Below are 144,179 nucleotides of genomic sequence, written 5' to 3' on the forward strand. Positions count from 1 at the left end.
AAAAATTTGTTTAGTGGATCAGACCCCCAACTTTCCCATATACTACCATCCTCCAAAACTTTTTCTTTCCCCAAAAAATTTCCGGTCTCCTCTCACTCATCAATTATGGAAAATAGTGAAAACAAGAGGTAAGTCTGGAAGGATCTACAAGGAGTGTGCAAACTTAGGAGTACACGGTACATCTTTTTGAATGTTTCCTAAACCCTACCAGCCCACCCCTGATTTGCACCAAAAATGGCTAAAACAACTATCCTCTGGCTCATTTTTGGGTGATTGTGTAATGGTCATTTTTATAAAATTGAACTGGTTATTTTGTTGTTCTGCAAGTCATAACTAAAATATTCCAAAAAGGTGCATGCCTCAGCAGCAGCAATAGCAGCTTTTCTCTCTTCGAGTGAAGTGCTTCTACCCGTCCAGACATATAACTCGGCCCCACAATCCAGTAAGTAACAGTTGTTTGTTTCTAGCAATTCTCTTGACAAAGTCTCAGCACCAACCGGCTCCAACTTTCCACCCCGTATTCTAAGTTTCAAACCATTACAAACGAAAAAATGAATAAAAAATAATTTCACTTCAAGACGCAACTTCAGTCTGGTGCCATATGCATAAGATCATAACCATTACAAACCGGCTCCAACTTTCCACCCAGTATTCTAAGTTCCAAACCATTACAAACGAAAAAATGAATAAAAAAGAATTTCACTTCAAGACGCAACTTCAGTCTGGTGCCATATGCATAAGATCATAACAAAATGTCCAAAAAGACCATCAAAAACTTTACTCCCATCAGGGAAGCTCTATGAGATCACTTAATATGAATACCTTTGTGGTGACAGATGTCAAGTTCATAACCTTTACATTTTACTTTAACTTTGAAGCATGGAACTTGATTAGAGAAATGGAAAATGAATATCAAAGAAAAGTTTACCCAAGCAACTTTGCAGAGGTGACCTGGACCTTTCCACCATCATCTGAAACAGTCCTTCTTGGAAGAGGTGCAAAGCCACCAAAGAAGCCCCAAAATTCACCAGCATCAGCATCAGCCATGAGCTTACCATCATCTGTACCCAAAATCATTAGATAAATGATCAACCGAAGGATGTTTATTATGTGTAATATTAAATGTACCAGCTTGATCTTTAAACTCATTTATCAGGAATTGACATACCTACAGCTGCAACCTCACATTGTCCTCCATGGTACGTATCCTTGAGGTACTGCACCACCTCAAGAGCTTTGGCTCTCTCTTGGATAGAAGAGTTGGAGCCATTGAATTGAAATATCTTTGATTTTGTGTCGAGAATGAAAATATCATCATGATTTAGAGAAGACCGGGCAAAAGGAACCTGAATTTGAATTTACAAAAGAATCCAGTAATCAGATTCTTTTATAACTGAGTCCTGTCTAAAGTCCTTTCTTGTTTTGCATTTTAGTTTTTTTCACTATAACTGTTAGCCATAAATTTAGGTCAAGTGCCAGCTCTGATCCTAGTTAATGTTTATGGCTCTTTCTTATTTAATTGTGCATTCGGTGTGTATTAAAAATACTTTTTTGCAGATATGTCTAAACTATCCCTCCACCCATGTGATAGCAAAGCAAAAATCAGGCACACATCAGTTAAGCATAAATATCATCTATTCCCTCTTTCAAAGCCTAACCTATCCCTACAATTGTATTGAAATCCAATCATAGATTAGGAAAACGAGCCAATGAGGCGTAGCTTGGAACCTTTGAAAAGAGTAGAAGTGGAGGGACACAAATCATTTTAAAAAAAAAATTAAATGTTCTTGTCTTCTTGGTTGCTCCTTGACATGCACAACATGCGTTTTCAGCGCATGCATGATATCCTTTAAAAGAACAGAATATTGGAAGCAGTTATGCTAAGCTTGCCTCTTTGACATGCACCACATGCTTCCCCTTGCAGACATACAAGCGTGTGACATGCTCCTCGGCATTGACTTCAATGTGCTTGAATCCTGACGTAGCCCCACCAGGTTGAGGAAGGATGCAGGGCTTGAAGTAGGATAGGAACTTATCTGTCTCATTCCCCTGTACCTCTCTGTGTTGCACTGCACGCCCTCCAAGAGCAGCATCTAGCTCGACTGTTTTAACCGCTGCAGCACCAGCCTCATCCTAGAAAAGGAGATGACAGAATAAAAGCATCAATACTTTCGGCTTTAGGTTATGACAGTGACTCGTATTTTGGTACTTTGGTCATCCATTACCACTATTTAGTACAGGAATATGTGGTTGTCGGTTTGATTTAACTTAATTATTGTCGCAGCTTACTTGGCTTTCCCTGAATCCAATTGTTACCAGAAATAATGACTTTCTTTTGTCTTTGCTAATCTGTGCATATAGCAAGTCGGTTGAGATTTTAACTGCTTTTATTAAACTGTATTCCAACACGAAAAATATGTAAAAAAAATTTCAAATATCTACTGAGTTTTTTGGGCTTCAATGTAAAAAACTTTCTGATCATAAGTATGTTATGATAACATACCTGGCTGGTATCTTTGCCAAGCCAATAGTGAATTTCGTGGCGAAGAGACCCATTCTTCATGCCCGTTGTCTATCAACATAACACAAACTTAATTATGATACAGAACAATAACGAACACATTTAATGAAGTAATAACTAATTTTTCCAGATAAATAAGACGAATGAAAGTATTAAATTGTAATGGTAACGTGATCCATTTTCATTATATTCAACTACTTTTTACTACCTAGATCCATCAGCATGACCAACGGTCACCCAGGGTCTCAAACATATATTATCTCCCTATGCAAAAACCCCACTACTGATACCAGTCCTGACAATAAATTGATAGGTAAGTTAGGCCATTGCATCCTAATATTTGATGTACAAAGATAAGATTTCCCTTTAGAGGAGCTCCACGCTGATCCATCATCATGCATCTGTCACTGTTACACGGTTCGATCTCGGTAGGAACTAGCAAATTCCTCAACAATGCATAAGTAATGCAAAATTACCTTTAATACAATATACGAATCTCCCACAAAGAATTTTCCGTAAGAATCCTTTGGAACTGGTACAGGTTTGAAATTCTCTATGCGCCATATTTCCAATCCGCTAAAATAAATGTCAAGGTCAAAATCATATAAATCAACAATGTCTGACAGCACAATTGTATGCATCTTTCTTGTTAATATTTATAGAAAATACTACAGTCATTAATTAATTAGTTAAACATAAGAACAAAGGATACGCCTTCTGGCCAGCGCCTTGAAAAGCAGGGTCCAAATCCTTCAGAGAAACAGACATTCCTTTGGCTTTTGTAGAGGTGCCTTTTCCTTGTTTTGACCTCAGAAGAGACCCAAATGTGCTCTGGAGATAGTGTAAAAGGGGAAACAAAGAATAAAAAAACAAAGAACAGGGTTGATACAATTTCAAATCACAATAACAGCTGAAAATCGGAATTAACTTTCAATGCATACTGATTAAGAACATAAGACAAAATGCAATTCAAATTTTCAATATAAAACATAAATTTTGAAGAGAATAAAAAGGAATGAGGAATAATCCGAAAATGTACGATATAATATCATGTCAAATGCAAAACGATGATCCTTCTTTGCGTATCTGAGCACGGATCATGAAAAAAATTCAACAATACCAAACAAATCGCTTCAACCACGAGCTGGAGCCCACGACCTTGTCAAGATCGAGCCGACTCAAGTCTCACAAACTAAAGATCTCCATCACAGCACAGCTCAATTAAACTAATAATAATACCTTCATCGATGTAGAACTAGAAGTAGAATTGGAAGAAGAACCCGATCTGGTACTACCCATATCGATTCTCTTCAGGCCAGATGGACTATCTTTACGCTTCAAAATTGATAAGCAACCAGGTTTCATCCCAGTTACCCTTCTTTTTCTCTTTTTCTTAATTAATTATCAAAATTAAGGAACCCACGTCTCACCACGACCAATGCTGAATTATTATTAATGATCATGGTAATATAGAAATAATTAAAAATTAAAACCATGATTTGGTCTCACCTTGTGTTTTTCAAATGGGCAAGGAGGAAGAAAATTCGGTCGAAATTGATGGAAAGGGATGTAAGAGAAACGGATTGGAGGTTAAGAGAGAGGAGATGCCAGGCGCGAGAAAAGGGGGTGAGCTGTGAAAATATAAAATAATTTTAAGGGTATTTAAGGATAAAGAGAGCATGAGGAGCGCATCATCATGGAGATGGATGGGCTCATGGGAGTGACCGAGTGAGCGTGCTGGTCACTATAAGGCACAAAACTTTGCAACTTAACCGGAAGCCCCTCAACTTTTGCATATTTTTATTTACACACTAATTTTGGAGACGTATGCTTAGGATTTGAATTTATTCCCCAATTTTTTCTCTTGTCACATCGGTTGATCGTTCCTTAAACTGTTGCACATTATCCTGAATCGGATGAGAGCAGCAAAATTTGGACAGTTAAGTTTATATAAGTTAAGACTTAGTACACCTTTTATGGAATTGAAGTGATGTAATGTAAAGTAATTTTGTCCTTGGGAACAAGTTTCCGGCGTAAACATTATATAATCCAAGTTCCCATAAATAAAGCTTTGTTTGGAACGCTATCCTCTGCGGAGGTTTTACCTGCGGTGATTTTGATCTGGTCCGTTCGTTTCGGATCAGACGGGCTGGATTAAGGATTCACTAAATTTTGAGTTTTTTTAAAATTCGGGCAAGATCTGATCTGGTTCGTCCGATTCGAAACGAACGGCCAGATCAAAACCACCGCACAGCACCACAGGTAAAACCTCCGCAGAGGATACGCTCCCGCTTTGTTTATTGCCTGTGTCGAAACAACTTTGATGTGCTTAAGTTGGTTTCGCAAGTGGCCCCGGAATGTGGACCATAGATAATTATGTATTTATAATAAGTATGGCTAATATAGCATTAGTGTCATTTCAGTCTATATAATATCAACTCTGAAACCTATCAAATCGAGTTCAAATGGTGAATCCAAACCGTTCAAACCAATTTACTTTATAAGTGATGCGTTTACATGCAAACTTTTTTATATTTTCAAGTTATTTTAGTATCAAATCAAGCGGCAAAAAAATTGAAAAATGAATGTATTAAAATTAGGAAGCAGCTAACAGTCCCCCAACTCCAGTCCCCCAAAAATCCTCGGATATTTTCAACTAATTCTGTAAACATTAATACTAAATCCTGTAAACATCAATACTAAATCCTATAAACTAATTCAACAAACCTGTCAACATAAAAACGCGTTAAAGCTGTTAAAAACACGTGAAAACTGTTAAAAACGTGTGACAGTTGTTGAAAACGCGTGACAGCTGTTGGGGACCACCTTTTATGAACATACACACAGTATCCTGTAAATATACACATATTATTCTGTGAACATACACATATTATCATGTAAACATACACATATTATCGTGTAAACATACACATATTATTCTATGAACATACACATAGTATCATGTAAACATACACATATTATTCTGTGAACATACACATATTATCCTGTAAACATACACATATTATCATGTAAACATACATATTGTACTTGAAATTATGGCAGTTGTGGCAGTTGAAAGCGCGTCAGAACTAAGCTAAAAAGGGAAGACTTTTATACACGGGGATTTTCAGGGGACTGTAGCCCGGGGATGTTACATTTTCTCTTAAAATTAACTTAAAAACTCAAACATTTGACCGCTTGACTTGATATCAAATAAACTCAAAAACTTATAAATTTTACATGTAAACGCACAACTAATGAAGTAGATCGGTTTAAACGGTTTGGATTCACCATTTGAACTCGATTTAATATATTTTAGAGTTGGTGTTATATAGCCTGAAGTGGCACTGATGTTATATTAGTCATACTCATTTATAATTCTAGTTAAGATATGTTGGCATAAACAATACGATATCATTCGTATAAATTAGCGTCGTGGTCTGTATGTTGCGGCTGTTTTCTTTTAATTTTTCAAAATAATTATTTAGTATTTACAGGAGATTATGCTGCTTTGAATATATATCTAATTTTCTGCGTAAAAACAGGTGCATGAGTGCTACCATGTGCTACGTCTAACTCCTTACAAAATTATTTGTGCCACTGGCTGTGACATGTTGTTTAGAGCATTTTTATTTTTGAAGTCACGTTAGTTAATAATTATTTCTTAATCAATTTCAAATTATTTTCAATCCATGTAATTAATTTATTTCAATTGTAAAGTCTTACATTCTTACAATTGTTAATTATAAATTAATTGTAAAATGATGTGACACTTTTAATAATATTGTAACTATAACAAAATTGCTAATATAGTAAGTGCGTCGTATGTTTGAAATTGAAATTATAATTATCATATAAACATTATTAAATAATTCTTTCGAAAGTGGAATAGAGATACTCTCAACAAAGGAACTCTTTATCTGACGTTTCAGTAGACGCCAACTCAGCAACTCTGTTGCTTTGGAAAAGCGAAAAAAAGAAATAGTTGCGGAGGTTAGTTTATGATCTTGCGCGCATCGGAACGAAAATGAACCATAGACAACGCACATCCAGAATGATCCTTTCATGCCTTGAATTTTTCCTCAACTACATTATTTTTTTCGTTAACATAGGAGATCTGTTATCTATACAGTAATAATTAAAAATATAAATATATAATTTGTGAGTCTATGGTATTATGCATATTACGATTTGTTACCGTGCTACGGCTCTATATTCGAGTTTTCAAATTCTAACGGTCGATCCGAACCGTTCATCTTGTTCTCCATATTAATATGTGTTTGGAGACCAAATTTTACATTTTTTGAAATTTTTTTACTATTTTTTTAGATTTATTAAAAATCACTGTTTTTGGATGGTCCAGAATTTTCAGATCAAGTGATTTTCTAAATATCTAAAAAAATAGTAAAAAAATTTCAAAAAATGCAAAATTTGGTCTCCAAACACATATTAATATGGAGAACAAGATGAACGGTTCGGATCAACCGTTAGAATTTGAAAACTCAAATATAGAGCCGTAGCACGATGCCAAATCGTAATATGCATAGTAGCATAGACTCACTCTTTAATTTTTATAAATTTTGATGTACATTACCACTTTTAAATTTCTAGGCGGATGTGCATAGGTTCAGAGGAATCCGTACCACCAGGTACCTGAGGTGCAAGGTATAAATCTGAATCGTTCTTTTCATGTCCTCTATTGAGCTCAATTTTCCAGTGCAGCCAACATTTGTCCGAACTTCTTTTATATTATTTTTTGCGCACTCTTCTAAATTTTGTCAGTATTTTTTTTATTATTTTTGTTAACGCATCCCGCTGAAGCAAAATTGTGCAGTCTGGAAACCCTTGCCTAGTTCATTGTTCATGTGACTTGTCTCTATTTGACAAACAACATATATAACTCATAAGATGATTTCGCATTTTCAAAGTGCTGAAGGCTGCAAACACGCTCCCGACTCCCTCTCATGTCCTGCTCCTCCGCTGTGACACACTGGGCACTCACTCCTCCGCTGGTTGGTGCTCCTGGCTTGGTTAGAACTTGAAAGTTTGATTTTTTTTTTTTTTTTTTAGTTTTCTAAATAACTTATTGTGGTTGGTTACATTGGTACTTAGAAGTTCAAATATTGGAATCAATTAAATGTTACATTAGTTCATAGATTTGAATCCAATTAGCTATTTGAACCCGGTTACTTTTGTTATATCTTGATGGAAATCCGGAGTTTGCCCTGATCGACTTTAGTAATGTTTACCAATATTTGATAAGGATTATGTTTTTTTTTTTGAAGGTTGATAAGGATTATGTTGCTGATCAAAACTACTTAATTTAACATATCTTTCGATAATGACCTGTATAGCGACTTAATTAACTGTTGGTAAGTATTTTTAACGAAAATAGCATATTTTTACGGTACTTTAGCGTGGTTATTATTAAAATCCTGACTGAGTTTTAATATTCTAACCTAGGTTCTGGTCTAAGTATCTCAGGACATGTGCACGTCAAAAATTGAAGGAATAAAAAAGTCAAGAAATCAGAACTATAATAGTTTTGTTTTAATTTGACTAATAAAGTTCATCATTTCGGTGTAGCAATATAAACGAAATGGTCATGTTATAATTTTGTTATTTGAGATTTCTCTTTTATCTATGTACTCATGCCCCGTGAGATTAAAATTATTAATTTAAAAAGAGGTAAATTAAAGAGGGGTGTAAACGGATCGGATATTATCCGATTTCGTCCAGATCCGAATCCGGCAAATTACTTAAATTATCCGATTCGTATCCATATCTATTATCTAAAAAAATATAACGGAGAAGAATACGGTAAAACTTTTAGCTATCCGTATCCGACCGTTTACACTCTTAAACCACAACAAATGTACTATATGTTCTTAAATTAATTAATTAAATTGCATATTTATACCAACGATTTATTAAATTGCATATTTATACCAATGATTTATTAAATTGCATATAGATATATATTTTGATGAACAATATAACATTATGACATAATTAGTCACTAATATTTTAATAATATAATAGATGTCTTGTAACCAACAAACTAATTATGAAAAATATCCGTATCTGTCCAATATCCGATCCGTATCCATTGCATTTAATATCTGATCCTTATATGTATCCAAGACTATATGTATCCGTATCCATATCCGTATCCGAAAAATTATAATGGATAAGAATACGGTTTGACAACTATTCGATCCGTATCCGACTGTTGACACTTCTAATTTTTTTTTTTTTTTAAGGTTGGCTGAAAGCCAACATATATTAATCAAGAAAAAAGTTTATACACAAAAATGTAAAAAGATGAAAAAGTAAATTATTCACATATCATGCCATATTTAGAATAATCTCTAACTAGCATCTAGAACCGTCAATAGTGAAACAAATTCCCCTGCCTGGTCAATACCACCTTTGCCTCTTGAGTCGTTAAATATGGCGCAACCACCGCATGATATCATTGGTCGTATCATTGATTAACAAATACACCGGTTTTTGTTTATTGGAGAAAAGCCTTCTATTTCATTCTCTCCAAATTGCTCAGCTTCCTGCAGCCCAAACAATTCTTCGCAGCACCCTCTCTCTTGGCGTTAAGTTTGCCATGTCTATTAGCCATAGGTCTCTCGCGTCCGTTCGATTGTCCCACCTAATGTTATAGTGAGCACATAGCCCTCTCCAAAAAAAGTCTCGCATAGTTACACTCCCACATGATGTGGTTTGTTGTTTCCATCCCGTTAAGGTGACACAGGTGATAACCTGAAGCCACATTGCACCCTCTTACCTGTAAGATCTCTTGTGTCAAGATTTTATTTTCGAGCATTAGCCACAGGAATACTTGAACCTTCAATGGGACCCTCATTTTCCACAAGATTTTGTGGTTTGGCGCAATTTCCCCTGTGTTGTGCATCATCTAATATGCAGAAGCACAGGTATAAATATCCGATGTAGACCACCGCCATCTCCATTTGAGCATTACGGGATCAAAAATCTGCCGAGACATTAAAGAAAGGCAATAGTTTAGTCAGTTCTTTCAGGAAGGAAGATGTTGCATGTGTTCTTACCTGACCGGCGCTACTGATTTCATACAGCCTCCTAAGGGTTGAAGCCCATAACCCCTTCGGGTTGTTGTTAATTGACCATAACCACTTGATCAGTAAGGCATCATTTTGACACCCTAGGTCTATAATTCTCAAACACTTCTAAAATTAAATCAGTTATAGACTAATAGCACTCGCTAAATGTTAACTACTTGCTAAACAAACGGTCAGCGTTAAGATGGACCATATATATTTTATCTGTTGTCCGACCTTTTTTATTTTATGTGAAACATTATGAATTATTTTATAACGTTGAATGCTTAAAATTAGTGGTAGCTGAATGCTTATCATAATTAATATTTTATAATTAACGTTGAAGACTTGAAGTATTCATATACATTTTTTTATATATAAATATTGTATTATCCGTTTAATCAGCAAAGTTAACGTTGGTCAGGACAACACCTTTCGGAAAAAGCAAAGCAAAAGAAAATTTGACCAAAGTATTATATTAATAAATTGACTTAATTACATGTTAATGGGTATAATATTAACAACTCTTTGAAAGGGTAAAATACCTAATTAGGAACCCTATCTTTCCACGCAAAGAAGTTTAAACATATCATCTTGTTAATTAATTATGATTAAATCCAGGGGAATATGCAAAAAGGAAAAATAAAAAAAAATAAAAAGCAGAAATAGGAGAAAGCGATTTGATAGGTCGGCCACCGGCCACACAGAAAGGCGCTCAGGGGCTAGGAAGAAGATTGAACAGTAGGTCCCAGGAAGGGAATAATCGCAAATTTTCTAGAGATACACATTGTAGTTCTTCAAAAAATTATTTGCTGGTATATTTGTCAAAAGACTCAAAATTTATATCATATATAATATAACAGAAAGTTTAATTTTAGTATTTAATTTTGAACAAAATGTTTGTGACACATTGATATCGACAATCTAAGCATCCTAAACGAAAAGCTTTATTCACACTGATAACGACAATACTGATACTTAAATTGTTTCTCGGATTTCGCCCAAAAGAAATATATATTGTAAAGATCATTCATTTTTAAAAGAGTTTACATTCCAATTTTTTATCACAAATAAGTATTTTTTTTTTAAATATTAAAAACGTATACAGTGGTTAGTTTCACACTAATTAACATAAAACACAAAAAAAAATTACATCTTAAACACATCAGACACATAATTTTTAAATAAAGTAAAAGAAAATATTAAATAATAACCATTCGATCAAAAGATTAATATGAAGATTGAATCTGCCCTGATAAAAATATCGATGATTTGACGTAGCTTGGAGGAAAGTTTGGAGGCTTAAACATTCTTTACCAATATCAATTAAAGTGACATCTAATGAATTTTATTTGACTTTATTTGTATCGAGAAGGATTCTAATTGTAATTAAAATTATCCTATTTTTTGGTGCATCAATTACATTATTAAGAGAAATGAAAGATAGCACAGTCGACTAAGAAAAAGTCCTAGAATTATTGTACCCAAAGATCGATAGTTCGATTCTCCCTCACGATTTCGTAGTTTCTACGAAGGTTTAAAAAAAAAATTACATTATTAAAACTCTAGCCAATTCACAGCTGTCAGTGTTAAAATTATTATTAATTGTTAATCTTTATAAGAATTAGTCTAAAATTTAAACTTTTCAGTACATAAATAGAAGTATAATTTCTATGCTGGATTTTTATTTTATTTTTGTTTCTCATCTTTCGCAATAATTTGAATTCCGATGCCAAAGGTACTATAGTTTACATTAATAAGTTCGTTTGTCACGCAATTACGTAAGAATTCGGCATTTTCATTTACATTATTATACTGAAAATTAAAGTTGGTCATCAAATATTTTGACTTCATTTTTATATAAAAAACAGATACTATAAATTAAGCCAATTAAAAATAGACTAATTTAGTTGTAACAGAATTTTAAAACTGAAATTGAGATGAATCAACACAAAGGCATAAGTTTGGAAGAACAAGAAAATAGAAGAGAGAACGTCAATGCTTCCACTGTGAGAAAAGGATTCTGATAATTGTCCTCCACCTCCATTCTCCCATTTATTTCCGTATTTAATTTCTATAATTACCTTGAAGATCACAAAAATTACAGTATTTTTTTTTTTTCTAAAATATTAATCTCTATGCACGAAAGTATTTATAACTAAGAATATAAGTATTTATACCTATAAGTGAATAATTTTTACATAAATATTTGTCTCTCCAATCAAATCTCAAACTACATGCGGAGTCATACATGTTTTTAGAAGTGAGTTTTTTTTTAATTCATTCAATCTCGTCCACATTTCTAACGATCTATAAGAATTTTTGCAAATTTAAAACCATGAATACCTTCTACGTAATTTTCTCTTTCAAATGAGATCCATGATGACATACTTTTGGGTTCGTCATCACAAAGTATTTATACCTATACTTGCAAGTATTTTTTATATATGACACTAGTTAACATCTGAAAGTATTAATATAGATTATTACAAGTATTTATACCTATGTTGTCAACTATTTTTGTTAGAGAAATTTTAACGCAGTGACGAGAAAGATTGATGCGGGGTCCTCACTACTTCATTCGACGAAGGTTGACGCAAAACCATTGAGGCCTGAAAAAGGGTGGTCATATCGTTATGCATGCAAGTATTAATATTTTATTTTGTAAGGATTAATTTATTATATTTTAGTATTTATACTTATGAAAGTTAATGCAAGATGAGTATGTCAACTGGAAAAGAAAATCATATAATTAGTGAGAACCACAGTACAATTTTTTTTTAATGTTGTTGGGGGGTAGAGGAGGGACAAGAGTGCAGGGATAATTATAATTATTCAAAAATGAGGTTCAACTTGATATTTTCATTTTCCATCAATTTATACTAGAATGTAAAAAAAAAAAAAGTTGATTTTTTTTTTTAATCTCATCCCATACAAACTACCATCCAAACTGATCATGAAAATTAAATCCCCGTTAGCTTCAAATCCCATCCATTTTGATGAAAATTATTGACTGTATGTCAATCATCTCACACAAAACTGTAACATTGATTTGACTTTGTCCTTTTTTTTACCCCCATTAAATGATATAGATATGCTGCAACTCTAAGGTTAGATTATTTGATCTCATGTGAATATACATTACATAATATAAAATCTTCACTCTTATACTTAATAAAATAGTACTTGTATTAGAAATATTTAAGTTACAGCTTGAAGATGCGCTCTGGTCTTAGTAAACTTGATTTAAAAAGTACAAAAAAAATATAGCATTGAATTATAATTCAACGGTGTCATCTTAGATTTATGAGTAGCATCTGCCACCTGCATCCAAAGGATCTTTTAGTTATTACACACTACAGTTGATTTGAGAATGGAGCACAAATTAAATTTCTGAATTAATAAAGGTTTATTCATGAAATATTTTTTCGTGAATAGAAAACTAGAGCGCTCGACAGGAAATTAATGTCTCACTCGCGGGTCGCGGCTGCCTTGTCAGTTCTTGACACGGTCACCCAAAAATGCATCCGAGTGCGTGCTTAAATTCCTTTCTAGACATGGTGTGTCTTCTCTAGCAGCTGGGTTACAACTTACAAGGTTTTTGGAATCAAATCCGGCGCCTATTCTCTTTTCAGAAACATAAACAGTAATTCTACTATCTTTATTATTTTGAATTCAATTATTTAATTTTTTTGAGAATGAATCTCAAAGTAACTTTTTTTTAAAACTTTTCTATGCATATATGTTGAAACAATTCAATGATTGAATTTAAAAAAACAAGAATAGCAGGAACATTGTTCATGCACGAGAATAACAGTAGATTTTGATCCAGATTTTTGGATTTCTTTTAGAAACTATAAATAAAAAATAAATTATATCAAACCAACTTGTTTACTTTATTTTTTACAAAATCATAAAAACCGAGACGTCATTTCGGTCCTAGCTATTTTCACAGATTTCGAGAAAATAATACGTTGAAAAAAATTTGAAAATACCTCTTGAGACTGAAATGACATTTCGGTTCTTATGATTTTTATATAAAAAAAAATAATCATGTTGGTTTTATAAAAATCATTTTTATAATTATGATTTATAAAAAATATTCAGATTTTTTTACTTCAAATAAAAAACCATATACAAGGTTTTTTTTTCCTCTTTGGGGTATACCTTGTTGGGACTTGGGAGATACCATCTTTGCCTTAAAATGATGGGCCTTGTCTAACTTGAGACGATTGTGTCTGTGTCCGGAAACAAATCTGCTGAATTTACCAGAGATTTCAACGACTTCAAAATTCTCAATTTAACTGTCTATACGTTTTGAGATTCGTGCATAAAAACTGTCTATTTTGAGATTTGTGTATAAAAAAATTTAGACTATTAGATTTGAAATTTTAGGGTCTTGAAATCAACAAAGATTTCAGTAACGTTTGTGTCCAAAATTGAATAACCCAACTATTTATTTTATATCTCGAAAAAAAAAAAACAGAAAAATTACAGATTGAAATACGATGTGGCCTGAAGATGAAGATTTAACTAGATTTTTAAATTACCGAAGTCACTCAAACATAAATAGTGATAAATTTTGTAAAATTTTCATTATGAAAATGAGTGTCAATTTTATAGTATCTAATATCTATGACATTTTACTTCAAAGTATATAGAAGATTATATATATATATATATATACAAAAAAAATAAAAAAAAAATAAGAATCAATGTGCATAGGTATGCCCATGTTGTTGATTAAACATATTGTCACATGCTCATAGCCGAAGTTTGAATTTTTTTTTTTTTTTAATGGTTTGCGGCGAATTGCCGCCAACATATATATTAATACTAAAAAAGAGTTATTTACAAATCCAACAAATCAAAAAGATGAAGGTCCAGTTGGATCCTCCTAGAACCTAGGACCTAAAACCTACAATGCAATTCAACTTGCAAAAATAGCTGATAATAGAATGCAAAAAACACTTCTTTGGTCAATAAGAAATCATAAGATTGTAACTACAAATATAAAACACACAACATCATCACAATATCGTCCAAACAACACAACAAATATAAAATACACAACATCTAAATAACACAACCACTAACAAATCATAAGATTGTAACTACAAGGGTCAATAAGAATCTATTTTTTTTTAAACCTTGGCCGCAACTGTTAAGTATAATTTTTCATTAAATAAAAGTAAAATTACATCCATCACCGTAACTTCACAATATCATCACAATATCGTCCAAACAACACAACAAATATAAAACACACAACATCTAAATAACACAACCACTAACAACATAGCAATAACATCTAACGAATTGGCTTCAAATGATCGTCAATCTCCTCTCTCACCTTCTTGCTCTCCGCTGCACCAGCTAACAACACCAAGGTAGAGGCATCTAGATTTTTTTTTTTTAAATAAAGGAAAAAAGAAAAGGGGTTGGTGGCACCTCTGACTAGGATTCTGGTGTAGAGGTTTTAGAGATCGAAAACAAGGTTAGAAGCGGAGGGGCTACACCTCCTCTTCCTCGCTTTTTCTTTTAGATTTAGACTTTAGTGGTGGAAAAGAAGGAAGGAAGACTGGTGGCGGTCAGAGAAGACACTAACGGAGCAAGAAGATCGGAATTAATGCACACTTAAAAACGGAAGAGGGAGCTAACATGCAGCGGATTTATCGTGTTTTCATCTCTGTTTTTTTTTTATATATATTAATGAATTTCACCAAAAGAGATACATACAAAAGAAAAATACAGGAACTAGTACATAAAAAAAAATGAAAGACCAAATAATTAAATTATAATATGTATGATTAAGATTTTAAAGATCAATAGGGGTGCTTAATTAGCCGCTTCCAGAATTGTTGTGAAATCAACCACAGCGATAGGGCATGGATTACATATTCCAGCCTTCCTAATCGAATTTTTTTTTTTTAAGATTTAATTAAAAAAAAATATGTTCATTAAATAAAAAGTTCTGGCCCCAATAAAACTAGAAAGTCATTTGAGTCAGGATATTAAGATAATTTTAAATTCGTTATGTAATTTTTGTTCAGACGATTCTTTCCGTTTGACAAGTAACGAAAGAGTTAATTTACTTATTCCTTCCGGGCAAGTGGAAAGTGGAAATGGGGAATGGAGTAGAAGTACAGTAGTAATTAATTCACTTTCATTTTTTATTTGTTGAAGTTTGGTGTCAAGTCAAAGTTAGTATAAAGAACCAAATTATTTAGATCATTGCAAGTTAATTCTTAGCGAAGTTAATGCTACTTTTTTTTGTTTGGTAGAATAAAATTTAGCAGTCCAATCTTAGCAAATACCACGCTCTGTCGGTCTGGATCTTTTACAAAGGCAAACCGTATTTTTTTTTCACGTTCTTTTACAATTCCATTTAAATAGGGGCCTCCTTTATATTTCAACAAACTGCTATCTCATTCTCAGTCAGAAAATAAAATAAAAAAACAACAGAATAACCATACTGTAATTATATAAAAGAGACTTTTTGCGTGCGTCAGCGATATAACTGAAATGGTCGTGCATCAGTACATTTTGACGTTTCTTTCGTTTTGTAGTTTGGGCTCATTTTTAAAAATTAGTCCTGCAAAGTTCACAAAATTAGCCCGCAAATTATGCGTAGTTTACAAGGCCGCAAACTTGGGCCCAAAGTGTTAATTAAAATGTTGAAATGTTAATGCAAGTTGCAATAGCTCATCTGCTCCAGAGAGAATCGTCAGAACTCAGAAATAGAGCTTGAAGAAATGAAACTTGAAATTGTACTAAAACAAAAGATAAAATAGTTAGTCATGTATTGGCGCCAAACAGGTTTAAAATTTGTTTGTGATTAACTCATAATTCTTTTGGCTTGCTTCATCATTAAATCATTCGAGAAAGGGTATATTAGCTTCTTTTTTTGAGTGAATATAATAGCTTTTTAAATTTGATGAATCTCTACCGGGGGACGAAACCCATCCCAGAAGATAGATCCGATGTTGAATATCTCAAACGACTATTAAATTTATTGGTAAATACCAGAATCTATCAGATCGTATAAACATAAGAGCATACAGAGATTGTATACAAATGCCTACACCTAATCACGTCACAACATACACACAGTGATCGAACGACAGACATAAATCATATGCCAGCCAAACATTCGGGTGGTGGGACAGGATAGCGGGACTTGTCAGAGCAATAATCATACACCATATGATTTGTACGGACCCACCGATACAGCCGGGTTTGTATCGGACCCAATTGCTGGTATGAAGGCATGTCCCACCAGTTACTAGCAGTTGAGCTACAATGACTTAGCCAGCCTGAAGTTGAACACGCCTCTATGTCAAAATCTTTGTAGTAAGCATAGAAAGGAGCCCTCGACCAATCAATCTTCTCCAAGCCGCCACGTGTCGCCCAATCGTCAGCATTCCAAATTGTGGAGTAGATTCCCATTGGTTGTGAGTTGGGGTAGGCTACCCCTTTTACCTCGTTGTTTTTGTAGACCCTAATTGGTACAGCATCAACGAAAAAACTAGAGAGAACAAGTGAAAGAGAAGGAAAGTTTCTATTAGAAAATGATAGTTTAAAAAAAATATACATATATGTATTCTCTTTTCGTCGTAAACAGATTAAATATAACCTTCCATACCCAATAAACAGATTAGATCATAAGGAGTGTTTTCTGGTACAATAATTGATGCTCAGAGCTGGGAGCCTGGGATAAAAGATTCATGCTTTCATGTTGTAAAGTACCAAGAAGGAAAAAAGAAAGGAACAGAGATGATGGTATTTTTTTTTTCTCTACACTTTTGTCAGAATGCTCGTGCAGCAGGGGCCACAATAAGTCAATAAAGCATGCAAATCGATCCAGTTGCAGTAAGCCAGTAACTGGCTAGCTTTAAAGGCACACAACACAACCATCAGTGCAATAGTCAATGGATGGGCGATAATGGGGCTTGATGTGCACTTTGTACTACGCTTTAAATGGACCATTAAGAGGTAATAATAATGGATGTTATTGAAGCCAGACTGAAGCTTACTGTTCGGTAAGGAAAATAAATATAAGTTTTGACAGTACCACCTCCGACTTTTGTAAATTACCATGTCGGTTTTAACTTGTGACTTGTGAGAGCTCTTTTATTTGGTACTTGGGTCATCTTAATGCCGAGTTGGTTGATTTTTGAAGTGAAAAACTTTGAGGTAAAAATAAATATCAAGTCTTGCAACTTAAAATATACAAATAAATTCTCTCAACTATATTTTTGAGCCTACAGCCTCTCACTTGTCGAGTATTGTCTTAGCTACTATATAAAAAATCTATTCATTTGAAGTGAAAAATCATGTTATTTTGGAAGAGAAAGCAAATATATATATATATATTTGCAATTCCTTTTTAAGGTAATAGGAATAAATGTTATAGCCAAAGATTCTTAATTTATAACAAAACAATCATAAAAAATAATGTTTCCAGTTATAATTTAGTCTTATTGAATCCAAGAAGAAAGAGAAACGAATACAGTAAATCAACTGTAAATGGGGTGCACTTTTGATTGTGAAATGTTGGCATATGATTTGTTAGACATTTCATTAATATTTTTTATTAGAGTTTGTACTATTTGGCCTGTTCTGTTGTTATCTATAATGTATAATAACTACAACAGTCAAAATTTATAGTAGCAACCAAGCTACTGTTTGTATTGTACCATTGATGATATTGACCCCATTTGAAGTTCAATAGAAGCATATTTGACATATATATCCATTGGCATATACTATTTAACATCCTGTTAACTTCAAAAAAAAAAACTCTTCTTATGAGTTTATTTGGATATGTTCTCTCCCTTCGTACAAAGTACAGACACAACTTCATTTATGTACTATTGTTGGATTTGAACTTTTTTACTGTTTGCATTGTACCATTAATTGATGATATATTGTCCCCAATTCATGAGTTCAATAGTAGCATATTTGACATATGTCTATTAGCATAAACAATTTAACATCCTTATTTATCTGTTCTTAAGAGTTCATTTGGATGTATTCTCTCCCTTCGTACAAAGTAGAGACATACACAACTTCATTTATGTACTATTGTTGGTTTTGAGCTTCTTTTAGTTTGTTTGGTTCTATCGCCGTAAAAAAGTAAATAGATGTCTTGTGCTTTGGGGCACTATATCGATCAGCAATGAAAGAGAGAGGGTGCATGAAAGGGAGAGTGAGTTTGATGGAAATAGACTTACACAATGTGGTGGTGATTCCAAAGTATGGAATAGGTATGGAAATCAGAGGAGGGGTCAAACCAGAGATTGACTCTCTGTTCTCTGTCGCCTTTGCCATGAGAGAATACATTAGTCTGTACGGTATACGGATGGCCTGATCTGTTTCCCAGGAATTCAAAATCCAGCTCGTCTCTTACTGTATCTGTATCCGAATTCAACTGCATGTACAAACAAACATATTACATATTACAAGGGCACTTCATGCTACATTAAGTATATATATGAGATAAAAGGAGCTTTAAGACCAGTACTATTGCTATACATAGAAAACTTAAATGTACACACAACACAATTAGGGAAATCATGTTTAATTGGAAGATTAAACTATACATTGAAAAAAGTCTCCTGCAAAAAGGTATATGTTTAACATTTAATAAGAAAATGACATTTTCATCAAGCAAAACGTGAAAAAAAAAAATTATTTGTGCCAGCATCAATGAAATAGATTTGTGCCATCATAGATTATAAATTAAATTCACAATATCAGCACTAATATTTGTGACATCATAAATTATTTCAAAAATAATATTTACATATTTCTTATTATAAATGTTATTATGAAATAGATGCGAACTTGGGTTTTCTTAGTTTTGTTTACCAGTGATAACGGAAGGATTACTTTGTTACAAATTAAGAAATTTAAGGACCAAAATAGTTAACGAGCGACACTCTAAGGATCAAAATGTTACTTTTAAAACTTTAAGGATTAAAATATAAAATAAGCAATACTTTAAAACTAAATGATATTTGAAAATTTTGAGAAGTAAAATAATAAATGTGTGATTGTATTGAAACTCGTAATTTACTCCATTTATAATGCAGAAATGAAATTAAGAATCTTTCTTTCAAACTTTCAATCACGTGCCTCCAGTAGTAGTTTGTCCTTTATATTAGACAGTCTGCAGCTTTTTGGGACAAAATATTCCAAAATTTACTGTAAAGCTAATCTTTTTCTTTTTTTAATTCATTATTTCCTTCTTATTCTTTTTTTTATAAAAGCGTACATTGTCTTTTTTTCACAATTACTTTTCTTGTAGTACATCCGTTTGTCATATACTACACAGTACACACCTTTCGGGAAAAAAATCATATCTGTTTCCCAATTGGATATACAGAATTATTTTAATTGATGAGCTCAATACTCATTAGCAACCTTATAAATATTTGATTGCTCGTCAGTTAATAAAAAAATATAGGGATAGGTTATGACAAAATTTTATTCTTCATTTCAAAGTTCAAATAAAAAGCTCGCTACTGGCTAATATTTGGGTTGTTATTTAATTACCTTGTTTTATGTCATTTGTGCACAAATATAATAAGATGCTTTACCCAAACAGATGAGCTTATTAGATGTACTAATTTGAGGAATTGGTGTATACATACGTAAAATGCAGTAACAGTGCCAGCAGAATCTCCTGCAATCAGCTTGATTTTCATGCTTACTCGTCCGAACATAAATTTGTTTTTCGAAGCAAACCCACAACCTGTATAAATTTCATGTAATATATATCAGGATGTTATGTAGACAGATTGTTGTCATTTCAGTTCAAAATTAACAAATATTTGGATGTTATGTAGACAGATTTGGCAAACAATATTGTGAAAGAAAGTGGAATGGTACATTATTGATTTTTTTAGAAAATAAGAAATTGATTATATAAAAAGATGAAATCTTTGTGGCAACACAATGGATAAAAATGCATTTTTGTGCAAACCTGAGGATCGGTCAAGTAAGAGCTGTAAAGAGCTGCCATTGTTAAGCTCTTGGACGTGGGACCCAGCCCAAGTAACACTAAAATCTCTTGCAAAGTATGCTGGTTTTGCCATTGAGAGAGAAAGCATCTCGCAGAGGTAAAGTAGGGAGACAGAAAACAAGAGATGCAGTCTACTAGTGGCCATTTCCGCTTGATTGGTCATTATTTAGATTCTACGAGGAGAGAGAGAGAGAGAGAGAGTGTGTGTCAGTGTGTGAGAGTGGCGTGAGAAAATTGTTGAAATGTTTGGCTACTTAAATAGGTGGAGCAGGGGATTTCAATGTGGATGTTTTAAATTGCAGTTTGGCTTCCGAATTTAAATTATTGTTTGATGTGGAGAGTTCAGATGTCTTATCTTCAGTGTTGTAATAATAAATGTCTTAAAATTTATATATTAAAATAAACAGTTAGATGTAATTTATATTTTTTTTCTACACGTATATAAAAAAATTATTTTTTTATATGAATTAATAATTAATTAGTTGAGAATCAACATCCAGAATTTATCTATATTAATATATTTTTACAAATTCTCCATACTGATAAAAACAAAATTTATGTGTGCATAAATAAATAAAGACATTTAATTCAACTCTTTTCTTGTGTGAAATACAAGATGTTTAATTAGTCATTGATCAGTGGTCACATGTATCACTCAACAACGCATTGTGGCTTGTGTTGTGTCATGCTGTATTTTGTTTTGTAATTAAATCAGTTTGAGTTTCATGTGGTGTCATTTTTGCCACAAAATAATCGCGATAGGAAATAATACATAAATCACGGTATGTGACCAGAACGTGTATCGTATTGTACAGTAATGTGTCCGATCACGATGTATCGTGACTTTTATACTTCTGTATTCATAGTTAGGCTTCGCTGTTTATTTGATTTTATTCATAAGAAACACCGTGGATATTTTATATGGTAAATTAAATTATCTTATTCTCGTTGTTGCGTAAATTACTAAATATAAATATTATAGACAAAAAGATAATCAAATGATATATATTTGTTCATTAAGGATAATTCAAATGACAAATGTCTTCATTGTACGTTTATATTATAAATTATTATTAACAAACAAAAGTAAATTTAAATAAAAAAATATTTTAGTTTTATCTAGATGAGCTCAAGAAAATTATAAATAATAACTATATATAGAGTAGAATTAGGGTGTTCTTAAGTTCATCAAGTCCTTTTATGAACTTAACACTAAGATTTATTGAATTGGTTTTAAATGACAAATTTAAACTGTTCAATCTCATCTACCTTATAGGTGATGCGTCTACATGTGAAATTTGAAAATTTTGAGTTAATCTTGTATACGTCAAGTGGTAAAAAAAAACATTAATCGCATTAAAATTAATTTATAAATCTTCTAATTTTGACCAATTGATTTTGTACTTAATTAATTTGAAAGATTAAAATTTTTACATATAGATACATCGCTCGTAAGGTAGATGGGTTTTAAGTTTTAACAATTAAGATTCGTCGTTTGAAGTCAATATGATTTTCAACAGTTCAGATTAAAGTCAATATAATAAGTTTTAGAGTAAAGTTTACAAAGAGAGCTTAAAAAATTTAATAACACCCCAGATCTACTCACTATGGTCATGTTTGGTTGTAGAGTAAAGTTAAACTAGATTAAATTTCTTACTCCAAGCTAAACCGGAGTAAGTTAATCATGTTTGGTGGAGTAAGCTAAATTACCTCTCTAGGTGGTGTAAGTTACTCCGGTTTAGCTCAAATCTTACTCCATCTTAAACCGCCTATGTTACTCCTCGTTTGACTCCTTAAGCGTGGAGTAAAGAGTTTACTCCACCTCTTGCTCCACAACCAAACATGACCTATATACATAAAGTGATATGAAAAGTTGCTGGTCATTGATTTTTTATATGCTCCCGATATCCATCAAACTTACACTAGAATGCAACAATAATGAGGAAATATTATAAATCATCATCAAATATTTTTTTTTCATTTATTTTTTTATTAAGAAAAAAATAGTACATAATAATAGTGATATTCTACTCTTCTCTGATTTAATATAACATGATTTTATATTTTGTAATCAGTTCAGATATTACAAACGTGCTTTAAATTGACATACTCAGCGTACAAATTTCATATTGAAAAATATGAACCGTTCACCTTACTGTCCATCTCACTATCCATATATATATCAATGGACATCTTCAATTAATTAATAACTCACTAAATATTAATCATAATTAATTATATGTTAAGCAAAATTAGTTTTCAACCCCATCCCTCTTCTCTTAGAGCAAAGATTTGATCTTGCCTCTTTTTAACTGTTACTCCTCTTTTCTCGAACTAGCAATAGCTTATTTTTCTTATAACTATTAGTTGGTTGTAACCTAATAATGAGAATGTATTTTATCTAAATTAATTTATGAATTTAGTTGTAGCTTAATTTTTTTTCTTCTGATCGACTTTTTACTAATTGTTAATATGATGTTATCATCGATTAATACTTTGAAACAGTATTGTAAAAAAAATGTCCGTTTAGGTCAATTAATCGACCGATTAGTCGTTGGCGGTAATCAAGTTGTCATGGATTTTCCCGATTAATCGATCGATTGTCTCATATTATCTCCAAATATTTTTAATTAATTACTTGACGGTACTATATATATCTGATAACTGCATATCGTTATTTACAACACTGCTTTGAAGAATCATATACTAATATACTTGTGAAATTATTCTAATAATATAATTATTTTACTAAAGATTAGACAGCTGCTGAATTGGTTGTGTAGTATACTAGTATGTATTGTATTGTATTGTATTTATCAAACGACCTCTGAGATGTTATTCGGATTCAAAGTAATCGAATGCATATATTACCAATCTAGATCCGAGACAGAAGGCCCAAAAATTTGTGCGGCCATGCGGATCTCAAGTTCTGAATGCCAGCTAATGATGGGTCCTAGGCAGTTATTTGAGCAAACAGTCTTTCATTGACTTAATCATCACTTCGTACAGAGCTCTCCTGTTTCAAGAAAATAAATCTGGATTTTCAGTGGAAATTGCTGAATGCATACATGTGGGGTGAGCCACTGCAACAATTATGATGAAGACCTTTTTCTAATTGCCCTTCTTGTCCTCATTGTCAATTTGTATGAGGTTGTGTTACTCCGATACTTTATATACCCGTATTGATACGTATTTTATTGCCGTATCGTATTGTATCTCCCGATAATCAAATAATGTTGAAAATTGCCGTATACGATATTCGTATCCAGAGATGGAACTAGAAAATTTAGTTAGGGTACTGATATTTAAATGACATAAATATTAATTTGTAGTTAGTGTGATTTGAACCAAAAACCTTGATGAGTATTTTTGATATACGGAATTGTGTTTGGATTATACTCTTTTTGCCTTTAAATTTATTATCCACCCAAAGAAAGGTTTGTTGCAAGCGCACAACCAATCAATGTAGTACTTAGGGTGTCGAACCACAGAGAGTATGGTAAATACTTAGCTTAAACTTTAACAATTAATTTCAGACAATAAAAGAAAATAAAGTGCAAATAAAGTAAATTGGGGGGGGGGGGGGGGGGGGGGGGGTTGTTCTAATGATCCTAGACTTGGTTCAATACCCAGAAGAAAGGAGTTTTAAACAATAAATGAAAGTAAAATAAAGAAAAGAAAGGTTGGGTTGTTTTCAAGTTTAGGAGATTTAGGGGTATTCGGTCTACAATTCCTTGATAATTCTATCTATTCAGTATTGTTTAAATTCTTGTATGATTTGATGAGGTTTCTAACCTAATATGTCATTAAGGGTCACTTTCGTGAATTAATAACGTGTCTAAGTAATTCGGACTTCACAGTTACGTCCTTCACCCTAGCTACCTAGACCATAAGCTCTTGTTAGTCTCTCATCTCCTCGAATATTGGTACTTCACAATTACGTCATTCATACCAATATCCGATTCAATTTGAGATGTCCTAATTAGGGTTTGATTTCACAGTTACGCCCTTCACCAAGTCCCTAACCCTAATTTCGGTAGTTTCGGCTTAGATTACAAATTGGTTAGATCCTAATTCAAACCTAGGGTATTTGCGTTCATAATTTGGTACTCTCATCTCGTCCTACTACTATGGTTCTTTCGAATCTAAGGCGAGACTACATTGATTTCAAATATCAACTATATAGTTAACACAAATGATAAATCACAAAAATTAACAATCAAATCCCATAAAACAATCATAATAAAAATAAATATCCGAATTAAATAGAATTAAATAAGTTCATGCATTGACTTAAACCTCTAGAGAGAGATATACTCCCTCTTGGAGAGATCCATTAAAAAAATTGGCAATAATAAGAAGAAGAAATAGAATAAAGAAATGGTTACACCCTTTATCAAATTAAAAACCTCAATCTTGCCAAAATCTTGGAAAGATCTTCTCCTTCTCCTTCCTAGAAAAGCTTCTGGAACTCCGGAAATTGCTGCAAATTTATAGCTGTATTTTATGGAAATAGACATGCACCAAGGGTGAGAGAGAGATGAGAGTTGTCTTGAATGGGAATGAACCCCCTCTTTTATAGCCAAAGATCATGTCCAATTAAGAGGCTAGAAAAAGTTAGGTTAGTGGGTGCTATCTTTGGATTGTTTCCCAAATTGCCTTGTCCACATTTGGCAACACGTCCTTGGTGCACCAGAAATAGAAAAACTGTCAAACCGTGTAATTATGGCTGTCTATGGCTCCAGTGCATCCGCACTGGTGGTGAGTGCGGATGGATGACCCACACTGGCTCCAACTTTCCTTATTTAACTATCTGAATTTATGCGTAAATAACCTGAGTGCGTCCCCACTAGATATGAGTGCGGATGGATCACCCGCACTGTGAATTTTCTGTGTTGTTCCGAAGTTTTTGAAATCGGCTAAGTATTGAGTGCGGATGGATGACCCGCACTGGCTGATGAATGCGGACGCATTACGCTCGGACTTTTTCTTCTGAGGCGCTGCGATGCTGGAAATTTGGCTAAGTGCTGAGTGCGTCCGCACTGAGGAGTATTTTCTTCTGTTTTCAGGAGTCTTTTCCTGCATTTTAAAGTCAAACAACAGCACTAACTTGATTCTAGATGTATTCTATTCACTTTATATTCAAAATACATAATATTTTGTGTTATTTTATGATAAAAACTAGATCGAATGGGTATATAATTTATGCTTATCAAACATCCAAACACTAACATAAAGTCTTATCCACTAGACTACAAACACATATCTTATATCTAGCATCTTTTGAGGGGAATTATAATATATAAAAACTTAAGAAAATAAAAATTCAATTAAATTTCAATCTACATGATTATAAATTTCAAATTATGGAGTGATTTAGCACTCTTGAGTTAAGTGTAAATCCGCTCCTATCCGTACCTGTATCCATGCAACATAGGTACGAGGTCTCCGTCTGTGTCTCCTTCCAATGTATCACCTCAGGTGCGTCTATATTTCGCCACAGAAAATCTGTATCTAGACAATAAATGGAATGATTATGGAACCCTCATATCCATGGACCCCACGGTGTTTTATATTTACAACGTATGACTCCGACATTTTTATTTTTACCCATTAAAAAATTATTTTAATAATAATAACCAAAGTTTAGTAATAATTTTAAAAATATCCCATCCGTGAAATTTTTCCACGGGTTAGAATTATAATTCCAATTTTTTTTTTATAAAACAGAAATTTGTTTTTATTTTTTTATTTTTTTGTATTGAAATATTAGAAATGTTGGATATATTTCTTTGAAAATAGATGGAATACAATATAATTTGATTTATTAGAAAGACTGTAACAAATAACCTGGATCAATATTTTTCAAGCTGGATTTTTCGCGGCTGTAAGAAAAATTAATATATTTCTTTATGTGTTATTGGAAAAAAATAAAAATGCTTAGATTCTGAGTTATTGATCCCAGTTCAAAAGTCACTTCTATGTAATCTAGAAAATATTGTGATCCTTCTAGGACATTTAATTTATGAAAAGTTGTATCTATTTTTGAAAAAAAACAAAAACTTTAAGTTATTTAATAATTATTATTCAAAAAGAATTCTCAAAATAGATACAACTTTTTATAAATTAAATGTCCTAGAAGGATCACAATATTTTCTAGATTACATAGAAGTGACTTTTGAACCGAGATCAATAACTCAGAATCTAAGCATTTTTATTTTTTTCCAATAAAACATAAAGAAATATATTAATTTTTTTTACAGCCGCGAAAAATCCGGCCTGAAAAATATTGATCCGGGTTATTTGTTACAGTCTTTCTAATAAATCAAATTATATTGTATTCCATCTATTTCAAAGAAATATATCCAACATTTCTAATATTTCAATACAAAAAAATAAAAAATAAAAAATAAAAACAAATTTCTGTTTTATAAAAAAAAAATTGGAATTATAATTCTAACCCGTGGAAAAATTTCACGGGTGGGGTATTTTTAAAATTATTACTAAACTTTGGTTATTATTATTAAAATAATTTTTTAATGGGGTAAAAATAAAAATGTCGGCGTATGACTTGACTTGATTTATGAAACAAAACATGTTATGAACTTACGAAATAAAAATAAATAAATACGGGGGAATGGGGGATGGTCATTGAAATCTCTTGTTCCCATGACATACAATACAATACAATACAATACAATACAATACACAGGCGAATACAATACAATAGGCAGATTAATTGCATCGATTGATGCAGGATGATATCTACGGAGCAACTTATCCCTCCTTTAAGCCTCCTGATTAGGCATTGTTTTTGTAGTGTTTTAATTTGAGCTGCAATCATGTACTGATGTATCTCCCAAGTCGCAAGGGTTATCATTATGCTTGCTTTCTTTAATTAATGTTTTGTACCGTCTCAAATTCTCAAACCTTTGGGCTGATACTGAGTTTGTAACTTTGTATAATTGTATGACTATTTATTTTTTAAATTCAAGCATACGCGCAAGTATTGAGCCGATCAATAAAAAGTAACCGCAACTTAAAAGCATGCCTTTGTTTTAAACTTTTAATAAAAGGAGCTTTCATGAATGCAGGAGTACGAAGAAATATCAAAATAGTAAGTTGTTCTTTTTATATAAATCGAAAATTCATTCAAGTTGGGAATTTTAAATTATAGACGCATATTTAGATTATAATAATGCCTTTATACAAATAAAGTGGTCCATTTGACCCTTATTAAAGTTCCTGAAAAACATAATTCTATCCTAAATTTCTTCTTCTTGTTTCTGTATTAAATATTAATACTAGTTCTTTGTGAACTCAACTCTCAAACTTATCACATTGACTTCAAATAACGAATCCGAACTATTTAAATCCATCTATCTTACAAGTTATAGGTCTATATGTAAAAATTTTGAACTCTAAAATTAATTTAGTATAGAATCAAGCGGTCAAAATTATAAATTTTATAAAGTAATCTTAATGCATTCATTTTTTTAATGATTTTTGACCGCTTGACTTTATACTAAATTAATTCTAAATTTTAATTTTTTTTTCATATAGACGCATCACTCATAAGGTAGACGGGTTTCAATAATTCAAATTCGTCATTTAAAATTAATCCAATAAATTTTAGAGTTGAGTTCACAAACAAAACTTAGTGAACTTAGAAACACCCTAGTTCTACTCTTAATGCTTCCATAGATCCATTTGACAATATTCGTGCATCTCATCTGGCCCTTCTGTCAAAAGGACTTACCATATTGGGCTCACGTAACTAATTATTCAGCCCGTTATTAGGCTAGAGGCCCCCCATATCAGATCGGGAAGTCGCAAGAAGTAACAAAGGGACTCAGCTCAAGTAAGGGTCCAAGCCCGCGACTTTGTTAGTTCCCTAGAACTTCAATTCTCCTTGTTCAAGCAGAAAACCCTAGCCGCTTTGAGAGTCCATGGAAGAAAGACAATTCCTCTCCCCCATCCCCTTCAGTCAAGTCGGATCCCACCCCATCCACCTCCGTTCTCTTCTCTAATTCTCTACTCCGTTCAAACAGGTGTTTCTACTAGTTGATATGACTGCTCCTTTCTCATCTATCTCAATTCCGAGTTCGATTTAGGGTGTTGTGAATTCATTCCACTCCCGTAATATCTACTATAACTATATATGAATAAGGTATGCGTTTTGATGTTAAGATGTTGTCTTATTCTTTCTCTCCTCCTTCTTTTCTTGCTTCCAAGTTTCTCTTTTCTGGCATTCACACTGGTTGTTCCTTTGAGAGGCGATTGTCCCAGTCCGATTTTAGTTCCTGGTTCGGTTTGATTCAGTGCCTTCTCGGCTGCACATTCCTCTTAGCAGATGATTGTCCCAATTCGGTTAATTCAGTTCCCAGTTCAGTTTGATTTCAGTGCCTTTTCGGCTGCACATTCCTCTAAGCAGGTAACTGTCCCAATTCGGCTGATTCAATTCTCGGTTCGGTTTGATCTAGTGTATTCTTGGCTTGATTCGGTGTAGTATGCCAGAAGAAATAAGACAAATAAGCGCACAAAGAAAACAACCTATCACACCCCAGATTTTTACCATCTGGAGTGTGATTATATAAGTATCTTCACACTTTTCCTTGGCCCGTCAACCTACGTCGCCAACAAAAAGGAAAACAAAATAACAAAACGAAGTCAGCTACAAAGCTCAGTAACCGGTTATTTAACAATGCGCTTCTCTATAATTGGCTTAATTTAACAAACATTCAAATATGCTCGATTAATCCACACAAATTCACATCAAATTATGCATGCATATTTCATCGGCGATAGCACGTTGGTCTAGGTTATCCGTAAAACAAGTCACATCATTTTCAACCATCGAACCCGACTGCGACTAGCATTCCTCGCATATCAGTCCCGACCACGACTAGCAGCCCCCGTGTATCGGACAAATCAAATTCCAACCTCAGACTCGCTATCCCGTTAAATATGCCATCATAATCCAATATGCAATACCAATATTCAAATCAACCATACAAAATGAAAACACATATTATAGTGAAGTCCGGTTACCTGATAGCGAGATCTTCAGAACTTCAAATCAGATTTCAACACACAACTCAGAATCATTGCGACATAGTCAGAATACGAATCGGAAATTGATAATTAATATAAAAAGTTTTTAGAAAAAAGTTTTGTGCCAGTTTCTTTTTTTTTTCTTTTTCATTTTTGTTTTTACTCGGATATCAAACAGAGAGAAGAGGAAAGTGTATCGGATATAAAATAGTGAGAAGGAAACCGAGTTGATCGATTCAGTTATTTTAATATGTAGATATATATAATGAAAGTATAAATCGAAACAGTGCCTTAATTGAAGAGGTTTATCACGAGTTTTAAAAAAAAAAAACTGCTCTGAAACAGTGGATTTAAGATATTTATTAAATAATAGTTGTTATTAGAATCAGGGGTTTGCGCCTCTTTAATTAATCTTTTCTTTATTGAACGGTTATATAATAATAAATTCGTTAAAATGGTTTAATTAGATATTATAAATCTCATATTAGTCTTTAACTTTATAAAATATTATGAATAGATATTTCAATTGTCCTAATTCGTTGAATCTTTTTATCAAAAACCTATATATCATATTTATATTTTTACGAAATGTTATAAAAAATTATAATCTTGATTATATCATAAAAGAAATTTACAAGTATAAATAATAATAACTAAATTTTTCGGGATATTACACAACCACAAGGCTTCTATAATTCCAATTAAACAAATATTATCAAATTTGTATTTACATAATGCACATATTCCTGTGTGGTTTTTTTTATTTGTTTTATAGCTGAATGCTTTTAAAGACATTCATTATCATATATTATGTAGAGGAGGGTTCAAATGTATCATCATTTTTGTGTTTCAATATGCTTCACATAGACTACATCTTTTATCTCCATTTTCAAAGTCCGAACCGCTCAACATAATCTTCATAATAAAATATGCTTGGAGACCAAATTTTATATTTTTTAGAATTTTTTTACTACTTTTTAAGATAGATACAAAATCATTTTTTTAAGGAGATTCTGGACCATCCGATAAAGTCATATTGTACCTATCTAAAAAAATAGTAAAAAAATTCTAAAAAAAATATAAAATTTGATCTCCAAGCACATTTATTATGAATATCATGTTAAGCGGTTCTAATTGACTGTTCGAACTTTGAAAATGAAGATAAAGAACCTAAAGTATATCGAAGCATCAAAATAATGATGCATATGCAATTGTCTACGGACTTTTAACAACAATAAAAAAAAAATTCTCCCTCTCGTTCATGAACCCTCTGAATCAGCAGGAGCCTGCATCTTTTGCATTAACTCAATAGAGCATCTTTTGAGTTTAATGCATATAAGCCGTCTGATCAGAATTTAAGCCAAATCGGTCCATGTCTATAACGCACGGGGCCTTTAAAATTAGTGCAGATTTCAATCATACGGTTCAGATCTATTAACGCACGTTCCGTGAATGCAGAGGATACGAACTCGGCTCAGCAGTCGCCCTCGCGAGTTGTTAGTTGTTACCGAGGAAGTAAGTAGGAAGGCCTGGTGTTAGCACTAATATTAAGTTGTTAGCACTTTTTCAAATTCCAATTGATTTTCCGAGATTCCTTTTCATAAACCCGGTGCATGTTATTTTGGAATCAATGACAATTCTGTCTCGACATATTTCTACAAACTGTCAGTGATAACGGTGTAACATCACCGGTGTATGCACCAAAAGATAATCTCCCTTCTCCCTCCATTTTGGTTGGAAATCTTCCCCTCTCATTGATTCTCTATCGAAGGTTCAGAATGGAATCCATGGAAACCCTCATGGTCTCTCTCGACTCTCATTCTTCCTCTAGCTCCGCCGCATCCGACGCGGCACGCCTCGCCGATGTCCAGTCGTGGCTTTCTTCTCTCTTCGACCAAGCGAACCGCCAAGTCCCCGACCTAACCCTAACCCCTACCTCGATAAAGCTCTTGCATTCCCTCGCCTCACTCTCTCAATCCAGATCCCGGGCTGCCGCAATTGTGGCTCCTGATCTGCGTCAGAAAGCGTCAGAGTATCGAGCGGAGGCTGCCCGGATCAGGGAGATTCTCTCTTCAGCTGGGCTGGGACGCGAGCATCTCTCCCCCTCAGCCATGGGTTCAGCCCAGGCTGTCGCTGAGGTTGCTAATTTGCTTGGGATTAGAGATACTGAGACTAGCAGGTGAGAATTTGGGAGTTTCACTCCCTGCACTGTGGCTTATTATAATTTTTACCTCTTACTCGATGATACATTGATGCCTAAAGATCAAAATATGGCCCAACACCAATCTATCAAGTGCAAAAACTGGATAGGAGTAATCTTCCAGATTCTGGTCTGTGTCTGATGGGAATAATCAGTAATTGCTTAATTTATGGAAAGCCTAAATTTTTTAGAGAAATTAAGCAATTCCTAAATCCTATTAATTTTATATTTACATTTACAAGTTTGTAGTCCAGGTCTTCAACTTTATAGTTGAAGGATCTGATTTGTCTAAATTTTTCATATATGTATAGCTTTATTGTGGCTAACTCTGATTTGGTGCTGAGAAAGACTGAAGTAGCAGAAAAGAGAATAAATGTTCAAAGGGAATCTAAGATGCTTTTAGAATATACTAGAAAGGCCATCGCCAAGCTCGCTGAACTTAAAAAGTATGCTTCTTGTCCTACATTTTTTTTTTTTGATCAAACTTGTCCTACATTTCATATACTATGGAAGTTGTTATATATGTCCTGCTCACTTAGTTTATAATTGCCAAGATTACCCTGCTTTTTACATGATTTAAAAGGGGTAATTTGGGCAGTTGTATGAATGCATGCTTTTTCTCACCTCGTAGTAGCTATATATGAGACTTTGGAGTATAGCTGTGTATCTCAAGAAAATTTCTACCTTCGCAGGTTGCATTTCGACTGTAAAATGTTCAAAATTAATTGTTCAGGTTTGATTAAAATGTGAACACTGCAAGCATAATTTGCAACATTTTGTTTGTTTTGTAGACTGCTATCAAAATTTGAAAATGAAGCAGCATTGCATGAAGAGCAAATGTACCGATGGCAAAAGAATCTGGCAATGTTAGATGAGAAGGAGCGCCAGTACAATAGCCAACTTGCTAATTATAAGGTACTGTCTTTCCACCTGTCAGTACCTGTAGCAGTCAAGGGAACATTAAACCTTGTGTACCTGTTCGTCTGGAAGGATTAAGCCTCCTTAAGGGTCCTTGGGCTGTTAATTCAGCCGAACACAAGTTCCTTGGACAGGATTAAAGTACCTCCTTGACTTAAATTCTTAATCCAAGTGTGACCCTTCCTTAGCCTATTTGCTCCTTTAGAGCCTCCTTAGCTTTTTTTCACGGTCACTGATGCCCTTATAAAGTTGTGCTACTTAAGCACCACCGAGTTATTTATTATTTGTTACCCTTCTTCCTCCTTTTTGGTGCGTCTAATCCAATGAAGAAGGAAACAAAAACTCTCATTTTTTCAGCTTGAATCTCCAATAAACTCGTAAAATCGAAGGTATAGAAAGGTTGGGCATGAAATGCTCTTTCTATTGAGATCCATGATGACGTGTTTCTATTCTTTCCTTCTCATTTTGATTTTCTTGGTGAATCTGGTAGTTCCTATTTTGTTCCAAATTATTTGGTCGATATGTCTATGTATGATTGTATTAAGCTTTTTATTTTCACATTATGACTGGGGGTACATTTGGATAATTTTTCCATCATTTGACTAGTGACGGAGTTTCTCAAGTTTGCCCAAATTTTTACAATTGGGTGATTTTTTTATTGTTAGTTAGTTTACTAAATTTACTCAAATTGTGATAATTGTTGCGCCAGTGCATCAATCTATTGGAGAAGTTTCTTATAAAGTTCCTCCATATACTTTTTCTTCTTCTTTGATTTTTTTTCTTGCATTTAATTCCTTCGTCTTCGTCTTTGTTGTTGGTACCAGTACACTTTTCAGATCTTGGTATGCTTTTATGGAGTCTATCTGTGCATTGTAACTGTATAACAATTTCTAATCTTTTACCCGTATCATGGTACCAGTGCATCTGTCAAATCTTGGTATGCCAGTTGGTACCTGTGTACCAGTCAAATCTTGATATACCAGTTGGTACTAGTGCACCTGTCATGGTTCATTCTATAGTTGGTTTTGTTTAAAATATTGAAATTAAAGAATTACTGCTAAGGGCTTTACTAGTGCTTAATGGTATGTATCATGCTAGACCTTAGACCGGTAGCTTTATCTGACCTGCATTGGAGAGATTTTAATTATGATATATCTCGTTTGTCGCTCTATTTGTAAGAACCAAATGTTTGCAACATAAATAATTAGAATCTTGAATTTTAACTATAAGCAAGCTGAATAAATTCACAAAGAACCAAAAGGCCATACTGGTACTAAAACTGCAGGTGAGGTGTGTGTGCAACTGCATGTGAGGATATTCACTTTTCTAGATGAGTTTTGGGTTGGTATGATAAATTTGGAAAATGAAGATTTTGCAAAGCGAATGGGGTTTTAATTGTTGAACCTCTTGTAACAGAATTAGTATACAATCATAATTTGTCATTTCCTTATTAAATTTTGGAAAGTTTATTTTTCACTTTAAGAAATGTTGTGAATTGTAAATTATGGTGAAAATAAATTATAAGTAAAAATAAACTTATGATGTAATATAAAGCATCATTAATCATATTCTATGAGAAAAATAACACGAAGGTTATTTTGGTCTTTTACATTTTTTTTTCCATAATAAGACAATTTTTAATTGTATTGATCCAACTTTCTTAATCCACATATCTCCCCGAACAACTCCTTAGCAAAGATTAAATTTTTAATCCTGCCTCCCTTAAGGAGGGTTGCCGAACGGCCCTGTGTGTTATTGATAAAAGTAAAGCGTTTGGTTAGATTTTTGTCCTTCCAGTACTAAGTACTAATTGGACTTCTTTTTTCGGTACTTCTTAAAGTTCATATGCTGGGTTCCTAGTACATATGAATTAGTTGTTGGGAAGAGATTTTGGCAAGTTAATATTAAATGCCAGGTGCAATGTGTTCATTTTTGCATCCAACTTTGGTTTTAACTGTTAAATGTTTAGTGACATCTCCATTATGTCCAAAAAGGTATCTGAATATCAGGCCCAATTTATGTGAACACCCACATCACCAAAAATGTCCAATGAGATATCCAAATTTGTAGCTAGCCTACAGGTGTTTTACCACCCAGATACCAGTATCTGTTGCTGAAAATGCTTCCTCAAATGATTTGTAATTTCTAATTACTTCTGATATTCCAACAGGCACTTCTGAATCGAGCGGGTTATACTTCAGATATAAATCATGGTGTTTTAATGCAAATGGCAGAGGATAAGAAGGATTATGAGAAGAAAACCAAGCCTATTGTGGATACTCTCAGAAGCTATCAAGACTTGCCACCGGTATGTAAACTTGCATATTTTTCCCTCTATGTGATGAAACAATGTTCTAACTTACGGTCAGGGTTACTTGGCAGCCACTGCCAAGGTTTCAAAAAAAAACTAAGGTCAGGGCTGAAATGGATGTAGGTATTTGTGAACTGATTTTGTTCATATTAAGGGCAGTTTTTTTTTTATAAGTTAAATGTTGTTTTTGCATAGACTTAGAGAAACTGAGGTTATAATGGTTGATTGACACTCGTTTGTCTTTTGGACATTTCAAAAAGAGAAAAAAAAAAGTACCTCCCTGTTAAGAATTTGCAGTGTGCTCCCTGCTACATAAAATTTTGCAAAATTTCCTTTCATACCCCCAGAATAAAACAAGCCCATTGCCTACTGATTTCACAAAGAAAAAAGGAAAAGAATAGAGGTTCCTTGTCAATATTCCCTAGCAGATTATTGTTGCATTCCCGTAGCGATGTATTGATCGATTCATCACATTTTAAAGGGAAACACAAGGAAATAGCACTTTTGTGGATACATTTTTCTAACCATCTCTGACAAGAGTTCCAACTTAATGATGTATTGTTTTGTTGCAATTTTTGTTTCAAATCAGGATAAAACCCTAGCTGCATTAGCTATAGAGGATAAAAAGAGGCAGTATGCTGCAGCGGAGAAGTATCTTGAGGATGTCTTGGGCTTGTGCCTTAATGCTCCTCCGTTGTGATATCTATGATTCCTTGCATTTTGTACTTAGTCGTCTTTTCTTTTGTTTATATCAAAGTATCTAGTGTTTGGGTTGTTTATTTAATAGTTCAGTGGACAGTGCGTAATCTTATTTGACTTTGTGATAAGTTTCAAGTCACCAACTTCTGTATTAGTAATGGGGCACCATGGGTACCAGGGTACAAGTATAGTCTGGTACCAACCTGAAATCTGCTCCATTCTTAGAACATGTTCTTGGTGTATTCAGGCTAAATATGGGTTTCCTGTTCCCCTTCCTATTTAGTAAACATAAATACATAGTCGACAGTTTATGCTTTATTCAGATACTATCCACTTCTAGTAGGTCTGTGTATATGTCCGATACAACAATGACAGTGTAATCTTTTCTGAAAAATGGATAGACTTAAATGGTATATAAGTACGAAATGAGATAAAACACAATGCTATCCATAATAGAAAGGGACTAATTGGAAGGTCAACGTAATAACTCGCTGACAGACTGATAAATAGGTACCAGTGCTGATGCTGAGTGCCTATGTTCTGCGTTATTAGTATATACATGTTTAATTTCTCGGATTCCCATACGACATGCCAGCATGTATGTATTGAATTCTAAGCGGTGCATCAAAGTATTTAGTTCAACAAACAAGCGAATACTTGTTGAGATGCACTGGAAGGGTGAAATTCTTCTCCTGGACGGGCTGCTGTAGGCTTGTTCAATTTTTTTTTGGTACTCTGTAATGCATTTTTTTTTTTCCTTTTGGTTTTTACACTTAGTAATATTGCATGGATATTATTGAGTATACCGCATGGAAAATGACGATTTACATGCTTAGATTACGCATATTGACTACAGAAAAATGCCGAATAGAACTCAGATTTAGAACCGGGGCCACAGCTAGAAAATTCCATCACGAGAAACTAGTATCATCAGATCAGCTGGAGTACAACACTGGCTTCTTTGGAGTCGTATCTTTCCAAAAAGTTCGACTGTTAAGCTTGTACAGTAATTATAAATATCGATGTGATAATTATAAGTTTAATTATAAGACATGGAACAATTGCTAATTTATTAAAAAGAAAAAAGAAAAAAAAATACCGAAATCACAAAACAAAGATAGTCCAAAATTTCTTAACAAATAGTTGTTAAAATTCTCATAGAGCAAATTTTACATCTATGATTTGAGGAATGAGTCACCTAAAAAGAAAAAGTTATTTCAGATCAGCATTCAGTAATCAGTACTTCCCAACTGGGGGCCAGATCAGCATTGGTTTTCTCCATTCACACGTGGACTCCGATTATTGAAGTTGTGGGGGAATCTAACGGTCAAGAAGAGCTTGCCGACAGAAACACGTCAACGCTAGACATTTAAGTCGACAGTGGATCCAATGAGCATTATGCGGGCATGCACCGAAATTTTTATTAATAACAAAATAATTAAATAAATACGTTTTTTTTGACATCTAAGAAGAGAGTGTGGCTCAGTGTCTTTCCGTCTATGTAACACAAAATCCAAAATCTATTAAATCGAGTTCAAATGGTGAATTCAAACCATTTAAACCGATCTACTTCATTAGTTGTACGTTTACATGTAAAATTTACAAGTTTTTGTGTTTATTTGATATCAAGTCAAGCGGTCAAATATTTGAGTTTTTAAGTTAATTTTAATACATTCATTTTTCAATTTTTTTGCCGCTTAATTTGATACTAAAATAACTTGAAAATATAAAAAGTTTGCATGTAAACGTATCACTCATAAAGTAAATTAATTTGAACGGTTTGGATTCACCATTTAAACTCAATTTGATAGGTTTTGGAATCAGTGTTATATAGACTGAAATGACACTAATGTTATATTAGTCATACTTGTAAGAAGAACATGATTGTTTACAATGTCCTCTCTGGACGTTATAAATTATCAAGACCTGCTTAGCGAATCTAATTTCGGGGGGCATGCATCCTATCAGGGTCGCCACGAATACAAGACGAAGATTGCGTTTTGCGATGCCTTCGTCCTTTTATTTTATTTTATTTTATTATTTAATAGTAAATGTTATCCATTATTGCTTTTATGCTTTTCATAGTTGTTCCTCTCCATTGCATAAAGCAGAGCAGGTGTCCAACACCAACAGCTACAAGTCACCTCCCAAACACTAAAGATAACTTATTATTTTAAAATTTATGAACTTGAATGCTCCTATATTTACAAAATCTAAAACTATATTATTTTAGAGGAGATAGTTTTTTATGTCGATAATTTTGTTGTCCACGAAGAACTTTTTATTTTCAACATGAGATACAAGTGAAATATTTTTAAATCATATCTAATTACGCATATTAAATTAAAAACATATAATCTCCCACACAAAAGGAAAATACAATAGCTAATAATACAAAATTTCACTTGTTTGATCAACTACTAATAATAAGGTCTAAATCATAAAAACTTGAAAAATCAATAAAATTAATCACTTTAATTTTGGCGGATTAGAAAATTTAATCTAATAATTAACATGATATTTACATCAATTAATTATTACAGTGCTGAAAAAAATGGAGGCACTGCAGCTCTCAACTGATACCATCAATTATGGGAATTCTTTTTAAATAGAAAAACTTCGTTAAATTTTGATACTTAATTAAACTGCTAGTAAATATTTTGAAATATCAAAATAGCCAAAATTAATGCACTAGTTGATGTGTCTGTAAAACAGTGATTTTTCTTTCAAAATGATCATTCCGTTTGAATACATGTTGTTTGAAGGGGTCTTTGTGTGAATACTGAATACTAACAAGACTTGCAGTAAAAACTTTTTTCCTCACAGGACAATTGATCAATTTATATTGGGACAAGTTCCTCCTGCTTATTTTAGTTTAAATGAGTTGGTACTTCTGCAAATTTCAAGATATCAAAATATTTACTGATATTTTCGATAAGTACCAACATTTCAACTACAAGGTTGTTCCCAAGCTTTGCTTTGGAAAAAAAGTCAATCAAAGAAAAACAATTTTTAAAATTAAATATTTCTTTACAAAAAAAAGTGGCATTAAAAAGATTGAGTATAAATAACATTTTTTTTTTTTAAATGCTGAAGACATGCATGATATGATTAACTGTGTATATATTCAACACAAAAACATACATTACTTTGAGATTTACATGACAACTTAAACACATCAAATACATTTTTTAAAATCAGAAAAAATAATCAAAATAAAAAAGCAAAACAAAAAGACAAATTGGGCAATTTAATGACATATAATGTGAATAGTTTAAAATTTGAAGATTTAACATATCTTGTAGGTATCAATTTTTGGAACTGGATCACTTGCTCTTTAGAGGCAGGAAATTCTTGTCTTTAGAATCACTACTGGATAAATCCGAAATAATTTTTATTATTAAAATTTTTGATTCCGGGCCCATCTCAGACCCATCCGACAGTGGTTCTAGGAACAGGAATTTCCTGTCCCTAGAAGTGCAGGAGATTCGGTCTATCAGTTTCTTATATTATAAGAAAAAATTATCAATTTGTGTTATATTACTGTTGCCTCCAGTTTTGAGCAGGAATGGAGTGCATGTGGATCTCCTTCTTTAAATTTCACATCATTCCATCTTCTGCGGGGCTGACCTTGTCTAATTCTTTCCTCTTCTATATTGAGATTTGATTTGAGGTTGATCGAAGTCGATACTTGATTTGCGCTAATTTGTTATTTCTTTCCATCAATTGGAGCAGGGGGAGGTGAGATATAGACCTTCATTTGTGTAATTTTGTTTTCATTATTTATTTTTTAATCTATGTCAGCCAGCCTCTCGACAATTTCTGTCACTTTAATTCACTGAAAAAGTGTAGCGATTAACCTTCGTAAAAAAGAGAGACAAAATTTGGCAATGAGCTGCTTTTTATTGGGTCAACGGATATTATTTGTACTTGCGTAAGGTCATCCCTCCAATTTGAGACCGTTTGCATAACTTTTCTGTACACAATTAGACCTTAGTACTGTCAATTTGATATAAACTTTCTCGTTAGGCTGTTCAACCTGACAAGGTCATTGTATTTTAATTATGTTTTAAACTCATGATGAAATTTCTTCAGGCTTTAAGTTGAACAGAATGTCTACATCCACTGGAGAATTGGATCCTGCCTTTGAAGGAGCTGGAAAGGAGCCGTATCCTTTCAAATTTTTTATTTAAAAGAAAAATTGTTTAGCTATCACTTGAAGATATGATCAATGAATACAATTACTAAGGTTTCTTACTTCTCAGACTCAGTAAATCTGTTAGGCCTTAACTGATCTCAGAGGGTTGCAGATTTGGCGTGTTGAGAATTTTCATCCCGTACCTGTCCCAAAAGCCTCATATGGAAAATTTTTCATGGGGGATTCTTACATTGTACTGAAGGTGAACATTGATTTGTAATATAATTGCCCCTTGTGATTATACTATTAATGATTTGCCATCCATTATTTTGTTTGACGTAGGTCTTAATATATGATCCCAAATTCCCAATGTCTTCAATTGTTTCCGAAACTGTGCCGAAAATAAAGAATAACCAACCTATAGTCATTCCTCAGTTTTCTTCTTCAGTTTATCTCATAGTATCTCTGAATTGTTTGTTACATTTGACAGGAAATCAGCAATAATTGTATGATTTATGAACCCCCTAGATTTTAATTTTGTTCAATCAGGCCATGTATTAACTTTTTGAAAGCCAGAGCTCCTTCATTTAATTATTAACTAAACAGGAGAGTGGTTCATACTCCTGAACTAGTGAACTTTATTAAATTATTGAATTAACTTTTGGTAGGGCCACTTCAGAAAGAATAACAAAAGTTCAAGAATCTCATCAAGCAAACTTTAAATTAGGTGTCAGTATTGGGATTTTCTCTCAAATATGACCTACCCTTGTAAAGTGGCAGTGCTCATAAATCAATAAGGTTCCAATCAGTATTTGTTTCACCGGATGGCCGTTCTGATCAGGCCTGATCCTTCCATATATTATTTTTAACTTTTTGTTGTAAGAAGGTTAAACCCTCAAGTAGCCAATTAGAAGTATATAAGGAGGAGCAAAATATAATAAATTTGAAGATTTTCAATGTGAAACCAATAATATTTGTTGTCCAGCTGGAGTGTCAGTATAGATCCAACCCATTTCTTTATAAAAATTGCCTATCTGATGCAACCTCTTGCCACCCCTTTCCTTGATGATATTTACAGATGCATATTATAACACATATTTGATATCCATATAACATTTTTTTTCCTATTCAAGCAGACTACTGCCACAAAAAGTGGTGCACTTCGGCATGATATCCACTATTGGCTTGGAAAAGACACTAGCCAGGTCTGACTCAAGTTGTATAATCTATAATTTATTAAATTTTAGCTGTTTTGGTTTAATTATTCGTTAAACATCTTGAATTTTTAATACCAAAGAAATATGATAACGACATTTGAAAAGTGGATGAAATAAAGAACGGGAAACAGTCCACATGAACCAAAGGCAACAAAACATATTAGCACCAAGTATAAATGATTTTTCTCTTATCTTCAGTTAACTATTAAGTATTAACCAACAACTATAAAATCCCTTGTTCCTGTACTAGGTTGGTTGGGACTCATGATACTCATAAAATGCCAATGTTACACTTATAATGAATCCCAGTGTAACACAACATTTTGGTTCAGGATGAGGCAGGGAGTGTAGCTATTCTGACAGTTGAGCTTGATGAGGCACTAGGTGGTGGGCCCGTGCAGTACAGAGAGGTGCAGGGCGACGAGTCTGAGAAATTCCTATCTTATTTCAAGCCGTGCATCATTCCACAGCCTGGTGGCACCGCGTCAGGTTTTAAACACACCGAAATCAATGCCCATGAGCTTGTCACTCGATTATATCAGTGCAAGGGTGTCCGCGTCCAAGAGGCAAGTTTTGACTGTTTTCATTTTTATTGTTTTGCAAAAAGTCATCCATTATGATTATTGTTCACTAAACATAGCATGGCCAACATGAGCACTAACCGGGCACAAAAAAATTGACCACTTTGTCCTTAATTATATCCTGACACATCCTTAAATCCATTAATTCTGATTTGCTCAGCTTAGTTGGGTCCCTCTCATTATAATTTACTGTACTGGAAACTTTCTTTTATTGGATTTTTTTTGTTTCATATTGCGAACGAGTTATTTGCAATAACAACCCAATAATTAGGACCAGCTTTAAGTCAAGCATGCAATTACAAAATTAGCATTTTCAAGTTAACTTGCTGAACGCACTGCACTGAATGTGTTAATTTATTTGCATAAATCTTCTAGCATTTCTTTACTTCATTTGCACAGATGAGTGCATTTTGAGCAGAATCTATTTCAAGAAAAACAAATAAAACATAATGCGATTTAATCTAATTTGTTTTGTTAACTCGACCAATAAACTCTTTTCTTGAACAGACTATGTAAACTTGAAACCTAATGTCAAACGCTCTTGGTTTGGTTTCGTAGTTTACTTATGGTTAGAGGAAGGACCCATTGCTTTGTAAAATTGTCAACGTCTAATGGCGTACCTTTCTCCTCCTCTGGAAGTTTGGAACATTTAAAGATGAATATACTTTCATCCATGTTGAGATTGTGTATTAGTCCTGGACAAGTAACTATCTTTGTTGAATCAGCTTATTTCCTTTATGTGCCAGGTCCCGGTCGAGAAGTCTTCTCTGAACCATGGTGACATATTCATACTTGACACCCAGTCAAAGATATACCAATTCAATGGCTCCGATTCATCAATTCGGGAGAGAGGCAAGGCCATGGAGGTGGTTCAACACATCAAGGACTTGTACCATGAAGGCTCGTGTGACATTGTCACCATTGGTAAAATGCACAATTCCAATTCCAATACATACAATACTGCCGGTACCTGACCAGGCCATACTTTTAGTTGTTAACTTCTCTTTGTTGTTGTTTTTCAAAAGCGGATGCTGAGGTGGCTGACGATGCAGAGGCCAGTAAATTTTGGGAATATTTTGGAGGTTTTGGTACTATTTCAGCACAGACAAGTCATGAGGATAATTCAAAGGAGGAGGGCCCAAGTGCACAGTTGTACAAGTAAGTATTTACTTTGTCTTTATATGAACTTTATATTTATGTTTGTTTCACTACTCACTTATCTTAGGTTGGACTTGAAATTTATTTTGTTTTCAAATATACTAGACATAAAGAATCAACCTTTGGTGTAGTGGCAAAGGGCAATGCCCTCCATGTGGGAGGTTATAGGTTCGAAACCTGGATGGGGGATCCTTTATGGATATTAAATGGAAGTTGGTAGGCTAGACCTCCACCTTTCTCTATATAAAAAAAATATACTAGACCTAGTTAAGGAGATCTAATGACAGCATGGGTTTTCTTTCTAGGGGCTGAATTTTTTTTGTGATAAGTTTTGTTGGTAGGGACAATTTTATAAATAGCTTGTTTCAGTAATGTAAGTGATAGCTTTGCTACCTTTATTGACAAAATAAAATTATAATAGATGTTGTCCTTTCTGTTTTGTACTTTGACTATTTGAAAATGCACATACTTTTGAAGCATAGATCCCCAACTTGCTTGCATAGGACAATTATTATGCATATACACTGAGTCTCCAATTCCTTTCAAAATTCTTCCTAATTTATATTAGGGAGGCCTTAAGCACATTCATGAATGAAGTTCAATCTCCAATTCTATTTACTAACAAATTTTCATCAGAAGCAGCACAAAGCACATTTGACAAAAAAAAAAAATTAGAGGCAAAACCAAAGCAAACAAATGCTGCCGGTGTATGGTATAAATTCTCATAATAATCAATGCTAATAATCAAATAGTAGACAAATAGATAACTCAAAATTAATAAAGAATGTTTCACTTGGTACTAGACAGGTACATGTCAGAAATCATCTGCATTGGAATTTTAATTGCTCCGTTTGTCTATTCAGTATTTGCATTGGTACTAAACCCTACAATTTACCTCTCAACCTTTTTTTGCGTGCCACTTTCCAGTGTACAGCAAGGGAAGCCAGTGCCTGTTGATACGGAAAGCTTAACAATGGACTTGCTGGAGACAAACAAGTGTTACTTGCTTGAGTCGGGACTTGAGATCTATGTTTGGATGGGTAAAGGCACATCTCTTGCTGACAAGAAAGGTGCTAGTAAGGCTGCTGAGGTATGTTTTCACTTTTACACAATTGGGATATGAGAGAGGCCTATGTTACCTTTCTAAGTTCTGTTATATGAGATATGATGTACACTTTTTAAATGGCATCGTGATGTCAATGTACCAGGAATTGCTTCATGACCCCAAGCGAAAGAAATCCCGTGTTGTTAGGGTAATAGAGGGATATGAGACTGGGTTGTTCAAATCAAAATTCACTGGATGGGCGCAAGGGGAAGAACCAGAGGATGATTGAAGCAGGTCGGCTGTGGTTGCATAAGTTATGAATTGACATATCTCATTATTTGAGTGGCTTGGGTTGCTTTTTTGTGTATTATTTAATTGCAAACTATAGTACCGATGTGCTGGGTTTTTTACTACTACTATGTTTGGTTTGCTGAAGTAATACCTATATATTGCTTATATTTTTTTTCTGTTTTATTTTTTCTTCCTATTGCTTTATTTCACGTGTACTTGTGAACAGCCCAATCTGGAAAAGGAAATAAGGGGCATAATATAGAATGGACATATCAGTTGTTCTGTTTTAATTTTTTTTGGTTTTGCCTGTAAACAATGTATTCTATTTTTTTTGAGAAAAAACCAAGGTCAAGCCTTGATTTGATATATTAAAACAGTCACAAGACAATGTGTTCTATTTGTTATTTCTCCTTTTTAATTTCGTTTAGTCTCTATCTTTCACTGCAATAATTTAGCCTTCCTAAGCAAATAATTGTTCTTTCAAAACAGCACCAACTTAAGTAGCAGTTCACAGAATGTATGCTGTTTGTCAATGTGAAATGTGAATGCAAGACTGATCCGGAGTCTGTTTAAGGACTAGGCTGAGCTTGAACCTTCCCATTCTTATTGGGCCGTAAATTATTGTTCTTGATCCATAATCTTGTGGGCCATTCTTAACCTTTTTGCTCAGGTCAATACCAAAAGTATTTCTACTTACAATGAGGAATAAATAAGCTCGCATCTTCAAATGAATAGAAGACTGCTAAAATCAATCCAGTATTTTTTATCAATGTTTTTCGCTATGAAAAATTAAGTTTCATAAATAATGCCTTTTCCATTAATTAAAAAATGACATACAAATAATTCCAGTATTATGCTATATATGATCACATGATGAAATACGTTCCTATCATCTATGCAAATGAAAGGAAGAAAATTAAAATAAACATCACATCTAATAAATCTTAATTTTCATACTAATATAGATCCGGCTTGCAAAGTGCAAGCACATCTAATATGAAACTTCTTTCTAAATACAAAAAGAATGCAAATGGTTATTGCAGAACAAAAACACAACAAATAGACGATCGATGCTTCTCATATGTGCATCTATGGAAGAGTACATTCCAAGGGGAGTCCTTCAGGGAACCTCCTGGAATCCTTACAGTAGTTATAGATCATCTTGTCCCTTTTAACCCAGTCTAAGACCCCTTGTTGTGTCCAGTCGGGTACTTGGTCGTACCAGTACGTGTAAGGGAAATCCCACTGGCATTTGCTATAATCATACTCCGGATAGCAAGCGTCCACATCAAAATCCTTGTAGTGGGCTGTGAATGGCACCAGAGACCAGTCGGTCTTGACACGGCCACCTTGTGTTGCCCAATCTTCGGCATCCCATATGCTGCTGTAGACCTGCATTGGCTGATCGTGTGGGAACGGCACGCCTGATGCCATGTTGTTTTTGAATACTCTGATCAGTTTACTATCTACAAAGAATCTGAAACGATAGAATGATAGACTGTTAAGTAACTATTCGGAATATATCATCATGATATGTTTTATTCATCATTATATAACCAATAATTAACTTTAGGTAATTAATGGGGTGATTTTTTTTACTTACAATAGGTTTTTAGGGTTCCAAACGAGGGTATAGTTGTGATAATCTGCAGTAGGATCAAACCAGAGGTAGAACTGCTGCTCCCTATTTCCTTCCCCTTGTGCAAATATGTTTGTGTGCAAAATGTAGGGTTGTCCACTGCTATTCCCCAAGAACTCGAAGTCTACCTCGTCGTGTTTCTCGCCCGATGATGCAAACTATTATGACAATTGATACTTGATTGTGAGCATGGGATCATAAAGAAACAGTACAGTATATAGGAAAAGCAATACCTCGTTAATTATATCTTACCTTCTTAATTATTTGCATTTTTTAAGGATTCCAAATTAAATAATACCATGCGCTTCGTCCAAATGCAGTTGGGATTGTAGTCAAACTATGAAGTTCAGTATCTTTCGTGCATCTAAATCCTCACCATATCGACAAAAAGAATCTCTCCATATCTCTCCATGTGTTTGGTATCTCCCTCTCAGAAGCATTAAACATGTTCAATCGTATAATTAATAGTAGGATTTTGTGTTCAGGGTGCATTCTAATAATTTTCTTAACCAATCGTATTGCAAAAGACAAATTAAGGAATTCTTTAAATTATCATTTCACAATTCGTAGAATGATTGAACATCATCAATCATTTTTTTTTCATAAACGAAAGTAAACTGTATTGTCACCTGGTTAGAACTATGAAAACAAAATCTTAAGTTGCATGTTATTAAATAACAGTGTCTCAGAAATGATTATAATAAGGGTATTTTACAGTACAACATAGGCTTCCAGGTAAAACAGATAATTAATTAAGAACATGACTTACATAGAAAGTGGTAACAACTCCAGCTGAGTTGCCTGATGGGAGCTTTATCTGCATAGTGAACCTCCCAAATAGATACTCACGAGATGATGCGATACCTGAACCAGTATTTAAGTCCATCGATAGCGCCAAATCTATACCACCATTTAGATATTGAACGTTATTTCCACCCCAAATAGTATTAACATAACTATAGAAGTTTGAACCACCAGCTGAGACAAATTTTGTTACAGAGGAAAGTGTAACTAGAGTTGCTAGAAGTTGGAAAAATAGTTTGAGGTTACCGCCACTGGGGAGCAATGCCATGGTTTATTTTGTTCTTTGAGAGATAGAACTTGAAAGGGTTTGGGTTTTGGCTTGCTACAAATCTGGTTGGAGAAAGTGCAGGGGAGTAGGGTTTATATAATTTTGGAAGGAGTGATAGAAGGAAATTTGACCGTTACTCATAGGGCATTGGGTTGGCATTGCATGAGATATGGAATATTATATTATGTACTACGAGTTGACGCGTTCATAGCGGATCAGGCAATTTTAATGAGAATTTTTATTTTTAGATAGGTTTGGTCCACACATTAGTGCTTAGAGCTTCAATATAATAATTATATGCACACATACTTATTTATTGCCTATTGGGCTTCAAAAATTATATGCGTACATAAGTGTGAGGAAAATGCACACAAAATTAAGGTCATGTTTAATTGTGGAGTAAATAGTGGATTAATTAAATTACCCTCTACTCTATCTTCAAGGAATCAAACGAGGAGTAAATTTGAAGAATATGGAATAATATTTGAAGTAATCCAGAGTAAGTTATTTCATATGTGGGTCCCGCAATTAGTGTAATATCATGTTGCAATTTTCTCCATCTTTATGAGCTTACTTCACCAAATTCCAATTAAATATAATTATTTTAATCTATCTTAATTCGAAATAAGCAATTTAATATAGAGTAATTTTACTTCACAAACCAAACATGACCTAAGTCTCTAAACTATAGAAATTAAGACATTAAATCCATTTTATATTAAAACATAGATACATAAATTTGAGAGAAATTGACATTTTATGAAGTAAATAAGAATACAATATTCTATTTCAGTCTTGACATGAGTTGTAAATTTATAGTAAGAAAAATAATAAATTTGTAGCGACTAGAGCACTAATTAATTGTTAACTTTGAAAATAACTCTGCTAGCTATGCACTAGCTTATTTAGTAATACAAGTTTTTGAAGTGACTATAATTCAACATGATGTCTTCATTATCAACTTGAATAGCAATAACTTTTATTTTTATACTCGAACTAGTTTTGAATTAAATATTTGAGTTATTCTTATACTCGAATTAGTTTTGAATTGAATATTTGAACAATTATTTTCCCGAAGACTAGATGATATATACCTAATTAGAGGGAAATTTTACAAATTATCCTACTTTCCAAAATTTCAATCAAAATATCCATCTTCTAAAATTATTAACAAAAAAAAACGCCAAAACTGATGAGAGTAAATATGAGGTAGGGGGAGAGAAAGAGAAATGAGGGTCCTACAAAAACAATTTGTTAATAATTTTAGGAGGGCATTTTGATTGAAAATCTTAAAAGGTAGGACAAATTAGTCTTTAAATTTATCTCTTGAAAGCTAAAATTTTGTATATAATTTTTTAATTTTGACCACAAAAAAATAAAAGTGTGAAATTATCCAAAGTAGTTATATATCTAAGTGACTAGGGTATATATATTGGAAAAAGTAATTGAGGGAAAGCAATATATCTGCAACCATCATTTGTCAAACATATATTACGAGGTATATATATGCTCTTCTTGTTTAGGAATGATTTTCATTTTTGAACAAATTTCATAGGAACTAATGTTGCACCAAGTCCACATAGAAGATATTATGCAGATCCGCAACCAAAGGGGGCCAGCTGATACTACAACGGTATAATCTCTAATTTGTAATTAAGGACGCAGAGTTGGAATGTATTAAGCAATTGATTAGCTTAAATGATAAACCATGTGCCAAGAAAGAGTTCAGAGTAGGTCCGATGCCCATCGGACCTACTTTGGTTCGATGGGTGTAGTGACCATTAGATTGCATTAAGATTCGTGCGCTCTGTATTAAAAACCGTGCGAGTCTGTATCAATTTCCGTGCGTACCTATCTTAATACTAATCTTACGATGTTAAAGTTAATTGAACCTAAAAGTAGGTCCAATGCCCATCGTACCTACTCCTATCTCGCCAAGAAAGGGATTTAGTCAAGCAATGTATCAAGCACCACTTTTCCACGTGCTAACATGCATACATTTGCCTTTTCTCTGAGCTAGAAATTTATGAATTGCAATTTTTTTTTTCTTTTCTTTTTTTGAATAGATAAATTTTCTAATTAAATGCATTAGCTTTGAAATTGAGAAGTACTTAACGGTCATTTATGTACCATTAGTTGTGGTTAACTAGATCACTATATTTGAATTATTGTGAAGAGTAATTCCAACAATTAAAATATAATTTTGATAAATATATTCCAACAAAATTAATTACGACACCATGCCTATTTTTCCGTGCACAAATATGTATATGCACATACATAAAATAGAGTGAGGCGGTACTATACATAGTCCACTTTGACCCATACTAAATCTATATCTTCATTTTTCAAAGTTTAAATAAGTTGATCCGAATTCATTATGATTTTCATATGAAAATATTCTCATAGACAAAATTTTATATTTTTTTAATAAATTATATATTTTTTTAAATAGATACAAAATAAAACTTTTGAACGGTCTAAATTATTTAGATTAAGTGGTTTTGTACATATTTTAAAAAAATAGTAAATGAATTCTAAAAAATAAAATTTGGCATTCAAGCACATTTTTATATTGAGATCATAATTTATGATTTATATCAACTATTTAGATTTATTTAAAAATAAATATATGAATTCATAGTACGGACGGAAGTGCACTATATATGTATAGTACAGTAACCTCACTCCAAAAAATATACTATGCATGTATATGCATGTTATGTAAGCGCATAGTTAACTGAGAAAAAACAAATAAGCTACAAATTTTTTTTTTTTTTTTGATAAAAGGCATATCAAATGCCCGTTTCATATATTGAAACGGGAGGTCAAATAAGCTATATATAATCATAACATCTTTTTTTTTTTAGAGTAAGGTGGCAAGTAGCCATTTTACGGTTTTTCATTAATAAAAATATAATTACAAGGCCCAACGGACCATATTTAATCTCAGAATATTAAAAGATAATAATAAGAGAAAGAAAATAAGAAAGGTATGTACAACTCAATTATTACTCAGTAACTAACTGTGTAGTCTATATTAACCATTGCAATATGCACCCCATTGTCTGACTTCAAAGGTGGTTTCACAGGCCAGGATTAATGCCGGTTTGGAAGTTTGAGGGATTAAATAATCATAACATCATAGTATCTGTATCAAGATCAGTTATTATGAGGGATTATGCATCACAACCAGCTTTTCACTGGATATAGGAGAATGTGCACTTCCAAATGCATGTGATAACATGTGAAATAACCTTCTAAATAGATAAAATTCATGATTAACTTATTAGAGAGAAATGTCAATTGGCAGGCTATTCAGTAATTGTCGTTGAGTGCTACTTTTTTATGATATTATACACTTGACTATATATATAAAGTATCTTCAATGCTTATAATCTTTCTGTAAGACCTCGTAAACTGCACAACGGTATTCTACTGTAGTTAAAATTACCTTTTTGACCTCGAAATAATATAACTGATGAACTGGCGCTAGCTATGTTAATTTAAGATATTTTGATCTCGTATGTGATCCTGATAATTAATAACTGCGCCAAAGATTAGCAGTGGAACATTATATCAAATTATAAGTGTGAACTTTATACAAATTTATCTTATCATAATAAGTGTAAAATTGGTAAAAAAAAAAAATTAAATTTGCACATTACTTATTTTTATTTTTTTTGCATATTTCACAATCTATCTTTATTAGCTGGCGCGTTGGAGGCAAAAGTTCAATGACAAACTAAATTATTTTCTAAGAAAATATATCCCAAAATACCAAAATTACTTTGCATCGGCGAAGTAGCATTCTTTAATTACTGCATGCAGGTTCACTCCAGAAGTGCTTTTCCTTTTATGACAAATGACATCACTAAAAAAAATTAAAAAGCGCTGTCGTTGCTAGTAAAAATATAAGGAAAAACTAAAAGATACAGTACATTAAAAAGATTTAATCTACTATACTGTACAGAAAAAGGTCGGGTACATGGAGTACCAAAGTACCAATTAACAGATAGTCAATTAATTAGAAGCCTTTGCGGCAAATGAAATCAATATTCCTCGTAAAAAAGAATCTCCAAAGAGAGAAGCTAGTTTAAGTAATTACATACATTCATACGTTACATGCAACCCTATAACATGATCCAGCTGGCAGTTGAAATTTGGTAACCTATTTTTTATTTTTTTTTATTTTATCTATCTATCTATCTATCTATCTAGTGGCAGCACGTACGACCACCAGGATAATAAAGTAACTGTTCCATGTCTCATGCACGTTTAGCCTGTACATTTAATTATATATATAACAATTGATTTACTAAGCTAGTGACATCGAAAATTTTAAGTAGTATACTGCTGGCTGTTTCTCTCTATATTAATTGCTTGTCCTGGCATAAAAATACAAATATATATAGCTAAAACATGATATAATAATTAATATATCATCTATTTTTAAATCTATTCAAAAGTTGAACTTGAATTCCTCTGAAAATGAAGAAGTTGATAGAATAAATTTGAAGGAATATTATGCTGCCTTGTCAGAAGTACTGATAGTTTTGCTTTTCTCACGATTGAGTACAACTAAGTAATAAAAGAGCAAAATTAGAGAAATATTTTCATATAAAGCTTAAAAACAATATGAACTTAAAACCATTTGAACCTGTACAGTTAGATTGTAGATTTGGCGTGGTCTTGAAAAAAGTATTATATATATATATAATAGCAGAAGTAATTATGATCAATATTTTTTAAATTTTATATAAAACATAAACCCAACAAATACTAACATAAATAAAAATTCAATAGGAATCTCAAATTAAAAGTATTCTTGCACTAGCATTTTATATAATTCAATACAACATATTTTAACTAACAACAAGAATATAATTCGTTAAACAATGTTATTAATATAACATTGAATAAACAATTTTTTTAAAGAAAAAAAAAATATAGACAACTTCAACGGCCATTTTTATTAATACCCTAAAAAAAGATTTTTTTAAAACTGCTCCGACCACCAGGCCCACGGGCGGCCCAGATCCTCTAGCAGACCTCCCGGGCAAGGGGCAGTCTGCTAGGGACCAGACCGCCTGGGGGCCGGGCGGTCCTCTATTTTTTTTTTATAGAGATCTTGATATTTTGATTTAAATAATTTTGTGAAGAACAAGTTTTCTTGTATGCCAAAAAATAAGACATTTGATATATTTATGAAGTGATGTCGTAACTCTTTATAACTTTGATTTGATTTGTTAGTTGGATATCACAAGTTTAAAGATAACACTAATTAAGGACTTGACCTTGATTCTTAATAATTTATTTTATTCAAATATACACAAGGAAATATGGTTAGATTGCATCAATAATGTCAACTTCTTTATTTTTTAGAGAATAATTGAATTATTTGATTATTGTTAACATATACCATTTGCTCGGAGATAGGCAAACAAACACAATAAATAGTAAATACATTTTAAAATAATTATATGGATAATTATTGAATAATCGCTTAGGCTTTTGACTAAACAAAATACCGATCGTTGTATGCCTACTGTTGAATGAAAACTTAAACTGAATTTTTGAGGCACTAAACGATATTTTTGTGAAATTATGATGTTTTGGATGCCCGGGGATTTCCCTCGGGCGATATTCGGATCCATCTCGTCCCCCCCTTTCTGAAAAGTGGTGATATGTGCAAATCTGACTTTCTTAGCCAAAGTTATGATTGTTTAAAGTTTTTTCGAAAGCTAAAATTTGGAAATTCATAACTAACTGTAGAAAAATCCAAATAAATTGAAATTTATGTCAATTCTGTGTATTTTTGAATGCTCTATATGCTGGTGTAATCACTTTTGCAGTTTGGTCCATGTATCAATCCATACTTGCTGATTTATCAGCAAATGTCAAATTTGATATTTTTAGTGCATTGCACTCTATACCAGTGGCCTTTGCCTAGTGGTTGGCTGCTGAGTTTGGACTTGATACCATACTAGAGGTCAATCTAGGGTGCTTTTGCATGAACATAGATCTAATTTGAGGTTCAAACATATTTTAGTAGCTCTAAACTACTGTTTTAGTACCAGAAATAAAGAGAAGAAGATCAACAAGCTGTCAGAGCTTGAAAATTTTGTAATCAAGGCCAAGTCCTTAATTAGTGTTATATTTAGACTTGTGATATCCAACTGACAAATCAAATCAAAGTTATAAAGAGTTACGACATCACTTCATAAATATATCAAATGTCTTAACTTTTGGCATACAATAAAACTTTTTCTTCACAAAATTATTTAAATCAAAATATCAAGATCTTTTAAAAAAAAAAAATAGAGGACCGCCCGGCCCCCAGGCAGTCTGTTAGAGGATCTGGGCCGCCCGTGAGCTTGGCGGTCGGGGCAATCTTTTTTTAGAGTATTAATAAAAATGGCCGCAACTTCAACGATGCATTTAATTTATTTTCAAAACTAAGTTGGTTCATAACATAATTTAGAGCTCTTCTAAAAAATATTTGACATATACATTCAACTAAAAATGCGGGGCGAATCAGTTTTCACCAAATTAAAAAAAAAATCCATATATAACATCTGCATTTGTCTAATTAATATCAAAATCCAACCCATATCTAACCGAATAAATTTTAAATCCATTATTATTTGGGTCAGTTTGATCTGATCGGACGGCCGGGTTGGTCAGGTCCGGTGAATTGCTTGTACTAATTAATCATGCTATTGGGAAAATAATGATAAATAGTGTCAATAATTGAGTGGGTCTATAATATTATGCACAGTACTGATCGATTGACAATATGATATTAAAGTTATCTTGAGTTTTGAGATTTTATTGGTTTATTTGATCCGCTTAATTAGATCTCTATATTGAAATCATGTAGGATAAAATAAAAAATTTATATATTGAGACTTTTTTGTCCACATTAAAATGATTTCTACCATAATTTTATGATCTATAATCAATAAGTTCAGTTCTTTTGCATTTACTTGATAGCTGCTATCAAGTCTTTAAAAAAAAAATATTATTCTTTCTAATTTTAAATATAAACATTTTTTTTTTCATTTTTTTAGGAGGAACTTCATTTGAACTCACATGCATGAGTGTTTCACATGGTTAGATGGTCTGAAGTAGATCTGTGGACCAATGCATGTCTGTCACCTAATGAGCAGGTTTCATTTAAATCTCCCAAGTCAATTATCGAAGAACCGTGTTCGATTTTGCCCAGGCAAACCGTTTTCCTTCATCTAATATTCAATGGATTTAATTAGCATGATTCTAAGAATATGACCATATTAGATGGAAATAGTTTCTATGGTAGTCCGATCGACGTCGGCTAATGATCGTAGATTCGTAGTGTCCTATTGGAAAACAAAGAGTATACTTACGTGTGTTTTTCTATATATATAGTTGATGTTGTTGGAAATATTCCGATAATTTTTTTATACAAACTAGGCTATATATTCTAGATTTGGGTCAAACAAAATACAGAAAATTAAATTAAGTATTTGTATAAAATTATTAGACAAAATTAAGTTCAAGAAAAGCTTCAATTGTAGATCAAATATTAAAATTGTTCTAAAAATAATATATATAGCTCCCTGGCATATAAAGTTATACTTTTATCCGTCCTATTTTGGACAAAAATTTATTCTTCTTTTTGGCGGCACATGCGGTCCCATATTTAGATGTTAATTGATTCGTAAAAATTAATACCGTAATCTGGAACCTGTAATTATCAAATAATATAACTAATATAGAAATTTGTAGGAGATTTCATGAAAATTAATAGAAGCTAGACAGACGCTCCTCCTTTCGTGTTACTCTTGTTTTTTTTTTTTTTTTTATCTATAAAAATCAAAATCAAAAGAATTATGTTCTTGTTTCTTCTGAACTATTAGTGTAAATTGCTAGAAAGATTGTGCTATGCATGCTAATTCATTTGAAAAATGTCAAAATTAATGGGGATAGCCACTAACGACATTAATAATTAATCTAAAAAAATATTGTTATAGAAGTTTTGAAGATTCATAATTAATTAAAATAAATTAACAATATACTTTCAATTTGATAAACTTATAACATTGTAACTAATCAAGAGTTTGGCTAATATAACATCAGTGTCATTTCAGCCTATATAACACCAACTCTAAAACCTATCAAATCGACTTCGAACGACTAATCCAAACCGTTCAAACCGATTTACAAAATGAATTAGCATGCATAGCACAATCTTTCAAACTACAGGAATGTTAAATACACTTACTATGTATTGTGATAGGGATCAATACACCATCTTTCTTGGGATGTTAGCTGGGAACATTGGTGCGGTACGAAGATACCTCCTCAATAAACTACAGGAATAATCGTACGGTCATCTGAAGTGGATTGTTGATTACAAATTTACAATTACCCCCCACTCCCCAGTGTGAGAAAAATATTTCCCAAGTATTACACTACTATCGAAAATTCACCTAGCTACAAAGTTGAAGTGGATTGTTTGTTTACACAAACAATGCAGCTATTGGAAGTTCACCTACAAATTTGAAATGGATTATTTGTTTATTCAAACAAACAATCCCTAAGTAGACAAGTAGTACTAGTTTTTTCAGTATATGAATCTATAAGTTACCTATGTTAGACTATAAATTTGACCTAGTATATATTAAACTAAAACCAGTAGATGTCCATTATTTATAATGGAGAGCTGAGAAAAACTTATTGCATGGTGAGAAGTCAAAACAATTAAAGTAGCTGGCGAACGAATTTGAATTTGAATTATTTAAAAGCTGTAAGCCTGGAATCATCCAACCACAGATCCAAATTGAGTACTTATAGTGTATTCCAATTGGGTTACTTTGTTGTTGTGATTTTCACGCAAAAAGTACCTACTTTGTTGTTGTGATTTTCAAGCACAGAATATAGTAATTGCATTCATGATATATAATCGATATAAAAACAAACATCAATGTAAGTAAATATTTTGACAAAATAGTATGAAATTTCTTAAGCACAAGGGCAAAATATATATCTCAAAATAACTGTGCCCTTAATTATCTAAACTTCATATCGAATTTGAATCCAATAAGACCCAATAAACTGACGAATGTAGTTTTCAACATTTAATTAGATCTATACATGGACTTTGTGGTGCTTGAGGTCCTAATTTCGATTCTCGGAATCGAATCAAAATCTGCTGTTATTCTAGAGGAATATCAGGAACCTGTTATTTCAATTCCAACAGTTGATTTTCAGTTAGATTAATTCACGCATGAAAAAATTTCTTTGTTGAGATTCGCATATAAAAAAATTTGAACGGTTGGGATCAGTAACAGGTTCCTGTTATTCCTCCATAATAACAACATATTTTGATTCCTCGGAATTCCCTTTACCAAAATATATTCCAGGCTTCCAAATTAGCTAACAACAAGTGGATATCCTCTGCCGTGCAGTACGCACGGACGGACGGATTAATTTCCAGTATGAAATTTCAAAGATTGATGCAGGTATATGGAGTCCAACAAGACAAACATATATTATATTTATATATTCATTGATCTGTTAATTGAAAGATATACACTTTATTTTACAATGTTGGATAAGCAAAAGTTTGTTGGAATTAAAGTTGCTTCTTAAAGAAGTGTTTTGGGAAAATAACTGTACAATATGTAATACAACATGCAACAAATGAATATTTATTTTTGCTATATATGAACGCTGCATATAGAAAAGGCAAACTCTCCGGCTCACTAAATAATGGGGTGGGAGTTTTGTCCAAACGGTTTTGGACAAAGTCTCATCTAAAGTCGGATTTGAACCGTTCGATATGCATCAAAATTTGTATAAAAATTCAAATTTAAGGAGCCATTTAAACTTTGTTCAAACTCATGCTTAGACGTCCGATTTATATTGATACGTTTAAGCATGACTTTGAATGACAATTTGGACAAAATCCAATCCCTAAATAATGGGCTTGTGCCGCCTATAATCAGAGAAAGGTCCAAGGGTGTGTTTCCTAGATGTAGTTTTGGAACAAAAGTCAGTCTAGGCCGAGACTTAAAGCCCATCTATTCTACCAATATCTGATTAATTTTTATTTTTTAGCAACGACGCTCTCGTAATCCCTTATTAGTTTATGACTTGTATGTAGGAGTGACAAAAAAATTCGTACTTCGTTATTCGATTTGAGTTTGATTTGAGTTTAATTCAATTCAAAATTAGTTCGTTCTGAAACAAATCAAACTAATTTTGTTCGAATCTTATTCAAATCAAACTCAAACTGGATATAATTTGTTTGAAATTGATTCACGAACTATTTAGGTTCGAATCTCAAATAATGCAAATAATGGATTCAACCATTAATATTTAATAATGCAAGAACCAAAATTATATCACAGCTCAAAATTATTAATATAATGATGACTTATAATAGAAAAATGTTTCAGCAGCGTAACAAATTAACGATGAAATAAGTTCCATTTGACTAGCTAGGTACATGCCATGATTTTAATCAATCCAACAACATAAAATGTAAGAAAATCTTGAACTGGCCCATAATCCATTAGTGTGAATTTGTGAAAGGTAAAAGAAAATTGTGTGAATTTTGTTCAGTGAGAAGAAAACTAATGCATAAACTACCGGTATAACTAGGGCTACCAAAAAAATTTGTAGTTCGTAATTCGATTGACTTCGTTTCAAAAAATTTGTAGTTCGCAATTAATTTGATTAAACAAATCAAATCAGTTTGTTTCGAATCTCATTCAAACTCAAACTCAAACTGGAATAAGTTTGATTCGTTGCCACCCCTACTATTGTATGTGATATATCAGATACACTTCAAAAAGAATAACAAATGAGTAGTAGTTAAATATATCAATTTTCTAAGTGTGCACTAATATTTAAATCTGCATATAACTGTTAGTAAAGATTCATCAGTAAAATCAATAATCAAATTTTAAATCAGAGAAATAGAAGGAAGAATTAAGACAAGCCTGAAACTGTAGCTGTGTGATTGTGTTGCGACTGTCCTAAAACTATATGAAATCAATAATCAAATTTAATGTATTGCTTAATAAGTTGTTGGAATGACAAGCTGACACGTGTAGTTGGTGCCACACCAGATCTAGAGGAGAAAATCAAGAAGGTGAATTCGGCCAAAGATTTCCTGGAGATAATTCAAGATACTATGCTGCATTTATGGGATCTACCAAATATTGCTAGCTGGAGATTTATTTCCTGATTGTGTGATTTGTTTCTTGATTGTGTGCACATGATTTCCTTCCTTTTGTATGCGTGTACAGCCCTATAAGTTCAGCCTCTCCAAACCAGAAAATTAAGAGAGAAAAATAATTATTTTGAAGTGTTGTGTGTAGGGGTGTTCAAACGGTCGGTTCGGTTTAAACCGAACTAAAATAATCAAACCGAACTTAAAACCGAAGTTTGAAAATCCAACCGAACCGACCGAACTAAAATAGCAAACCGAATTAAAACCGAACCATTTAAACCGATTTAAACTTCAGTTTGTTCGGTTGAACCGAACTTTCTCAAAAATCAAAACTCAATACATCTATAATACTCAATTTAAACTTTGGTTTTGATTAATGAACCAATTTAAACTTCGGTTTTGATTAATGAACCAAAATAATACTAGAAGTCTTGACCCTATCAATAAAATCGGTCGGTTCGGTTTAATCGGTTTTGAAAAATCAAAACCGAACCGAACCATTTAAACCGAACTAAGTCACAAAATCAACCGAACCGAACCAATTCAACCGAACAACCAAACCATTTAAACCGAATCTTACCGGTTCGGTTCAAAACCAAATAAACCGAACCATTTGAACACCCCTAGTTGTGTGTGTTGTAACAAAACTATCTTGAGATGAAATAAATATTGAGAGGGTGTGTGTGTCGTGGAGTGCGCTATAGGTGATACCACGTTAAAATCTCTGTGTTCGTTTGATTCTCTTTTCTGTGATGCTGCTATGATATTTTTGTCATGGTATCAGAGCAGGCGTGACCTGGTGGTATAACTTGAGAAATTGAAGTCCTTCTTGTCCCCTCTTCGATTTCTCAAATTATAACGCTCTAAGGAGTTACCCTGATGCTGTTGTTTTCCGCTGTTGATTTTTCCAAAACTCCTAGCAGCATACTCAATCTCTGTCATCATAAATAATGGCAGAGGTACCTCCTGAAAACCCTATCAAAACTATTGAAGTAGGAGAGACTTCAAATATCGCTGCTCTCCTAGAAAAGTTAACCCAACTCATCATCCTACAACAATCATCTCCTAACACCACACCATCACCCGAAGGATCTGCACCACCTATTTCCGTGAAACTAGATGGTACCAATTATGGGTTGTGGTCCCAGGTGGTAGAAATGTACATCAAAGGACGGGATAAGTTGAGACACATCACTGGGGTCCCTGGTCAACCGCTGCCAGCAGATCCTCTATTTCGAAAGTGGAGTATTGATGACTCAATTGTGAAGGGATGGCTAATTAATTCACTTGAACCGAGGCTAATTGGCAACTTCATCCGCTTTCCGACTGCAAAAGATGTGTGGGACACAATAGCTACTACATTCTTCGACGGCAACGATGCATCTCTAGTGTATGATTTAAACAAGAGAGTTGCAAAACTCAAGCAAGAGGGTAAACCGGTTGAAGAATATTACAGCAAGTTGCAAACTCTTTGGCGAGAGATTGACTTTCGACGCCCGAATCCAATGGAGCACACCAGCGACATAGAAAAGTTTAACTCTTATGTTCAAGAAAATAGAGTATACACCTTTCTAGACGGGCTTGACGATCGTCTCGACAATGTGAGAGCAGATGTCCTTCAAATGAATTCGTTCCCTACTGTCGAGCAGGCTTTTGCGCGGGTTCGAAGGGAAGAAATGCACCAGGTGGTGATGATGAAGGGAGATGAAGTAGGAAACAATCCGATGGCCTTGGTGTCTCGTGGGTATAAGCCGGCTGAGGTAAATCTGACTTTCACTAAACCTGGACCGAACCAAGAAAGAACTCAAACTAAATATAGTTGTACTCATTGTGGGGGTTCAAAACATACTAGAGAAAATTGTTTTAAGTTGATTGGTTATCCTGAATGGTGGAAAGACCAGAAAAAATGGAAACAAGATGGTCCAAAAGGGCGTGCAGCTATTGTCATGACTGGACCAGCAGAATCGAACCAGAAAGGCAGCAAGTTCGGGTCTGATCAGCTGATCAAACAGACCCAAACCAGCTCGGGTCAAGCCTCTGACTCGGGTCAGATTAATGGAGCAGCGCATGCCACAACTACAGTACCTTCGGACCGGTTAGTTTTGGGTTCTAACTCTGGGATAGCAGGTAAGCAATTGGCTCAAGGTAATATTTCAATCTCTGAAAATAATTGTGATGTCCAAAACGTGCAAAATTGGGTGATTGATTCTGGAGCAACCGATCACATGACCTTTTCAGAAAAAGACTTTGTAAATATTATTGAACCAAGGAAGAATGGGATTCTGAATGCAAATGGCATTTCTTATCCCGTGAAAGGAATGGGTGATGCACCTATTTCTTCATCGTTAACTCTTAAAAATACCCTATTTGTTTCGTCTTTATCTACTAGACTGATATTGGTTGGTCAGATTACGGAATAATTGAATTGTGCAGTCCCAATGTTTCCTGATTTTTCTATCTTCCAGGATATCTTGACAAGGGAGATTATTGGGCGTGGTACTAAGCGGGGAGGATTGTATTACTTGGACAACTTGAAGTTGGGTCATACATGCATTGCAAGAAGTGAATCTGAGAGTTCGAAGGAAAAAGTGTGGTTATGGCATAGGAGACTAGGGCATCCCTCATTTGGGTATATGAGAAAGTTATCCCCTACTTTATTTTCAGGTTTAAATAATGAAGACTTTGTGTGTGAAACCTGTATTAAGGCCAAGAGCCACCGTGCAACTTATCATCCTAGCTTGAATAAAAGTTTTTTTTCCTTTTGATTTGGTTCATACCGATGTTTGGGGCCCTTCTCCAGTTGTATCCAAATCTGGTTATAGATGGTTCATTCTTTTTACTGATGATTGTACGCGTATGACATGGCTTTACCTTCTTAAGTCCAAAGATGAAGTACCCAAAGTTTTTCAAATTTTTTACAAGATGGTAAAAACACAATTTGAGAAAGAAATAAAGGTGGTTAGAAGTGATAATGGTAAGGAATACATTAACAAAAATTTACAAGATTTTTTTAAAGATAACGGAATAGTGCATGAAACCTCGTGTGTAGGAACACCACAACAAAATGGAATTGCAAAACGAAAAAATAGACATATTCTTGAAACCGCTAGATCACTTCTATTTGAAAATCATGTACCACAAGTTTTTTGGGATAATGCTGTGTCCACTGTTGTATATTTGATCAATCGTGCTCCTACAAAAACCAATGAATTCAAAACTCCGTTACAAAGGCTAGCTAATCATGTAAACATTCCTTCCGTTCTAAATATGCCTCCTAAAATATTTGGATGTATCGTGTATGTTCATGTTCAAAAGAAGTTTCGTTCCAAAGTTGAACCTTGTGCAGAAAAGTGTGTATTTTTGGGTTTTGGATCACACCAGAAAGGATATAAATGTTACAACTCGTCAACTAGAAAATTTTACACAACAATGAATGTAACCTTTATTGAAAATGAACCATTTTTTAAACACCAAGTTCCTGTTCAGGGGGAGATGGAGAGTGAACCCGAACTGCTATTTAGTAGTTTAGTTGGTTCAGCGGGCCCATTTTTTGAAACAGTTGATCCAAACCCAGCAGACTCGAACGTAGTAGACCCTAATGCCACAGTTGATCCGAACCCGGCAATCCCGAATACCATAGCTGATCTAAACTCAGCAGACCCGAGTGTTATAGCCGATCCGAACTCAGAAACCCGAGTTCAACAGACCCGAGCCTAGTCAGAGAAGGGTATGAGAATGTTGAAGAATCAGGAATCAATTTCTGGATAGAAATGGATGTGAGTAATGGAGGAGTAATACAATCCAAACTGCAACCACATGGCTCAGAGTCTCCCAGGGATATTCATGAGGTAAGTTCACAGAACCCAAATTTTGTTATACAATCTAAATTACCACCAAGAACCAATCGAGGTAAACCACCAAAACGGTACATCCCTGAAGATGGAACAAGTAAAGAAATAAACTACCCTATTGCAAATTACACAACAACTGACCAACTAGCTGAACCCTTGAGAAGTTTTGCACATCAAGTCTCGTCAGAAGTTGTACCAGAAAGGGTAGAGGAAGCTATTAAAGATCCAAAATGGGTAAAAGCAATGGAAACTGAAATGGATGCACTTGAGAAAAACCAAACTTGGAAGATAGTGGATTTACCCAAGGGAAAGAAAACTGTAGGGTGTAAATGGGTCTATTCTATAAAATACAATGTAGAAGGAAAAATTGAGAGGTATAAAGCACGCCTCGTTGCCAAAGGATATACTCAGACTTATGGAATTGATTTCCAAGAAACTTTCTCACCTGTTGCAAAACTAAATACTGTGCGAGTCCTCTTATCCCTTGCAGCAAATTTTGATTGGCCACTACACCAATTTGATGTGAAGAATGCCTTTTTACATGGTGACCTAAAAGAAGAGATCTATATGGATCTTCCACCCGGGTACTAATGTTCCGAAACAAAGCGAAAGGTGTGCAAATTAGAGAGGTCCTTGTATGGCCTGAAACAATCTCCTAGAGCATGGTTTGGCAAGTTCTGTAGCGCAATGAAGGGGTATGAGTATGACCAAAGCAACTCCGATCACACCCTGTTCTTCAAACGGAATCAAGGTAAACTCACAGTACTAATCATATATGTGGATGATATGATTATTACAGGTAATGATCATGAGGAGATCAAATTGCTAACAACAAAACTGTCTAAAGAGTTTGAGATGAAAAATTTGGGTGGCTTGAAATACTTCCTAGGGATTGAAGTAGCTCGAAGTAGCAAAGATATTTTTCTTTCTCAAAGAAATTACATTATTGACTTACTTGCCGAGGTTGGGATGCTAGAATGTAAACCAGCTAACACACCCATGATACAAAATCACAAATTGGGGTTAGACCCGAATCAGAGTCCAGTAAACAGGGAAAGGTACCAAAGGTTAGTTGGAAAATTGATTTATTTATCTCATACTAGACCTGACATAACTTATGCAGTGAGTGTTGTTAGCCAATTCATGCACTCTCCAAGTGAAGAACACATGGAGGCGGTAATGAGAATTCTTAGGTACCTAAAAGGCGCTCCAGGAAGAGGGATAATGTTTAAGAAACATGGACATCTCGAAATAGCTGGTTATACTGATGCAGACTGGGCAGGAAGTGTGAGTGATCGCAAGTCAACAGCAGGTTACTTCACATTCGTGGGGGGAAATCTAGTTACTTGGAGAAGCAAGAAACAAAATGTGGTAACCTTGTCTAGTGCAGAAGCGGAGTTTAGGGGAATGGTAAAAGGTATTTGTGAATTATTGTGGTTATACTGATGCAGACTGGGCAGGAAGTGTGAGTGATCGCAAGTCAACAGCAGGTTACTTCACATTCGTGGGGGGAAATCTAGTTACTTGGAGAAGCAAGAAACAAAATGTGGTAACTTTGTCTAGTGCAGAAGCGGAGTTTAGGGGAATGGTAAAAGGTATTTGTGAATTATTATGGTTACGAAAACTTTTAACCGAACTAGGTTTTGAACCAACCAGTGAAATGCAATTGTTTTGTGATAACAAGGCTGCAATAGACATTTCCCATAACCCGGTACAGCATGACAGAACGAAACACATTGAAATAGATAGACACTTTATCAGAGAGAAAATAGACTCAAAGATTATTAAAATTCCGTTTGTAAGATCAGGTGAGCAGTTAGCGGACATGCTAACCAAAGCTGTGTCAAGCAAGGTGTTTAATGAGTCTCTTCTCAAACTAGGTATGATTGATATCTACGTGCCAACTTGAGGGGGATGTTGGAATGATAAGCTGACACGTGTAGTTGGTGCCACACCAGATCTAGAGGAGAAAATCAAGAAGGTAAATTCGGCCAAAGATTTCCTGGAGATAATTCAAGATACTATGCTACATTTATGGGATCTACCAAATATTGCTAGCTGGAGATTTATTTCCTGATTGTGTGATTTGTTTCTTGATTGTGTGCACATGATTTCCTTCCTTTTGTATGCGTGTACAGCCCTATAAGTTCGGCCTCTCCAAACCAGAAAATTAAGAGAGAAAAATAATTATTTTGAAGTGTTGTGTGTGTTGTAACAAAACTATCTTGAGATGAAATAAAATATTGAGAGGGTGTGTGTGTCGTGGAGTGCGCTATAGGCGATACCACGTTAAAATCTTTGTGTTCGTTTGATTCTCTTTTTTGTGATGCTACTATGATATTTTTGTCATAAGTAATACAACAAGATGAAATATTCCTCCTCTAGCTAGCTTCTCTTTTCGAAGATACTAGGAAATGGAAATCCTTGTAATTACGTTAACATCCAAAAAGAAAATTAAATAGAAATACTCGTGCATGCAAGTCTATATATTTATAGGGGTAAACCGTAAACGTTTACCTATTCAATGTAATAAGCAGGGTTACAATCAACAAATTAATAAGAATAATCACTTTTCTTTTCCAATAATGAATTTATTGTCTAGAGAAAGAATAAACCAATATATCAATGATAACGCCATGAATGAACTCCAACATCCTTCTCCTTTTGTCTATCCTTTATAGGTGCCACCGCAAGCTAGCTAGTCTATCCCAATTGGCACTCTAGCGGTAGCCCGTCAGGCCACCTATTATAATCGGTGCAGTAGTCGTACAACTTGAAATTGTCATGAACCCATTTCATCTTCTCCTGTTGCGATTCATCGAGCATCTTGTCAAGCCAGGAGTAGTCACCTTCATCAGGCAGGTTGCACACCATGGAGGCCTTTTGAGGCACGCATGCTTGCGGGTTGAAATTCTGATAGTGCACAGTGAAGGGGGCCTGGCTCCAATCTGTCTTATCGCGGCCGCCCCTCGTGGCCCACCCATCGCCGTCCCAGATGCTGCCGTAAACATTCATTGGTTGTCTGTCGGGAAAGAACAGCCCGTTGTCCTCATGATTCTTGTAGTCCCTTAACGGTATATCATCCACCAAAAATCTGAAAATTAAAATAGCATTTGAGACTTGTTAGGTTATATATATGGATATAGCTCAGTATTATAATTGCAAGTTAGACTACCGATTACCGTGTATGAGACCAATGGCTGGCATATACTTGTATTCATATATAGCAATCAAGTGCAATGCGAATTTATTAAGCCTATTAAAAATATATATATATATTAAGCCTAGAGAATTCAGGATTAAATTCAACGCAATCTTATTTATAACTAAAAACATTGAGACCCGCAAGTAGGGATGAAATAATATCTGATTCGTATTTAATTTTTTGAAAAAATAAATATCAATATATGATATTTAAATATTTGTGTATATTTAAATTATCCTTATATATAGGGTCTGTCTAAATTGCTGCTGGCAGCAGTTCTGCCCAGGTGCTGCCGGGGCTTTTTTTAGCCGTGTGATGTCCAAACAACAAATCCAAACCGTTAGATGTTTAATCTATAATATAATCTACTTGGAGACCAAATTTTACATTTTTTGGAATTTTTTTACTATTTATTAAGCTGGTTTGAAAACCGCTGATTTCAGTAATTTTCTGCAGCATTGAAATCAGCGGTTTTCAAACCAGCTTAATAAATAGTAAAAAAATTCCAAAAAATGTAAAATTTGGTCTCCAAGTAGATTATATTATAGATTAAACATCTAACGGTTTGGATTTGTTGTTTGGACATCACACGGCTAAAAAATGCCCCGGCAGCACCTGGGCAGAACTGCTGCCAGCAGCAATTTAGCCACAGCCTTATATATATATATATATATATGAGTAAAGCTAGGGTGTGATGTGCTCACCAAGAGAATTTGGTGAGCACAACTCCAAAAGTTCATCGGATTGACTTCAAACGCCGAATCCAAACGTTGAAATCTATGTGCTTCATGAGTGATGCATGTGCATGCAAAATTTTGAAAGTTTCGAGTTCATTTGCTACACGGTCAAGCGGTCAAAGAAATAAACATTTTATTAAGTTAATTTATAAGTTGTTTTATATAGTCAATTTTTATTATTTCTTTGACCGCTTGATCGTGTAGCAAATGAACTCAAAACTTTCAAAATTTTGCATGCACATGCATCACTCATGAAGCACATGGATTTCAACAGTTTGGATTTACCGTTTGAAGTCGATCCGATGAACTTTTGGAGTTGTGCTCACCAAACTCTCTTGGTGAGCACATCACACCCTAGCTTTACTCATGTATATATATACTAGTAATCGTGCCCGTACACAGCAACGGGAGCAAATTATGTAGTAGAAAACATTAAGCTCCTTAATAAGGAAGAGAGATAATTTAAATCAAATTTGTAGAGAAAAATAGTTAAATACTATATTTATCTACAAGATAACACATGTGAACTCTAGTGTAGTGGTAAGAATTTTGGCACCAACAGAACCTAACTGGGTTCAAATCACGCCTTCAACAGAAAAAAAGAAAAAGGGTGCGCGGTGCACATGAGATCATATGCGGCGCGACCAATGCATACTTAAGTGTTGAAGCTCATAATTTGGAAAATTCATCTATGTGCGATCTGGAAACTCAACGGCTAAGCATCATTTCAAAAAAAAACCAGTAAATCAAGACCCTTGTAGGATCTAGACATTAAGCTCCTTAATAAGGAGGATATATATATATAATATATATATATATATATATATATATATAGAGAGAGAGAGAGAGAGAGAGAGAGAGATGGGCTATGGTGCATTGCAATGCATGGAGGGGTTTGTGCATTGGACCATAAATCTAAAATTCAAAATCCAAATGACCGATCCAAACCGTTCATCTTGTTCTCCATATTAATATGTGCTTGGAGACCAAATTTTATATTTTTCTGAATTTTTTTACTATTTATTAAGTATTTTACAAAATTGTTGATCCAACGGTGGCTTAACAAAACAGTAAAATCAGCAGCCACCATTGGATCAACAATTTTGTAAAATACTTAATAAATAGTAAAAAAATTCAGAAAAATATATAATTTGGTCTCCAAGCACATATTAATATGGAGAACAAGATGAACGGTTTGGATCGGCCATTTGGATTTTGAATTTTAGATTTATGGTCCAATGCACAAACCCCTTCATGCATTGCAATGCACCATAGCCCATCTCTCTCTCTCTCTCTCTCTATATATATATATATATAGGAGGGATTGAGTTACAACAAATTACCATAACTATTTTTTACATTTTTAAAGTTCAAATTGTTGATCCAAACCGTTAGATGTGATCTCCATAATAAAATGTGCTTGGAGACCAAATTTTACATTTTTTGAAACTTTTTTACTATTTATTAAGATGGGTACAAAATTCAAAGGTCTGAATCTGACTAGTTTTTGTACCCATCTTAATAAATAGTAAAAAAGTTTCAAAAAATGTAAAATTTGGTCTCCAAGCACATTTTATTATGGAGATCACATCTAACAGTTTGGATCAACAATTTGAATTTTTAAAATGTAGAAAATGATTGTGGTAACTTGTTGTAACTCAAAAATTATTGTAACTTATATATATATCGAACTTGCTACGGTGCTACGTGTAGCATAAAGGCCCTCCGTGCAACGGCTCAATATTCAACTTTTCAAAATTCTAACGGTCAATCCGAACCGTTCATCTTTTTCTCCATATTAATATATATTTGGAGACCAAATTTTACATTTTTTTGGAATTTTTTTACTATTTTTTTAGATTTATTGAAAATCGTTGTTTTTCTACATTTTCAAAGTCTCAATCGTCGATCCAAACCGTTAGATGTGATCTCTATAATAAAATGTGCTTGGAGACCAAATTTTACATTTTTTTTAATTTTTTTACTATTTATTAAGATGGGCACAAAAACTAGTCAAATTCAGACCATTGAATTTTGTACTCATCTTAATAAATAGTAAAAAATTCAAAAAAATGTAAAATTTGATATGGAAGCACATTTTATTGTGGAGATCACTTCTAACGGTTTGGATCGACAATTTGGACTTTAAAAATGTAGAAAATGGTTGTGGTAACTTGTTGTAACTCAAAAATTATTGTAACTTGATCCCTCCTCATATATATATATATATAGAGAGAGAGAGAGGAGGGATCCAATTACACCCTTTCTTGGTGACACCAAATTACACCCTATGTTTACAAAGTCCAAACAGTCTATCCAAACCGTTCAACTTGATGGATATGTTAAAATGTGCTTGCAGATCAAAAATTCAACGGTCTGAATATAACTATTTTGTTAAATACTTAATAAATAGTAAAAAAAATTCCAAAAAATATAAAATTTGATCTACAAGCACATTTTAACATATCCATTATATTGAACGGTTTGGATCGACTGTTTGGAATTTGAAAACTTTGAAAATGGAGAGTGTTATTTGGTGTCACAAAAAAAAGGGTGTAAATGGATCCCTCCATATATATATATATATATATATATATATATATATGAGGAGGGATCAAGTTACAACATTTTTTGAGTTACAACAAGTTACAACAAGCTTTTTCTACATTTTGAAAGTCCAAATCGTCAATCCAAACCATTAAATGTGATCTCTACAATAAAATGTGCTTGGAGACCAAATTTTATATTTTTTGAATTTTTTTTACTATTTATTAAGACGGGTACAAAATTCAATGGTCTGAATTTGACTAGTTTTTATACCCATCTTAATAAATAGTAAAAAAATTTCAAAAAATGTAAAATTTAGTCTCCAAGCACATTTTATTGTAGAGATCACATCTAACGGTTTGGATCGACGATTTGGACTTCGAAAATGTAGATAATGCTTGTTGTAACTTGATCCCTCCTCTATATATATATATAGAGAGAGAGAGAGAGAGTAAGGCTTGGGTGCTATGGATAGCATAGAGGGCTACGGTGCTACGGCTCAATATTCGAGTTTTAAAAATTCTAACGGTCGATCCGAACCGTTCAACTTGTTCTCCATATTAATATGTGTTTGGAGACTAAATTTTATATTTTTTGGAAATTTTTTGCTATTTTTTAAGATAGGTACAAAATCACTGTTTTTGAACCGTTCAAAAAATAGTGATTTTCTACCCATCTTAAAAAATAGTAAAAAAAATTCATCCCTAACTATATTTTAATATGGATATCATGTTGAACGGTTCGGATCGATAATTTGGACTTTGAATATGAAAAAAATGAAGATATAAAATATGAGGTATAAAAAAAATGAGGCATTGGAACCTTACTATATATATATATATATATATATATAGAGTACGGCTAACGCGCTTCCTCTAGCATATGGGCCGAAATGCTTCCGGTGGAAATTTGAAATTTCAAAATCCAAAAAGTCAATCTGAACCGTTCATCTTCTTCTCCATATTAATATCTGCTTGGGGACCAAATTTTACATTTTTTTGAAATTTTTTACTATTTATTAAGCCACTTTGAAAATCGCTGATCCAATGGTTTTACTGTTTTGTTAAGCCACCGTTGGATCAGCGATTTTCAAAGTGGCTTAATAAATAGTAAAAAATTTCAGAAAAATGTAAAATTTGGTCTCCAAGCAGATATTAATATGGAGAAGGAGATGAACGGTTCAGATCGACTTTTTGGATTTTGAAATTTCAAATTTCCACCGGAAGCATTTCGGCCCATATGCTAGAGGAAGCGCGTTAGCCGTACTCTATATATATATATATATATATATATATATATATATATATATATATTATTGAGTTGAGAAAGATAATATCGAGTTGAGAACTGAGCTCATGCTCAACTCGTTAAATGCTCGAGTTGACTCGTACTCATTAAGCGACTCGTTAAGATATCAAGTTTGTCAGTAATTTTGAATTTTGTTTAGAGTTTTTTTGTTGTTTCAGAACTAGACAAATTGATAAATTATAGCTAATTTATCCAATAAAAAATATTGACATATTGACTTGCGGATAATATTGTACAATCAGACTCGAGCATCACAATTACCTGTTATCAGTGTCTTATATATAAGTATCCAAATGAAACAAATATTTGCATATTATATTGAATTTGTTTTTGTTCATCAGCCCAAACATTGTGTCTTAATGTTGCAATATACACAACATGCTTTATACATAATTAATGAAACTATTTGATATTGGATGTGACATGATTTCATATAACTCACACTACAGCAAAACATATTTTCTGCGACCGGTATCAGCGACCGGTGCTGACGCCGGTCGCAGATAATCTATTTTTCAAATAAAAAAAATGAAATTTTATTTTGTCAGGCAACCACGACTATCAGCGACCGGGAATGATACCGGTCGCAGAAATTTTTTTTTTTTTTTTGATATCGCTGAAAATTAAAAAAGCGGCTAATGAAAAATAAAATGCGCACCACCCCCTCCGCCAAAATCAAAACGCAGCTCTCCGCCCTGATGCTAGGGTTCTGGTGCCAAGTGCCGCGCGCCTCCATCTCCTCCTCTCTCCTCCGCGCGCCTCCATCTCCTCCTCTCTCTTTCACGCGCCTCCATCTCCGCTCACCTCCATCTCCTCCTCTCTCCTCCGCGCACCTCAATCTCCTCTGTCAGCTACGGCTCAAGACAAGATGGCGAGGTTTCTCAAGCACCGCAATCGTGTGATTTTCGCTCGTCTCTTCTTAGGTACTTTTCCTTTTCTTTTTGTTTCTTTCTCTTTTGTCACCCGATTTAGGGTTTTGTTGATTTGCTCAAAAAATATGTGGAATCTAAAGCCAAATTTTGTCTCAAAATATGAGCTGAAATGTTGCTTAAAAATATCTTAACTTTATTTTCAGATTAACGAGACAGAAACTAGAAATTTGTGACTCATGTCAAAGTATGGAGCAAACTGGTACAATTTTAGTACCAAATGTAATTTTTAAACTTGAGAGATGAAAACAGGAAAGTAGATGATTTACTTAATTTCAATTTTGTCTAATTTACTTTCAAGTATATTCATACTCAAATGTTTCAATTTAGTATGCCGCTTTCCTATGGGAAAAAGTTGAAAAAATAGGAAAGTGAAAAGCATCTAGAGTTACTAATATGATTTTACATCTTTCCTCTAGTAAGAATTAAATAGATTACTGCTTCTTTCTAACCAAGTGCTTCATTTTTAACTTTTATCTTTCAATTAATTATATAATTTGAGGTTAAATAGTTGGTTGTCATGTGCTTTAAGATCTTTGGGCATCCTCACTGTCATATTCTGACACACATTCTTCAACTTGCTCATATTTTCCATGGATAGGATTCAATCTTATTGGCTGTGCAAGAAGTGAGAATTAAGCTTGTATGTGTTCTATTTCGGTGTATTTGACTGTTCTCTGCCGCAAGAAAGAAGCAATTCTTGTAAATGTTTTTCACTTTTTATTCTTTTGGTTTTGTTAGAGGATGCATTTACATCTTGTGTGTAGGCTCATTCCAAGCAGACATTGGTTTACTAAAGGAAACAAAATGATCCAGTATTATTGAATTTGGTTTTACCCCAAGAAAGTTCAATTAATTTCCATCTCATTTCCTTGTTTTGTACATACTTTGATCAAAGTTTATTTTCAGTTTGGTCCATACTAAAATATCTTAACTTTATTTTCAGATTAACTTTATTTTCGGATTAACGAGGCAGAAACTAGAAATTTGCTTCATGCAAGAAGGATTCAGGAGCTCGAATTGCAACTGGAGAAGGCCAAAAGGTGAATTGCAGGTTGATTATTACTTTTTCTTTTTCTTTTTCTTTTTTGGCAAAAGACCCTTTATTTATTGTAATAAAGTGGTTGATTATTACTTTAGCATATTTATATGTGGTATTGCAGGTTGGTGCTGTTGTGGTAGGATTTGACCATTAATTTAACTACTACAAAATTCAGTAAGCTCTTTACCCTTTGCAATTTTGCTTATTTGTACTTGCTTATTTGTAGATTGGTATTTTCATTTGTAGATTGCTCATGAGATAACTTCTGTTGAAAACTAGCAAATTAGAGAACATAAACTCTGATTCTGGTAAAATAAATAGGACAGATAGATAGAGGATTTAATTTCATGCAGTTTAGGCTTTAATTTTGATCAATTTGGATTTTTTTGCTATTTTTAATGAATTTTTGAAGTTCAGCCTTCGAAATGGGAAAAAACAGCAAAAATGACAGCACTGTTCCCAGTTTACCCCTGTGTTTAGGCTACTGTTTGGTATAGTTAGGGAGCCCCAAAATTTATGAAAAATTACCAGCATATAGAACACCATGTCTTGAGAATTTTCATATAAAGAACATTAAATTTGGCTTAGTAAAACTCTTGGAATGAATTTCTAAAGTTGGCTACGATCTTTTCTTGACCTCCTGTGACAGATCAGCCAGTGCAGGCTGATCAAAAGTCTAAATCCAAAATCCACTTACACAGTTAGATAGAGGACAGAAAAACAAGTGGTTTAGAGCCAAAGTTTTCTCCATTTGGATTTTTCTGCTATTTTCTAACCATTTTCAAAGTTAAGACTTTTCAAAAATATGAAAACAGCATATTATACAGAATTTAGCATGATGTAACAGATATAATTGCATCTTTTTTCAGACAGATCACCTACAGCTTGTCAACAAGAACCTTCATGACCAGGTTATCAATTAATTCTAGGTCACAAGAAGATTTTAGTGTTTGTGGATTAGCTCATGTAATTAGTATTGTCAAAATGTGATATTATGTTTGATCGATTTTGTTTGATTTAGCATGATGTAATATACTCTTGCTTTGATCGATTTTGTTTGATTTGAATGTTGTTTATATTTTGTATGTTTAGATGTTGTTATTTATGTTTGATCGATGTGAATGTTTGGTATGTGTGGTACCAATTAAATGGGGGAAAGTAAATAACTAAAAAAAAACCCAAAAAAATTGACAGAAGGTTATCAGCGACCGGTTTTTTACTATCAGCGACCGTTTATTTCGTCGCAGATATGTTTTTCTGACGTCAGCAAAAATTAACAGCGACAGAAAACAATTGGTCGCAGAAAAAGTATCAGCGACCGGCTGATGTCATTCAGTGACTGGTGACGTCAGCAGAAGAGTATCTGCGACAAGGCTTTCAGCGACCGGGGTATCAGAGACCGGAATTGACTTTCTGAGACCGGAATGACTATCAGCGACCGGCGACGTGACTATCAGAGACCGGTTTAACCGGTCTCTGAAAGTCTTTGTTGCTGTAGTGTCAGTTCTTAATGAGCAAACATAGTCACAAAATTCGCGAATAATTTATTTCTTTTGTGATGGAGAACAGAACGTCGAATTATTCAGTTGACCAAAACTTTGACCGAATTATTCGTGAATTTTACGATTTTTTTCCAAATTTTATGAATTTTTCACGAATAATTTGTTTTTTTTTTCTTTTGCTTCTTTGTGGAACTGAGATCTCTGATTCGAATAATTTTCGAATCATACTTGAATTATTTTCGAATCACAAACTTTTGATCTCGCCGAACCAAATCTAAATAATTCATTTGTCACTATATGAGCGAGTTGAAGTATGCTAGTATTCAATTCATTGAATTAACTAACGAGTTAATAATAATCAAGTTATTAATGAATTTTTAGCGAAGAAGTTACTAACGAGTCACAGAGTTACGAGGTTTCTCACCCTAATCGATCTTTCTTTATTGAAAAGGTGCATGTTAGCATGAAATCCGGTGTTTTTATTAATTAGTGCCTCGTAAATTGTTGAATAGCGTACATTTATGATTTATAACAGCTAGCGCTACAATTACGACTTTATATATAATTATTTAGGGTTTAGTAAGTGAACTTACGCGATGTGACGAGCATTCCAAAGGAAGGTGTAATTGTGGAAGTCGGCAGTTGGGTCAAACCATAGGTAGAACTGCTGCTCTCTCTCCCCATATCCATGTGCAAATAGATTTGTGTGCAGTATGTACGGTTGTCCGCTAAGGTTCCCCAGAAACTCGAAGTCCACCTCATCATGCTGGGCTCCCTCAGATGATATCTACAAATTAATTAACCATGAAATTAGATAAATATATACTCATAGGGGCTTTCAAAAAATGTATATATATTTCTCGGAGTCCATACAGCAGCAATATTTATCTCTGACTTTACATAATTATATGATTATGCCCAAGTACGCTATACAAATAGCAGATAAATATTAATAATAGAGTTTGAGATCTAATTTTTCTAGTTATAAATATCTATGATTATGATATATATATATATATGATTATCATTAATTTCAGCCCTTCAAACTCGATGTTTCTATAATTTAATTAAGAAGAAAGTTATATTAATTTTAGCCTCTCTATTTTTTGCTTCATTTTGCCATTAATAACAGTAATTAATAAGATGGGGGTAGTGATAAAAGAAGTTCAAATTAACTTTCCCAATACATATACAAAAAGTTATATTGATATTACAAGAATATGTTTTATCCATGCGGATACTCTCATCACTAATGATGATATACAATCAGGAATTAATAACAGATTTTGTCAGCTTGCCCTCAGCATATATATAGTTCATAAAAATCTCTCTGTGTCAAAGAAAAATGCATTCCATTTAAACAGTAATATTATATATATATATATACTTACATAAAATGTAGATACAGTGCCAGCTGAATTTCCCTCGACAAGTTTTATTTGCATGTCTATCCGTCCAAATAAGTATGCATCTTTCGATTTAAAACCAGAGCCAGAACGGGTGTCAAGAGATAACCTCAGTTGTGTTCCATCGTCGCTTTGTTTTGCGTTACCACTGCCCCAAATCATTTCTGTTTCCTTGTCAAAGGTATCAGCAAAAGAGGGGTTTAAAAAGAGAGAGAAGAACACAAGTAGAGCACCAAATATTGATACAAGCTTTGGGGTAGAAGAGAAAGAAGCCATTATTTACTGGCTTCTTTCAGAACAGGCCAAAGGGACACCAAGGCTAGGGTTAAGGCGAATAGGTGTAAGAGGTGCATGAAGCTAACAATAAGAGGTTTATATAGTGATTGGTGACTTGGTGTGACTTGTGAGAGTAGTTTTTAGGCCTTTTTAGGGATAGACTTATTGAGCGAGTCAAGCTTAGGTTTAAAGGAATATATTATGGATTATCGCTACTCTGCATCGAAACCTAAATGTTATATATATGATTCAAAAGATGCCACACTATGTGAGGAACCACAAATATATGCTAAAATTTAGTTAATTAATATAGAAAAATCGGATTTCACTGACACCAAAACCCCGAATGATAAAGCCGTGCTTAATATCCAATACACAAAGTTAATGGAAATAATGTCCATTGTTCAAATTACCTAGTTAGATCAACCCCCAATCATGTGTTTTTAGTGCTGTTGAGATGTGTTTCTGATCAAGGAACAACGATTGTCACTATACTTTGATAGCCATGCACCACTAAGCATTTTTTTTTTTAAAAAGAAAAAGACAAATGGTACAATTTTGAACTGAAAAGATTTGTTTGAGAAAAAAAAAATTCAAAATATGTTTTCACTGTCAAGCAGAGAAATTTAAGGTCAAAACTGAGACATGCACTGGTTTAGTAAATGAATAAGGCGCAGCCTAAACATCTAATGCAACTCCCACGCATATGTATCGGAAGAGAGTTAGAGCTTCACAGGAAATCCAAGATAAAATTGAGAAATATTGTACCGGCCCCAAAGGAAAAGGGCTGGCCATGCCTGGCTCGTGGGCTTCTGATCGAGATTTCGTCAAACCTGCGATTGATTTAATTTTTTTAATCAAAATTTGGAGTGCAAATCTAGGAACTAGGAAGGCATCTAACTATGATAATTAGTTCACACACTTGTTTCATGATACTCCCACGTGATTTCATGCCACGTACGGCTTTAAGTGAATTAAGTCGGTTAATTAATTAGTATGTAGTTTGTAAGAAACAAGTGTCATTATGACTTGTGATCACTTGTAAATTATTTCTGGGACAACTGTATTATAATTTCAACAGTATCGCTATTATAAGATTATATTGTGAAATTTTTGAAATTTTTTTTTCTTAAAAACCATAAAACAAAAATACTTCTTTTCCAAAATTATTAACAAAATATTATCTCAATTTTTCCCTCTCCTCCCATCAATCCCATCCATTTCCTCATTTATCTTTTTTTTTCTCCCTCGACAATAACAAATATAGAAAAATAGAGTAAGAAAAAAAATCAAATGTTGCGTGACAATAATAAAATTGTACATAATAAAGTCTAATAATAATGCAATATATAAGAGTCAAATATAGTATAAACTTTAGAACCAAGAATTTCAGAAGAAAGAAAAAAAAAACAATTGCAGAAAAAAGACATGCATATATATATGCTCTCCAAGAATATCATTCGGCTTCTCTTCAATTCTAAACACATTAATTTCTGAATCAACGTACAATTGCTATGAAATAAGCTATCTTAATATGAATGCTTTGAGTTATCAGTACGTGGTTGAAAAAACCCCATTTCTATTGGCTTAATGTGTGACTTGCAGTCATGCACGTAGCCATTCTATAAATTTCATATGCCCATGACAATTCAGATGCCTTGATATAATGATATTATTTGTTCTTTTTGGGTTTGCATTGTACTATCTTTATCCAACCCATGCAGAAACCGGAACAACATTGTCTCTCGAGAGGGGGGGGGGGGTTATTTCTTTTGATAGGTTACACGAGAAAGGGTATTTTATAAAATAAAAACATTTTAACTTCATTTTTAAATCCGTGAACTTAACATCAATCAGTTTTTAGAAACAGGCGAACATTAAGTTTGGAGACTCGGAGGGAGACTCACGAGCCCCATTCAGTTTGGAGGAACTGGGAGCAGATGAGGATGCATATATATGAGCCGAGTTATGCGTATCCACCATGTTTCAGTACCGAATCTATCATCGGTTCCAGCTCCGAGGCCTCCCAGACCCTACAACCTCGAGGCAGCGAGTTGAAAAGCCATGATTTGTGATCCAAGCAACGGATGCCTTCTTTTCGACACTCTCATCAGCCATGTACGTACCCCAACACCATACAAGAGGATGACGACGGTGCTTTTTCACATCGTCAAACATTACGGTCAATATAGTAAAAAAAAAAACAATTAATTAATATAACACAACAATAAAATCATACAAAAAAAAAACAAAATATAACAAAAAAGTGGTGCATTTAAATTTTTTTTTTTTTTTAAAAGTCGAGGACATTTGTGGAATTTTTTATTTAATGCTGGAGGATATGAGTAAAAAACTAAAAATTTCGGTACGTGATCTATTGGTCTACTTATTGCATAATGAATGTTGCTTGTGTTTGTGAAAATTAATGACGGGGGGTTAAATGTATTGTTATATACTTGTGTTATACTTTTTTTTTTTACAAGTACGTTATTATTGCTGCATTTATTATCTCTTATTTTTCTTAAGACTAATTAGCAAAGCAAAGTCGATCTAGATTCTCCCATTATTGCGATGAAATACATTTTTTATGTCACGAAGTAAAAAGATGAAGCTAAGTGTGTATACCGTAATAATGTGCTTTCCGCATTTTTTTTTTAAATAAAAATGATGTCCAAAATATTCACAATCATTCATGCATCTACGCCTCGCGTCTAATTAATTTTTTATTATGTAATATTTATACATAAATGCTTCGACCATTTGAAATTTAAACTTACATAATTAGATGTTTATCCATTATTAGTTTTTTTTTTATAATACTTCAAAATTAGTTTAAACTATGAAGTTAAACAAACTATAAACCTACCAATCGATTGACAAAATGAAATCTGTGGTCAACACATGCAATCAAGTTGGAAGTTACAATTAATGCAAGTCAAATTAACAGCCGAGTTCACATCAATGAACCTGTTTGATTTCGGGATCAAGTATCTAAACAATTGCATACAAACTTTCAACAAAAATAAAATAAAAAAGTTAATTAATTAATGTGAACTGAATTTGATCTGTTTATTGGAAACCGCACTCATATTAAAAAAATCTAGGCACTTGCTTCGTTTCCATAACAGTTTTCTATTAAGTTTAACACATGGTTTTAATTGCAAAACTGTGAGCTCTATTATCTTTTACACCTGTTCCAGTAGCGCATACCGTTGTACAGCAAGGAATAAAAATTGTTCCGATTTCGTCTCTGTTTAAAGTGAGAGTTTATCGTGTTGGGCGTGAATACTATGATAATTTTGACAATGTGTCACCATGTACATGTTATTTTAGTTAATTGATGAGTATATATATGGCGTTTGATCATGCATGTCTGATTGAAGTATAGTTAAAATACATCTTTTATTTTTAATTGTCGACGGTCTATGTATATCAACCATTTTTAAGTTCTAATAAGTAGTTGGTAGTAGCTACCAAGTGAGAGAGTTACATTAATTAAAGGAATGTGGTTAATTAATCCTTATTTATTTTTAAAAATTTGTACTTATATATAGGTTAATGTTATGAGTAGTATAAAATTAACTCTATTTGCAGCATAAAATTTTATATGATTGATTCAAATTTAATTCTAATAGCTTAAAAGTATGGTTTCGTCTCCGATTCTACTTATCAGTCTTAGTTCCTAAAACGTCGTCAAACAATATCTATTTCTTTTGAAATGTGGGGTGGTCCAATGAGTATCCAATCAAATTTGATTCGAGATCTAATCAGAGCTGTCTGGTTAGCTTAAAGTTTGCGATGTCAGTTTTAAGATTTAAATTTGCGATGTCAGTTTGGGAATAAGTGCGCATAAATCTTTAATGTGAATCAGATGACTTACCCGGACATCAAACTAAATTTGATCAAATTTGCTGAGATGATTAAATTAATTATATGCTCGGTAGATGTTGGCTTCCTCTTGTATTATTATATCTAAGGACCGAAATAGGGTACTTATTTGAGTAATGGACATCATGATATATTCTTCTTCATGTAATTGCTCCATGATTAGAAATCTAAATTCTCATTTATAGACAACATCAACCACTGGCGGTTGGATCCGTCCAATACTTTAAAACAGGCCCAATCTACAATAACTTTTTGGGGTTCGTTGGCCTGTAAGAAACTTGTGAGCCCAAATCCTAATTCCTGGTTCAACTATATGTTAAGGAAATATACATCATAAACTTTAAAAGATAATTCAGCCCTAAAGCCCAAATATTAATTTGTTAACAAAAAGAAAACGGTCATGTAAATAATTGATTTTATTTTATGATGCACTATACAGTTAAACGGAAATTACTGAAGAGTACACTAAATTTTAGCAGCCAATTACAAAATTAGGTGCATTAATCTGCGTGCTTCTGGTTGTTCCTTTTTTTTCTCTCTTTGTTTTGAATCACCAACCATTTGCTAATTTCAATTGAGCTACTATCGCTGCTCTGTGGGCTGATAAATCTTGAAGCAGCAGGAGACTCAAAGTTTCTGGCCTTTTATATAAAACTATAATAATAATAAGACTCAAAGTTTCTCATTGTGTCTATCTTAGAATGTATCCTGCAGCCATATCGTTATAATATTCTTGTTATGAGTACGAATCTGCTGTAATTCTGAGAGAATTACAGTATTATGAAATTCCGATATCAATCATTCAAACATTTCCCTGTGCAGATCTCGAAAACATTCTAAAAAAAATAAGTTTTTATGTACGTATATGTTAGTGTAATAATCTAGAAGTCAATAATACGATAATTTATCATAAAGTTTTGTTCATGAATTGGATGATTAATATCATTTTGTTGCCTTGAGTATTATTGCATTTATGGATCATTTCGAGTTCATGACTGAAATTGTGAAACTCCATAATATAGATGATATATACTCTTAAAAGGTCACTGACCAAGGTAATTAGCAGGAACATTAATTACCGCTGTAAGGTTAGTATGTGGGTTAAATGATGGTCAAGTTTTACAGACCATAGACAAGGAGTTGTCATTTTAATCACATAGATATATATTACAGGAACATGATATCTGACAGACCCCGAATGAAACATTATACGGAATTGTGTTCGTGTCATTAATGCTTTCATTCAGTGTTAAGTTCTAAAGTATGAGGTATTCATCTTTCCTACTAAGAAATGTATATGTGTGATTGTTATCAAACGATGTCGGTAAAATGCAGTTATAACGGTAGCTCTTTGGTATACATGGCTTAGCTGAGGTAGTGATGGTTTACCAAAAGTACTATTGTCCCTCGTATCTCTATACGAGCTATAGCATCACTGGGCCCCTTGATAGAGTAAGATTATCAGCGCGCGGTATGATTACAAGAGTAATCATATTTGATAATCTGCTCAAGATCAAGAAAAGATTAAGTTTACAAGGATGACACACACCTACCTTGAAACTAATCTGATAGCTATGTGACAAAAGAACTGACACAAGTAAATTGTTTACTGGATCGTGATATTGTACTGTACAGCATCATCTGTGTAATTGGATGGTCATAGTGTATACTGCCAGATGCCTCCTATGATTATAGAAGTTAAAACAGTTTTAATCCTATTTACCAACATAACACAGATCCTATTTGGTCACACCATATAGGAGTTAATCGGAGAATCTTATTGTGATTGATTATAAATTGGTTATGATCAATAGTAAGATGGTTATAATTAATTATACGTGTTATAATTAAATTATAAATGTTATGTAAAAATAACAAGCAAAAACATTGGTTAATTTATAAACGTGTGTGACACGTTGTATAAAAGTTAACCGGTTAATTTATAAATGTGCAGGACACGTTGTATAAATTACCGAAACAACAACCGCAAGAAAAATATATATAATTGTTCAGAATAATTATACGAATATTATTTGTATTCGGGCCGAGGGCATTCGGGTCTTTTCAGATTCGTCCTTATCCGCATGACATGTCATCGATCCTATCCAGATGACACGTCATCGATACCGAAACAAACAACCGCAGAAAAATATATATAATTGTTCAGAATAATTATATGGACATTATTTGTGTTCGGGCCGAGGGCATTCGGGTCTTTTCATATTCGTGCTTATCCGCATGACGTGTCATCGATCCTATCCAGATGACACGTCATCGATCTTATCCACATGTCATCATCTTTATCCATTCGATGACATATCTTGTAAATAGGCCGAACTTGGAGGGCATTTTGGTCTTTTGGCAACCGATCCTAAACCCTATAAATAGGGGTGGAGGGGTAGAGAGAAAAACCACTAATTCACTTGTATCGTTTTGTGCAGAATCGAATCGGTATTTTCTCTCTTTCTCGGTTTCTCTCCCAAATAGTGTTTCGGTTGAGAAAAGAAAGTTATACGTAGTTGACGTATAATCTTGCGGGTTGTTGTGGAGAATATTTACGGGATCGATGAATAGTGTTTTACCGAATTTTGCGGTATGTCAGTTTTGCTCATTTGATGAAACTGAGTAACCAAAAATTCGTGTTTACGGGTTTTCGTCTTTTTCCCTGTGAATAGTGTTTTTGCAGAATTCCGCGGTTTATAGTATTTCTGGCAAAAGAAATAAACCGCTCTCTAGTTAGTCCTGGTGGATAACCGATAGAGGTATCACACGTGTGATACTCCGAGTCGATTCCTTCCCTGGTGAGGCTCTACTCGCTCGATCTGCATTCCAACTGTGATTTGGAAACAAGGTATAAATATGTTATATTAATCTATTTAATTGGTAAGTAGATTAAAGTTTTAGAAATCAATCATGGAGTAGATCTGTAAAAGGATTAAATTGGGTTTTGATGTCAAAGGAATACTGAAGGTGGACCGCCTTGGAAAGTTTCCTGACATACCCCGTTTAATCCTGAGCTTAAGTTGGCTGTAGAAATTTTTGTTCTACGGTCATTCCGCATCTTAAGCCTAAACGGGTTTTGGTTACAGCACCGCCGAAACCCCAACAGTATCTCCAAAGACTAACGATTGGAATCAGGATTACAGAGTCCTGTAATTCTCCGAGAATTACAGCAGATTTATTTTCGTCTTGTTATTCCTATAAACACGTAGTTGTTTTTAACAATAAATTACCTGTATTTAAGAAATATTTATGAAAAATATGCGCAACTGTCTGTATTTAACAATAACAAGTTATTTGTAATAAAAAAAAATATTATTTTTAAGATATGTAGTTTTTTTTAGCTCTAAAATTTAATAGTGCCCTTAAACATTTATAACGTTACATATATATCTTAAGACATGTCTAGTAATTTTCTTTTTCTGTTCATAAGATTAAAAAAAAAAAAAAAATTGATGACCCATTCGTCAACTCACCACGCCGTTTATTCCTCTTGTTTGGATACAATAACATATCTCTGTTCTACAAATATCTCGCTAATTTTTTTTCTTAGATTGGCGCTATATTCTTAGCGATTACCATATTGTCCACACATGTATTGACTCATTGTCATATTTAGAATTTGAATAATTATATTGCTCCCCTCACGTCCATCTCCGTATTTTTTCCGCACTCTCTTTCTCTTTCTTAATTGTTATATATCTCCTCACTTATTTCGCTAAAAATTTTTATTTATCCCCGCATTAAATTAGACTGTCATTTAATACCAATCCCCGTATTAATTATGCTTTCCTCTAATAACAATTCCAGCATTAATTATTCCTTTAAAAATAATTTTCGCATTAATTATACTGTAATCTAATAACAATCCCTGTTAATAAATGTTTATTTGTTATTTCTGAGAAGTATTTATCCATATAACATAAAGTATTTATCATTATGTCTGAAAGTATTTATCATTGATGTTTACTGTAAGTTGCAATTATGTTTGAGAAGTATTTTATCTAGAGTGAGTCTATGGTACTATGCATATTACGATTTGGCACCGTGCTACGGCTCTATATTCGAGTTTTCAAATCCTAACGGTCGATCCGAACCATTCATCTTGTTCTCCATATTAATATGTGTTTGGAGACCAAATTTTACTATTTTTTTAGATATTTAGAAAATCACTTGATCTGAAAATTCTGGACCATCCAAAAATAGTGATTTTCAATAAATTTCAAAAAATAGTAAAAAAATTTCAAAAAATGTAAAATTTGGTCTCCAAACACATATTAATATGGAGAACAAGATGAACGGTTCGGATCGACCGTTAGGATTTGAAAACTCGAATATAGAGCCGTAGCACGGTGCCAATTCATAATATGCATAGTATCATAGACTCACTCTTTTATCTATGTAATATAAAGTATTTATCCATGTAACATAAAATATTTATCATTATGCATGAGAGTATTTATCATTGATGTTTTACTGTAAGTGCAATTATGTTTGAGAAGTATTTATCTATGTAACATAAAATATTTATCCTTGTAACATAGAGTATTTATCATTTATGTTTTACTGAAAATTGCAATTATATCTGAGAAGTATTTGTCTATGTAATATAAAGTATTTATCCATGTAACATAAAGTATTTATCATTATGTGTGAGAAGTATTTATCATTAGGTGAGGGAATTTTTTATTTAATGGTCCCCAGTTGTGCAGGGACAATCCAAAAAAAAGAAATTTTGTGCGGGGATAACTGACAAGTATTTATGAGGGAATTGTTTATTTAATGGTCCCTAGTTGTGCGGGGACAATTCAAAAAAAAAAAAAAATTGTGCGGAAACAATTAATGGATTGATTTATTCAGTCATAAATAGATATCATTGCAGGGAGTAATACTTTGCAAATCTACAATAAATACTTTGATGCTTCAAGTTAAATACTAACAGTTTCTGCGGAGTATTAATGATTTGGGCGGTCCCCCTCATGACTTTTTTGACAGTTTGTGCGGGGTTTTTTGCAAGGTTGAGACTGCGGGAATTGTTATCAGAATCCTTAGAATTTTAATATAATATTTAGAATTTTAATAAATCTGTTTAGTGGCGAGTATATTTATAGTCGTTACCAAATTTAACAATTTGATATCATTTATTTAATGACTATTATTTTGGTAACGACTATCAATAGCTTGCATCCCCAATATAAATATTACTCTCCGATGGTAGAGCATCACATCTTTCACTGTCTTTTGAACAATCGAAGGTACGGTTTTTTTTTTCTTCTAAAGCATTGATGTTTTATATTTCATGACAAAAATGTATGTTTCTTCCTAATACAAAGTTTCTCCAAGAAATTTTTTTTTTCTCTATTGATCTTATCTGTTTGCGGAGATTCCAAAATCAGGCAAATCTCATACTTTTCCCCTGCCTCCGGATCGTGTATAGTTAGAGAAATTTAATTAGAAAATGAAGTTTATTTGTAGGATTTTACTTGGGTGCGCAATATTAAATCACAATTAGGAACAACTCATCAATACAACAGTTGATGAGTAACAATTATATTTTAAATATCTGTTGGCTGCAGTCAGATATTACTTTATCTTAGAATTCTACCAGAATCGCTGTAATTATTCTTATTTTTTTCATTGTGTAAAGCAGGATAGATTGACATCCTTCCCCAGTTATTCTAATATGGCAAACGGGAAAATGACACATGTTGATGTAGAACGGTATTTTTCTATTTAATTAATACAATCTTTATTTATGTGATCCTTTGAAATTTTACTGATCATTCGGTATAATCGCAAAAATACTGAGAATAGTGCTATTTTCATAATAACAATGCTATTTTAAATTAGAATCATCCAAACAATCTTAGTTGCTATTCGGAATAGGCAGAATAGCGCTATTCTGTTGTTCCAACAAAAAGCAGGAATAGCTTCAAATCTTCTACTTTATTCATTTTCTCCAAATTCTATTCCAAAGAGTGCATCCAAATAATTTTTTTATTATTCCAAATAGTTTTGAGTTAGCACTATTCTCTTACCATCAAAGTTAGTGCTATTATTATATACTATTCTCAAATAGTAGCTATTCTAACTATTTTAGAGTGCATCCAAACGTACCAAAGTGGAAGGAATCTGAAGAGACAATAAGAGAACAAGAAGAGGTGATGTTTAAAAAACTAGATGCTATGTCTCATGCAAAGCCACTAAATGGAAAGCGTGTTTTACTAGTAGAAGACCATCTACATCTGAGGATTGCTATTGATAACATTTTGAGATATGCCGGAGCAGATGTTACAACAGCTACAAATGGAACGAAGGCATTCCAATTGATACAAGATGCAGTGCAAAAAACCGGTTCAACTTCTTATGATCTTATCCTAATGGATTCGGAAATAAATCACATTTTCCTTACTACCTTTCTAGACCAAATTTGGTAAACATTTCAAGTTTTTACTACCTTATTTTTACTGAGTTTACATCGACCAACATAATTTAATGATGATATTGTTGTGCCGCCATTATTCTCTTGAACATGTCCAACCAAAACTGGATGGTTTTGATGAGATCACAAACGACCCTCTACTGTTAATTACAGTAGATCACATTTTGTCAGGATATTAATTTCATTTGTGCCAATTGCATCAGTAGAAGGAACTCTCATTTTGTTGACATCCTTTTTTAATCGCTCTTAGAAAGACAAAATATATAACATGTCTACCAAAAATATTAACAACATGTTTTGTTTTACTTGTAGATGTCACCGATGGATGGTTCTTCATGCAGCAAGGAGTATTTTCTTAACGGAATGAACAATTAACATGCATGTGGCGTATTTATAATTCTTATAAGCTACTGCATTTCGTAATTGTTAGATACTAATAAATTCTAAATTGTAACTAACTTTGGACTATGATTAGAACTGGAGGTACCATTATTTGCTATCGTGTTTTTCAATTTATCAGAGACCCTCGCCATCTTGATTTCAGCTCTTATATATCGTATCTCTTTTAATCTCGTCGAAGTTTAAAATGCCGAGACTTGGGCCACATTAAATGCCCGGCATTCTTCAATCTTGATACACATGTGATCAAGTCTTGAAAAGTGATGATCTTAGCTATGCCTACAAATTCTGTCATCTAGACTTTAGTTGTCTGTATTCTAAATTTTATCATGGTAGGAAGATATTTTAAATTGTACGCACATTTAAAAAAAAATTCTTCCTAGTGTTGTCTCGGTTGAGAACTTGAGATGAACGTTTGGTTTATAAATAAATTTTATAAAAGGATGCTCTTTTTAAAGTACATTTGAGTTTAATTATACACTAAAATTCATAATCCATTCAACAACTATGTTTTATCATGAAAAATACTATTTTTTTTTTTTACTACTGTTTGATAATTCGCTAATTATGGATTTTTTTTAAATAGAATTCCTTTAAATTATTTTAACGGAACAAGCCTAGTTTGATCGGATTTTCGAAAACTAGCCTCCACCGATCCCTAGGATCGGTGGAGCAAAAAAATTGAATCCTACACCGATCCTACGGATCAGTGGAGCAATTTTGGAGCAATTTTCACACCTGAAGAGAGCCTGACCACATAAGATCCCATACTATGCCTACACCAATCCTAGGGATCGGTGGAGGCTTGATTTTCAAATTTTGCACATGGTGCGGTATTCAAAGATATCAATGAATTATATTGATCTTATGCGTTCAAAAATGTATGAAAACCATGCAATGATATACAGTTTTCATCAAACAATGACTCGCTACATACACTGTAATTCAAATAGTCACGCACCCGAAAGGAATTCACGCAAAGTTTGGGAAATAAATCTGCTGCGATCCAAAAATTCCTGCAATCTCTGCGATTTCAAATCCATTCGTTCATTTGTTTAGAGATTTGCACATAAAAAATAATTGCTCCTTGAGATTTGTGCATTGTAGAATGTGAAGGGAGGGATTTGGAATCGGAGCAGATTTATTTTCCAAAGTTTGAGATGTTTTTTGAACTCACGCAAACCCAAAAAGTCACGCAAATCAAGCTTCAGGATAGCAGAGGGGGTAGTATTATTTAATGCAAATTCAAACCTACACCGGTCCTGTGGACCGATGGAGATGTTTGGTGTGGTTTTGGTGCAGGATATCTGTGGCGGGGTAAATATTGACTCCACCGGTCCCTAGGACCGGTGCAGGTGGGATTTTTTTTTCTACGCCGATCCTAAGGATCGGTGGAGGCTAGTTTTCGAAAATCCGATCAAACTAGGCTTGTTCCGTTAAAATAATTTAAAGGAATTCTATTTAAAAAAAAAATCCTAATTATGGGTCTCCAAGATTGCATTTTCGAGAGTTCGGTTTAATGAAATGTAGAAATAATGTCACACCTAAAATTTATTTTTGGGCTAACAACTTATCGGGCCAAGTTAGGTAGATTTTTTTCTATTTCAACCAAGACTAAATAATATTCATTGGTGAGGCCCAGTATGAAGGATGATGGTTACCTCAGAACGAGATCTTGTCACATTGATTTAAGTTGGAACAATAAACACATCGGTCTCTCCCTAGTTTTTTTGTTATCTGTGTTCAATTCTATAATTGTTAGATCTCTGCTTTCGCCTACTGGCGACCTCTGGTTTTTATCGTCACTTTTTTCTTCCATCTGCAATTCAAAAATAAATATAAAAACTGCATGTATTGATTTGCCAGAAGCTAGAGAGAAAAACAAAAACAAAAACAGAGCAAAAAGGAATCAGGATAACCTACAAAATATCATTGTTCAAGCTTCTGTGCTTTGACATTCTTAAGTTGACTTTTGATATTCAAGATGAAATAATTTGTGGGTATCTAAATGATTCTTATCCAGTATGAACGCTAAATTTATACGATTCACATATTCTTATCCGGTGTCCGAGCTATGCGGATCCAATGTGCTTCTTTAAAGAGAAGTTAGATATTTGCCTTAAATTAAACTTAGTAGAGAAGCACCTTACATTAGCAGAGAAGCATCTTACATTAATTATAATGTTTTTTCTTAATTTTGAATTAAAAAAGTTCGTCAAGGCTTGCTCAAAATTAGAACAAGCTTTTGATAACTCAAATGCAACAACCTCTATTTAACATTTATAATATAAAATTCAAACATCTAGATCGCTAATCTTTAATAACTTTAACGAAATGTGTCCATGCATAGATTTTTCTAAATCCATTTATAAGAGTAGTTTGCAATTATTACAAAGGACGTCTTATTTTTTAGCAGGGAAATAGATACATTACCTTATGAAAATGTAACTATTTTCCTAACTAAGCAGTAAAATCAGAAATCACTGTTGGATCAGCGATTTTCAAAGTGACTTAATAAATAGTAAAAAAATTCATAAAAATGTAAAATTTGGTCTCCAAGCACATTTCAATATAGAGATCACATCTAACGGTTCAAATCGACTTTTTAGATATTGAAAACGAAAAAATGACTTATAAGCATATACCCTCATATGCTTATGTAAGTAGAGTAGCCAACCCCCCCCCCTCTCTCTCTCTCTTCGCATATATATATATATATATATATATATATATATAGGAATATGCTAGCATGCTATGCATAGCATAGAGCCCCTCCATGCAACGCCTTGGATTTTGACTTTTCAAAATCCTAACGGTTGATCCAAACCGTTCATCTTGTTCTCCATATTAATATGTGTTTGGGGACCAAATTTTATATTTTTTGAAATTTTTTTACTATTTCTTTAGATTTATTGAAAATCGCTGTTTTCAGCAAATCTGGACCATAAAAAAACAGCGATTTTCAATAAATCTAAAGAAATAGTAAAAAAATTCCAAAAAATGTAAAATTTGGTCTCCAAATACATATTAATATGGAGAACAAGATGAACGGTTCGGATCGACCGTTAGGATTTTGAAAAGTTAAAATTCAAAGCGTTGCATGGAGGGGCTCTATGCTATGCATAGCATGCTAACATATTCCTATATATATAGTAAAGCTACCATACATTGCAATGTATAGGCATCTTTGTGCATTGGACTATAAATCACCGAATTCAAAGTCCAAATGACCGATCCAGACCATTCATCTTGTTCTCCATATTAATATGTGCTTGGAGACCAAATTTTACATTTTTTGGAATTTTTTTTTACTATTCATTAAGTCACTTTGAAAATCGTTGATCCAATGGTGCCTTTTGATTTTACTGTTACCGTTGGATCAGTGATTTTCAAAGTAACTTAATAAATAGTAAAAAAATTCATTGACCATTGAACCATCCTAACCATTAATATTTAAGTATTTGAGGAATAATTAGTAAATTTTCATAGTTAATTATAACATTTCCACAAAAAGGTAAATCTTAGACAAATTGTTTGCTTTGAAATATAATAACATGATTTATTAAGTACCAACCGATCCTACGGGAAAAAGATTCAAAAGTCAAAATTTATCATGGCTGGCTTCGTGCTGAGGTTAATAAGATTTGAATACAATATGCTACAACAAAAATTTCGATTTATATTGACTAAATGTCCTTTTCATATCCCCACGTGGCCTTTTCAATATGATAGAATTAGGAATATTTATTGTTAGGTGTTATCTGGGGTGGGAAAGCCTGGACAACCTTATAATTAAATATTGAAATGATTTTCCTAGCGTTCTCTAAACACCTAAACAATAAATATTGTCTAACATCTAGAAGGAAAAAAGAAAAGAAGTCAATATTGCATTCTCTAAACCTTTGCACATGGTCATGATGCGTTGTGTTCTAAGTTTGACATTGGATATCAAGCTGTAAAATATTTTGAGTCCCGAAAAATAAGTTACGTTATTTCACAAATAATATTACGTGTAACATGTTTTTAAGGTGTTAATATATACGCCTATACAATCCGGGTGATTTTGAATTTTTGGAGAATCTCTAATCAACCCGAATTCAATTTTTTTTTTGAAGTAGAAATATGGGAATCAAGCTCCTAAATTCTATTAATAAGAAACAAAATGTGTCAAATGATATAAAATTTCAACTCTTATTGAGTTGAATGAAATAAATAAAATACATGAAACCACTAAACGGGTGATTGAGTCCCTATTGTTATAAACCATGAAATTTTAACTTAGTCAACATATAAATATTTAATCAATTTTAAAATTGTATTAAATTTGATTAACAAATTATGTAAATAATATGTACTATGTAACTATTTCAAACAATCAAATATGGACATGACCCCTATTTTTCCTCAAATTGTTTAATAAATTTACAATAAGTATAATCAATTTCTCCTCGAGTAGTATAGTTTATTTTTTTGGGATTTTACTATTTTAGAATACAAAAGCTAGTAAACACAGTATAAAAATCTTGTATTGTAATTTGAGGAGGAGAAAATGCATATATGTACGAAATTTGAATTCAAACGGCCGAGTAAAAAATGAATATATGTTATTTTCACCAAGTTTGCGCATGTCCAAGAGTCCTACTTGTCGATATTTTAAAATCACACTCTGTTTGAAAACACCTTCATAATCTTATACCAAAATCTGAGATCTAATCAACGCATAAAGCCAGAAAGGCGCTTAAATATATATAATATGATTGCCTGATTGGTCGTTGCTAGATTAATCGACTGCATTGACATTAGAAATTTGACATTTAGAAGTCATCTAGAAGAACCCAGGTTAACTGCGGCAAAAATAAATGTGACACATAATGTGGTGGATATGATAAAAACAAAAGAATTATGCGTCATGCTTTAGGGATGCTTGTGACTTGCTACACACTTTTTACTCCAGACCAACCACGGATATTCAGTGCTCCATCTAGAAGGTCCGAAAACCTCATATTATGCTCAAGAATTATCGCCCAAATCTTATTTTGTATTAGATAGCGTGATTAGTCAGGAATAATGAAAAATTATTCTATGTTTTTGTCCTATATAATGGGAGGCAGTATTTGACATTGTTTTTCAATCATAAAGTCAACTTCATTATACAGGAATTAAAAAATACGCTGTTTTTTTTAATGAACTTATATTTTCAGAATGATCGGTAGGACATTAAAGATCTAACTTGCTCATGAATCACGATGATGATAGTAGTTAAGAAATTTTATTTACTGAATAGTATTATTATTATTTACTGAATATTATTATTATTATTATTATTACTGTTATTAATATTTTGTGATCAGTAAATCATGTGAGATGATGTTTGACAACACCTCGTGCAAACCTTTATAAATCTCAATTAGTTTATATTAAAAAAACATCAATTTTTCTTACTGCGAATTAAGATTATTTTTGTAACCTCCTTTTTGTTCGGAACTCATTTATGTCCATTCCTTAATATAAAGTTTGTTTAGATTTAACTCTTTTTTGCTTCTATCTATATATTAGACAATTAAACTTGAAACTGTTTAACGTTAATTAAAGTTTAGTTTAATTTTTATTACGTACCAAACACAAAGATTTGAGAAATATAACGTTGAAATAAAGATCAATACAAATATGATTACGTAAGACAAAAAATTTACCTGTAATTGCAAACAATACAAAAATTACTAGCTTTTTTGTGAGAAAACACTGTCATGTATGCATAGAGACAATATATTATAACTAGTAATCGTGCCCGTGCACAGCAACGGGAACAAATTATGTAATAGAAAACATTAAGCTTTTTAATAAGAAGGAGAGATAATTTAAATCAAATTTGTAGAGAAAAATAGTTAAATACTATATTTATCTACAAGATAACACATGTGAACTCTAGTGTAGTGATAAGAATTTTGGCACCAACAGAATCCAACTGGGTTCGAATCCCCGCAGGTGCCGTGCATGGTTCAGAGGCGCGATCCACAGGTGCGGCGCGCGGTCTACGGGCACTGGGATCATATGCGGCGCAGCACTGGGATCATATGTGACTCAAAAAGTTTCAAGGAAAAAAAACAATATCTTTATAGTATATTATCATGAACGCAGACAACGAAATTAAGCGAGGACTAAAATCGTTTAGATTGAAGTTCAATATTAAATTAGATAAAAAAAAATAATATTAAGTTAAAAAAGTATTTAATCGCATATAATTCGAGTATGCTGTTGCCATTCTAACTCCATGAACTCGATTTGATTATTCCAACCTTCTCCTTCTCCTTCTCCATCTTCTCAACCTCACAAAAAGTCAAACCAAACCCTATTTTCCAAATCCACCTTGTTTGAGGTGATATTGGTTTTGGATCCAGCTAAGTCCTAAAATAGAAAAAAAAGAAAAAGAAAAAAAGTAGTGGTTGGACCCAATAAAAACACCGAATATTCAATCTAATGTGTTGAGAAAGAAAAAAAAAAAAAAAAAGGATTTAATTAGATGAATGGTATTAAATTTAGCATTCCAAAATAATTTTGCAACAGACGCTCAATATCCTGACGGAATATCAAAATTTAACCATTAAAATCAAATTATAAAAAAAAAAAAGAATGTTCTAATTTTGAACATGTAACCAAATCAGACCCTCTATTTAAGTGAACTCCATTACCCGCCATTGTAAAAGTCAAACCTTGGTCGAACAACAATATTCCTCTCCTACTGCTGCTTAGCACAGTTTGCCAATTTTTCTTTTAATATCTAACATTAAATAAAAATTAACACACATGACCATCTGGGTCGACCAGGTCTGGTATTTTTTTTTTCTTGAAATAGTATATAAATTTTTATCGGGCCGGTCAAACTTTAGTGGTATTTTTTTAAAATAGTATATAATTTTTTTATCGGACCGGTTAAGCAGCTTGGTATTTTTTTTATTCTGTGAAATAGTATATAATTTAACATTTTAATTCTATGATCTCTTTGACATATTACAATGTAGTTTTGAACGGATAATTGATTGTATAGGAAAAATAATCATGAATAAAGGTTAATCTAACGTAATTGATTTAGTATTTATTTTAATACAATTAGCATAATTTAGTTTATTTTAGTGTAAGTAGTATAATTTAGTATAATGTAGCATAATTTAGCATAATTTACTATAATTTAGTTCGTATAATTAGCTTAATATAGTATAATTTAGTATAATTAGCATAAAATTCGTATATTTTAGTATAATTTAGCATAATTTAGTACAATTTACTGTAATTTAGTATAATTAGCATAGTTTAGTTTATTTAAGTATAATATAGTATAATTAGCATAATTTAGTTTATTTAAGTAAAATATAGTGTAATTAGCATAATTTAGTTTAATTTAGTATAATTTAGTGTATTTTAGTATAATTTAGTATAGTTAACATAGTTTAGTGTAATATAGAATAACTTAGCATAATTAAGTATAATTTAGTATAATTTAGTTTATTTTTAAAATCCCTATTAGTGCATAATACGTTAAATTAACTTTCTTTATGGTTTTTTTTTCTATTAAATTAATTACCCGTTCAAAACTGCATTGATGTCTGTCAAAGAGAAAGAAAAATTACCAGGCCGCCGAAACTTTGGCCGGTCCGGTAAAAAAAATATATACTATTTCAATAAAAATAAATATCAAGCTGGCCAAAATTTGATCGGCCTGGAATTTTTTTTTCAAAAATGATAGTTATATGTGTTAATTTTTATTTAATGTTGGATATTAAAAAAAATCGGCAGAGTCTGTAAAACTTTTAATTTTGATCTTAAATAAAACGCTCTTTTATTGTATGAATGATCTCCAGTTAGATATAAATAGACAGCACGATATGAATTATTAAAGCACAACAACATCCAGTATTACTAATCACTGGAGAAAATAAGAATCTCGATAGAGACACCTCAAAGGCTCAAAGGCTCAAAGGCTGAAAGCTCGTATCCACTGTAGAAAAGTAAGCTAAAACATCAATAAAGTAAAGTAAAAGGGGAAAGCTAGAACAAGTCAAGTCTCGTTAAACCAACCGCCTAGATTATACTTGCAAGGAAATCAAACGATTCTAGCTTGGTAGTCCATAAAGTTGCCTCTGGCCCACTAGTACTGCAAACTACGACCTTTTCCAATCCCCAAACTAGCCGTTTCGAATATTTCAGATTAAAGCTCCACCAAAATTACCAAAACTTCTTATAACGGGTCAACTCTAAAGATTTACTCGACTCGCTACATGAAACAATAATATTTTCAACGCAGCTGACTTTGGGTTTGGTTATAATATCTTCATAAATAAGCTTGAGGGAATATTTGGTTCCCAAAAAGAAATAGATCCAAAGATTTGAAATCAGTACAATATATACATGATAAGATTTGATTTAGGTATACTTAATACGAGCAAAGGTATATTAAGGAATATGGACCATCTGATCTTTATTCCTCCAATAGGATTGGATCAAGTTGCGCCTCTAGTCAACTAAGCAGATAAATTAAATCAATAATTGTGTATTATATTATTCATTGGTGATTTACTTTCTTATTCAAATTATTCATGGAAGTCATTGTGTGTGATAAATTCTTATGAATTTCATCATTATTCAGTAGTGATTATTTTCTCTTCCTTCTCAATAGCATATATGGCTGTCACAATTTAGAATTTATTGTAAAAGATGGATTAAATAAATTTATCAATATACAAAAAAAATTCAGGCACATATAATTTTAACTATATTGCAAGATAGACTTATTGCTTCAAATTGAACTTGAATTATATATAAAAAAAAAGTAACACGTTTTCAAAACCCCTCATTTGATGAAAGCAGTAAAACAAATTAATGCAGCCCTAATTAAGACCAGAAAATTACAATAAAAAACAAATTATATATTACAGAACTTTCAACGATGGTACGCCAAAAATAGACATATACAAACAATCGTTGATTTTCACCAAAATACTAGTCTTCCGAAGGCAACAAAAAAAAAGAAAAAAAAAGAGAGCTTCAGCGAAGGCTCCCTGCCAATCATCGATGACAAACAAAATTGAAATTGAAATTTACAAGGTTATATAGGTTAAATGATTCGTGACAGCATTTAATAAGCCAGAAGATCTGAGAAAGATACAGAGAGTGGAAAAAGAAATAAAAAAGAATATTATGTAACCTATGGTTTCTTTCACATCCTATTAAAAAACGCGCCATTGATTTCATCATTGCTCCTGGACACATTTTCAAACCTTTGACTTTAAAGCCAAGCCACCTGTTCCTTCCCATCTCACCCTTTTCCTTTTGTGACTTTTCTTTTCTATAATTAAATTCGCGTACCTTCTCCCCAGAAAAGAAAACAGAAAACAAATCTCATCACAAAAGTCTACCCATCCAACGGTCTCGATCTAATCTACAAAAGCACACGGTTCTACCCCCGTGGACCAACGCCACGAGTCGTCCCCTTCACTACTCACACCAAATCTCAACCGTTGATCAACATCCTTCCTTTGACTAGAAAGATTTAACTCCCTCCATCCTATTGAAACCACCGGACGTACCCATTTAACAAGTAGTCAATTAATTGAAGTCAATACTCGTTTCCAACCGTTCGATCAAGATCAAGACAGTGCAGGAGTCATTTTAAATCTCCCTTTACCTTAACAAATGGAGAAGACTCAAAACTTGACTCCTATCTAACCAAGTCGTCCCTTCGGTTCTGTGTATATAAACCCCAGCATAGCCACCCTTTGAGAAAGAAATACAGAAGGGAGAAAAAGAATTCTACATCGAATAAGATATAAAACAGAAAAATATCAAGATTACCTCGATTCGTGAAAGGAGGCCACTAGTAACGGCGATGGCCGTGGATCTGATGGGGTACGCAAAGATCGACGAACAGATAGCAATCCAAGAGGCAGCGGCGGCTGGGCTGAGGAGCCTAGAGCGACTGGTGTCGCAGCTGACGTCACCTTCGATCCAGAAGCAATCCAAACCTTTGGATTGCCGGGAGATGGCCGATCAGACAGTCTCCAAGTTTCGCAAGGTGATCTCTATCCTTGACCGCACTGGCCACGCCCGCTTCAGGCGTGGTCCGGCAGTTACACAAAATAACAATACTGCCCCTGCACCGTCAGCCGAGATCACTACCCCACCCCCACCTCCACCTCTAACCCAGTCCCTGGGAACCTCCTCCCCGATAATCCCCCACGTGGGGCCTGCTCCTCAGTCTCTCACGCTGGACTTCACTAAACCCAACGGAAGTGGCTACGTGAACAAGGAGACCTACAGCGTATCGCCCCCTCTTTCTTCAGCGACTAATTCGAGTTTTTTTTCCTCCGTTACGGCTGGAGAGGGGAGCGTAACAAAGGGGAAGCCTTTACTCGGCGGAGGCGCCACCGTGCCTGCTGCCGGAGCTCCGGCGATCTCAGCCGGTAAACCGCCTCTTGCATCTGGTTACAAGAAGAGATGCCTGGAGCACTCCGATGTAACCGGTCGATGCCATTGTTCCAAGAGAAGGTATTATTTTTACTTAAAAAAGAAGTTTTTGTAATTTCAGATCTGTAATTAGTAATAAGTATAATAGAAATCCTTTTGACTTTCGAATTACTTTTTTTTTTTTTTTTCTAACGTTTGCTGTTTCCTTCGGTTGCTTTAGGAAAAACAGAGTGAAGAGGACGATAAGAGTTCCGGCGATAAGCTCAAAAATAGCGGACATACCGCCGGACGAGTACTCTTGGAGGAAGTATGGTCAGAAGCCCATCAAAGGATCTCCTTACCCTAGGTACTCATCTATTCTTAAAACTTTCATTTTTCGCCCTTTGAAAATTACATATTGAATATTGAACTTTACAACACCTCGGTCCACCTAAACCAGAACTGATTCTAACCAACAAGCTCGAGACAAGTAAACCAGAAAATTCAGTCAGTTCCAAGATTCTAACTTTCTCCTGTCCTTTACTACTTTTCCCTTCATTATTGTGAAACGCCTATTCTAGGGGAAACTTTCGGTGGGAAATTTTACTCTGTTTAGTCTAAAGGCATTTCAGAATCGATAGGAAATATAATTATTCTACTCCATAGTTCAATTAATCCTGACTTGCTGATTTGTTAATTTTTATCAGGGGTTACTACAAATGTAGTACAGTGCGTGGTTGCCCGGCCAGAAAGCACGTCGAGAGAGCGAAAGACGACCCGGCTATGCTTGTTGTGACATATGAGGGCGAACATAGGCACACCCCAAACGGCAATCCTCCACCTCCGTTACCTGACAGTCCTCCGGCCATGGTGGGACAGGCTTGATCCAAGCCGTCCATCTTGAGAGCCTTTTTAATTTTTCAATTTTAATTTATTTTTTGTTGTTTGTTGACTTGAGTAGTTTTTTGTTAGTGATGTAAAGATGAAAACTTGAGATGCAAAGAAGATAACAAATATTTAGTGATTTTTTTCTTGGTGGATGCTGATCTGTAGATTTTAGTATGTTTGGCGCATTGTTAGTTTCCCAAGGGATTTTTATTGACTGGAAATACTGATATTTGAGGGGCCGAATTGCAATTTTGTGGCTCGTATCGTATGATATCCTGAATAAAATGGTCCTATGCTAATTCAATTATTGTTCATTATTTCAAACTTCATAAAATTAAATCTTTCATGAAATATAACCAATCCAAATATTCATATTAGCCTAACGTGATTAGAGGGAATTGAACATCAGTACAATCACCCAAAAATAAAGATGTGGGAATTGGAACTTGAAAAAAGAACCAGAGTTTTGCAAGTTTTACTCGGGGGGAGAAAATGTTGCTTTTTTTCCTGGCTATATTAGAAAAAATGGACGGGCCACAGAAAAAAAGTAGTCAAAGCTATTTGGTGTGTAGTGTCAGTTGGAGATTTATTAGGTTGGATTTAAGAGATTGGGTTGGAATCCGGACGTTACGGTGTGCAAGAGTCAAAGGGGCACCATTTCTTTAATTGTTTCTTTGCCTCTGGTTGGGCGTGGGACCCACAATGTGAGTTGGGCGTCGGATTGGTCAAACCTATTGGTGGCTGGTGGGTCCGCTTCCTCCCTCTCTGTCTCGTTGACTGCTTATTCTCTCTCTTCTCTCTTTAATTGTGCTTTTGTCTTTTGGCGGAACTTTAGATTTCTCATCTCTCTATGGGATCTTTCATGTCCTAAACTTATATAGAAATCCCTGTGTCCGTTGTCAAAGTTGAAACTTCCAACTTCCAAGTAGATTGACCAGGTGCTCAATGTTTTTACATTTTCTTAATAATCTCTTTCATTGCCTTGAAAAACACAATTTGATTTCATTCTATTTAGAGGAGGTTTCAAATGCCTTCATTTTTTTTTTTTTTTTTTGTATAAATGGCACCAGGACAGCTGGACAACAATGCAAATTCTATTAATACAGTACGGAAAATCATACAAGAAATCGTACACTACTGACCAATAGCGATTTTTATTTTTATATTTGACAATTACCTCTTTATAATTCGACACAACTAACCTCTCAAATATAAATTTCGCTCGATAATTTTTAATTGGAATGGTAAATCTTATTATGTGATTATTGAAAAATAAAAATTTATCTCATAAAAAAAACAAAATAATTGTTTCCAATGACAAACAAACAAATTGAATAATATATCACATCAAATGTTTAACTTGTATGTTTACGATTTCATATTTCAATGCGTATGCTTTAATTTATTTTTATAAAAATTAATAATTTTATGAACATCCATAATTTAGCTACCCGTTATTTTTTCTAAATAATACTAGGAAAGAATATTAAATAAATTTATGATCATAGAATTTTAATATTGAAAATATACAGTGCTACAATTCATCAGGAATTCAAACAGGATAAATTAGACATTATAGTAATTTCATACTTAAATTAAGTGAGATTAGAAGAGGTTCTCTATCACAAAATAAAAGTCCAGGAGGTGTTCAATGATTTTTACCTCTAAAAAATATAACTTCTTTTTGTACAATATTGTAGACATCCATCTGGGCGATGCATTTTTTTCGATATTTTTAGTAATATCTAACATTAAATAGAAAATTACAAACTACTCACGTTTTTTGAGAAATTTTTAAAGATTGTGACAAATCACTCGAATCAACATTTTTCAGTCATAATTTTTTTTTCATTTGTAAGAAAGTTTAAAATATTTTTTTGTGCGTTACTAGAAAAATATTAAAAAATTTGGATCTGAGTTATTGATCCGGTTCAAAAGTAAATAAAGAAATTATCATGGTATTTATAGTACATTCAAATTCTAAAGTAGTTCATATATTTTTGAATATTTTTTTATTTGATATCATTCGACAAAGTCGTATTTTTATTTCTTTGTTAAATTTTGAAAATAGATGGAGGTATTTAGAATTGTCAAAGCGAATATTGTAGCCCAAAATTCAGATTCGTATGTAGCATTGAACTCATATATTTAACTATAAGCATATGTTTCGAAGCAATGCAATGTTCATAAGTAATCCAGAGTTGTTCGTTTCAATATGGCATGAATTTAAAGCGGATCTCTATATTTCAAATAGACTATGAAATAATTCTGTATTGACTAAAAATATTCTATCTACTGTGGTATTGTCGGAATACTCATATATTTATAGGACGTATTTTTCTAAATCTTAAAACGACACGTATCTCAAAGTAAAGTTAGTCGTCTAATTTGTGATGCCGAGGTGGAGCCACTCTCGTTTTAGTAAAGGTTAGAGATCAAGTCACTCAATCATTAAGGGCATGTTCCGTGCACCATCGGGAATGGGCATGGGCACAGAAATTGAATCTTGGAAAAAAGATTTCATGAATAATTGTAATTTAAAGAGTATATATCTTGTACAATTGTAAACCGCCCTTTGACATTTGAACGATTGTCTCCCATCAAATAAAAAATTACAACTCTTATTTAAAGTCCAAACTAGATCGAGAGGCGGCAAGATCATGAAATCTTTTTGCTTAATTCGTTTAATTTATTTTTTCAACATATTTGAAATTCCTTGTGCTAGCTTACTGGTTGCCTTCCGGATTTGCTTTGCCACGATACCAGAAAAATAGTGGTTAGCACAGCCATGACCAGAACCTTATCACTATTATTTCAACAAATAAAATATTCTTTCTACTTTCTACCGATGCATTTCCTGTTGTAATATACATCACAAAATCTTCTAAATGAAACAAAATATCCATGGTGGGGACTGGGGACTTATCTTGATTTCCTCTGTTTTGAAAGAAAATTATTAAATGACATTAAAAAATAGTGTTGTTAGGTATGATGCCACATATATAGCCGGTGTATGGCCCATGAACAGCTATTAACAATTTAAATCAAAATTATTGGTGTTACAATGTTTCTAATTGTCAAAGCGAATGTAGTGCACTTCTTATATTAAATTAAATCCATACGACTTGACTAAACACTAAGGTGATCTCTTGTTTAATTTAGCTTTCAAATTAAGCAACAATTGTGTGGGTGGCCGTTGTGAGCAGAATCGTAATTAATTCTAAAAGGAAAAGTTTAGATCAAAATGATAAAATCTCTAATGAAGCACGTTAATATCTGTAGAAAAAGAATGAGAAAAAAAAAATATGATTATTCAACGGAAACACCAATGTTGTGCATTCAAACCAACCCCTAGAAATTCTCTACTTGTTTCATTTTAAAAATTTGACTTTGATCAAGAGCAAAACAAAAGTGGAATAAAATAATACAAAGCATTAATGATGGCTCTCATTTTCTCCCACTTGAGCTTGTAATTTATTAGTCTTTAAATTAATCAAGTTGGTGGAGGTTGACAAAAACTAAAGCACTAATTAAAGGTATAGTGGGGTACCTTTTTTTTTAGTTGCTTCCCTGGTAAGAGTTTGCAATCCTTACTGGACACTGTGCTGATTTGGGACAAAATATTCTCAACAAATTTTGACCTATTTTTATTTTTTTATTTTTTTTTATCTTGCTAGATCAAATTTGAAGCAAACAAATTATCAAACTATATTATATGCACGTACGTACGTGAAGTATGAAATTTATTATTAATTTAAAAGCTAGCTGTATATGATCGATCTTATAAAATTTTATATACTTAACAAAGATGAGATATGTTGGAGCTTTAGGTGTCAGGTCTATGTTGTGATGTGTTTCTAAATTATTTGGATCATTTTCATTATTATTGTCTGAATTAAATAAATATTTAACAAATTTTGTGTTTGATCGGATGGAACGCCAAAAGATGCGGGTTCCAGGCAACAACTGCAACATGCATGCAGTGTCCTCAGGTTGACACAAATGCATTTCATGACCCTCCTTTAATTGTTTCCCTTTTATCTTGTCTAATCATTTTCAGATATCACCTCATTGTCTTAAAGAGATAAATAAAATTAGAGGGAATCACCAAGACTTCACTATTTCCACTCTAAATATTTTTACTCAATTTAAAGTGAAAATAAACAGACTTTGTACGAGATACTCAAATTTCATACGATTCTTAAATTGTGAAATAAAAAAAAATTATAAACGCTAGCTGAGGAGGTATAATTTCTCTTAGCGGTTTTGTACTAGAACCGATAGCTGAGAAAGTATGTTTTCTAGCAGTTTTGTACTAGAACCGATAGCTGAGAAAGTATGTTTTTTGAGCAGTTTTGTACTAGAACCGTAAGAAGAGTGTTGCTTTCTAGCTGCTCTGCAGTTGTAACCACTAGAAAATGCTGCTTTGTGCATAAAAAAAAAAAAAAAAAAAAAATCACAAAGAGGGTAATAGCTTTGACCAAACTTTGACCGGTGATAACTTTTTTATAAGAAGAAACTATGTTTCCAATGTTTTTGAACAATTCATAAAGCTCGTGAGGAGAATATATCAATTTTGCATCAAAATTGTAAAGCCCCTTGCAACAGAGGGTTGGCGCGGTCAAAATTACAAAAATCATTGTTAATTAGGGCCTCAAAATTGTAGTTGAAATTTCTAATTAATAACGGTGAGTTATAAAACTGATTTCAATAAAAAAAAAAGTATCTTTATTATGTCAACGAGCAACAATGCCACACTATTTTGAAAGAAAAACCAATTAGACCAATAATTCTTGTAAGATATAAAACTTATTTCAACAGAAAACAAAAATATCTTCATTATGCTAACGAGCAGCAATACCACACTATTAAAAAAAAAACAAATATACAAATAATACTTGTAAGTTATAAACCAACGCTCAAACCGACCTACATTTACCAAATTGTTGATAGACAAAAATTTGAGAGAAGCGACTAGGGTTTGAGAGAAATAGATATGGGAGAAACATTAGGTTGGGAGAATTAGATCTCGAAGAAGCAGCTAGGGTTTGAGAGAATCGGATTTGGGAAAAGAAAGGATGCACGATAGGACTGGTTGTCAAGATGAAGAAGCGAGAACGTGAAATCCGGAAGAAGAGACGATTCGGACGAGGAAAAGGCAGAGTGTTAGTGAGGAGCGGAAAATTAGTGAACAATGCATAATTTGTTGTATCTTGCAATAATCTTTTTTTATTTATTTGACTAATTTGCAAAACATACAATTATTGAATTTTATGATTTCTTCTATTTTAGAATTATGCAAGTTCAAGACAATTGGAATTGCAATGTAGATTGCTTGAACTGAAGAAATCATGAAGACATTTATTAAGAATTTAATTTGTAATATTTTAAACTTGGTAAAGTGTGTTTGATGTTGTTTCAATATGATACAAACGTTATAACGATTATACCTTAAGAAAACGCTGTGAAACAACTTGATCAAAGTCAAAAGAATCAAAAATATTGCCATAACGTTTTAAAAAGTTGGAAATGTCTTAATTAAATTTCCAAACTTCAGAAATTTCTGTTTTTGATCAAGTTTCCACAGAGTGTAATCGTTTGTAACGTTTTATAAACGTTGGTAACGTTTGAACTGAGCTCATAGAAAATTGAAAACCCTAAATCGTATTTTGAACTAAAACGTTATAACGTTTTAACAAACGTCTGTAACGTTTTAAGTCAAATTGCTCTTTCTGGAGCTGTCTCTATAAATAGAGCTGTGGGGTCTCTTCCCCCACTTAACCTAGCCGCCCTAACATTGCAAAAACCTATTTTCTGTGGGCTTGAGTCTCTTCATTGTTGTGAGAGCTTAGAACTTCAATATCCCTCAAACAACCTCAAATCTATTTCACTAATCTTGAGTTAGATTAGGTTAGAGTGAGCTTTTGAGTGTTTTTCTTGCGAACATTGATTTAGAGACTTCGTTCTCTTTTTGAGTTGTCCGTGTAACTTCCCTTGGTTGTAAGGGCTCACCGGTTCTCACCTCTATTTGGTTGTGTGACTTCCCTTGATTGTAAGGGCTCATCGGTTCACAAGTTGTAAACATTTATTGTTGGATATAGAAAGGCACACATAGAAGAGGTTGCGACGCTCCGGAGACGTAGGCATTTGTTTTGCCGAACTCCATTATCATCCAGCGTGTCAAGTTTCTCTAAACTCATCTATTTATTTTTAATCGTAATTACTTTTCAATTTTAAGCAATTAGTGCTGCATTTAGTAGAACAAAGTGGTATCAGAGCAAGTTACTCAAATTAAGACTCACTTAATTCGAGTTAGATCAACTTGACAAATGACACCCTATAAATGTGTGAGAGAACCCGTAATTTTTGGTAATACAACCAAAAACTTTAGTTATTGGAAGAAAACCATGATTAATTATTTAAACATTCTTGAGATATGGGATGTGGTTGATAAGGGGTATACACCAAAATTCAATACCCTTGTTACCGATAGTACCAATGTCATTAAAGTCGAGACTCCCAAATCCAAACAAGCAAATAAAGAAAATGATCTCGCAATTAATGTCATATATAATTTGGTTAATAAATCGATTGCCTTAATCTTTGGTAGCACCTCAAGTGCAAAAGAAATGTGGGATGCCTTTGTAAACCGGTATGAGGAAAATACCCAAATTAAAATAACCAAGATAATCGGTTTAGAAGCCAAATTCGAAACCTTTAAGGTAGAAGATGGTGAAAACATCGAGGATATGCATAATAGACTTATGCATATTCAAAATGAATTTTCTGAATTGGAAGAATCGCTTTCTAATGATAAAATTATAGGAAAGCTACTAAGAGTCATGCTTAGGAGGCATAGGTGGGAAGGTTTGGTGAGTGCCCTAGAAGCAATCCAAGGAACACACGAATCATTCACACCGGATAATCTCTATACATACTTTCGGAGTTTTGAAGAGAAACTTCGACAATCCAGAAAGCTAAAGCAAAATTCAAAATCAAAATCCATAGCCTTTCTGGCACAAAACTATAACCTTCCTAGCTATGCAAATACCCATCTATCAAATGACACATTTCTCAACAAAAATGACCATGAATCATTCAAAGATGTCATTCTCTTATCCAAAATATTCCAAGGCATGCTTGATTTCGAAAGAAAAAATACAATAAGGAACGTGAAGAGAAAAACAAACAAGTAATATGCTTTGCATGCCATAGAAAGGGGCACACTATCCAAACATATTTAGAACTATTTTCACACATGAAGAACATGGATGGTGAAGGAAAACAAGATCGAATGTCAAGACAAAAGTATGATGGGTACAAAGGGAGTAAAAAGGCGAAAGTAATGCAAGCCTTGTTTTTTGACGAGAGTGAGGTGGAGGAATCCGACACAGAGTCAGAAAATGAAGAAGAGATCAGCCTTACATTGATGACAAATGTAGATGAAGGTCCTTCAACAATTGGTGTCGAATCAATTATCACAAACAAGAGCATCACCAACAATAAAAACATTGAAGTCCTAACAAAGATTGCCACAACTAAGAACAAGAAGATGAAAATGATGATTTTGATTTAAAAATTGATGATACAAGTAGCTCTTTTGATAAGGGTCGAACACATAGGGATGAAATTAAATTGAGGTCTCTTCTTGATAATCAAAATGATAAACTTCAAGAAGTAAAATGCAATTATCTTGCTACTTGCACACAAGGTTTGATTAATTGAAAACAATCAATTACATTTTGTAATTATTGTTGTAAAATTGGTCATACCTCTTTAGAGTGTAGATTTAGGAATAGATACAACAACTCAAATGTTGTTTGGGTTCCTAAAGCTAAACTAGCTTAATTTCATAGATAATATCCCCAAAATTATTCAAATTGCCAAAAACAAAGGGGAGATTAAATAAGGTATATGTTAATTATTAATAAAAAAATAATTAATATATACTCTTGTAGATGTGTTTGACTGCAACTCATAAAGAAAATACTTGGATCACTGATAATTGTTGCACACAAATATTATAGATAATCCAAACTCTACATAATTATGAAATACGCTTCCGCAACGTACCAATTATGTGTGGCAACACTAGTGCCATAATGATTTTCAAAAATCCTTGATTTGCTATGGTATTAGTAATGAATTAATTGTTGCATGCTTTATTTGTCTTTATTGACAATCCTTGATTAAAATTGCAATTGTAATTGGATATGTCAATTTTTTTTTGATAAAGACATAAATGAATTTCTCAATTTTTTTTGGGTTTATAAATTAACTTTCATATATCTCAAAATTGAGGGGGAGTGCATATTGTGAGGGGCACTATGAAATTGTATTATTTTTCTCTCTTTCGTCGATTTCCAAAAGAGAGAGAAATTACTAGACATGCAAAATGACAATTGGTAAATCAAATTGGGAAAAAAAATTCAATTTATGCACTTACTCGCATTTTATATTTTGCAAATCGTCAAAAGGGGGAGATTGTTGTATCTTGCAATAATTTTTTTCGTCTATTTGACTAATTTGCAAAACATACAATTATTGAATTTTACGATTTCTTCTATTTTAGAATTATGCAGGTTCAAATCAATTGGAATTGCAATGTAGATTGCTTGAACTGAATAAATCATGAAGACATTTATCAAGAATTTAATTTGTAATATTTTAAACTTTATAAAGTGTGTTTGATGTTGTTTCAACATGATACAAACATTGATAACGTTTGTAAAATGTGATAACGATTATACCTTAAGAAAACCTTGTGAAACAACTTGATCAAAGTCAAAAGAATCAAAAACATTGCCATAACGTTTTAAAAGGTTACATAACATTTTAAAAAGTTGTGTAACGTTTTAATTAAATTTTCAAACTTCAGAAATTCATGTTTTTGATCAAGTTTTCACAGAGTGAAATCGTTGGTAATGTTTCAACTGAGCTCACAGAAAATTAAAAATCCTAAATCGTATTTTAAACTAAAACGTTGTAACGTTTTAACAAACGTCTGTAACGTTTTAAATCAAATTGCTCTTTCTGGAGCTGTCTCTATAAATAGAGCTGTGGGGTCTCTTTCCCCACTTAACCTAACCGCCCCTAACATTGTAAAAACCTATTTTTTGTGGGCTTGAGTTTCTCCATTGTTGTGAGAGCTTAAAACTTTAATATCCCTCAAACAACTTCAAATGCACTTCACTAATCTTGAGTTAGATTACGTTAGAGTGAGCTTTTGACTGTTTCTCTTGCGAACATTGATTTAGAGACTCCGTTCTCTTCTTGAGTTGTCTGTGTACTTCCTTTTGTTGTAAGGGCTTGCCAGCTCTTATCTCTAGTTGACAGTGTGTCTTTCCTTGGTTGTAAGGGCTCATTGGTTCACAAGTTATAAACATTTCTCGTTGGGTATAGAAAGACGCACCTAGAAGAGGTTGCGACTCTCCGGAGACGTAGGCTTTTGTTTTGCTGAACTCCGTTATCACCCCGCGTGTCAAGTTTCTCTAAACTCATCTATTTACTTTTAATCGCAATTACTTTTCAATTTTAAGCGATTAGCAGTGTATTTAGTATAACATAATTTTTGGTTTAGGTTAGAATTCAAAATGGTCTTCTTCTATCGGTTTCAAGTATAAACCCGATGTTAGAACTTGACAAAATTATTATATCGGTTATACACTAAAAAATCGATAAAATAAGGTTATTTTATTCTATCGGTTCTAAGTGTAGAACTGGTAGAAAAAATGTAATACTTATATATTGATTATACAGTAAAAAAATCAATAGAATAAATATGACACTTCTTTTATCGGTTCTAAAGAACAAATTGATAGAAGAAGTGGAACCTCTTGTAATAGTTTACAGTTCTTAACCGATAGAAGATACTGAATAATCTATTTTATCAGTTTTTTTACTGTAAAATCGATAGAATAAAAGTTGAATTAATTATGAAACTTATCACAATACCTCCGTACTTTAAATTTTGACCAAAAATGGTTCAAACTGTTAGAAACTTGAGAGTTGCAAGATTCCATTTTTGCAGTAGTGAGTTCTTTGAAATTTCAACAAAATCTACTTTTTGCAGTAGTGAGTTCTTTGAAATTTCAACAAAACGTAAAGAGTAGAGGACAAAACGTAAAATCGCAGAATATATATGGTGTCTACAATTCACTGCTATTAAGTTTATATACTATGAAATCTAGACAGGACAGGTTGGATCGCATGATTCAAGCCCTATAGGCTATACTGCTATAGCACATAATTGCTATCCATTTAAAAATGAAGATAATCCCACGGCACATAATTGCTATCCACTCAAAACGAATTCGCATCCTCTGAGATATCTCATATTTTACGTGACTTTCTTGAAAATTGCAACCTTTTAAATACCTTCTGTACGAATCTCAAAGTTGTAATAATACTGGCCCCCGCGCTATCCCCGAATAGGCACCGAACACGTCGGTCATGCAAAATATGAGATATCTGAGAGGATACGCACTCTTTAAAGAATTTTGTTTTTATAAACCATAAATAATTAAATTAAATTTACGATACCAATATGATTGCTTTTTTTTATTGAAAAATCATAAGGACTGTATGAACCCTATGGTCTCCAAAATTACATTTCTCCATATCTTAGGGACCATACAGTCTTACCTTTTTTTTTTTTTTTTCAGTTTTTTCAATTTCTCGTATGACCGATGGTGTAAATGGAGAAAACTGAAAAAGAAAAGAAAAAAGAAAGTAAGACCGTATGGTCCCTACGGTCTCCATATATATATATATATATATAGAGTACGGCTAACGCGCTTCCTCTAGCATATGGGCCGAAATGCTACCGGTGGAAATTTGAAATTTCAAAATCCAAAAAGTCGATCTGAACCGTTCATCTTCTTCTCCATATTAATATCTGCTTGGAGACCAAATTTTACATTTTTCTGAAATTTTTTACTATTTATTAAGCCACTTTGAAAATTGCTGATCCAACGGTGGCTTACCAAACAGTAAAAATCAGAAGCTACCGTTGGATCAGCGATTTTCAAAATGGCTTAATAAATAGTAAAAAATTTCAGAAAAATGTAAAATTTGGTCTCAAAGCAGATATTAATATGGAGAAGAAGATGAACGGTTCAGATCGACTTTTTGGATTTTGAAATTTCAACTTTTCACCGGAAGCATTTCGGCCCATATGCTAGAGGAAGCGCGTTAGCCGTACTCTCTCTCTCTCTATATATATATATATTCACTGTGCAAGTGAATTTGAATTGGAGACCGACATATATATATAATTTTTTGATATAAATATCCATCATCTTCCTTCCTCCAACCAATATATGATTGATTTCTTCTTCTCGATCATTTTCACCATTTTTTATACTACTAAAAATAATTACACATAAACTATTTATTTATACTACATGCAAATAAATTACTACATATACAATTTATTTATACTACAATTACTACATAAATTATTTATTTATATTACATGCAAACTATATACAAATAAATTACTACATGCAAATAAATTACTAGATAAACCATTTATTTATACTACAATTACTATATAAACTATTTATACTACTAAAAAAAAATTACACATCAACCATTTTTTTAATACTATATGCAAATAAATTACTACATAAACTATTTTTTTATACTACAATTACAACATTAACCATTTATGAAAAAAAATATATATAGAGACCGAACGGTGCGTCCAGTCTTGAGAAAAACAAACATTCTTGGGATCTTCTGTGGCAGAAATTGTGCAGCAATCGTGAAGAATTGAAAAAACTGGAAAAAAAAAAAGAGTAAGACCGTATGGTCCCTACGGTCTGAAGAAATGCAATTTTGGAGACCGTAGGGACCATACGGTCCTTATGGTTTTTCAAAAAAAAAAAAAGAATCATATTGATAACGTAAATTTCATTTAATTATTTATAGTTTATAAAAAAAATCAACTTTGAAAAACATAGTCGTATTGAGCTGTAGTTTGATCTTTTGCGGCATTGAGTACTTATTAGTAGTTATATTTCGTGTATCAACGCTAGCTCAAACCCGTTTATTGGCGTTTAGTCTACAACGCCAGACACAGTTAATAGCATATTCTAGTAACAGAAATATGGGAATAAAAGAAACATTTAATCCAGTATTAAATGATCAAATCGAACGGTTTGTTTCTGTTTCAATTATCCATTTCGAAAGATCGAATGGCCGGCCTTTGCTTCATCTCTCCAGTAATGGTTACGTGTACGTTTCGAATTCGCGGGAAAACTGGCTGCTCACAGGTTGGATCTGCTGCGGCCTCTTAATAAGTGAGAGACGCTGCGGCTTAGTTATTTATATCCGTAAGCATAGTAACAATATTTTTGTACCCGCTGCACCTTCACCTACAAAAAGACAGACACTCTGTTAAAAAAATCAACTAAAAGAAAAGTGAATCGATACCGTAGATCTGTAATTCTGTATCCCTCGCGAATTTAATTACAAATCATTTCTCAGCAGAGAGAGAGCTTCTTCCAGTCCTACAAAAAGCGGATCCGGACCCTCTAAACTAACACAACTTTTTAGTTTAGATTCGGACTGTCCAATTCGAATTCGGACCAATTTAGTCCGAGATAGAGCGCACGGAACCCCTTTAATCTGACGATCCAGATCTAAACTCAAAAATTGAGTTACTCTAGGAGAGAGGTTCCAACACCTTAAAAGGACGAGAAATTTGGTGGGAAAGTGTAGTTGGAAAGGAATGTGCGACTCAATACAGATACAGACGTAAAAATTACTTGATTAGCAAATTCAAATAATCACAAAATTCAGAAACTTGAACAAGATATTATGAACCATGTGGTCAAATCGGCTTTGCACTAACTTGTGCATTTATGAGTTTGAAATATCGCCGATTTTTTTATTTATATCCAAAAATTAAATCAAATTATAAAAAATAACCGAAGCACCGTTCAATTTCGAAAATTACCCAATCCGGTTACCCAGTAACCGGATTTTTTTTTTCCGGTTACCCAATTCCCGGAATTGAAAAAAATGTCCGGTTATTGGATAACCGAAAATATGATTTTGGTCCGGTTATCCAATAACCGGTTTTTCTTTTTTAAACTCATTTTTTATAACCATATTTATATGTATATGTATATGTATATGTATATGGTTATAAAAAAATTCGTATTTAGATTTATCAAATTTACACAAAAAAATTTGTAAATCAAATCTGAAATTTAAAATTATAGAAAAATATACATACATATATACATATACATATACATATACATACACATACACATATACATACACATATACATATAAAATAAAATTCGTATTTAGATTTATCAAATTTACACAAAAAAAATTTGTAAATCAAATCTGAAATTTAAAATTATAGAAAAATATACATACACATATACATATACATACACATAGACATATACATATACATATACATATACATATACATATACATATACATATACATATACATATAAAATAAAATTCGTATTTAGATTTATCAAATTTATACAAAAAAAAATTGTAAATCAAATCTGAAATTTAAAATTATAGAAAAATATACATATACATATTTAAAATATGGTTATAAAAAAATGAGTTTAAAAAAAAAAAAAAGGTTATTGGATAACCGGACCAAAACCATATTTCCGGTTATCCAATAACCGGACATTTTTTCTAATTCTGGGAATTGGGTAACCGGAAAAAAAAAAATCTGGTTACTGGGTAACCGGATTGGGTAGTTTTCGAAATTCAACGGTGCTTCGGTTATTTTTTGTAATTTGATTTAATTTTTGGATATAAATAAAAAAATCGGGAAATATCGCGTAAAGATTTTCCTAAGCTGCATATAGTTTGGACTGGAGCTTTTAGTCAACAATAACTAAAATTTGTGTTAATTTAGTACATGCGTTTTTAAGTTTGAATATTCATTCACCGAATTTGGTACTGCTCATGGATTTGCGGACCAAATTTAATACACTGTACAAATAAAAAAATTGTGTACATATCAATAAAATCATACTTAACACATGTTCCAATTATATGAACGCTTATTACATCAAGTTCGGTAAATTAATATTTTGCATTTCTAATTGCAAGCGTAGAACCTATTGCGCTCACAGTATGTCAATATCTTCTGATCTGCTATGCTACATTCTTATCACAGTATTAAGAGCATTTTCATCCATGAAATAGTTTTGTAATGAAGACAGCTGTCATAGAGTAATTGAAATTAATTTCATTCTTTAATTTCATAAGTTTTACATTCATGCAATTGATTAGTAATTACTTTCGTATTTTTTTAGAAGCATGGTAAGAATTATTTTAATGTCATAGTAGTGAATTGATTGGCTGTGAGATAGTGAAAGTGAAGATCATTGGCTGTGAGATAGTGAAAGTGGACCCTAGGCAGCCTCTGCCAGGATTTAAAAAAAAAAGAGATAGTGAAAGTGAAGATAAATTATACTGCATCTATAAAAGTGAAATTGAAAGTACCAATAAGGATTTTCAAAATATCAACTAGGATTTTACAATTCAATATGGAAGCCTATGAAGATGCTCTAATCATACATATAGCCTCAACATATGGAGGATCTTACTATCATATAACTTAGAAAATTTTGATGTAATGAGAATTTTTTTATAGAAAATATTATAAAATTAGATTGAGAAAGAGAGATTACCTTAAATTTAGATGCATATGAACCTATAATATTTCTACTACAACTATTTTTTTTTTTTTTGGTTGTGTTGGATCCTGTGTGCAGATTTGGAGATTGTACAACATGTTGTACAATGACATTACAACAAGAATGAGAAGTACGACTTCCTTAATCCTTACTAGTGTGTGTGGTGAGTGGTGACCACAGAGGATACAAATCAATCTGAAAACAAAAAAATAACACTTTGGATCGACGTCCATCTTTGCATCTAAATTTTAAGACACTTTGGATCGACGTCCTTGTATTATTTTATAATATTTGTTCCAACAAACCAACGCAAAGTTAATATTTCTTCCTTGAAACGGCCTATATATATTGGGCCGAAATTCTTCTAGTTTGGTGTCGCGGGCCATGACTTTGTTAAGTCCAAGAAGGCTTCTTTCCTGTTGACACGGAATCTCGACTCCAGATGTCCAGTGCCAGTACTAAAACCACCAGTAGAAATGTAGAATTCTGTTTTGAGTACAGATGACGCTTTGCTTTGCAAGACCTACGGTTCCAGTAATTACAAAATTACCCTTCGGAAAATCCCTCGATTCCTATTCCTATAAACTCTTCTTCGCTAAACCCCCACCGACAAGGCGGTCCTACATGTCATCTCCCGCTGCTGCATCTCCGCCCGATCTGGGAACTGCGGATGAACCAACGTCTCAGTCTCGTACTGACAGTGGATCTTCCGATGACGTGCTTGTGCAGTACGTGGTGCTGCGACGCGACCTGATCGACACGTGGCCTCTCGGAAGCGTGGTCACGCAGGGCTGCCACGCATCAGTCGCTGCTGTGTGGACCCACCGGGACCACGCTGAGACGCTCAGCTATTGCTCCGATTCTAATCTGGATCACATGCACAAGGTCTGTTTGATGAAATCCCTGTCCCTTTTTTTTTTTTTTTTGGAAGTCAATAGCCTACTGTGTTTTATTAAACTAAAAAAAGTTTAAAGAGGATATATACAAGGTAATAAATTAAAAAGGAAACATTAAAAGTAGAGAAAACAAGAAAGAAAAGATAATTTCTACATCCCAGCAACAGGGATTAACTTTGTCACTGAAATCCTTGGCCTTTCTGTGTAGCATTCTGTCCACATTTCTTTGTGTTGAATTTTCTTTCCTAACTTAATCGTAAGATCTTATTCTTTGTTACCATCCCACTCTGTTGGTTGTGTACTGATTGTACCAGCATGATGGTACATGCCATACAGTAATGGGGTCACCTGACAAAGAGGGGGTTGAATATTGATAAGTAACAAATATAATAATACTGGTACTTATCAGAACCATGCAAATTCTAGAATTGAGCATTAAGTTCATGCCCAACAGGAAAAAAGGCAAGAATGGAGTCATCTACTACAGGCAGAAATAGACACACTCTCACTGCATAACTTACAAAACTAAAAATATATAATTAACTGAACCAATCAAAGTAGCCTGAGAAATGTATTTACATACAATGAGAAAGAATATGGATAGCCATAGTTTTGCAAAATGAGAAAAGAATCTGACTGTCAATATTGTGTCAATGGCTGATGACAAAAACTATTGGGAATGATATGTTTATTTTTTTCCTCAAAGTCTGTTATTTGTGGTGGTAGTAATCTCTAGCATTTACCATTTTGCAATGTGATACAACAGGTCACTTTGGAAGTCAAAGGGGAGACGCAGCTGAAAAACCTAGCTGAAAAATTGGAGGCTGCCAGTATACAACACAAATTGTGGATAGAACAACCAGAGAATATACCGACTTGCCTAGCAACAAGGCCATATCCGAAATCTAAAGTGGCCTCTTTCTTTAAGAAGCTAAAACTTTGCAAATGATTTGAGATTATTCTTTGCTTTTTTGACAGCATATTGATTCTTGTACTTGACAACAGTTTGAGTTTTTCAGTTATCTCAAGGCTTATTGCTCAGTTGTTGCCTTGTTGGCATATTCAAGGGAGAATTGCTCGAATTAATTGCTGGATTGACCTCTTTTTTCTTACTAGTATACATTATTTTTCACAAAATAGTTTCTACTGCAACTTTTTTTTATCAATAGTAACGGTAAGCATATGAAACAGTTAATTGCACACTGGCCAATGTGAACTTTAACTTTTTGTTTGTTATAAACCATTGTAAAACCTTATTACTGAATGAAGGATTGTATAAAAAATAAATTACATGTATTTAGATGAGTACTATCAACATTTCATGCAAACCTTACAAAAAATGGAAATAATATAGCAATTCAAAAGTTATCTGTGTCATCTTAGGAACCTAACAAGACACTTTTGCTTATACACACAAGCAAAAATAATTTACATCCCTAAGCAAATACTACGATCATCGCTATAAAGTAGTTGATTGATATTTACAACAATCTCACAAAAATAGATTGGCTTCCCTTTCTCTGAATTTGTAGTTTTCAAAAAGCAGCACTCTTTCTAGGGGACTCCCTCTTTGGAGAGAAGAAGAGTCGGCGTGGCGAGAGCATGCCCAGTGTAAAGTGTCTCGGTGAAGTGAGTCCGTCAATCGAACGATAGTGAGACATCAAAAGCCCATCATAGCTATGCCTAATCCGAGAATCGTTTTGTGTCATTCCCGAGTTAAATGTAGTGCACTTCACTAGCCGGCCAAACCATGAGTTGCCTCTCCTTTTGCTCCCATTTCCTGTCTCATTTATTCTTGCAGCCAGATACTCCCTGATAGTTAGAAATTTGGAAAGTGAAATCATCTTCTTTTTTTTTTTGAAAGTACTGGAAAGTGAAATCATCATTAGCTTGATTTCACTACTTAATTTGATTTAGGAAATGGTTCCCCCACCAAAATTAGTATTTTGAAACTGTCCATGATATGCATTTTCCACTCGGCAATATTGGTCTCACATATTAACTTTAGATATATTAAACTTTCTCCCAAATTAGACCTCACAAATGTGCAAGAAGACAGATGTTTTGCTGTAGTTTACCTTACAAAAGTAATAGGTTTGTAAAACTTTTTTTTTTTTTTTTTAACTTATTCCAGGTTTCAGCAGTGTTTTTGTTGATCTTCTGTGACCCTTATTATCTTCCACTAGTCTCAACTTTAAAAAATTGATGTAAAACCCACACATTAATACTACATTAATTGTTTAGTAGCTTGACCTGATTAGCAATAACAAACGTACCTAATAACCTGAATGCTCTGCTCCATCACATCCCTTGGGGGACAGACAAGTGGGTTCCCTTCAGCATTCAGCTTCTCCAGTTTCGTCAAGCAACCAATCGATGGAGGTAGTTCTGAAATATTGTTATAACTAATATCCAGCTCCTTCAACGATCCCAGAAGGCCAACGGCAAATGGCAGAGAGGTCAGGTGTCGGAAATTCTGGCTAACATTTAGGGTTTCGAGGGTGGTTAGGTTTTCTAAACCTTCAGGGAGAGCGGTGAGGCAGTTGAGGCGGGCGTCTAGAGAACGAAGGGCAGTTAAATGGGAAGTGGAGTAGGGGAGGGTTGAGAGCTTATTTGAGTTAACTGACAGCCTTGTAATGTTTACTAGCTCGAACCCAATTGTGTCTGGTAGCCTTGTCAGCTTGTTGAAGTTTGCATTTAGTTCCTCTAGTGCGCTGTTACAAATAGTAAGGGGAAAAATAAGATTAGATGGAGTTTTTAGTAGCTCTATTAAGCAAAGGATTGAGCTGTTATAGACTTTGACTAATAAAATCCATATTATGAGGATGATTCTTTGGGAACAATTGGGTTGAGAATATCCGAGTTGCATGAATTTAACTCGTCGCTTAATACAGAATGTTAAGGCTGTTATATACAAAACTAAGTTTTAAAAAAATTTCTGGTACTGTGATTCATTGATATAATAGATGTTTATTATGTGTTTAACATAGGAATGTAAGATTATAATTACCGGCAATTTTCGAAGGTTTTTGGGAAGGACTCGAGGAGGTTGCCAGAGACGTTGAGCACCTTCAATTTTGAGAGGCAACCAATTGAATTTGGTAGCGACTTCAGCTGGTTTGAATGCACGTCTAACGCAACCATGTTTAGCAGTCTTGCCGTGAGCGATTCTGGTATACTCTGCACTCAAATACAAATAAAAGGAGAGATATAAGTACCAATGAAGACTTTCATAAGCTGAAAATGATAAGAAAAGTATAAACTAATCTAAGAATTCAAACTTCAAATTTAAAAAGAATTGCTACTGTGTATATCTCAGGCCCAATAAGAGGCCCAAATAAGGCCCGTACTAGGGACTCCAATGTGCAGTAAAATTAAAATATTATAAATATCTCCAAAAAAATAATCTCAGCCGGGTGGAAGAAGTCCTCACCACTACTGGATTATAGATTTGTCCATCAATTTGAATTTAACTTAACAAATTGAGGCCATGACGTTAGTCCAGTGATTTATTGTCAAATCAGAACTCCAAAAATGATTTCGCAAATAGAATCGATTCTAAAAAATTTTCCATATAAAATAACGACGACGCACATGAAAACAAACAAGAAAATAATAAATAAATTGAAGATCGTGGCACGCACTCTGCAATGGCACTTATCAGTTGTCACAATAAAAGTGGTTGCTTCAGTTACAAAAAAAGAATAAAGGAGAAACAAACAGGCCGTTGTCTGATTAGAAAAATTACGTCATCCCTTCCAAGACATTTCGGCTTTTTTAGGGAACTAGAAGATTTTTTCTAATTTCTGGTTGGGAAGCAAGCGAGACAGATAAAGACAAAAGGACTTGAATTTAGTTATTATCTTTAGATCCTTTTACACCTTTTTACACTGAGGATGACGCCTTTAATAGTTATTGTTGTTTCCAGTTGGACTTTCTTTTTGAACTATTTGAGTATCTGGAAATTAAACTTAGCCTTCAGCCCTTCAGTCAATAAAACTTAAATGTGATTCACACTTCTCAAAGAAAAATCCTCCGCCCAGGACTTATCAAATCTCTAACACTTAATTACGCGGTTTAGCGGTTTAGCCCCCCACCACAATAAAATAAATAAATATACAAAAAAAAAAACAAAAAAAAAGAACTCGGTATCCTAACGGGATTCTTTAAAGTCATATACGACAGATCGACAACATGGGAAGAGAAATCTGGTGTGTGTTGAAAAGATTACTCTGCAAGTATATTAAGTTTTTATTTAAAATAAGTTTCAACAAACTCTTCTCTTTTTTGAAAAGAAAGTTTCAACAAACTCTTCATGAACTTTTTTTTATTTTTGAGCCTCAAGGTTGTGTATATTACCAAATTGTAGCTTTTAGTTTTATTTCAAAACTGAAAAATGAGTAGGCTGTAATAAATTTTTATCTTGACGGTGCCATGAAAAGACGAATGCATATATATCCTCTTAATTAACTCAAAAAGGAATTTTTTGAGTTAATGAATCTCAACTATCTGATTTTAAACGGAGCCAAGCCGACTTCTGCTTATGATATAGGGGTCCCTTAACATTAGTACAAATTTAGTCTGCACGAATTTTAAAATAGATCAGATGATCAATATTCTTTAACTCAAGAGATTCTCTTTTGAGTTAATGCGCGCAGAGGATACGAATTCATGAAAAGACAGATATGCAAAGAAATATTCTCAGGCACACATTTTTTGCAGTTAAATCTTGTGATGTGATATCAAAAGATCAGATGTAAAGCATGATGCCAAGTGATATAAAGCTGTTATGCCTGTACCTTCTCTCTTTTCAAGCATATATAGAAGATCTTTCGCATGCAATGTATCTAATAGCTACTTTTATTTTGGTAAATCTAATAGAACATCTTTAGCAATCTGTCGTTAAACAATATATTTTTGGAAGGATATCCATGCAAAGACACCTGAGAGCATTAATTAGATGAAATATATATGTTTGTTGTATCATGTATGGATCAGTGTGTGTGAGCGCGCGTGCGCACGTATTGTCGTGTGCAAAACTTTTTCTTTCGCATACAAATTAATCTTTTGAAACAATGGATAATTATAAGTTATAAGAGAAATTACCTCGAGATTATTATTGGAGAGATCCACTTTGGTCACTAAACTAAGATTAATTATAGGGTTCGGAATTGAATCCAGAGACATGCCACTCATGTCTAACTTCTCTCCATGTTTTTCGTCTACTTCTGTTTGTTTTCCAAACCTCGTTCTCTTTCCCTCAATTCTCATCTCTCTACACAAGCAAGACAAATTTATTGTTAATTATAATAACAGTAGTAGTAGTAATAATAATAATAATAGCAGTGAAAACACTAATTTTTGAAACAATTAAACACGTGTGGAAAAGCTTATAGAGATAGAAAACAAACTAAATCTATTACAGAGGAATCAGAAAAGAAAAGAAAAATCAACTAGATATGATGCATGAACTCAGTTGTACCCTAAATTATACGTATGAATGTAGATGTAGCAAAAAATATAACTAGCTCTAAAACTTAAATGGCCACGGTTGACTAGCTAGATATTTATTTTACACAAAAAATGAAGATAAAAGTGATAATTATATTAAAAGAAATTAAAACAAAGAAGAAGAAGAAGAGGTGCAAATCTTACCCTTTTTTTAGGATTATAAAGTAACTTTAGAAAAACAGCCGGGCTTATAGCTAGGTTGCTAATTGAAGAATATAATTAAGGTGGAGCTGTAAAGAGGTACTTATCGTCTCTTGGATAGAAGCACGGAAGATGAAGGTGAAGAGGCAGAAAGGTTCTTTAATAAGAGAGAGAGAGAGAGAGAGAGAGAGAGAGAGGGAAGGAAACACCGATCGAAACAGTTGACTTTTCAAGTGAGGTACAATAATGTAAGTCCTTGAGGGTTTCCTTGGTACATCCGTACGTACTTCATATTGTTCCAGCCCCTACGGCATCACCTGCCAGAGACTTCTTCCGCTTTTGATTTTATATTTTTAAACCTCCGATTTCTAATCACATGGATGGCTATGGTTGACTGTTAATTTTTAATCCGTTTGTTTATTTGCCATTGGGGCGGCTATGAAATATCTACACGGATTTCTTTTTCTTTTTTGGTTTTAAATTAGACATCTAAGCATGTTCAATGTATGTATATATGTGCATTGCTTATTTGCTTTATATATATGTCACTATATAGTTCAAACTAAAACTGATTTGAGTACCAATGAACTACAAGGGATCCTGCCTTGGATAAAAAGTTCATTAATCGTTAATTTCCTAAATTATTCTACTATAAAAGTAGCTTTCTATTAACTACATGCAATTAATATTGCCTTGAAAATTAAGTTTCAAGAATTATTTAATTAGTACACTTTTGTTCTTTTACCTTTTTATTATGAGCGAAGGGGTTTAAACTTTCTCATGATATATATCTTTTCCTTATTTGAAAAAGAATATATATGCTTGTATTTCTCTTTAAAAAAATTATATGGGTAAGCATGCTATTTTTATTACTAGTAGTATTGTGCTCATGCATTGCAACAACAGCATATTATAAGAGAACAAAAAGATCTCTTGCAAAATTACATATTTGTATAAAAAAATTAGACTAAATGATAAATAATATATCTTAAATGACATATTAAATAACATATTAAATGACACTTTTTTATATTTTTGACATATTTTCACAAAAAAAATCTCAAACAAAATGACATAATAAATAACAAATAACATTCTATAAATGATATTAAAAAAACATAATGAAATGAAGACATGACCAATCAATTATCAATTAATTTAAAATTTTCTTAAATGATATTTAAAATATAGAAAGAAATCATGACCAATAAAAAAGGAAAAACAATTTGCACGTGAATAGTACTTGTGGTTAGTACGTGTCTAAATAAATTTAGACTTTTACACAAAAAAATCCATAGAATCAGATTTTTTTTTAATCGGAGGACTGATATTTAATTCAAAATTTCATCTTTTAATCAAAGTCATCGACGGATCAGAACATCTACGTGCTTAATATAAGAACAGAGATATAGAACGACATTAAAAGAAAAGAAAAAACTATTTATTATATCCATGTTTTATTTAACTATAAGATATTCATAAATATTATCATTATGAGAAAATTTGTTCTGAAAAGGATATTATTACTTTGGAAACGAAACCCAAAACAATTTTAGTAGATATAATAAGGTAAAGAGCACATGAAAGCAAAAAAAATGTACACAATGCCTAATTATTACAAGTGCTGATCACAAGTTCCAATTAACTCTTGTATAAATCTGTATCCCTTCAGAAAACTTGAAGATGTAATTAAAAAATTCAGATATTTTTTTAAGTGTGACACAAATTTCAAAACGAATCCCTGTATTTACAATAGACATCAAATTTATTTAATTGGTTGAGCTGGATATAAATCCAGACGTACCGATTTTTTCTAAATGTACTCTCAGGTACGAGAGGATACGTACGGATCCAATTACAGACGATGTTATCGTGTTCTATGTTAAAATATATATATATATATATATATATTAAATTCATGAGCTGTATTATTAACTTCAGGACGGCCGCACGAAATAATTTTTAATTGATTTACATTTGACTAAGACAACTTGCTCACGTTGCAAATGACAGCAAGCATCTTGAATTTGTTAATTACGAGAAAAAAAAAAGTTTTGTTTGTTATCGTTTAGCTTCGGTGCATGGTTATTGTATCATTATAATTAATAATATCTCTTATAATTTAAACTCCAAGATAGCAACACGCAATCTACCCCAAATGCCGGGATTATAAACATGTCTTACTCGACATTTTGTCAGACAGGATAATTTCACATGCGCTATAAAATATGTTAACCGTACAACCGAAGTTCATAATCAAGCATGCATATATAATATATACGTCATATATATATCCTATTTTTGTACCAATATATATGTAATACATGATATGACATGGGATTTGTCATTTACAATATATATAAGTAGGCATCATACATCTTATTTCAGTACCATATATATAAACCGAGAATACGCATCCTGTACAATTATTATTGGATTCGGACTGTTCTTTTAACGAAGCACGAATCTTAAAGGAACCCCTACAGTCTAATTAAATAGACATCAAATTGATCAGTTTGACCCTACTAAGAATAAATATAAAACGTAAAATTGTAGACCTCACCATACGGTATTGCAGAGGATATTGATCCATAAATCGAAGTTCATATGTCTAATTAAATTGCTTGTTTTACTGGCGAGCTTGATTTGAAAATCTGGAGTCTGGACTATCCAAAAACAGTTATTTTCTACCCATTTTAAAAAAATATATATATAATAAAGATAAAATTTAGTTTACAATTACATATTTATATGGGGACCACCTTGAACAGTTCAGATCGATCGTGAGAATTTTGAAAAAAATTCAAATCAAGTGATTTTCTACCCATCTAAGGTTTCTAAAAATATATAAAATTTAGTTTACATATACATAATACATATTCATATGGAGGCCATATTGAATGGTTCAGATCAACCTTGAGAATTTTGAAAATAAAAATATTAATCCGTAGTAGGGACAAATTCACGCTATGCATAGTATCATAGGCTCACTCTTGTACAATAAGAACAATATTTACTATTAATGTTCAAGTAAGAATCAATATTTTATCTAGTTGCAGAGGCACATGTTTTCTGATGTGATAGCTAATGGGATTGAAATCTGAATGAAGAAAATCTTTTATTGTATGATAGAGGTATGGAATTTGAAGGCTTGATCTTCATTTTTTATAAAATATATATATATATATAGAGAGAGAGAGAGAGAGAGAGATGGGCTATGGTGCATTGCAATGCATAGGCTATGGTGTGCATTGGACCATAAATTACCGATTCAAAGTTCAAATGACCGATCCAAACCGTTCATCTTGTTCTCCATATTAATATGTGCTTGGAGACCAAATTTTACATTTTTTGGAATTTTTTTACTATTTATTAAGCCACTTTGAAAATCGCTGATCCAACGGTGACTGTTTGGAACAGTAAAATCAGAAGCCACCGTTGGATCAGCGATTTTCAAAGTGGCTTAATAAATAGTAAATAAATTCCAAAAAATGTAAAATTTGGTCCCCAAGCACATATTAATATGAAGAACAAGATGAACGGTTCAGATTGGTCGTTTGGACTTTAAATCCATAATTAATAGTGCAATGCATAAGAGGGTTCATGCATTGCAATGCACCATAGCCCATCTCTATATATATATATATATATATTCATGTTCAAGTAATATATGGTGATAAAATTCAAGTACAGATTCAGTATATAGAGATCAATCAATTTAACATAAAAAAAAGGTAATTAAGGTTTCAAGTAATATATGGTAATTAAGGTTCATCCAGTCCTTAACGAATTTAATTATAAATTTCTGGTTTGACGCAAATGTACTTCATTAAATTAGAGTTGAAGCTGGTAGCCGACTGCAGTTGAAAGCACTTGAAAGAATATTTAAATGATTTTAGCTGATTTAAAGCCAGACAGCCAGCTGGTTCTTGTTGAGTCTGTGTGCGCGCGCCCGTATTTCGTGAATTCCTTTGTCGTAATGAATTGTGTATTACTTTTTATGGTTGGATGCAGCACCCTCAAAAAATTTGAGCGTTTTCATTTTTAAAATAAAAAATAAAAAAGAAAAAAGAAAAAGAAAGAAAGACCAACCTCCTATTATCATTTTCCGTCTTTCTTATGAACGGATAAAGTCGCTCAAGACATGCATGCATGTCAATTTATATCGAAACATAAATTTGAGATAATCTATATGCCTTTCAAACTAATTAATTAGGCTTCAATCTGAAGCTTGTTGAACATGTGTAGTTTGCTGATTGACGTGATGTTATATCGTTTTTTTTCATTTTTCACATGTTGAACATGATACATCTCAATTGTTTGATTCAAATGAACGGTCCAAATTACTGTTTTATGGTTTATACTAAGTATCCGCTGATTTACAAATGGACCATCTGATCCAAAACGTTTTAGTTTAGATGTCCGAATTTTAATATCCAAAATATAATGACAACGAGACTCAGTCTAATCCAAAATCTAGCTAGCGAACGCTTCACGACGTTACTGTTTTACTTTTCCTTTGCGGTTCATACACTTTTGAGACATTTTAATTTTACCTTGTGTTATATATCTTGGGATGGGCTACGCTACTCCATGGAGTAAAATGAGTTGGTACTCCACGCCGTTATATTTTTATTTTGAAAATCCAAACGACTGATCTGAACCGTTAGATGTGATCTCCATATTGAAATGTGCTTGGAGACCAAATTTTATATTTTTTGGAATTTTTTTACTATTTATTAAGTATTTTTGAAAATTGCTGATCCGATGGTTCAGAAAATTTTACTGGTTTTTACTGTTCACAGCAAAGCAGAAATTTTGAAAAATGCTTAATAAATAGTAAAAAAATTTCAAAAAATGTAAAATTTGTTCTAAGCACATTTAAATATGGAGATCACATCTAATGGTTCGGATCGGTCGTTTGGATTTTCAAAATGAAAATATGGCGTGGAGTACAAACGCGTTTTACTCCATGGAGTAGCGTAGCCCATCCCATATATCTTTGTCTAGTGATAAAGGCATATGATTTTTACGTATGATCAGTCATGGGGTTTGAAATCCGGATGGAGGAAATCATTTGTTGTATTACAAGAATATTAAATAGTATGGTGGTTTCACCTCCAATCTTTACTCAAAAAATATATCTTTGTTATCAATATATCTGTTAGCAGCAATTTTTGTCACTAATCATCAAAAAAAAGTATGGACTATTTTTTTTATTTTTGAAGGTTAATGGCTTATATGGACTAATTTTCACTCGCACATTTTTATTTTGAGTAAAGATTGAAAGTTAAGTCACAAAGAATTAGAAGTCAAACCACCCAACTATTTAACATTCACGGAAAATTGTCTTTTCTAGATTCTGAACCTATTCACTCACACATTAATTTGATCCTAACATGTGTATTGTGTCACCTTTTTTTGGAATTTCATAATTATGTGGTCAATTTTGTGCTCTAGTTCATATCTTGAGTAAAATAAACAAAACCGCACGCTAGAAGAATTATATATTTTGTTTTGCTGGTTGTTAATTCAATAATTTGTAATTATATTGTCGTTCAATTGTCAGATTCGATAGAATCATAAATCATATTTTAGAAAGAAAAAAATTTCAAATCTAATACGTCACTCAAACTACTACATATCACTTCAAATTAATAAACTTTTCTGGAAGAAAGAATTGTACATTGTGAGCATGCAGCTTAGGCCATGCTTACTAGTAACATGGACAATGACAACCATTGTTTTTTTCTATAATATCATGCTTTCCTCCTTGAAATTAGTAAAGAAAACATATATATATATATTTAGATGGTTGAAACTTGAAAGTTGACATTTCATGGGACATGAGCCTGATACTATAAGATTGGATCACACTAAATTTGACGTTTTTAATTCGTACACCCAAGGACAAGTCCAGATCTTTTGTTGCATCACGCCATTTAAGTATGTGTTCTATGACTAATTTAAGTAGGCCGTTGTAATCTGATATCAAGATTTTAACAACAGTTCTGTTGGGAACAAAAATAGAGATAAACAAATAAATGGAGAATCAAGAGAAACTAAAACAATAAGCAAGCAAGTACAAGAAATTAGAGATGACATAAGATTTTATGTGGAAACTCTTTCAGAATAAAAATCATGAAAGCGCACGGTACAAATCCACTAAATCAAAGAGTCTTACAAGTACAGAAAATTAAAATTCTCCATAGCACTCTCTCACACACTCTCTTACAAGTTTCAAAAAAAAGAAAACAAACTCTAGACAAAGTTAAGTGGAGAAGCAACAGAAACAGCCAGAGAAGCAGCGGCTCAATTTATCAAGCAGCGGCTGTAGCCTTTTAAGTTTTAATCAAGGGTTCAATGCCAACGGTTTTACCTGTTGACCGATATAGGAACCAATAGCAATCCAGGTGGTTCAATTGAAAAAACCTTAAGAAGCAGCTACCATCGGCTACATGAATTGTCCAATACAACATATATCAAACAGTTGCTTTAATTAAGCAAGCAAAACCATTGGTCCATTACCAACGATTTGACCAAAAACCTACCGATAGCAGATGGTTTAATTACCATCGGTCCAAATTTCTGCCGATAGGAAAGATCACCAAATAGCATATATCAGTTCTTGTCTTCTATCCGATGACAAAAGTAAAACGGGCTGGAGCCGTTAATTGTCTTCAACTCCAACAAGTTTTGACTTCATGCAAAATCAGAACATCACTGCATATGTTTTATGTTTCGTGTTAGGGCTGCACACGAATCAAATTTGAGTAAGCTGAGGCCAACTCAAACTCAACTTGTGAACGTATGAGCCGAGTCAACTCAAGCTACCAATTCGAGATCAAGTTGAAAAACCAACTCATTGACTCAATTCGAGATCGAGTTGAAAAACCAACTCAAAATCAATTCATTAGTAGCTCGAGTCAGCTTGTAGCTCGTGAGCTAACTCGCAAAAAAATATAGTGATTTTTTATTATAGTGATATATTGATACTGAGGAAGTTATTCGTAAAAAGAAATAATATTGACAAAGTTTGAGACTGTAATTAATAAAATTAACTATTCATAATCAGTTATAAGTGATTTCGATTTTGCAAACATCGTATAAAACAAGTAGACAACTTCTAAAAAATTAACAAAATTAACAATTCATTAAAATATATATAGAGAGAGAGAGATAGAGAGATAGATGGGCTACGGTGAGTTGCGAAGTAAAACGCGTTTTTACTTTACACCGTTTTTTTATTTTGAAAGTCCAAACGACTGATCTGAACCGTTAGATATTTAATCCATATTGAAATGTGCTTGGAGACCCAATTTTATATTTTTTGAAAAATTTTTACTAATTATTAAGTATTTTTTTAAATTGCTGTTTTGCTGTGAACAGTAAAAACAGTAAAATTTTCTGGACCATTAGATCAGCGACTTTCAAAATTTCTTAATAAATAGTAAACAAATTCCAAAAAATGTAAAATTTGGTCTCCAAGCACATTTCAACATGGAGAACAAGATGAACAGTTCGGATCGATGTTTTGAACTTTACAATCACAAAATATGAGCGTGAAGTAAAATAGTCGCTTTACTTCGCAACTCACCGTAGCCCATCTATATATATATATACTAGTATCGTACCCGTGCGTTGCAACGGTTACATATTATAAGATTGAATATAATATGAAGAGACTTTTTTATTTGACATTCACACAAAATTAAAAGAAATATTTAAATAAAAATAATAGACAAATTGAAAAAAACGGAAATCCAAATAATAAATAACAATAAAAGAAACAATAGCAAATGAAAAAAAAAGGATCAAATATAACATGATTTTTTTTAAAAGTAACATTGTTATTTAATATCTAATTTTCTCCACAAGTGAGACAGTTCATTAAACGGTTTAGAGGAGATGATATGTTAAGAAACACATTTGAAAAAAGATATAATTAAATGATTCAAATAAGGATTTTCTCTACATATATATTCTTGATGAAAATTATTTTAATATTAGAAATTTCTCTACACGAAAGTTCTAGATGTTCTTCATTTTCTCTTCAAATCAGAAAGATTTATTGCTTTTGTCAGCACAAAATCTACTATTCATTTATTTACAAAAATACAATAACCTTAAACAAAATACGAAAAGATATGATTGTTTCCATTTTTATTATCGAAACTATAGGAGAAGAGGAGAAATGAAGGAATCAAATCCTTTGCCCACCGGTGTGCAGAACTTTTGTACCATCTATGAAAACTAACCAATCTTGTTCTGCCACGTTTTGGACCTCTCAATGATGGTTTTCACAATAATTGAATACTTGATCCGTCATTAATATTTCTAAGTATATAAAAATTGACTCACATGGTCAACAAAAATAGAAAAAAAAAATTCAGTTTGTCATTATGAAATCTCCATTCTTATATTATGATACCACAAGTAAAATAAATTTATAACAAATTACCACAAGATTTTTTTATGCAAAAAGGGTAAGTTATACTGAAAAGAGTTCCAATACAATAAATTTATGTGCAATTCGAGTTATAAATTTTCAAATATAAATGAAAAGGTAAACTTTGAACATTTTATAGCACAAAAATTTTGTCAGAGAATTTTTCAATTTTAAAAATTATTATTAAATAATTTAGGAAAATAGATTGAATACGTTGGATTTTCAATGGTCTAGAAGGCTCTGAGTTAGTGGTTTCAATTAAAATTTTTGAATCAAGTTAGTAGTTCGGATTAAAACTTTGAAGTCAAATTAGTGGTTCGGATTTAAACTTTGGACCCAGACTACAAACTCAATTCCAAAATTGAAATCCAAGTTACCTACTCGGTGCCTTCTAAGCCATAAAAAAGTTCACGTGCTAAATCTATATTCTTATATTATTTAATAATAATTTCTAAAAATAAAAAATTCTCTATAATGCTATGACATTTTGTAGCAAATTTTTTTTTTTTATATTTGAAAATTTATAACCCAAATTACACATTAAATTTGTTATATTGAAACTCTCTCCTAGATAACTTCATATGGCCATGTTCGGCGGGCCTTAGAGGAATAGGAATGGGAATAGGAATCAAAAGTTTTTAACTGATTTTTACTGTTCACGTGGCAAAAAAAAAATTCAGTCTGAGTGAATTTTTTTTCCCACGTGAACAGTAACCTTTCACTCTTCTGCCGAACAGGGCCATAAAGAATACCTTATGATATTCTTATTATTAATTTTTTTATATTCATTATAATGATTATTCTCTAGATAAATTGTGGTATTATTAATTATTTTGACATTATAAAGAGCTAAATTTTTGGTATTTAAAAAACTTTCTATATAAATTAGTCTACACATATTAATGACAATTGATTATTGTAAAAATCTTCATTGAGAGTTAACAAAAAATGTGACATATGCAAATTAATTAGTTTTTATAGATGGCAGGGAAATGAAACATATGAAATGGAGAAATAAGAAAATAATTTAATTGCAAGAATAGAAATAATTTAATTGTAAGGAGAAATAAGGAAATGAATTGTTAAGGATTTATTCAATTTTAATGTGATAAACCATATAGCAGTCTGTGTGGCGAGCATGTTTTTAACTAAATTTAAACTTCCACACATAAAATAGATGTATTTAATCAAAAGAATACAGATTATGTGATTGGAGGGTTGATATTCAATTTGAAAATTCATCTTTCAATCTCAGCCGTTGGCGGATCAGGACAACTACGTGCATAATATAAGAATGGAGATATATGAAATAGGCTAATGTGTTTTCGGTAGTATATGGGTCGAAATACACACGGTCCAAATTTGAAATTTCAAAAAGTCAATCTGAACCGTTCATCTTGTTCTCCATATTAATATGTGCTTGGAGACCAAATTTTACATTTTTCTGAATTTTTTTACTATTTATTAAGCCACTTTGAAAATCGCTAATCCAACGGTTTTACTGTTTTGTTAAGCCACCGTTGGATCAGTAATTTTCAAAGTGGCTTAATAAATAGTAAAAAAAATCAGAAAAATGTAAAATTTGGTCTTCAAGCACATATTAATATGGAGAACAAGATGAACGGTTCAGATCGACTTTTTGAATTTTAAAATTTCAAATTTGGACCGTGTGTATTTCAGCCCATATGCTACCGAAAGCACATTAGCCTATCTCTCTATATATATATACTGCTATCATACCCGTGCGTTGTAACGGGGACATATTATAAGAAACAAATATATCAATGAAAATAATAATTATCTAAAAATGAAAACATATGTTAATAGAAAATTTATATGATTCTGTATTTTTAATTAACTTTAATCGTGATCAATTTGATGATGTGATGATTTTTTATTTTTAAGTACCAATGATATCAAATAATAGCTCGATTCGAATCTAATAATATCAAATATCATACAACAATTAAATATCAACATATGATATGATATCAAAAAACATAAATAAAAAGGGTTATCGTGTGTATGTATATGATATATATACAAACACACACATATTATAAGAAAAATATATATTCACACACACACGTTCCAATTTATATTCTTCTTTGTTTCTAATTTAGAATACACACACACCCACACACATTGATATATTATATATCGGAAATATATTCTAAATTGCCCACACCAATATGTATAGAAACAAAGAAAGAGAAATAAGGAAATAAAAAAAATGATTTCTATTGTGATCCGTATAGAAACGAAGAAGTAAGGAAACAATAAATAAGAAAATGAAAGGTGGAGTCTTCTCAATTGATGAGGAGAAATATAGAAATAAAAAAAAAAAAAGGAAACAGATAAATATATCGCTAAATTTCAGAATTTATTCAATTTTAATTATAACGTATCGTGTGACATCATATGTAATTGATATGTTTTTAACTAAATTTAGACTTCTATACATAAAACGGATGCATTTAATCAAAAGAAAACAAATTATGTAATTGGAGAGCTGAGATGAAATATGAAGTTTCATCTCTCAATCATAGCCGTTGGCGGATCGGACACCCAACGTGCTTAATAATAGAATAGAGAAATAGAGATATATTACTATAACAATCCACAATACATCATGAAAATTCTACTAATTATCAAATTGTTAAAACAATCAACGGACTACACAATCTACAAAACAATCAAGTAAGTCAACTCAAGCCAATGACTACTCGAGTTGTTTTCAATCCTAATTCGTGCACTGCTCGAAACCAAAATTGCTCTGTTAATTACCCGTAATCTGCAATAGGCAATAGCTCTGTTTTATGCTTTATAGAGATTGTGTGTGACACTTTCTACATACAGTGTCAGTGCAAATGTGCAATACAAAATCCAGCACTAGAAATATTGGAGCTTGATATTTTAACTCGGGATAATTAATTTAAACAGCTGCGCAATTTGTACGCATGCATGTTAGCCCCAACCCCCAAGTCCCAACTGACAAAAAAGTGGCAGCTATAGAGCCTATGATTGACTATTAAATTTCGTCAAAATGACGATATAGAGATATTTCTTTCCAATCCGTACCCGCAATAGTTATAATTTTGTAAAATGTAAAATATATTGTACACAAATAGAAACATGATCATCCACCGAAATATGAATAAATATACTGGCTCGAAAGTTGTAGTATGCAATTAAAAAAATATTAATTAATGTCATGAAAAGATACATTGATCTCAAATTTTATTAAATTTTCGTCAAAAAGATGCATGTGTTTACATACAAATGAGTTATGTACCGCATCAACGCATGTGTTCAAACTTCAAACGCACAATATATTTCAAGCGTAATTTTGTTGTTCATTTAGAATTGAAAATATATATGGAAAGGGATGCATGTACATATCTAGTCTTTATATTAATGTACTTCTGCAATGAGGACTAATTCGTAAATTTTGTATATTTTCATGGTAACAAAGCAAAGGTTTTTTGCTTTCTATATTGGTTACTTTTTTTATTGATGTTGACCCAAAAGAAAAATAAGCAGATTAAATAACGATTCGCGATGCCCATGTGGATGGTGCTTAATTAATCCAAATTAATTACTTTCTTGTTCAAGTAATCATGTAGCAACAATAATTAATACTGATTGATGTCTCACCGAAGTTCAGATTTAATGTGGATGGCATCGTGCTTCACAAAATGTATCTATCTGTCTAATGCGAATAGCAGTTATTTAAAGGAGATTCTCGTTTAATTTATCCTATAATTTTTTTTTATTTTTCCGAAAATCTTGACAGAAGCTGCCAAATTTATCCTTTAAAATTCATTATATCAATTTCAAGATTGTTATAACAATTGACAATTGAATATATCCATAATAAAAAATTATCTTTCCAACACTTGACAATTGAATAGCAATTAGTTGTTGGCATTTTTAAAAATGAAGGAAGAAAAAAAACTTGACAATTGTCTTCTTCTTTTTAGAGAAAAAATAAGTTGGAGCGAGTTGGATGTTTTTGGAGCTAGTTGAAAGAAATACCAAATATATATTTAGTTAGTGCTGAAAAAATGAGGTAAACTTCATCAAAGGCACATCTAATATTGAAGGGAATATTCCTTGATTTCTGAAAAACAAAAAGAAATGCATCATTTTGTCCGTTTTCATTTCTAAAAGGATAAGAACAGCAGTCTGCGGTGCCACATTATTTCCAAACTTGACCTATTCATTTCAGTGTATTCACCAACTGGAGGCTAACAATTGTTAATTCAGCCACTTAAATAGACTACAATAATTATTATCATTTTAGCAAGTCCTAAAGCAAAAGGAAAACAAATAGCAAATTAAGACTGCTACCGCTTCCCTATATTAATTTATAGGGTAAATTTCGCTGTAGGTCACTAAACTTTGTTATTTGTCACGAATTGGTCACTCAAGTTTGATTTGTCCCTTTTAAGTCACTCAACTTTGTTATTTGTTCCAATCAAGTCCTTCTATTTTTTCCATCCAAAATTTTAACGGAATATACTAATTCCGTTAGTATTTTGGATGGAATATGCTCATTCCGTTAATATTTTGGATGGAATGAGTATATTCCGTTAATTTTTTGGACGGAATAGGAATATTCCGTTAAAATTTTGGATGGAAAAGTGTAAAGTGACTTAATTGAGACAAATAACAAAATTGAGTGACTCAAAAGAGACAAATCAAACTTGAGTGACTAGTTCGTGACAAATAACAAAGTTTAATGACCTACAGCGAAATTTACCCTAATTTATAGACTCAATTTTTTTCAAGGGAAATTTCATATGTATCTCTCAATTATTTTAAAATTACATATTGCTCTTTCTAAAATTCATAATATCATATTTGTCCTGAAATTTAAAACTTACAAATTTGCTCAATTTTTTTTCTTTCTTTAGTATTAAAACTCATTTTAAATTTATAAAGTACCTAATTCATCCTTTATTAATAAAATAAAAAAATTATGTACCAAGTGTAAAATATATAATTGGATAGTTTGTAAGAGCATATGATATTATAAATTTTAGAAGGAAAATACATAATTTTGAGGCTTTGATGTAATATTCATCCTTCATTCAAGTAGATATAAAAAAAATTAGTATAAAATCAACTGGTAAAAATATGATAAAAAATTAATGTATTGTAACTTATGAATATTTTCTTTTTACTGCTTGACTTTATAATACGTTAATTTAAAAATTATAAAGTTGGCATGTAAAGACATCACTCTTGAAGTAGATTGGTTTCAACAGTACGGATTCGTCATTTGAAGTCATCCGATAGGTTTTAGAGTTAAATTCACCCAAAAAATATAGGTTTATGAGTTATTTTAATACATTCATTTTTCATTATTTTTTTACCGCTTGACTTTGTACTAAATGAATTCGAAAATTTGAAAATTGTATATGTATACGTATCACTTGTGGAGTAGATCAGTTTAAACGGTTTGGATTCGTCATTTAAAACTAATATGATAGATTTTAAAGTTATGTTCATCAAATCTTCTTGATAAGTATAGTGCACGCTAGCTTTACTCAAGAACAACTTAGTACTACTCATTTATAATAAAACAAAATGTTTATGTAATATTTGTTTCATAGAAATATTCTGAAAATTATCCAGAAGTTATATATTTTTTAATCACGCATGAAGAATTATATGTTATCAAATCGATCATATTAATTTTATCTTATGACAAATTCACATATTTTTGACGTTTATGACTCTATTTTCATCTACTTTTGAAGCCCTTGATAATGACAATTTAAAAACTCAAATAACACAAGGATCACAAGACGTGATGTCGTGATCCACTGTATAAATTTTATTTGGAGGTGGAAATTTCTAACTGGCTTGAAGGATCTGTCCTATCCAATATAAACTCGAATAGTTTGAAAAGCCAATTGGTATATTGACACGTCTATTTATAATTTTCTATATACACATAAAAATTATCATATTTCAACCTCCTTTTAGTGGAAACTAAAAACTTTAGAAACCGAAACTTTTTTAGTTACCACCCTAAGATTTCAAATTTCTCACTTTACTGTTGTTTTTTTTTTTTTTTTTTAAATTCACTTCTTACCATCCACGTCCAGTTTGCGCATCAAATATATGTTTTATATTTAAAATTATGTTTTGTCTCAACTTCAATATATGACCACTTTTCGAAAAACTTGCGATAAGAAGATATCAATTTATAACGCATAGCGTTCATCGGAATTTCAGAATTGAAAAAAAAAAAAACAAAGAAAAGAGCCTCAAAACTTGAGTTGAAGTTTTTGATTAAGTTTTTTTCAGTCTAATTTTTTTATTTTCTTGTCCTTTACTAATACTTTTTCTTAGACATTATTTATGTATATGTATGAAATCTCAGATCTTGAGTTTATTTTTGTTATATTTTCATTTTTTGATTTCAAATGTTATTCATGTAAATGTTTTCATTTTGAAATTTAATTTAACGTTTTTGATATTCAAACCTAGGTTATGCTACCCAAAAAAGCAACAATAGCTAAGGTTTAGTTTAGTGTTTTTGTCTGAGATTTACAAAAAAATTAAAATTAGTATGCCAATCTGGTCTGCGCACCACATTGACGCACCAGTCAAATTTGGTGCGTAAGCCCAGCTTGCGTGGGTGGTAATATATGAATTTTGAAATTTTTAGTGGTAAAGTGAGAATTTTAAAGTTTTAGAGTGGTAATTAAAAAAATTCCGACTTCAGAAACAATATCTCCAAATAAATTTTTACAAATTCTTGATGACAATTAAAGTAATATCAAAATATTATAATTAGTTTTTGTGCACATTAAAAAGTGATATACTCATATTTAACAATTTATCTTTATTTAGATATTGAAGTTTTTGAAGTACAACATAGTAAGTTTATTCGTATTCCCCCTTTTTTTCCCTCTTCGCCGCTAGTATCTTGCTTGAAATTTGGTCAAGAAACACTGCTAGAGACTTCTCTTTTCTAATTGATTTCTTGAACATTTTTCCTTAGGTGGGCATTCCACGTGTTTCATTTTACTGAAATAACTATTTTTAACGAATTTTTAAACATTCAAACTTATCTTTATAATACTTATTGATGATATCACCGTCTGCAGCTCTTCGACCAAACACAATTGCAATATAATCAATAGCTAAATATTGTAATAGTTTAGTTTAATGGTAGATCGCCGCACGCATCCATGAAGAATTTATTTGACCAATTCAATTTATACGAATATACGATCAAGTACAAATTAACAATGCTCCAGAAGTCATCAGTCAGTACTCAGCAATTACTTAATTATACAAGTCTTGCTGAACATAGAGGAACAGAAAATATAACCTCATCACTCAGTATTATTCAAAAATGACCCTCAAACTTACATAACTTTTATTAATATATACAGGTTGATTTTGATATTTTAACGATTATATCTTCTACTAGGAACATTCGATTGAGTTAAAAAAAAAAATCATAATATTCCCCAATTCATTTATACAAGTAAAGTCTAACTTGGAATATATTTAAACATATTTTTGTTACTTTCATCACTTTAATCCCTGTAAATTTGAGTGTTCTTATAGATATTGTTTGAAAAATATATGTGCATCATTTTTCGGAACTTTTTCCAATCTTGAAGTTTCAAATTAATGCATGTTCTTTGAATAAAAACTATTTGCTATTTTAAGATACAAAAAATATATATTACATAAGATTACGAAGTTTAGCAAACTATAAAATTTCAGTTTGATTTATATTATCAAGTCATTTCAAATTTTGCAATATGCTGCATAACTAAAAGAGTTTTGTATTAATTTAGAAAATATACCCAAATTTTCATTAGCCTCTTCTAGACTTGTTGCTATCATTCTTCTGTTTTAAAATATCTAATTTTTGGCATTGTGTGTGTTGCACTAATGCTAGCTTATCATTATTTTTGATGTTTGTGCCTTTTAAGTATAATTTAAAAGATGAGGGTTCAAATGCACCCAAATGCACTCTATCCTTTTGCTCCGTTTTTAAAGTCCGAATAGTCAATCCAAACCGTTAGATGCGATCTATATATTAAGATGTGCTTGGAGATCAAATTTTATATTTTTTGGAATTTTTTTACTATTTATTAAGCTACTTTGAAAATCGCTGATCCAATGGTCCAGAAAATGTAAAATATAAATAGTAAAAAAAATCAGCAATTTTCAAAGTGGCTTAATAAATGTTAAAAAAAATCCAAAAAATATAAAATTTGGTCTCCAATCACATCTTAATATATAGATCGCATCTAATGGTTCGGATTGACTATTCAGACTTTGAAAACGGAGAAAAAGAATTTGAAAGACATGATGCATTTGGGTGCATTTGAATCCTCCTCAATTTAAAATTACTGAAATAAGTTTTACTCTGAATTTTAGGAGTAAGAGGCGAAGTAAACTTCTAACTCCACACTTAAGTAGTCAAATGGAGAGTAAAATAGGAGTAAGATGGGAGTTAATCCAAAGTAACATACTTCACCTCTGTAGGTGGATTAACTTAATCCACTTGTATGGCCAACTATAGTAAGTAAAGACACATTTTTCAACACATTACTCTTCCAAGTAAATTAATTAAAACTATGACTTAAACTATCAAACAAGATATGAAATATGAAAAATAACATGAAGTAAGCAATTTAATCTTATTAACTAATTTATTCAAACACTTTAGAGCTCTATCAAAATTGATCTTCATACCCCGTCTTTTCAGGCTAATTTCAAATCTGTAACGGTCAGTGCATTAATGCTGTACCTTTCAAATCTGTAACGGTCAGGCTAATTTTCACATCCTTTCGGAACATCAAAATCACAAGAGGTTTGGTAATGCTCAATTTTTATAGAATGTTGAACCAATGAATCAATTAATGAGTCCGGCTAGTATAACATCGGTGTCACATGACATTAATTTCAAAATTGATTGAATAGACTTCAAATTACTAATTCAAATCGTTCAAACTAATTTACTTTATGAGTGATGCATTTACATGCAAACTTTTTTATATTTTCGAGTTATTTTAGTATCAAATCAAGCGGTTTTAAAATTGAAAAATGAATGTATTAAAATTAACTTAAAAACTCACACATTTGACCGCTTGACTTGATACCAAATAAATTCAAAAGGTTATAAATTTTACATGTAAATGCACAACTAATGAAGTAGATCAATTTGAATGGTTTGGATTCATCGTTTGAAGTCAATTCGATAGGTTTTGGAATTAGTGTTATATAAACTGAAATGACACTGATGTTATAGTAGCCATACTTCAAATTAATCCCAATTTTCGTTAAAAAAATGTTTTTTTTTCTCAGAAATGTTGTACTCATAATTTAGAACCTCACATTATTACCAACTCTCACTGCAATGCTAATGATGGTGCTAGAAAGGGTTTGACAAACCTATTATAATTCTTTGCGTGGCTTGATAACTTTCTAAATTGCATTTATCAATTTTAAAACAACTAAATCTTTATTTATTACAATTCATAATAGTATTCGTGTATTCCAGAAGATCATAGCACGATAAAGTAGTAACCAGCATACAATGATGTCAGGTGCTTTAATTTTACATTAATTTACTTTCACAATCATAAATTAATTATATCCACGTCTAATCTTTCCAATCAAAAGCATCTCTAGTGGACAGGGCACAGCCACATAGCCGACATCTCGGGCTCAAGATTGTTGCGCTTTCAATTTCAAGCGTAATACCAAATTCACAGCAATAAATTATGAATTCATTAGAAAATGATAGATTAAAGACTTTTTGCTCGACCTGTCGCCGTTATGAAAAGAAAATGATAGAATAAAGACTTTTTGTTTAAACGGGATGAATGATAGATCATGTACCTTTTCCTTGTCAAAATGGTTAGTAGGAAGCAACTTCAATTTGAATTGACAGATACATGAAAGTATAACTCACAGTACTACAATCTCGCCAGATTCAGAGAACAAAAAATCAGAAGGATAAACACAACATCTTTAAACTTTGAAACAGACCAGAATTAAAGAATATTGAAACACGCACAAACAAAACGATTAGTTAGAAATGATACAACTAGGCATGATGCTGCTCCTCAAAATGACTAGCTAAGACTGCATATAACAAGTATCATATGTACCATAAATTCTAGAGCCCTCTCTCCAAAATTTTACAAGACAGGACTTCTGTTGCTGTTCAAACTGTTCCGTTATGACTAGACCCCTTTGCCTCCATTTCAACATGATCTGCAGGTAGAGAAGTAATACACAATGTTATAAATAATAACAAATATAAACTCAAAATTAAACGAAAAAAGTTTTATGGGTACACTCGTTCAAAACACCCCAAAGATAAAATGAGTCATCGTCAGTCAATGTCCCTTCTCTGTTTATTCAAGCAATTTCCAAACACCGCCTTTCAATTAAATGACAACCAAAGGAAGGGCAGTTTGGGCATATCTTTCAATGCAGGACAAGGTAAGCATTCATCAAATTATTCAAGTTTCTCCGGAGTACATGAAATTGAAACTGGCTACTAAAAATAATTGAGGCCTGCTAACATTCACCCAAATGTCACCCTCAGCTAGCCCACCAACGCAGGCTTCATGTCATCCACCTTTCCATAGTGCGAACCATGCACGAAAGGTAAACTTTTATAGGGTTCACACTCACCAAAACTGAACAGAGTTCACGCATGGCAAACAAGGATGGTGAGTACCGGGAAATTTGCCCAGACAAGTAAAATCAATTTCCAAAAGAACTCTCAAGTATGAAATACAAGGGAAGAAATCTTACTGACCTTTTTTCTTATAAAAGCAAGAACAGAGTATATCTTGAAGTGGTTTCTTTGGGACTGGAATCAGCTTTCCCACAGCAGCTAAAACCCAACTATCCAAAAGAAAGTAAAAAAAATAACATCAGTGTTAAGAAAAACCAGCCACAATTTGTTTGATTATAGCAGCATCAAGAGGAGAACAACAAATTAATAGGTACATAACTTAGTAATGAAGAGTGGAAGTCTGTGGTCAGGTACCAAGGAATTCATATCACTAGAGTTAATTCAAATTTTAAGTAGTTCCAGACCTTTCTGATCTGCTTTAGCACGGATATTAAAGGGTCCCTGTGCATTCCACATTGGGCCGGATTGGCCCAGATTCTGACCGGACGGTCCGGATTTAAACTCAAAATTTGAGTTACTTCAGTGGATCTGGACTCAAAATTTGAGAACCATGCCTGACTGGTATCATACCGCAGACAATAATTGCAAATCCTTTAATATGAGGATAAATCTACTGAAAGGTCTGCAGTCAGTGAAATCTACATGTATATGTGCAATGGTACTATACCAGTAATTGCTATTACAGTAAAGATATGACCATGTAGAAGCCAATAGCAATAGAAAGAAGGGAAGTTGATACACATATACAGAGAGAGATGGAGACCTGAAGAAGGCAATAGCAATAGAAACCAACCAAAGCTTCCAGCTCAGTTTCACCGTTGATGCGAATTTTCCAAGAAACTCAATAATTAAAGCCTTCAAGAAGAACAATAGTTAATACATGAAAATCAAGGGAGAATAGGTACCCATGTATAACATGTACATTTCATTATGGCACCTGAAGAATGACAGTTATCCCAATGATCCCAATGAAGAGACGGTTTTTCATAATCCCCTCAAAAATATTCAGTTCCTCTGGCTTCCTAGAGTTAAACTCATTGAACACCTAATAATGAGAAAAATCTTATGAATTTATCTTTTAATTGGTCCTTGTAAAGGACATTTGCAAATCTAAAATAGAACGGTGAAAGAGTAATGGAACATACCTGACAAAACACAAAGGTATTGAAAATGAATGTGTTCTTCACTTTCTCAGCGTGTGCTGCATTGTCTTTCTCCAAGCCGAGAATGCTTCGGCCTCTAAAATTGAGTGTGAGAAGCACAACAATTTGATAAAATGCCTGAAATTAACCAAAGATTACTCAAATAAAAAGAACACATTTCATACATTATTGACATAAAATAATTGGTTCAGGAGTATGTATAATGTACCTGCACAAACAAGTTCCTCCACATGATATTTGTTACCAGAGGCTCCCTATTATAAAACACAACGAAAAGAAATTATAAAAAACAAATAGAAGCTTTTAAATTGAAATCCCATGCCTTATACATGGCAAATATCATATCATGCCTGAACATAGTAAGAAGACAAATATCAACCTCTGGACCTGTCTTTAGTTTGCTGCTACTATCTACATAAAGTAACATCTTTTAAATAATTCAGAGAGGGGTATATGCCACGTGCACGCCCTTTATAGAGAAAAAATTCATCTCGCGATGTCATGATCATTGTATTGTTATGTAAACCATGCATGAAATTCTTCCAACCCAAATATAAAGAATAAAAAATAACTATACAAGTAACAAATAGATAAACAAACCTGCGACCAACAGGAGGCCGGTTCATAAGGCTGTCAGTAGGAGGCTCCGTTGCCAAAGCAAGAGCTCCTAGTGTATCCATTATCAGATTAACCCAAAGCAGCTGTTTAAACATAACTAAGTCATGAATGAAAAGCAAATATAGAAAAGTATTAATCCTAGTTACAAGAAAGGTTGGGATTTGGAAACTAGTGCTCAATCAACCTGAACAGCATTTAATGGGACATTGCCAGTTGAAACAGCTGCCACAACATTTATCACAAGAGCTGCCACATTTACAGTAAGTTGAAACTGAATAAACTTCTGGATATTTGCATAAACAGATCGGCCCCATCTCACAACCTATATATTTACATAGGACAATAAACTAACATCAATTAAAAAATATTAAGATATCAAATAGCTGTAATAATCACTAGAGATCACTGTACAAGAACTTACTTTAACAACTGATGAGAAGTTATCATCAAGGATTATGATGTCAGAGCTCTCTTTTGCTACCTCTGTTCCTTGAATGCCCATTGAGAGCCCAATATCAGCCTAAAAAAAAATTGTTAGAAAATTCAGAACATGATGAAGAATTCATAAATTCCAAAATTACATTCTTTAACCTCATGTAAAGCAGGGGCATCATTGGTTCCATCTCCAGTTACAGCAACAACATGGCCTCGGTTTCTCAGAGCTTTTACCAACAGCAACTTATCATTTGGTGATGACCGACCCATTACCTAAAGAACGTTGATAATCAGAAATACAAAAAAAAAAAAATGTTCTTCATTTTGTAAGCCAGCTTGCCTGGGAAAACATCCAAGTTGAATTTGTGTCAGCCTATTTGTCTTCTAAAATGTAGAAAATACTGTCCTCTACTACTTGCCTAAGAAAGAAACCCATGTAACCTCTATTCCATTCTGATCTTTTAAGAAAAACAGTGAGGAAGAAGAGTTGGTATAGACGACTTCACAAAATTTCCAATATTTTCTATGTACAGTAAGAATAACCATAATATCTGCTGTTTCACAAGACTATACATGATACCTTTGACGTTAACAGGGGTATATATGACCTCCATCCATTATATTTTGCATTTTCTTCTGTTATTATTTTATATTTTTTTTATTTATATTGTTTTTTTCCAATAGTCTCCAGGAAATAAATTGAACATACAGATATTTTCTCGGCAACCTCCTCTCTCTCTGCATCAGAGAGAACACGAAAAACCGTGCCTTCGATAAGGGTCGGCTCGGTCGCCTCCGGATCTGTGAGAATTCCACATTCCAAAGCGATAGCTTTGGCTGTTTTAATATTGTCTCCAGTGACCATGCGCACCTGTTTTTTTTATATGAAAGTTGCTAAATTAGTTGCAAACTACTTGACACATAGTTTAGTTATTCTAGATTTGTTGACTTACCTTCACACCAGCACGAAAACACAGCTCAACAGCATCTTTTACTCCAGGCCGGCATGGATCCTAGAGAAATTATGAGTTGACAATAAATTAAGGAAAGAATACTTTCTAATAACCATTATTGTCTTCCTGTAAAATGATAGCCGCTTTGCATTCTGAAATATCACTAGAAAATGCTCACTTCCATTTTCAAAAATTTACCCAAATCACTCCTTGATTCTTGTTTATTTAAGTTGAATAGAATGTAATTAGTGAGACTTCAGCAACTTTGATAAAAATTACAAAGACAAGGACAAAGTAGTACAGAGTTTAAATTTTTATAGTTGCATAATACACAATGATTCTTGAAGTATTGTGACAAAGTAGAGCAATTTTGAAGTTTCCAAAAAGTTTACCCACTCTAAGCACTTTATTCACGACATAAGAAGTTAACCATTCTTACCTTAATACCAACTATACCAAGTAACACCAGCTCGTTTTCAGGTATGGCCCAATCAGATCTCTGGTCCTCTTTTGGCACATTTTCAATCTCGAAGGGCCTATATGCAAAAGCAATACACCGGAGGCTAGCTTCCGCCATTCCTTCAATCATCTTCTTGACCTCTTCCATCTAAATTTTTGCCATCCATAATAATTAAGTTACATAGTACAAGGAACAATGAACTTTTACTGAAACCCAAGGTATCAGACAAAGTAGAGCAGTAAAAGTGAGGTTTGCTTGACCTTTTCAGGTGTCATAGGCTGTGCTGAACCACTGGAATCAAGCCAACTTGTACAACAGGAAAGAACAATTTCAGCTGCTCCTTTCCAGTGCAAATGCACCTCTGAACCTTCCTGCATTGACAAAAGATAAACTCATATCCATGTAGAAGTTGTCATGGTACAGATATATAGAGATAACATCTCATATGATGTAAATAAAGCAAAATTTCCCAGAAGACCTACTGTATGCTGGCAATATATACGTTATCTCTTATTAATTTTCTAGGTCTGAAGTAGAATGCTTGAATAACTATATACCGGATGACAAATACTGTGTACAACTAACAACAAAGGAGGAAAACAAATCATTCAAACAGAGATGAAATACCCTGTTCAGAAATGAGTTCATTATTCCATAAAGAGAAAATCACAATATTTATATCACATTTCTGGACAGACGTTGTATCCAACCGAATACTCACTAGTTTATTTTTTTTCCTGCACTGACTAGACAAATAAAGTATCTTGTACAGCAACATTGAATAAAAAAGTATCATAATTACATGGTTTGGAAAAAAAATTGAAAGTACTAATGTAAGAAGAGCCTATTACCACTTGAACAGCAACCCCGCCACGCTTTTTTTCGGAGTTGAAAGGGAAGACCTGTAGGATTGATGATTTTCCCCTAGCTTCATTGAATATCATCCCAAGCTATGTTGGACATTGGAAAACAAAACCATACAAAGATGAGCATCTCTCTTGACTATAGGAAAGGATGACGAGAGTTTTAGGTTTATTTTACTTTCACTTTATATAATGTTAAATTTAACATCATTATTTGCTGGTTTCAACATATTTACCTGTAGTCCCCAAGAAAGAATTGCCTTCTCTGTAGGTGACCCAGTTATCTCGGTTTCTTTACCATCCTGTCAAACAAGCCAGCAACTTTTAAGTACATTCTATTACCAACTTCCATGAAATCTGGAACATTGCACACATGAAATCTTCCATGTTTTTAGGGTGTATAAGATGTTCCTTACAGAATCAACATTTTAGTTTATTATCCTTTTTCGAAGGGAAACCAGCTCACAAAAAAATCCCTTTTATCTTATTTTATTTTAATTTAAAACTTTACCTCTGGTATAAACACACTTCCAGATGTATTCTGAGCTATCCCTTCAACAAGGAGAGAAACTAATATGTCAGAAACGTGACTTGACTTCTTCTTCGAGAAATCTATTTTCTCTCCTCCAACATAGGCTTCCACAACTGTCATCTAAAATTTTAACCAAGAGAATAAAATTAAATCAAGTCTTATATACTCACAATCAAATGAGAAAACCTCAATTTACCTCGTTTAATGTTAATGTGCCCGTTTTGTCACTACAAATGGTTGTGGCGGAGCCCATAGTTTCACAAGCTGAAAGCCTCCGCACCTGCAATGTAAGTCATGTAGAATTATTATCTGTGTTTTGGGTTTTGGATATGGTAAGTTCATACTTAAAACGAAGACATACCAGAGCCTTGTCAACCATCATTTTTCTCATGGAGTAAGCTAGGCTACATCAATAGAAGAAGATAGTAGTATAAATATTAGAAAAACAGAAGCAGCAATAACCATAAGCAGTGATAATAATAAAAAATGAACATTTAGTGTCTATGAATCAGAAATATTTAATAAAAAGGGTAGCTTATATACGTCAAGGTGACAGCAAGTGGTAGCCCTTCTGGCACAGCAACTACAACAATTGTTACCTGTTGATAAAAAACAGTTAAAAGTGCATACGGGAAGAAGCAATGATAACAAACAATAATTGAAACAATATAAACCTATATTTTTTAACAATTTTATTATAATTCAATTCATTATATGAAACATTGCATCGACAAATCCTGATTCTCCTGAATAAGGCCATAATTACTCCTGTGCTACTACTTTTTTCCCTACCTACCTGTTCATCAAATTATTAATTATGCATTTAAATAGGTTAGAAAGATCAAAGGTACTCTCGGTGGTAGCTGACTTTGTTTTTCAAAACTCTCCGCAAGCAGGCTTCTTGCAATTTCTCAATAGTGTTGTCGATATATGTTGAAATAACTGCATTTGATTCGAAATTGTAAAATTAAAATGCTTACCGCAACTGTTAGAATTTTAACCACCCCATTTATAGTCTGCTTTGTATTTGTCTGTCCTTTTATATATTGGACGGTTCCATCAGCATTCTCTGTGCGCCCCAAAAAGTATCTACAGAGCAAAAGAAATATTTAGCAGCAAGCAGAATACAAGAAAGTATCTACATTCATCTGCAAGATCGTAATGTGTGATACCTTACTATAAGAACAACTAAAACAGCAGCCGCAACAGAGAGGCCAACCGCACCAATGAAAGTGGCGACTCCATTTAACCGCACCTATGGTTCAAATAATAACACCAGAACATAATTACATACATACAAACCATAGAATTTCTTCAAATTATAGCCCCAAATGAAATATCCATCAGCATTTTAACTGATTATTTACACATGATAACCAACACATAGACTAATGTGATGGGGTTACTACTCAAAATTTTGACAATGCTGAAACTTCAAACACTGAGCTGCTTTTTTCCTCCCGAGAAATATAATTGAGCTAAGAAGATTATTGCCTTGTAAGTTCCAAACTTCCAATTGACAGGTTTTAAAAATAGTCAAGTAAATTTTTTTTGTTTAAGTCTTTTTTCTGCAAATAACCCAGAAAAAATTTGGGTTATGTGCATATGTGAGAAACATATGTTTATACTTGCTGAAGTGAAAAATAAATGGGAAAAATTAAAACCTGAAGAGGAGTCTCTTCACCGTTGTCTTCTGATATGCTCGCCATCAACAGACCCCA

At 32.8% G+C, this 144,179-nt stretch overlaps 10 protein-coding genes and 1 long non-coding RNA gene across 14 annotated transcripts in view; 5 read left to right on the forward strand and 6 right to left on the reverse strand.

The window, feature by feature from the left end:
* The window catches only part of LOC144565034 (villin-5-like), a 10,934-nt gene extending 6,694 nt beyond the window's left edge, over positions 1-4,240 (reverse strand). The window contains exons 1-8 of one of the 2 annotated variants that reach the window (XM_078314662.1): positions 4,031-4,240; positions 3,234-3,352; positions 2,998-3,097; positions 2,504-2,572; positions 1,891-2,133; positions 1,169-1,346; positions 929-1,061; positions 360-522 (exon numbers count right to left, since the gene is read on the reverse strand). In XM_078314662.1, coding sequence (XP_078170788.1) covers positions 360-522; positions 929-1,061; positions 1,169-1,346; positions 1,891-2,133; positions 2,504-2,572; positions 2,998-3,097; positions 3,234-3,289 — 942 coding nt within the window. In that variant the 5' untranslated portion in view covers positions 3,290-3,352; positions 4,031-4,240. Of the gene's footprint in view, positions 1-359; positions 523-928; positions 1,062-1,168; positions 1,347-1,890; positions 2,134-2,503; positions 2,573-2,997; positions 3,098-3,233; positions 3,353-3,760; positions 3,976-4,030 lie in introns of those variants that run through there. The other variant, XM_078314661.1, reaches the window with a different exon arrangement.
* Positions 4,241-16,595: 12,355 nt separating this feature from the next.
* LOC144564963 (putative xyloglucan endotransglucosylase/hydrolase protein 7) lies at positions 16,596-20,843 on the reverse strand. Its single transcript, XM_078314571.1, has 4 exons — positions 20,600-20,843; positions 20,268-20,368; positions 18,846-19,042; positions 16,596-17,137 (listed from the first exon to the last, which is right to left on the reverse strand). Exons 1-4 carry the CDS (start codon positions 20,799-20,801, stop codon positions 16,744-16,746), a joined length of 894 nt encoding a protein of 297 aa, XP_078170697.1. The 5' UTR covers positions 20,802-20,843; the 3' UTR covers positions 16,596-16,743.
* Positions 20,844-31,333: 10,490 nt separating this feature from the next.
* Positions 31,334-35,963, forward strand: AUG1 (HAUS augmin-like complex subunit). The gene is made up of 5 exons (XM_078314570.1): positions 31,334-31,871; positions 32,204-32,338; positions 32,684-32,807; positions 34,981-35,118; positions 35,711-35,963. Exons 1-5 carry the CDS (start codon positions 31,471-31,473, stop codon positions 35,819-35,821), a joined length of 909 nt encoding a protein of 302 aa, XP_078170696.1. The 5' UTR covers positions 31,334-31,470; the 3' UTR covers positions 35,822-35,963.
* Positions 35,964-39,384: 3,421 nt separating this feature from the next.
* Positions 39,385-44,563, forward strand: LOC144564961 (villin-5-like). Its single transcript, XM_078314568.1, has 9 exons — positions 39,385-39,561; positions 39,916-39,988; positions 40,121-40,220; positions 41,095-41,163; positions 41,508-41,741; positions 42,503-42,680; positions 42,782-42,914; positions 43,842-44,004; positions 44,123-44,563. The coding sequence occupies exons 2-9, from the start codon at positions 39,933-39,935 to the stop codon at positions 44,246-44,248; spliced, it is 1,059 nt and encodes a 352-aa protein (XP_078170694.1). The 5' UTR covers positions 39,385-39,561; positions 39,916-39,932; the 3' UTR covers positions 44,249-44,563.
* Positions 44,564-45,186: 623 nt separating this feature from the next.
* Positions 45,187-46,919, reverse strand: LOC144564964 (putative xyloglucan endotransglucosylase/hydrolase protein 12). The gene is made up of 3 exons (XM_078314572.1): positions 46,659-46,919; positions 45,854-46,047; positions 45,187-45,727 (listed from the first exon to the last, which is right to left on the reverse strand). The coding sequence occupies exons 1-3, from the start codon at positions 46,773-46,775 to the stop codon at positions 45,340-45,342; spliced, it is 699 nt and encodes a 232-aa protein (XP_078170698.1). The 5' UTR covers positions 46,776-46,919; the 3' UTR covers positions 45,187-45,339.
* Positions 46,920-64,507: 17,588 nt separating this feature from the next.
* Positions 64,508-75,059, reverse strand: LOC144565410 (putative xyloglucan endotransglucosylase/hydrolase protein 23). Its single transcript, XM_078315159.1, has 3 exons — positions 74,698-75,059; positions 73,900-74,093; positions 64,508-65,130 (listed from the first exon to the last, which is right to left on the reverse strand). Exons 1-3 carry the CDS (start codon positions 74,986-74,988, stop codon positions 64,740-64,742), a joined length of 876 nt encoding a protein of 291 aa, XP_078171285.1. The 5' UTR covers positions 74,989-75,059; the 3' UTR covers positions 64,508-64,739.
* LOC144565411 (uncharacterized) lies at positions 70,501-72,889 on the forward strand. Of its 2 annotated transcripts, none has more exons than XR_013514890.1 (5): positions 70,501-70,756; positions 70,909-71,464; positions 71,709-71,816; positions 71,926-71,978; positions 72,674-72,889. It is a non-coding gene; the product is annotated as an uncharacterized LOC144565411 (long non-coding RNA). The 2 variants fall into 2 exon arrangements; XR_013514889.1 differs by having other exon boundaries at positions 71,364-71,464.
* Positions 75,060-95,485: 20,426 nt separating the features above from the next.
* On the forward strand, positions 95,486-97,180 carry LOC144564992 (putative WRKY transcription factor 11). Its single transcript, XM_078314600.1, has 3 exons — positions 95,486-96,256; positions 96,396-96,521; positions 96,862-97,180. Exons 1-3 carry the CDS (start codon positions 95,598-95,600, stop codon positions 97,037-97,039), a joined length of 963 nt encoding a protein of 320 aa, XP_078170726.1. The 5' UTR covers positions 95,486-95,597; the 3' UTR covers positions 97,040-97,180.
* A 15,022-nt stretch (positions 97,181-112,202) lies between these two features.
* LOC144564995 (Peptidyl-tRNA hydrolase II (PTH2) family protein) lies at positions 112,203-113,742 on the forward strand. The gene is made up of 2 exons (XM_078314603.1): positions 112,203-112,623; positions 113,401-113,742. The coding sequence occupies exons 1-2, from the start codon at positions 112,240-112,242 to the stop codon at positions 113,581-113,583; spliced, it is 567 nt and encodes a 188-aa protein (XP_078170729.1). The 5' UTR covers positions 112,203-112,239; the 3' UTR covers positions 113,584-113,742.
* Positions 113,743-113,967: 225 nt separating this feature from the next.
* PIRL6 (plant intracellular ras group-related LRR 6) lies at positions 113,968-118,440 on the reverse strand. 2 transcript variants are annotated; one of them, XM_078314601.1, is made up of 5 exons: positions 118,290-118,440; positions 117,741-117,909; positions 115,645-115,814; positions 114,911-115,348; positions 113,968-114,446 (listed from the first exon to the last, which is right to left on the reverse strand). In XM_078314601.1, exons 2-5 carry the CDS (start codon positions 117,903-117,905, stop codon positions 114,170-114,172), a joined length of 1,050 nt encoding a protein of 349 aa, XP_078170727.1. In that variant the 5' UTR covers positions 117,906-117,909; positions 118,290-118,440; the 3' UTR covers positions 113,968-114,169. The 2 variants fall into 2 exon arrangements, with proteins under 2 accessions (XP_078170727.1, XP_078170728.1); XM_078314602.1 differs by having other exon boundaries at positions 117,741-117,905; positions 118,290-118,409.
* An 18,202-nt stretch (positions 118,441-136,642) lies between these two features.
* Positions 136,643-144,179, reverse strand: part of LOC144564996 (calcium-transporting ATPase 5, plasma membrane-type-like) — a 12,143-nt gene continuing 4,606 nt past the window's right edge. The window contains exons 12-34 of the mRNA XM_078314604.1: positions 144,123-144,179; positions 143,631-143,713; positions 143,439-143,547; positions 143,002-143,057; positions 142,820-142,862; positions 142,655-142,738; positions 142,438-142,578; positions 142,163-142,228; positions 141,915-142,013; positions 141,324-141,434; positions 141,043-141,210; positions 140,604-140,663; positions 140,360-140,521; positions 139,807-139,923; positions 139,637-139,735; positions 139,400-139,537; positions 139,198-139,298; positions 138,806-138,851; positions 138,580-138,714; positions 138,372-138,479; positions 138,198-138,289; positions 137,555-137,643; positions 136,643-137,001 (exon numbers count right to left, since the gene is read on the reverse strand). The exon at positions 144,123-144,179 is cut by the window's right edge and continues 27 nt beyond it. Coding sequence (XP_078170730.1) covers positions 136,952-137,001; positions 137,555-137,643; positions 138,198-138,289; positions 138,372-138,479; positions 138,580-138,714; positions 138,806-138,851; positions 139,198-139,298; positions 139,400-139,537; positions 139,637-139,735; positions 139,807-139,923; positions 140,360-140,521; positions 140,604-140,663; positions 141,043-141,210; positions 141,324-141,434; positions 141,915-142,013; positions 142,163-142,228; positions 142,438-142,578; positions 142,655-142,738; positions 142,820-142,862; positions 143,002-143,057; positions 143,439-143,547; positions 143,631-143,713; positions 144,123-144,179 — 2,214 coding nt within the window. The 3' untranslated portion in view covers positions 136,643-136,951. The remainder of the gene's footprint in view (positions 137,002-137,554; positions 137,644-138,197; positions 138,290-138,371; positions 138,480-138,579; positions 138,715-138,805; positions 138,852-139,197; positions 139,299-139,399; positions 139,538-139,636; positions 139,736-139,806; positions 139,924-140,359; positions 140,522-140,603; positions 140,664-141,042; positions 141,211-141,323; positions 141,435-141,914; positions 142,014-142,162; positions 142,229-142,437; positions 142,579-142,654; positions 142,739-142,819; positions 142,863-143,001; positions 143,058-143,438; positions 143,548-143,630; positions 143,714-144,122) is intronic.

The sequence above is a fragment of the Carex rostrata genome, chromosome 14 (genome assembly GCF_964058835.1).
Source record: "Carex rostrata chromosome 14, lpCarRost1.2, whole genome shotgun sequence".
Taxonomy (NCBI): domain Eukaryota; kingdom Viridiplantae; phylum Streptophyta; class Magnoliopsida; order Poales; family Cyperaceae; genus Carex; species Carex rostrata.

Coding starts and splice junctions, on each gene's coding strand:
- LOC144564963 (XM_078314571.1), bottom strand. CDS start 20,801: ATGACCAATCAAGCGGAAATGGCCACTAGTAGACTGCATCTCTTGTTT. Junction 20,369..20,599: donor CTTACTTGACCGATCCTCAG/GTTTGCACAAAA, acceptor AAATTTATACAG/GTTGTGGGTTTGCTTCGAAA. Junction 17,138..18,845: donor TGGAATCACCACCACATTGT/GTAAGTCTATTT, acceptor TGTTCTCTCTAG/TTTTTTCGTTGATGCTGTAC.
- AUG1 (XM_078314570.1), top strand. CDS start 31,471: ATGGAATCCATGGAAACCCTCATGGTCTCTCTCGACTCTCATTCTTCC. Junction 31,872..32,203: donor AGAGATACTGAGACTAGCAG/GTGAGAATTTGG, acceptor ATATATGTATAG/CTTTATTGTGGCTAACTCTG. Junction 35,119..35,710: donor GCTATCAAGACTTGCCACCG/GTATGTAAACTT, acceptor GTTTCAAATCAG/GATAAAACCCTAGCTGCATT.
- LOC144564961 (XM_078314568.1), top strand. CDS start 39,933: ATGTCTACATCCACTGGAGAATTGGATCCTGCCTTTGAAGGAGCTGGA. Junction 39,989..40,120: donor GAAGGAGCTGGAAAGGAGCC/GTATCCTTTCAA, acceptor AACTGATCTCAG/AGGGTTGCAGATTTGGCGTG. Junction 40,221..41,094: donor ATTCTTACATTGTACTGAAG/GTGAACATTGAT, acceptor CTATTCAAGCAG/ACTACTGCCACAAAAAGTGG.
- LOC144564964 (XM_078314572.1), bottom strand. CDS start 46,775: ATGGACTTAAATACTGGTTCAGGTATCGCATCATCTCGTGAGTATCTA. Junction 46,048..46,658: donor GAGTTGTTACCACTTTCTAT/GTAAGTCATGTT, acceptor TTGTCATAATAG/TTTGCATCATCGGGCGAGAA. Junction 45,728..45,853: donor TGGAACCCTAAAAACCTATT/GTAAGTAAAAAA, acceptor CTATCGTTTCAG/ATTCTTTGTAGATAGTAAAC.
- LOC144565410 (XM_078315159.1), bottom strand. CDS start 74,988: ATGGCTTCTTTCTCTTCTACCCCAAAGCTTGTATCAATATTTGGTGCT. Junction 74,094..74,697: donor GCACTGTATCTACATTTTAT/GTAAGTATATAT, acceptor ATTAATTTGTAG/ATATCATCTGAGGGAGCCCA. Junction 65,131..73,899: donor TGGAATGCTCGTCACATCGC/GTAAGTTCACTT, acceptor TTTAATTTTCAG/ATTTTTGGTGGATGATATAC.
- LOC144564992 (XM_078314600.1), top strand. CDS start 95,598: ATGGCCGTGGATCTGATGGGGTACGCAAAGATCGACGAACAGATAGCA. Junction 96,257..96,395: donor TGCCATTGTTCCAAGAGAAG/GTATTATTTTTA, acceptor CGGTTGCTTTAG/GAAAAACAGAGTGAAGAGGA. Junction 96,522..96,861: donor AAAGGATCTCCTTACCCTAG/GTACTCATCTAT, acceptor AATTTTTATCAG/GGGTTACTACAAATGTAGTA.
- LOC144564995 (XM_078314603.1), top strand. CDS start 112,240: ATGACGCTTTGCTTTGCAAGACCTACGGTTCCAGTAATTACAAAATTA. Junction 112,624..113,400: donor ATCTGGATCACATGCACAAG/GTCTGTTTGATG, acceptor GTGATACAACAG/GTCACTTTGGAAGTCAAAGG.
- PIRL6 (XM_078314601.1), bottom strand. CDS start 117,905: ATGAGAATTGAGGGAAAGAGAACGAGGTTTGGAAAACAAACAGAAGTA. Junction 115,815..117,740: donor TCTCCAATAATAATCTCGAG/GTAATTTCTCTT, acceptor ATTTGAGTGCAG/AGTATACCAGAATCGCTCAC. Junction 114,447..114,910: donor CAGAGCATTCAGGTTATTAG/GTACGTTTGTTA, acceptor TCTAACTATCAG/GGAGTATCTGGCTGCAAGAA.